Raw genomic sequence first — 144,179 nt, forward strand, 5'->3', positions numbered from 1 at the left:
CATTATTATTAACCATGTCATAGGCACTCTTTATGCATAGGCTCGAGACTGAGTTTAGCCTATTTGCATGTGTGGTTTTATAACCTAAGATCATACTGATGAATTTGACATTGATATCCATTACATCATTTACCCTTAAAGATCTCTTGTCAAATGTTTCACCGGTTAGGTTAATCACTAGGTCATTTGAGACCTTATTTATTTTATCAGGTTTGTTACCGGTGGAGGGTAACCCTGTCACAGCTTTTACTACTTCTTTAGTGATTTTGTGAACTGAGTCCAATTATAAGAATTCACCATGTACCCTTCTTAGTACTATCCTTATAACATCCTTAGGAAAATCTGGAATAATGAGAATTTCAGTGAAACCTAGGGTTTCCACTATCTTGTGTTCAGGTTTGATATTGTCGGTTTCATCACAAATTTTAGTTTTATACATACTCTTGATTTCCTCATCACCTAATTCCTCTATGTGACAATGAATGTACATTTTTGGGTCTTCAACAAAAACTACTCCTTTAGGGATTTGAGAAAAAGCACCAATATTATCATCTTTCTTGGCAATCTCGGGAACTAATTGAAATACAGGTCTAGAGAGTTTGATTACTTTGACAATAGTGGGATTTTCCATGAATTCAGGAATAGATGAAGAAGCCATGATTATAAATACCTTTATTTTCCTTAGGAATGATTTCTTGATGAGTTGCTTCACTTCTTTGCTCGAAATGCCTTTGCTCAGAATTTTCGCACTCTCGAAGGTTTGAATTCTTGGTGAAATGAAAATGGAGCCAAAACACTGTTTTATAATGTTAATTTTTCCAACCACCACATTTAATGCTTGTCGATTAAGTAATGACTTAACTTATCTGCCAGTATAGAAGTAATATCAACTTCTCACCATCAACCGAGGGAATAATAGCATGTTTCACATTTGATTGCCAAACCCTCAAAGGAATTTTCTTCAGTTCGATGAAGAGTCTCCTGCCGGTGGAGTGTTACTCTGTTCTGCCGGTGGAGGAGTATTCCTATCACCATTTAGATCTAACTTTCTGATCCATTGTTTTGAGAATTCCTGCTTTACCTCTTCAACTTTTTCTTTACCTTTCAAACTAGGACCTTTGTTACTTACCGGCAGGACTTACTTCTACAAAATTTGGCAATATGTCCAATCTTGTTATAGGCATAACAAGTCACATTATTTTTCTGAATAGCTTTTCCATATCCTATGCTGGTTTGTGTTTTGCATTGATTAGATAAGTGTCCAAATCTTCCACAAACATAACATCTTACATTCATTCTGCAATTCTCTGAATTATGACCAACTTTGTTGCATTTGGAACATTGATCGGTGGGTGTATTAGTGCTCTGATAATTTCTAGATCTACATTGATTTTCTCTATGACCATGCTTGTTACAGTTAAAACATTTTCCATTGAATTTATAAGCAGTAGGTTGTCTTACCGGTTTGCTATGATCATGTGTGTTTGCAGTACCAGAGCTTTAACCAGCTTCAAAGCCAAGGCCACAAGTGTCACCATTAGGTTTCTGATTCTTCAACAAGTCACCAAGTTCTTCTAAGCTTTTCTTGAATTTTTCTTTGTGTTGATTTGCAGTATCCAGTTCTCTTTCCAAGATACCTTTCTATCTCATGAGTTCATTTGAGTTATTTTGTGCATGCATCAGATCTGTCTTCAACATATCATTTTCATAACTAAGTCTTGTGTTTTCATTTGTAGCATCATTCAGTCTTCTAGTCAAGTCTTCTTCATTCTTCTTTCTATCTTCAATTTCTTTAAAAAATCTCATAGTCATATCCTACATCTCATTCTTTGTTGTCATGTTTTCTTGTTTCAGCTTATTCATCAAATCACTAAGAGTTTCCTTTTCATCATTCTCATTTTGCATCTTTTCACAAAGTTCTCTTCTCTTGTTCCTTGCAATGGTGAGATTTTCTTGAAGTGCTTGAATAATATCCTATGTAGCTTTTAGATCATCTTCAAGTTTGATATTTTTCAACTTTTATGTATCATAGACTGAGAGAGTTGCTTCTAATTGCTTCATCAAGTTTTCCATCTCTACCAATGTCAAGATCTTCCTCAAGTTGTTAGGCTTCTGAAAATAGAGGACCAAACTCTGATACCAATTGTTAGGATTCCCACAGATACTGAGAGGGGGGGTGAATCAGTATCTAACCGGTTAAAAGATTTTCTTAACTCAAAACATGTAAAGCATATCAATATTGTATACTGGTAAACAAGAAATAATGCAATAAATAGAGATAACAACAACCACATGAAAAACACACCATAACACAGTAGTTTAACGAGGAAACCCGGTGTGGGAAAAACCTCGGTGGGATTTGTGACCCACAATATTCACTTACTGGCCAATAAGAGAATATTACTTCTACAAGAGGGGCCTGCACATGTAGGAAGGCCAAGTGCCTAGAGCTCACTGCTCAACTACAAAATGGGAAGTCTCACTGACTTACAAAATGGATTATATAAATCCAATGTCTTGTACTTCTTCAAAATAGCATCTACTATGCCAGATCCAGTACCGGTTTAAGCTCTACTTTATACATAAACCCTTAACCTATAATTCACATAATAGGTATGCCTTATTTCGCCTATCTTCTTCCTTCTATCTATCTATAAAATGTTCTACAATGATCTCTTATATATATGAGTCATTTTACAACTTGCCAAGTCGGCTTACAATGATTTTACAATAATTTACAAAATATATTATAAACAAAATTCATGTCAGCTTATGTGCCGGTATACTTCCTTTCACTACCAGTGGTCTGTGTGCTGGTGTAGAGTCTGACCTTGCTGGTGCCAGTAAATTGTCTTGCCGGTGTCATAGGATTGTAAGGTTGCCATCAATGACAAAACCTTCAATCACCTACAATATCTCATTGGAGTGTGCATTTGCCAACACAAAGTAACTCAAAGATTACTTGCAAAGACCCAAAAACTCTTCAATATCTAGCACCAAAAACTTTACTCAATTTTAATCATTCAAGAAAATATGATACCAATGACATAAGAACATTCATACCATACATAAGTTTGTTCTCAAAATGAAGTTTGAATGCCAATCTTATCTCCTCTTTGATTAAATTGCAAATTTTACAAAATGAACATGAAGTCTCAATTTTATCTTCACTTTGGTAGAGTTTTGTTGCATAAACAATGATGGAAAAAATATCCTTATTACAATAAAAACCCTCATATATATAGAAGAGGGGTGCAACATGAAAATAGGAAATTATAACTAATTCTAAGATTAAGTAAAAAGAAGAGTTTGATTTGACTTGGGACTTGTGCACTCAACACGTGCACCCTAGCATATACAAAATGACACCTGAGGTGACGATTGACATAACAAAATGCACTTCGAAAAACATGAAAATGACTAAGTATCATTTTCTTCAAGTTGACTCTTGCTTCTAGAATTCTTCAAACTTTTGAAAGGCATTCTTCATTTAAACTCCATTGGGTCCCTTGACTATGGTTGGTAATGATCTTGACCCTGGTGATGGAATCCTTCAAGTCAGTGAAACACTTCTTTTGTTTCTTCAGAATGAATCTAGAAAATCCAAGATGAATTTGAGGTCAAAAAATCTATTAATTGAGAACAAAGAAAAGTCCTCTCTATCAACTTCAATAGTCATGAGCAAACTGAAATCCTTAATGATTTTGTCAACATCAAGGACCTTTTCATTCTCATCAAGGAAATCACATGGAATTTCAGAGATTAAGCAACAATCTCTTTCTTCTTATCTGCACATTCTTTTTGGGCTTTCCTCATGCCCTTGACTAGTCATTCCAAGTATATTCATCTAATGCTCCAATACCTCTCATTGCTCAATATACATTCACCATGAAGGGATAACACCATTTTGGATGAGATCATCTAGATCATAATCTTTAAATTTCAACCAAACTTCCTTTCTCTTGTGTTTCAATTTCTTGTGAGAAGGAATCTATGGTTCTATCTGTGTTTGTTCTCATAGTATCAATATTACTAACAATGGTGCAAGCTAAACTTATGAGCCACGTTCCTTGAATCATCATCCTATCCATCCATTCTCCCATGGCTTTACTCCATGATGTCACTTGTTCAACTCTTTCCACAACTTGTTCATCCAGAGATGAAGCCACTGGTTCAATAGCTTCAAAAGACTTAGTTACTTTGATAAGCATTGAGGTGAGATCCTCGATTCACACCTTGAGTTGATCCTTTTCATCTTTATCTTCATCATATCTGGAAACCGGAGCCTCCAAATTTGACTGAGCATCTTGTGCAACGGAATCTGAGTCTACTTCCCTAATTCAATCTTGTGGATCACATAGTCTAAATCCTACATCTTATCAATATCCATGTACAGGGGGAGGAACAACAACCTCAAAATACTTATTCCTTGATTTGTCAACTTTTACTCTTGATAGAGTTTTAGGTTTCTTTGTAGTCTTAGGTTTGATGGGAACAAATTGACTGAAACCAAAATCTTCAGGAGAAACTACCTACTTCTTTCTCTTTGGTGCATTGGAAAATGACCATGATGTTAATGTTGAATCATCATCATCACCTACCACTACATCTTGAGAAGATTTATTGAATCTTGAACAGTGGTAGTTATGATAGATGTCATTGTGACAACATTGGTAGGATTTTTAAGGGATGATTCATTAGACCTAGGAATAGACTTAGTCATAAACTTGTCAAAATCATCCAACATGGTGGCAAACACTTTAGAAAACATGGGAAAAGTAGAGAAAACATTTTCAATGTTGTCATCCTTTGTAGGAGTTGCAGGGTCCAATCTATTCTTGGTTCTAATTTCTAATCTCTTTCCAACTAGACCAACAGTGTCATCATCAGAGTTAGATTAGAAGGGTTTCAATGGAATACCTTAGCTTGAAAGCCACACATTTGTATTGGTAAGAATACTTTGAAACTGATCTCTGATTGAAGTTGATTCTTTTTGTGACCATTGGATGAGAGGAAAAGGGGTAGATGAGACTATCTTATCAAAATAGGTAAGGTCTAATACATTACCATCATCCTTTAGGTTATCTGGGATGTCAATAAGGTTGAACTCCCTAATTTGATCCACTATTAATTGGCAATAATCAAGTTTCCTTACATCATTCTCGGTTTGGCAATCAACCCAAACTTTTTCAATTTGATGCACATGAACACATGCCTTCTTCAGCTTATTTATCATCCCTCTATAATCAAAGTCCCTCCTTTCCTTGAAGAACCTCATTGTAACTCTTCTCTTCTTCTCCTCCATTGCCCTGGCTTTGAAGATTGAGTTGATAGAATATCTACCAATAGTGAGAGAAAACTTCAAACCTATTTTATGTGAACTGGGTTGGGCCTCATGAACTGCCACCATTTGACGAGCTAGCTCCATTAACACAATTTTGTCTAAGGGGTATTTTGAGAGCATGAAAGGCTTGCCATTGAAACATCCAACCCTAGAATAGTGTAAATATGACAGGTAGATAGGATAGAAAATAATTGGAGTAGAAAGGGGGAGCCTTCCCTTACAATTAAGAGAGATCATATCTTGCCTTCTGAGAGATATTATCTCATGTGTTGTCATCAATCTCACATTTTGTAAACCTACATCAGTTTTTAAAAAATTCAGCCAACATGATCTAACCGTGAATGGTCATAGAAGATGCTATGCCACAACTTTGCGGCTTGGAGATAACAATAGGAAGTTAACCCATGAAGTGGTGAGAGATTTTTATGTATCACTCAAATATAACCATCAATAGAAGAAGTGATGTCATCAGGAAAAGATTAGGATGAAGTGACCAACTCCTATATGTTGTGCCAGAGCCCATGGAGCTAGAAGGAATGGAGAAAGCACAACTTCACATAGACTAATGATGTAAGCATAAGTCAGGTCACAATGTTGTGACCCAATGCCATGTGTTCCTGATGGTTAAGGTAAAGTGGAACATGACTCTTTGATGTGACATACAAAAGAAGACTCAGGGAGTTTGAGCAAGCTAAAAAATGATGTGGCATGTGGAACTGCCATGGTGGCAACAATGACCAAATATTTTTGGTCAAATCAAGCGGATCAATGGTCCATATTTAAAGGATCTAGAGGAACTTATTTTGGCAGGATAACAGAGCATTTTGGGAACTTGCACGAGTTGACGTAGACAACTATGGCCAGCCTTAAACCACACACACTAAGCAATATATTAAGCCTAGAGAATGTTAATCAACTCTTCGTATTTAACACTTTTAGCCTATAAATGTATTCTTAGTGTGACCACACACCTTAAGCAACATATTAAACCTAGAAAATGTCAGTGAACTCTGAGTGTTTAACACATTTAAACCTAAAAAATCAAAGCTTGATGTATATGATTTAATATGTTCTAACAACTATCTATTGTTTGCAATTGGATAGACTGTGATAAGTTACAAAATGGGATGAATTCTCTATGTTGTGATGATAAGAACAAAATACAAAATAGACTAAATGAATGATCGTAATACAACATAGGAAAATGTATAGATCATGCTACATGATTACAATGCAAATTGTTGTTTGTATGATCTATGATGTGGTATTGACTGACTTTTTGGAAGTTAATATAGAGTATACAAATAGAATGAAAATTGATGTAGATGGTGTTGTAATGAGAAGAAAGATTAAGGAGTTGTAGAAAGCATAATAGAGTAAGAGCTTATATTGTTTTATCAATCTGAGCAATAGAGGAGAGTTGCAGAGTTGAAAGGGTGTGAACCAAATTTCTAGAGAGAGAGAGAGCAGAACTATAGAGGTTCATTTTGATTCATTTTCTTGGTATTAATTTTATTACATTAAGATTGTAGTCCTGTATGTTGTAAAGATATTGGTGTCCCAAATTATGATTAAGTTATTGTAGGGGTTTGTGCTCCTTTGGAATGGTGTCCATAAAGTCTGGGGAATTGGTGTCTCTAGAAGGTTGGTGCCTTTGAATTAATTGCAATAGTTGATACATTTGTGAGGCTGGATTTGGACAGTAGCTCCAAGCAGCATTTTCTCACCGTGGGTTTTCCACGTATATCTTGGTGTTATGTGTTGTGTTATTTATCTTCACATTCTTCTACATTATATGGTTAATTACTTGTGAGTGTTGAAAAGTGTTTTTTAGAATTGTTAAAGTATACACTGATTCAACCCCCCTTCTCTATGTATTTATGTGTTCAATAATTGGTATTAGATCAAGGTTCCTTGGTACAGCCTTAACCACTCAAAGTAGATCTTGGTCTTGAACACATGGCTGGTAATGAAGGAGCTTCATCTAATAAGACACCACTATTAAATGGAATAGACTGTGCTTTCTAAAATATTAGAATGGAATCCTATATTTATTCTCTTGGATTTGATATTTGGCAGTTTGTTGTGACTGGGTATACTTCTCCTACCAATTCCCCATCTACTCCAGATGAGAAGAAGGAATATGAGAATAATGAAAAAGAAAAGAATGCCATATTGTGTGGACTGTCAAACTCATAATTTGTTAAGGTAATGCCCAATAAAACCGCAAATGAGATTTGGGACAAACTTCACAGTATCTATGAAGGTGAACAAATTAAACATGAAGGATTGAAGAACAAATTGAGGAAGAAGATCAAATTGAGGAATATTTACTTAGAGTGGATGAATTTGTCAATGTTATTAGAGGACTTTGTGAAGAGGTTAAGGATGTTGTGATAATGAAGAAGGTGTTAAGATCTCTACCCACCAGGTATGACTCAAAATTATCTGCTATTGAAGAAGCTAAGGACCTAGATAAATTTTCTAGAGATGAATTATTTGGATCTCTTTCTACATATGAAATGAGAATAGGAAAAGGTGATACGTCAAAGAGAGAAGCTACATTTAAGGTTGTTGAGGTGGAAGATTCTAATATTGACCATGAAGAGGTCAACTTTGTAAGGAGATTAAGAAGAGGATCAAGTAAGTACAAAGGAAAATTACCATTCAAATGTTATGAATGTGGTAAAGTAAGACATTATGCATCCCAATGTAGAAACAAAAAGGACAACAAAAATCAATCAAAAACTCCTTAGTGCAAAAAGGGAAAGAACCAAAAGATTCTATATTCCAAAGAAGATAGTGGTACCTTAGATGCTGAAAGTGATATTGAAGATGTCACAAAACCTAGAAATGGGGATTACTTATTCATGGTAATTGTTGAGATTGAGACTGAAAATAATGATAATGAATCAAATAGATCTGATGAAGAAGAAGAAGCTAAGGTCGATTTGGAAGGAGATCTCATTTTTGCATTGAATGAACTAGATAATGTAAGAGAAAAGAATAAAAAATACAAAAAGAAGATTGAGGAATCTGAAGTACTGATCATCAGTTTCAAAACAAAAATTGAATAAGTGAAGAAGATAGACGATACTTTGACAGAAAAATTGCAGGCCAAAGAGAAAGAATGTGAGCTTCTTGAGTCTAGGATAGTATGTCTAATAAATATGACAAAAGAACTAAAGCCTTGGATAACATGTTGAGTAAACAGTGAAAGTCTAATATCTTGTCTTGGCTAGGCTGTGAGAAGGGACAATGTTCTAACAACACTATGACAGATAAAAAGAAAATCAAAATCAGTGATGTCTTTGTAAAAGTTGAAGATAAAAGGAAAGATGAAGAGAAGATCCAATCAATTGTAGAAAAGGAGGATATGATAGTTGACAAGAAATTTGAAAACAAGGAAACTAAGAGATTCATTAATATTGTTAGTAAGAAGAGAAGATCCACAAGATCACCTCTTTCCAGGAAGCAACAAGCGTTCAATCACTCTTTTCCTGGATATTGTTTCTCTTGTAATGAGTTTGGTCATAAGGCAACAGATTGTAGACTTAATATGAGAAGAAATAATTTCATGAGTCAAAATTCGTTTGCACCTCTTGCTAATTTTACTACAATATGTTATAAGTGTAACAACCTTGGTCATATAGCAAAATTTTGTATAAGTGGTATTAAGTCTCCCAAACAAGATAAGAAAATGAATATTGAAGGAGAAAAGAAGACTAAACCTGAATAGATCAGAAGAAAGAAACTAAAAGGGAAAGGAAGAGAAAAATGTAGAGAAGTCTCTACTTGTTCAGGTTGCATTTCATGCACAAGATGAGAATGGTACTTGGTATGTTGACAACAACTTCTCAAATCATATGATAGGTGACAAGAGTAAATTTCTCTCATTAAAGGAGACTTGCAAAGGAACGGTAAGGTTTGGATCAAATAACACCACTACCATAGCTGGAAAAGGTTAAATTAGTTTTTATAATGGAAGGACAACAATGAAAAATGTCTTCTGTGTTGAAGGGCTCAGACACAATTTACTTAGTGTCAGTAAAATGTGTGATAATAGATATAATGTAGTATTCCACCAGAAAGGATGTGATATCAAGAAAAATGGAAGAGTAATTACTGATGCACATATAATAGATGGAAATTTATACATACTTAACAAGCTCAAGGAAAGGAATGGATGCAAATGTCTCATTAGTCAAAAGGATGAAAGCTGGCTATGGCATAAAAGGTTGGGAGATATGAATTTTGACATTCTTGTCAAAATAATTTCAAAGAAGGTTGTAAGAGGTATGCTATCAAAAAGCCATCAAACATTGTATGTAAGCATTGTCAAATTGGAAAGCAAACGAAAGTGAGATTCAAGACCAAAGAACATTCAACTACTAGACCACTTGATCTTATACACACTGATTTATGTGGACCCATGAGAACAAAAGGTTGGAATGGTGAAAGATATTTCATGTTGTTCATAGATGATTTCACTAGAATGACTTGGGTGTGCTTCTTGAAATAGAAATCAGAAGCATTTGAGAAATTCAAAAAATTTAGGCCTATGGTTGAAAATGAGATGAACCTACGATTGAAATGTTTAAGGTCTAACAGAGGAGGAGAATTCACATCAGATGAATTTGAGGATTACTATGAAAAACATAGTATAAAAAGATAATTTTTTGCAGCTAGAACACCACAACAAAATGGTGTGGTTGAAAGAAAAAATAGGACAGTGCAAGAAATGGCAAGAACCTTGTTGAATGAGTCAAAACTAATTGATATATTTTCAAAGGATGTTGTTCATGTAGTAGTTTACATTCTAAATTGAGCACAACTGAGACCAAATAGCTCCAAAACTCCTTATGAGTTATGGACTAGAAGGACAACTTCAATTAGTCATTTTAGGGTGTTTGGAAGTAAATGTTACATAAAGCATGATGATGACAATCTTGGAAAATTTGATGCTAGATCAGGCGAAGGTTACTTTATTGTATATTGCTTAAGAAGCAAGGCACACAAATGCTATAATATGAGGTTGCATAGAATTGTGGAAAGCATACATGTAAATTTTGATGAGGATTCACTTTGTGCTCGAATAATTGAAGATGACTCAGACGAACTTGAACCAATTCATAATGAGCAAATAGTCCAGGAAATAACAAGGAAAGACACAAAGAGACCCTCAAAATTTGTACAAAGAGACCATTTAGAAGAGAAGATTATTGGTGATAAAATTGTAGGTGTGTAGTTAAGGACAAAGATTGCAATGAGAACACATGAAGATCAATCTGGAAGTGATACTCAACCTGAAAGCCTCACTTTACTTTCCCTGGGTGAACTCAAGAAGTTCATAGAAGCAATTCAAGATGAGAATTGGGTTAATGCTATGCAAGAAGAACTCAATCAGATCGAGAAGAATGAAACATGGGAGCTTGTCCCTAGACCTAAGGACACGAATGTAGTTGTAACCAAATGGGTATTTAGAAACAAATTAAATGAAGAAGGTAGAGTTGGTAGAAACAAATCTAGACTTGTGTGCAAGGGTTATGGACAAGTTGACAGTGTAGACTTTGAAGAAACATTTGCACATGTCACACGTTTGGAAGCAATCAGAATGTTTCTTGCATTCTTAGTCTACAAGAACTTCAAAGTGTATCAAATGGATGTCAAATCTGCATTTCTAAATGATAATATTGAAGAGGAAGTATATATTGAGCAACCAAAAGGTTGGTTGTTAGCAAAAGATTAGGATTTTGTATGCAGACTTAAGAAAGCTTTGTATAGGTTGAAACAAGATCCTAGAGCCTGGTATGCGAGGTTAGATTCATACCTATAATAGAAAGGGTTTATAAAAGGTGTTGCAGACAACAATTTGTATATTATATCTGAAGGAGATCATCAATTGATTGTGGTTGTTTATGTTGATGACATAATCTTTGGGGAAAGTAGTGATGAGATGTGTAAAGTGTTTGTTGAAGCTATGGAAAATGAATTTGAAATGTCTATGTTAGGTGATTTTTCATTCTTTCTTAGTTTGCATCTCACTCAGACTGACAAAGATATTTTTATTAGTCAAACCAAGTATGTGAGGGAAATGTTGAAGAAGTTTCAAATAGAAGATTGAAATCTAGCTAACACGCCCATGGTGATAGGGTGTAAAATAAGCAAAGCATATGAATCTCCATTGGTAGATTAGACAAGCTATAGATCAATGATTTGAAGTTTGTTGTATCTAATTGCTTCTAGGCCTAATATAATTCATGTTGTATGCATGGTTGCAAGGTTTCAGGTTGATCCAAAGGAAACTCATGTGAACGCAATCACAAGGATCTTCAAGTATCTACAAGATACAAAAGACAATGGTTTATAGTACACCCTAAAGGAAAAGACTTTAGCTTACATACTTATACAGATGTTGATTGGGCAGGGTGTGTTGATGATAGAAAGAGTACTACTGATGGTGCATTTTTTCTTGGGAACAAATTGGTTTCTTGACACAACAAGAAACAAGATTGTGTATCTTGTCAATTGCAAAACTAGAATAAATAGTTGTTGCTTCGTGCTTCACTCATCTATTATGGATGAAATAGACCTTGAAGGACATCAAGATAGAGTATGAAGAACTAGTATTGAATCTTTGTGACAATACCAGTGCTATTAATGTATCAAAGAATCCTGTGATGCATTCTAGAACAAAGCATATAGCTATCAAGCACCATTTTTTATGGGAAAAGGTTGTAGATCAAGAAGTTCATCTAGAGTATGTGGCCACAAAGGACTAGGTTGCAAATATTTTTACAAAGCCACTTCCCAAGGAGAAATTTGTGTTTTTGAGATAGAAGTTGGGGGTTTTACCCCTTTCTTCCTTGTGAAATGTTCCTGAAGAGAGAGCTTCTGCTCGAGGGGAGCGAATAGGACTTTAGTTTGTCCCTTGAGTAGATTTTCAGTCTGCCCTTTCTCATTGATAACACAGGGGGAGAATTTGTCAGTGGATCGTGGAGTGCATTATATAGGAATAATGGGCAAAATAGTTAGCTGAGTTTTTGCCATCAATGACAAAGAGGGAGATTGTTAATAATCTTGTCATTGATATCAAAAGGATATTTCTTTGAGATGTAGAGTTCATGTGCACCTTTAGTTTGTCACTAATGTCAAGGGGATATGTCTTTGAGACATAAAGTTGATGTGCACCTTTGGGCAGAATTGATATTTTGTGTGTAGAGAGAAACAAACTACGCAGGTGATGGTCTTAACTATTTATCCCACATTGTTAATGTTGTAAGGCCATCGACTATATATATAGCCCAACACAAAGTTGGTAAGTGAGCAATGGCTCACATGTTTTTTTTGAGTGTGTCCTAAGTAAGTGGGTGTCAAGGTGGCATGAAATGTTTGGGTGCAGGTTCACAACTCGCAAGACAAACTGCAGGTGAAGGTTGTGATGTTAAGATGTACCTTTAGGAATCAATCATGAAGTATTTGGGTGCATGATCACAATGGTTAGGGTTAACCATCACTATGACTTGTGACCTTTCAATCTAGCCATCAACAGTTACAGAATGGTGTAGGGCACCCTTTTGGTTTTGGATTTATTTTTGTTGTTTGTGTGTTGGATAGGTGGTCTTAGACCCTAGGATGGTGTTTTGGATCAGTTTGGATCCTGTGAATGTAATAAAGAACCTATTGTAAGGTCAATTGGCTCTAAGGTCATTTGTAAACCTAGAGACTAAATTAGGCCATTGGGTTCATGTAGTGTAGGAGGCATGTTGATAAGTTTTCTTGAGTTGTTTTAGGCCTAGGATAGGTCTAAAAAGTCCATTAGGGACGTTGGCATGTCAAAAATATCAAAAATATGCAAAATTGTCAAAAGTTGCAAAAGTTGCTAAGCAACATTTTCCATCGATTAGGAAAAGAGGTTCCAACGGCCATAACCAAATGAAAAAAAGTTGTAGCCATTGGGTTAAGGCCTATTTGTGCCTATGAGATCATCCATGTTGGTGTTGGATGAAGCATGTAAAGATTTGGTGGTTTGAATAACAAGAAAACTCAGATTTTACCCAATTTCCATTATTTTCCGTACTGTACGATCTGACCGAGGATTTACTTTCATGGAAGTTTGAATTTTGGGATTGTGGTGTGAGTTCAGGATCAAATGCAAGTGATCTAACTCCAATTGATAGAGTTTGGAGTGATTTGTGGGTAGTTTTCCAAAAACTATCATTCTAAGACCCTTCTCATAGGGTTTCATCAAAGACATGGCCCTAACTTGCAAATCCCATTGAGGAGTTCAACGGCCTTTTGGGAAATGTTGGTTGAGGGTGTGCACACTGATATTTCCAAAGGGTGGAAACTGGGAGTGATGGTTGGAGTGGTTACCACCAAAACCTAGGCTAAACAAGACAATGTGTTTAGTCTAGCCTAGAAGGAGGAATGAACAAACAATCACCTAGGGAGTGTTTGGTGACTGGTATAATGGTGGATTTGATCTATTAGAAGCATAAGGAACATGTCCAAGTGGTTAGTTTAGTTCTGCCAAAAAGGGTATTCAAATCTATAATTTTTTCCTAGAGTGTTTTGGGATAATTTTGAATGATTTGGGAAATACCAGTCTGGCAGGGCTACCAGGATTAGGCCTAAATAGGGGTTTCTAGACCCAGGTGCAAAAAGGAGACTTCCAAACTTGGTTGGAAGGCTAGGGTGAGTGAAATTAGTTGAAAAATAGTATAAACCCTCCTTAGGAAGTGCAGTAGGTGACTGGTTGCATTTGTGCATGTAGAACCCGAGTTGTGAGGTTGTAATAGGCCTTAGACAAGGCATAGAGGGATGATTTTAGGTCATCTTACCTTCTAGTTGCCCACTCTGCATCAGGTGGTATCAGAGCCATAAATTTTCTTGAGGGTGGAAGAAGAATATTGATAATATGTCAGAAGGAGAAGACACTAGTGATGGGAGAAGGATGACCAACATTGAACTGGCCAAGTTGGTAAGAGAGCAAGCAGCAACGAACAAAGAGATGAGGAAAGAATTGGATAAGTTGAAGGGTAAGATGGATAAGAAGAAAGGAGACTCTGATGAAGAAGAAGAAGGGAATGATGATGATGCCCTTTTGCAGGCAAGAGAGAGGATACCTACAGATTAGAGAAGTTTCCTTGAAGCCCTTGAGAGAGTAGGTAGCAGAGATGACAAAGCAAGCCTACCTATGTTCATTGGGAAGATGAACCCAAAGGAGGTCATGGATTGGTTGGAGACCTTACAAAACCACTTTGAGTGTAAAGATGTGCCTGCGAACCAAAATATGAAGACTACTAAGTCTAGGATGAAGGGAACCACCCTTAGTTGGTGGAACTTCTTGCAAAATGAGAGAGTAGAAGAAGGGAAGAACCCCATCTCATCATGGAAGAGGATGGTTGCAGAGGTGAAAAGACAATTCACAAGAAGTTTCATAGCCTAAGACAAAAGGATTTAGATGTGAGTGGATACACAAGGGAGTTTCACAAATTATCCTTCAGAGAAAAGGTGCCAGAGAATGAGAAGCAAAAGTTAGCAAGATACATGAACTAGGTCTCTTTAATCCTAAGACATTTCATAAATGCTATCAAATGGCATTAAGAATTGAAGAAAAGTTCAGAACAAAGGGAGATCAACAAGGTAGAGGAAGACAATGAAACTTTAGAGGAAGAGGTAGATTTGGTGGAAGAGGAACATCTCCTAAACCACAAGGAGAGTCAAGTAATCAAGAATCATAAGGAGAACTAAGTCACAGGGGTAGTTTCAGAAGAAGGATACCAAATGGCTGAGGCAGATTTGGAGGTAGAGGAACCAATGTGTTCATCGAAAGGTGTTTCACATGTAATCAAGCTGGCCATCAGTCATTTAGATGTCTGGAAAAGAAAGGTTCTAACAGTCAAGGTGGAAAAAGAAGAGTTCATTTGGCACAGGAGGAGGAAACCCAAAGTGTGAACTCACCTTCAAGGTATGCAGATCCAAAGCAAGGGGAGTGTTTGATGTTCAAAAGGACCCTCTTGAAGGTACCAACCATCAAGGAGCCACCACAGAGGAAGTCATTGTTTATAACTACTTGCAAGGTGAGTGGAAAGGTATGTAGAGTCATTGTGGACTCAAGGTCAACTGAGATGGTCACCAAGCTTGGATTGAAGAAACTTCCTCACCCCTACCCCTACAAAGTCTCCTGGTTGAGCAAAGAGTAGGAAGCCTTGGTAAGTGAACAAGCTTGGGTTACATTTCAAATAGGTGAATATAGAGACGATTTTGTGTGATGTTGCAGAGATGGATGCTTTCCATTTACTCCTTGGAAGACCATGGAAATATGATGTAGACTCAAGGCATGATGGGAAGAAAAATGTCTACAAGCTGACCAAAGATGGTGTGCAATACACTATGACCCCACTACCAAATGATGGTAAGGATGATCATGTTGTGACTAGTGTCATGTTAGTAGGTAGGAAGGAGTTTATGCAGACAATCAAAGAGAAGGATACCCCATGCTTTGCCATAGTGGTGAAGCCAAGAGGAGAAGTGAGGAAGAAAGAGGAAGACAAGGTGCAAGAAAGGACTGCAGGACCTAGAGAAGTGAAAGAGTTGTTGGAAAGATACAAGGGTATAGTTGCAGGAAGCAAACCAGAGACCCTTCCACCTTTCAGAGATGTAAGTCACTACATTGACCTCATACCAGGCTCTACATTGCTCAACAAAGCAGCATATAAATTGACCCCTAATCAGAATGACTAGCAAGGCAAGTACATGAGCTATTAGAGAAAGGATTCATAAGGAAGAGTATTAGCCCTTGTGTTGTCCCTATAGTATTGGCCCCAAAGAAGGAAGGTACATGGAGATTATGTACAGACTCAAGAGCCATAAATAGGATTACAATCAGGTATAGGTTCCCTATGCCTCGGATAGAAGACTTGATGAATTGTCTAGCGGGAGCCAAGTACTATTATAAGGTGGATTTGAGAAGCGGCTACCATCAAATCAGGATAAGAGAGGGAGATGAGTGGAAGACAACCTTAAAAAAAAATGAAGGACTTTATGAATGGTTGGTTATGCCATTTGGCCTCTCAAATGCTCCTAGTGCATTCATGAGACTCATGAATGAAGTTTTGAAACCTTTTATCAATCATTTTGTTGTTTTATACTTAGATGATATCTTGATTTTTAGCAAGAATAGGGATGAGCATCTAATACATTTGGATTTGGTGTTGAAAAGTTTGAATGAAGAGTAGTTGAAGATCAATTTGGAAAAATGTGTCTTCTTGCAGGAGGAGTTAGTATTTATTAGTTTTGTGATCTCCAAGAGCAGCCTCAAGATGGATCCATCTAAGGTGGAGGCAATCCTCAATTGGCCTACACCTAGAAATCTAAGTGAGGTAAAAAAATTCATGGTCTTGCAAGCTTCGATAGGAAGTTTATTAATAATTTTAGTGGTGTGTGTGCATCTATGATTGACACTATAAAAGGAGGTAGCAAATGTTAGTTTGTATGGACTAATGAAGCAGATAAGTCCTTTGAGTATTTATAAAGAAGGGTAGCAAAGCAACCTATATTGGTTCTACCTGATTTCCATAAGGTTTTCACCATAGAATGTGATGCTAGTAACAAGGCAGTAGGAGGAGTCTTGAGTCAAGAAGGTAGACTAGTAGCCTTATTTAGTGAAAAATTGAATGAAGCCAAACAAAATTACTCAACCTATGACTTAGAGATGTATGCAATGGTTCAATCTTTGAGGAAATGGAAGCATTATTTGTTGCCAAAAGAGTTTTTAGTCTATACTGATAACCATGCTCTGAGTTTCTTGAATAGGCAGGACAAGTTGAATCACTGACATATGAAGTGGATGGAATATCTTCAAGCATTCACTTTCACCATCAAGCACAAGAAAGGAGTAGCAAATAAGGTAGTTGATGCCCTTAGCAAGAGGAACTTGATAGTGAAGGAGATTCAATTGGAGAGAATAGGAATCAATTCCATAAAGACATGTACCAAGGAGATGAGGAATTCAAAGAAGCATACCAAGTATGTAATGAAATTGGTGACAAGTACCATAAGGAGTTCTCATATTTTATTCTCCCAGAAGGTCTAATTTTCAAGGGAAGCCAACTTTGCATCCCTAAAGGCTCCATGAGAGAAAAAATTGTGAAAGAGAAGTATTATGGGGGATTGGCATGTTATTTTGGGATTGACAAGACCCTTGAGTAGGTTAGAAGATTCTACTTCTGGCCTAAGATGCAGATTGAGATCAGAAAGTATGTGGAAGGTTGTATGATTTCTCAAAAGGCCAAGGGTAGCAGTTCAAATGCAGGTTTGTATACTCCTTTTCCCATACCAAAAAAGCCATGGGATTTAGTCAACATGGACTTTGTATTAGGACTCCCAAAGACTAAACAGGGTTATGACAGCATCTATGTAGTTGTTGATAGGTTTTCAAAAATTGCTCACTTTTTACCTTGTAAAACCGCACATGATGCATCTCACATAGCAGGTATATTCTTCAAAGAGGTTGTATTATTACATGGTTTGCCACTATCAATCATCTGAGATAGATATTCTAAGTTTATTGGGCATTTTTGGTGAGCTCTTTTGAGGAGGCTGGGTACCAAATTGTCATTTACCTCAGCTTATCATCCCCAATCTGATGGACAGACTGAGGTCATCAATAGGTCACTTGGAAACCTATTAAGGTGTCTAACCAAGGATCAAGGAGCTACATGGGATTCAATACTTTCTCAAGAAGAATTTTCTTATAATGACTCAGTAAATAGGAGCACTGGTCATAGTCCCTTTGAAATAGTGTATGGGTCACACCCTAGAGGTTTATTGGAGTTGAGAGATGTGAAGGATTTGGACAGAACAAGTGCACAAGCAGAGGACTTTACAAAAGTGATGAGGGATATCCATCAAAAAGTACAAGATAGGTTATAACAAACCTCAGACAATTACAAGCATGTAGCAGATAGGAAAATGAGAGATTTGTAGTTTAAGGTTGGAGATATGGTGATGATTCATCTCAAGAAGGAGAGACTCCCTAAGGATAAATACACCAAATTGATGATGAAGAAGATAGGTCCTTTCAAAATCATTCAAAAATGTGGCAACAATGCCTACAAATTTAAATCTCCCACCGGATATTGGTATCTCTAACACTTTCAATGTCTCAAATATATATACATATAAAGGTCATGTTACTAATGTGTGTGATGCAGGTCAAGATGATTCTAGTAGGGAAGAGATGTTACAAGATCTATATAAGTAGCCCAAGATTGAAGTTGAGCATGTGCTTTACAAGAGGGTGAATAAGAAAAAAATGAGGCATACCTACTATGACTACCTGGTCCAATGGAAGGACAAGCCCTTAGAAGATGCAACCTGGATGACAGAGTAGGCTTTGGAGAAGATTGGGTGCAAGGTTCCAGATTTGCCAACTCAAGAGACTTGAGTTTTTTCTAGCCCCGGGAGTATGGTGCAGGGCACCCTCTTGGTTTTGGATTTATTTTTGTTTTTTGTGTGTTGGATAGGTTGTCTTAGACCCTAGGATGGTGTTTTGGATTAGTTTGGATCCTGTGAATGTAATAAAGAACCTATTGTAAGGTCAATTGGCTCTAAGGTCATTTATAAACCTAGAGACTAAATTAGGCCATGGGGTTCATGTAGTGTAGGAGGAATGTTGATAAGTTTTCTTGAGTTTTTTTAGGCCTAGGATAGGTCTAAAAAGTCCATTAAGGACGTTGGAATGTCAAAAATGTCAAAAAAATGCAAAATTGTTAAAAGTTGCAAAAGTTGCTAAGCAACATTTTCCACCGATTGGGAAAAGATGTTCCAACAGCCATAACCAATTGAAAAATAGTTGTAGATATTAGGGAAAGGCATATTTTTTCCTATGATATCATTCATGTTGGTGTTGGATGAAGCATGTAAATATTTGATGGTTTGAATAACAAGAAAACTCAAATTTTACCTAATTTCCATTGTTTTCCATACTGTACGATCTTACCGAGGATTTACTTGCATGGACGTTTGAATTTGTTTGATTGTGGTGTGAGTGAAAGATTGAATTCAAGTGAACTAACTCCAATTGATATATTTTGGAGTGATTTATGGGCAGTTTACCAAAAACTATCATTCTCAGACCCAGTTCAAAGGGTTTCATCAAATATATGGCCCTAACGTGAAAACCCCATTGAGAATTTCAATGGACTATTGGGAAATGTTATTTGAGGGTGTGTACACTAATATTTCCAAATTTTGGAATCTAGGAGTGAGGGTTGGAGTGGTTACTACCAAAACCTAGGCTAAATAAGACAATGTGTTTAGTCTAGCCTAGAAGGAGGAATGAACAAACAGTCACCTAGGGAGTGTTTGGTGACCGGTCTAATGGTGGATTTGATCTATTAGAAGCCTAAGGAACATGTACAAGTGGTTTTTTTATTATTCAACCCCATCTTCAAGTATTTGCTTTGGAAAATAGGCCTAATTAGCCCTATTAGGTCTACAAACACAGTAGGTGCTTAGGGGTGTTGGAGCTGAGTCAAACCTCAATCTCTTTGGATTGGATATAAAGCCCAAAAGAGAATTCAAATCTATAATTTTTTCTTGGAGTGTTTTGGGATAATTTTGAGTGATTTGGGAAATACCGGTCTGGCAGGGCTACTAGGATTAGGCCTAAATAGGGGTTTCTAGACCCGAGTGCAAAAAGGAGACTTCCAAACTTGGTTGGAAGGCTAGGGTGAGTGAAATTGATTGTCAAACAGTCCAAAACCTCCTTAGGAAGTGCATTAGGTGATTGGTTATATTTGTGCATGTAGAACCCTAGTTGTGAGGTTGTAATAGGCCTTAGACAAGGCATAGAGGGGTGATTTTGGGTCTTCTTACCTTCTAGTTGCCCACTCTGCATCCTAGAAGATGCTACGCCACAGCTTCACAACTTGGAGATAACAATAGGAAGTTATCTGGAAAAGTGGTGAGAGACTGTCACGTGTCACTCAAATCTCACCATCACAAGAAGAAGTGATGTCATCAAGAAAGGCTTGTGAGGAAGCAACTAGCTACCATGTGTTGTGTTAGGGCCCAAAGAGCTTGAAGGAATGGAGAAAGTGTAGCTTCATAGAGTTTGATGATGTGAGAAGAAGTCAGGTCATGATGTTGTGACCCAATGTTGCATGTTCTTGATGGTTAAGGTAAATTGGAACATGACTCTCTGATGTGACATATAGAAGAAGACTCAAGGAGTTTGATCAAGCTATAAGATGATGTGGCACATGGAACCCCCATGATGGCAACAACAACAAAATATTTTTGGTCAAATTAGGTGGATCAATGGTCCATATTTAAAGGGTCTAGAGAAACTTGTTTTGGTGTGATAACAGAGCATTATGGGAACTTGCACAAGTTGACTTAGATAGCTATCTATTGAATGTAATTGGACAGACTTTGATGAGTTACAAAATGGGATGGATTCTCTATGTTGTGATGCTAAGAACATAATGCAAACCTACTGAATAAATGATCCTAATACAACATGGGAAATGTATAGATCATGTTGCATGATTACGATGCAAATTTTTGTTTGTATAATATGTGATGTGGTATTAACTAAATTTTGGAGATTAATATAGAGTATACAAATAGAATGAAAATTGATCTAGATGGTGTTGCAATGAGAAGAAAGATTAAGGATTTGTAGAAAAGAAAAATAGAGTAAGAGTTGATATTTTTCTATCAATCTGAGCAACAAAGAAGGAGAGTAGATGAAAGGGTGTGAACCAAATTTCTAGAGAGCAAGAGCATAACTACAGAGGTTCATTTTGATTCATTTTCTTGGCATTAATTTTATCACATCAATATTGTAGTCTTGTATGTTGTAAAGGGATTGGTTTCCATAAAGTATAGGGAATTGGTGTCTCCTAAAGGTTAATGCCTTTAAATTAATTGTAACAGTTGATACATTTGTAAGGCTAGATTTAGATAGTAGCTCCAAGAAGCATTTTCTCACTGTAGTTTTTCCCATCTTGGGTTTTCCATGTATATCCTGGTGTTGTGTGTTGTGTTATTGATCTTTAGAGTCTTTTTCATTATATGGTTAATTACTTATGAGTGTTGGAAAGTATTTTTAGAAGTGTTAATTGATACACTAATTCAACCCCCCTTCTCAGTGTATTTGTGTGTTCAACAAAGGCTCCCCCTTTGGTTACTACTCTTCTCTATTTAGGACAAAATTCTAACTATGAATCCTAATCTAAACTTGTTTGATACGTCATATTATTCATTTTTATTTTTTTTTAGAATAGATGTTATTCTTTTCTCTTTTCTAGAAAATAAGTTACAATTAAGAGCAACAATAATTTAAACAACTTTCCAAGTTACCATGGAATAACTCAAAGTGCACTAATAAAATATACAAATAACAAGAAGTGAAGTTTCCATGAAAGCACAAAGTCTTATGTTACTTCCTTGGGATGAGAAAATAACTCTTGAGCTCAAAGTCTTAAAAACATTATAATTCTATCAACCTTTAACCAATAACTTTTGTAACCCAAAATGTACTTTCCAGGATAACAACACAAGACACAAAGATTTTGTATCGATACCCACTTACAATTTTATAAACTTCTACTTAAGACAAAAAAATTAAAGATCAAAGTCTTTAAATGGTTATCTTCATACCATTTCTACTTTGCAAATATTGAAATGTAACATAAAGTTTACAAAAAATATTTGTTCTACTCTTTAACAAAACTTCACCACAGTGATTTTACTTGATCAAAATAAGATTCTACAATAAGAATGATGTAAGAACACTCTCACCATAAACCATAATGGAGTTAACACAAAGTCTAAATGCCAAATATGTTCTCTGATTTGATAAAAATTGTAAAATATCAATATAAACTCAAATTTTCACTTTGCTCTTCACTTTGACAGAGTTTTGTTGCATAAAATCTAAACATGATGATTACAATAAGCACCCTCATATATAGGAGAGGGGCAATGAACTAATCTAGAAAAAGTTACAACTGACTATGACTAAGTCAATAATGAGTCCTACTTGACTTAGAACTTGTACATATTCTAGATGCAAAAACATGCATACAAAATGACACTTGAAGTGTTGAATTCTAACTACAAAAATGCACCTACAACTTTAGAAAATGTAAACCTATTAAGTCTCACCAGACACTCCATTATGATCCTATTTCATGAATTCTTCAAAATTTTGCAGAGAAATCTTAATTTGTTATTCATCAAGTCCTTGAGTATGACTCATGACAACTTTGACCTTAGTGATTGAATCTCCAAGGCCAACATAACGTCTCTTGGGCTTATTCAAAAGGGAAGCCAAGTTGTCGAGAGTAACTTGAATATCTATCAATTTATCAATTGAAGATATTGAGAAAACTTCTTTGTCAACTTCTTCTCCAATTAGCAAGCTTAATTCTTAATCTTGAGGAGGAATTTTACCTAGATCATCATGAGATGTATGAGGAATGGATTCTTCTGTCCTTTTGGACTTGAAAGTGCTAGGAATTTTAGGTAACCCCTCCTTATCATACTCCTCTTCTTGTTCTTTCTCTCTTTGTCATTCTTGTTGTTGCAAATCCTTCTTGATTAATTCTTCCTTAGCTTCTTCTTTTATCTGAGTATCAATAACTAACTCTTCCCCTTGACTCCTATCTTTCCCTTTCCCAACAGTAAACCTAAATTTAGGATCCTTTTGAGCAGTTGCATCTTGCTTATTTTTATTCCTTAGCTCAAAAGTTTTTCCAATTGGTCCTGTAGTGGCATCTTTCGATCTAGTCTAGAATGGATTTGATTGAATTTATTTTTGTGTTAACCAGACATTAGCATTGGCAAGAATATTCTAGAACGTGGTCCTTATTGAAGTGATTTCCTTTTGTGACCATTGAATGAGAAGAAGTCGTGAATCTGCAATCTTATTCTTTTCATACATGGGATCTAGAATGTTCCTATCATCTTCAAGATCCTCAAGAATATCAACAATATTTAGGTATTCAATTCATTCAACAGTGAGATGACAATAATCAAGCCTCCTAATATCCTTTTCTGTTCTAGAATCTATCCAGATATCTTTTGCACAATGGACATGAGTATAGATTTTCTTTAACTTATTTTTCATGCCCCTGTAGTCAAAATATTTTCTTGCCTTGAAGAGCTTCATTGTAACCCTTCTTATTTCCACATCCATGGCCCTATCCTTGTAAATGGAATTGATTAAATATCTCCTAATGGTAAGAGAAAACTTGAATCCAAGATTGTGTGATCATGACTGACATTCATATACTACTACCATCTGACGGGTCAACTCCATGAGAACAATTTTGTCTGATGGGTACCTAGGGACCATGAAAGGCTTATCATCATAGCATCCCACTTTGAGATAAGTGAAGGTAGGGAGTTTTCGGAACATGCACTCATACTAATTCACTATATTCTAGGCTTCATCTGACACCCTCTTCTTATGGAGATCCTTGTCAAACATACACATGTAGTGATAGAAGAAAGCATCATTTACTCTCCTAAAATGATATAAACTATTTTTTAGAGTTAATTGAGAATAGTACTGATATACTGGAATCTGGATTCTATCCCTAGTTGTACATAATATTGGAAAGTGCCTCATTGAGGTTGTTGCATACACTAGCTATGAAGTCATATAAAACTTCAAAGTAGTTGGGACCTTGGTAAGTTTCTCACACAAAGCATCACTTAAATTTTTAACCCAAAAGATCTTTTTCTTATTTTGTCGGATGATATGGATTTATTGATACATACATTCATGATATGTATCTGAAATAGGGATCCCTTTCACCCTACTAAGAAGGGTAATTAAATCATTTACCTCCTTAATGAAGTCACTTTGGTGAATGTTTCAAGGCCATCTTGCAATAGTGGTCCTTGGAGACTTTAGCCAATTATCATTGATGTTTCTCTTGCACTTGTCTAAATTATTATCATAATATGTCTGAGTTGATTGCATGTCAATATTGGCATATTGATCAATGTTCAAACATTTAAAAATTGTATCAAATAGATCTTCCTAGAACTTAATGATATTTTTTTTCCTTCTGCATCCTTGACAATCTTGCTCATTGGATCAAATATGTTGGCCAATGCTAACACAAATTGAGGATTTTGTGCTGATATTGGAAAAGGTACAATCAAGTAAATGTTGTTATTGATAGTTGCCTCCATCTTGTAATATTTAGGTGGCTCCTTGACTCTCTTAAGAAGCTCCTCCAAATCCACATGAATGATCTACATGTCTCTGATATTATCAATATTAGATGACATTGAAGAAGTTGGAAAGACAAGATGAGGATCCTGATTCATAAACTTTATGGGTCCCTTACTTGGTGATGACTCAGCCATCTGAATCTAATTGTAACTACAACATTTGAAAAGAGATCATCACCATTATCAGTTTGTTAGATTCATTTCATTAGGGTTTCAAAAACCCTAATTAATTGATAGTACAAGATTGCGTACGGGTGTAAATTGGGTTTGTAACCCCGATTTACAAGTATGTGCACTTGGTGCAAATCGGATTTACAAACCTAATTTACACTTAACATAGAGGTGTAGATCATGAGATGCATTTCAGACTTATAAATTTTATTTTCATTTGGGAAAAAACATCATATAAAATTGGTGTAGGTCGAGTTCATAAACCCCAACTGCACCTGAGAATCTCAAAAGGTGGTGTAGTTCGGGCTTGAAGCCTCAATCTACACCATGGTAGAAAATTATCTAAGGCATATCAGTTTGTGGTGCATGTTAGGGTCATGACCTTGGCCTACACCACCATGGAAAGGTCTAGTGTAGGTTGGGATTATAGCCCTGACCTACACCCTAAAGAAGTGTTTTATATGATATCAGTGTAAGGTAGGGTTACAACCCCGACTTACACCAAAAGGAAGGGTCTGATGCAAGTCAAGTTTGTAGCCCTTCCTGACACCAAAATGGGAATGACAGTTCTTTGGTGTATTTAGGATTCATAGCCCCACCATACACCATGAAGATGGTATTCGGTGTATGTTGGGGTTATGACTAGGACATCCACCAAAGAGGGATGGTTCGTAATAAAAATATTGTTTGGGCTCATGAGCTTGAACAACAGATCTCAAAAAGCATTTCTCAGACTCATGAGTTCAAACGATATGAAATGAAAAGACAAAATGAGAAAGAAAAGTATGATTTATAGTTGGGTATGAGGAAGAACCAACCACAAAAACCCTAAAACAATAAATCCTCAAACAAGAAAGAAAGAGAGAAAAAAGACATACTCGAAAAAAGATGAAACTACAAATCAACTTCGTCTTCAAAATATCCACAACATTCAACCAAATCTTAAATGTAGGGAAACATAGAATGTGAAATGACCCAAAAAGAGATACAAAAAGAAGATATAAAGAAAGAAGAAACCAAATAGGTTTCAATGAATTAGCCATTAAATATGACATCATGCAAAATAAATGTGTATTTCAGGTTTACAACCCCAAAATTTACATTTTGGCTCATGACTTATACATGGGTGTAATACAGACTTATAAGTCTGATTTGCACCTAAAAGAAAAAAGAGGTGTAATTTGGACTTGTAAGTCTGAATCGCACCTAGAAACCAAAAAGAGTTGTAATTAAGACTTGTAAGTCCAAATTTCACCTAGAAACCAAAACTAATGGAGGATCGAACTTTAACTCCGATTTAGCACCAATTTTGAAAAAACTCTAGAAAGAAGAATTTAAGTTAATTTTTGCAAAGTAACAACTTAAAATAGGATCAAGGGGACTACCACAAAAAAAATTTCTAGTGAGACTAAAGAAGCAAAAATTCAACTCAAAAAGCGAACTTAGAGAGGTAGATTACGAATTTAGACAAAAATTCGTAGGGGTTATCTTGTTTTTGTTACATAACCAAAAATGAGGATAACAAATTTTTAATGCAAAAAGGACCAAACTTGTAGTTCCGATTTTAAAACTCAAATTACAACTTAATCACAAGTTAATGTGTAGTTTGAGTTTTAAAACCTAAATTACAAGTCAAGACTAAAATGACTAACTTGTGACTAAAAATTGAAATAAGCCTCTATAACTTGTAATCAATAATCGTGAGGAGTTACTCCAAGAGGCTAAAATTCACCTCAAAAATCACCTTAGAGGATTCAAGCCATGAAAAGACAAAAATTTAAAAGGGGGATCCTCAATTTTGAAGTAATTCAAAACTAAGGATAACATGATGTTTGCTTGTAACCTCATACGAAAAGCATCCATAAGTTGACCAAATGAATGAATGTAATAATTAGGAAGTGAACTATACCATTCTAACGTGGTTCCTTTGAGGGATTGAGAGAATAGCTTAAGTAGCACAAAATCTACATTATGGTAATCACTGCAAACAGTCATAAAAGCATTTTTTTTGCACGTGGATCTCCTTCTTTGCTATATCAATAGAGTTTCAAATATTCAACTCCTTGTGGGGTGATCATATTTAGAATACTCACGTTACGAAAGTTGCGATGATAATAAGTGGGAAAAGATGATTGATTAGGAGCAGATGCTAAGTTAGTAAGTTGTTGTTGTAACTGTCCTATATTTTGCAATATGGTGTTAAGCATAGGATTATGCGGAAAAGGAGGTGGAGACGGAGGTGGAGCAGTACCGCCTCCACCACCACCACTAGAACTACAACAACACTAATAGTGGATCCAAAAGTAGTAGAATTCATTGCTATCCCAATATACCCAAAGGGCATATGTGAGACATTAACTTTAGGTATTGTATATCCATTGAAAAAAAGAATCAGTACTACGTCTAATATTCACCATATGGATCATTGCTTGAGGGATATCAACACCAATCTATGGGCTACTGGTGTCAGATTGTTCATCTTGAACAATGACATCGACAAGTGTTACATGATTTTTAACAATCATGGAGATGGCCCTTAACACTTCTAGGTCATTCTTATCTGAGATTAGCATATCTCTCAAATTATGCATAACAAAACCAATATGAGGGACAAATTTCTCGCTTAAGGAAAACTTCAATGTCCTCCAAGTTTATTTCCAAAGAATGAACCTGGTCGAACAAAACCTCAAGAGTAGATTCATGATCAACAGCAGGTGGAGACTATGAAGGACTATTCATAGGAGTACTAGTATGTGAATTATGTGTAGAAAATCCCCTGGTCATGATGTTCTAAGAGGTTGAGAAGTGAAGAGATTATTTAGGTCCACTAAGTCTATGAACATCAACCCTAGCTGAGTCAAACTATAATGAACCAAAGGGATGCTCTTTTTAATAGTTCTCCTTACAACAAATCCATTAGTTCTCTAGGTCTTGAAGCTCATAGACAAGCCTCACATCAATAGGTAAAAAGGAGTGAGGAAGATGTATGAAATATCATTCATCTCGGGTTCACCAAAATGTAGAGGAGAAAAAGTGAACCACTCCAACAAGCGGTTGAACACATATCAAGGACTCACTAATCAACCTCTCCACTCAAGATGCAGTATAAAGTGTACAACTGTTAGGCATCCCTTAGATGACACTAAACATGTCATAAAGGCCATCTAACATGACTCAATGAAACTCTGTCTGAGGATGCATGTGTGGTAATACAACAACACAACATGCTGGCATCCTTCACGAAAAGAGTCATAGAGAACGGACTATGAAAGAAACATTGCCTAAATAACAGAAATCAAGCAAGATGATAATGCAAGAAGCAAATATGACTATCTATAAGATAATGAAAAGGAAAGAGGGAAAAGATAGAATTTCATAATTGGTCCACACTTGAAGTCTCTAGCTAGCTCCTCAAATCTACTCAACAACCTACACACAAGGTGAACAAGGATGAAAGGGTTGTGGCTATGTTTTTAGAGGTCTTCCATAGTCAGATCCCCGCTTTGGTTTTTCCACCTCCACGGATAATCAAGATAGATAGATGAAATGATAATTTAAATAATAGATAGAAGCTACAACAAATAATATCTTAATGAATATGCTATGGAGAAAAAAAAGAAAGAGGAAGAAGACTACTCCCCTTCCACACACAAAGCAAGAAGCCTACCGAATGAAGAAGAAGAATAAGTTGGTCTTCCTAAAATAATGATAATAGTAGAAATGTGTGAGAGCCAAGTACATAGAGAGAGAGAGAGCTTCAAAATGAGAAAATGAACAAGTGTAAATCCAATAGAAATTCAAAGAGAGAGTTAGGGAAGCGAGTAGAGAGATCAAATGAGAAACTAGAGAGGCAAGATGAGCTCCAAGAGGGAAGATAAGCATGTTGGGATAAAAATGGATGTTGAGGGACACACACAAAGGCAAACAATCATCTTCCAGGCATAGACATAACGCTCAAATGGCCACCTTTAGACTATTAGATTCAAGGGACACTAGCATGGCGCACAAACATATCCACAGCACGCTAGTGTCCACAAGTCAAACAATCAACAAGGTCAGGAAAAGGACAAGGTGGAGGTTGACATGGCAAGTGAAATGGACAGAAGGACAAGGTGGTCAAGAAGGTCTCCAGTCATCTTAAAGCAAATTCACTTATGTAGTGTATAATTACAGGTGGTGTAATTTATGACACTACACCTCTCCTTCTTCACCCAAGAACTTTATTAGGTATTTATAGTGAATAGATTGAGTAGGAATTTCAAAGGTGGAAATAAAAAATATAAAATGGTAGATGATATATTATCAATCCCAAAGAAATGGATTCCTTTACCCATTTGGTATATGACAATAGCTAAAATTTTAAAGAATATTGTAACAAATGAGAAGGAAATAAACAACAACAATCAAAGAAATAACAAAAAACAAGAAGGTCTACATAAAAATATGTAGGTGGCCTTACTTAATCTTATTTTTGGAGAAGAGTGATGAGGAATAAATATTGGCCTCGTAATTTCAGCAAAATAAACTTTCCTTGACCACCTACAAATCCTTCCATGTTGGAATTTATTTGATTATGTGATGAAGTTGCTTGTGTCCTATTTTTTGTTCTATATTAAAAATTATTTTAATGCTAATAATCATGGTGGAAAAATTAACTTTTATGGACTAAGGTAATAAAAGATGATCCAACAAATAGACTCCATTAGGAATGGGAATAAATTATTGCACCTCAAACAACTTCTAAATGGTTGTAACTCTAGAATTTTAATAGTTCTAAAATAATCATAGAAGTTATAAAGGAGGAATCATAGCAAGAGAAAGGATAATTTTCTTGATACACCTATCCTCTATGCCACAAAACATTAGAAAGAATTGTAATTTGGTCTCTCAATCATCTATAGAGATATGAAGATCAATTCTACTTTATCACTACCTACTCAAAATTTTGATCTTCTTGTCATGGATAAATTATTTTATTAAATACAATAGAACTTTTATTTATGATTATATTAAAGACTATCAACAACATGCATGCATGATAACAAAGAGAGGGGAATAAAAAAGTTACGAAGATGCAGCTAGGAGGAGTAGGAAGCGGCAATGGGAGAATTCAAAATTTGAATTCTCTGAAAGGCGGGAACTCTTGTTCTAATGGTGGGAGCGGCCAGAACGAAGGAGCTGGTCCTATGGGAGAGAAGGACAAGCTTCCGGACATTCTAAAGGCTATTGACATTCTACAGACTAGTGGTACTCTGCCAGAGAAGAAAGTGGGTTCTAGGTTTTTTGGGGGAGGGGTCCAGCGGGGGGTCCAACCCACATGAAGAGACCTTGGAGAACAGAAAAGAATCTAGAAAATGGTCATCCCTTTTTGGAACAAAACCATCTGGTAAATCCTCTTTACCTCCTGTCAAGAATATTTATGATCCATCTGATGGAAAGTTCGCTATCTCTATCCCTGATCTGGTTCTGGATCAATATATAAATAGTATGTCGAACTCCCTGGTAGGAAAATTTATGGGTTCATGTCCAAACATCGAAGTTGTAAGGGCTTATGTCAAACAAAAATGGACTCTGAAGGGTAACGTTGAAATCTCATCTTTGCCTAAAGACCTTCTGTCTTTTACTTTATCATGTTAAGAAGATAAATTAAGGATACTTTATGGTGGTCCTTGGATGGTAGGAAAGACAACCTTGGTTCTTCGGAAATGGTATCCGAATCTGAACATGAATGACTCTCTTTTGGTACAAGTTCCAGTTTGGGTAAAATTACCAGGTCTGCCTCTTGAATATTGGGCAGAAAGCATCTTCTTAGGAATAGCAAGCTCCTTTGGTGAACTCCTCTCTATAGACCCAGTCACAGCTTCAAAAAGGAGACTCACTCATGTTAGGTTCTATGTAGGGATAGCCCATGATGCAGACATGCCAAAATAGATAGATATAGTGTCAAAGTTGGGGACATGGAAACAAACAAATAGAATATGAATCTATCCCATTTGTCTGCTTCCATTGCAAGAAAGTAGGTCACTGGGCAAAATCATGTCCTATCAAGCCTAAAGGAGAGCTCAAGCAGACTAAACCCCTGGTTGAAAGTAAAAAGGTTCCGGAAAAAAAGGTATGGCAAGTTAAAAATTCAGAAAATAAGGAAGCTGAATTTATTGACAACAACTGTTTTGAACCCTTGGGGGAAAATAAGGAAGTGGTATCCTCAACTTCTGTCTTCAATCCCCCAACCCAGGAAGTATTGAGAAATGAGTCAACCAAACTTAACAACCTTGTGACAGAGCAGATCTGAATAGAGGAATTGAAAGAACGGACTGAATCTTCAAAAGACACAGCTGAAGTGGTAATCATTGATACTTATGTTGGTAAGGAAACGCAAAAGAAAGAGGAACAACCTGAGGAAGGGGAGATCTCTATCTCCCAAGAAGAAAAGACTAACTCTTCCCGCTCATGATAAGCTCTAAAATGCAAGAAGCCCAAAAATGTGTAATACTGGGTATGAACCTTTCAGATTCAGATCAAAACTCAAAAATAGTAAACAGTGCTTCACATGATTCTAGATTCCCTAATTGGGGCAATGAAGATGAAATATCCAGAATCCTTAGCAATCTAGAAGTAGTTCTCGAGAAAAAAGCTGACTGGAAAATACCAAAATACAGGAACAAGAAAGGATCCACTCCCTCGGCTTCTCAACTAAGGAAATCTAGAAAAATAGCTCAAGTAGATGTTGGGTATATCTCCTCTTCCCTAGGTTGACCTTCTAACCATAAAGTCAGAGACAAGGAGGCCAGTAAGAGCATTGCAGATGGGACTCAGAAGACTCTTAAGGAGTTAGGAATCGGTAAGTAACTATGAATATTATCTCTTGGAATATTAGGGGACTTAATAATTCTCATAAACAAGATATTAGTAGGAATATGATAAGGCATAGTAAACCTGATGTATTTCTAATTCAAGAGACCAAAATGAGTAGAGAAAAAGTTGAATCTTTAAAGTTTTTTAAAAATGGGAGTATCAGTGGTGGTAGCTCAGAAGGTGCTTCAGGAGGCATAGCTACCATTTGGAATCTTTAAAGTGTCAAAGGCCATGTTCTTATTCAAGAAAAAAATTCTCTTGCATTATATTTGAGCATTTAAAAGATGGAACATCTTGGGTCCTCACCAACATTTATGCACCGAACACCTTGAAAGCTAGAAACTCCTTCTAGAAAAAACTTATAAAAATTAGGGACAATTTCAAGAATCTTAGCTGGCTAGTCATGGGAGACTTTAATACTCCTTTGAGAGAGGAGGAAAAATTTGGTGGAAACCCCTCTCATTTGGAAAGTAGGTTGGCCCTTATGGACTTTATAAATACCAAGCTCTCAATGATGTGGAGATACAGGGATGCAATTACACATGGACTAATAGGAGAATTGGTAATGATCTTTTCCAAGTTCGCCTTGACAGTGCTCTTATTTCTGATGACTGGTATAGACATTACTTTTGCTCCCTATTTTCCCACATCTGGGTTGGGTCAGATCATTTTCCCATCACCTTCACTGCTGACCCAATTAATAGATGAAGACATTTTCTTTCAGATTTGAAAAAATATGGACTCATCACCCTGACATCACTAGTAGTATTTAGAAATGGTGGAGCATCCAAGTTGAGGGAATTGCTATGTACAGAGTTGTAAAGAAACTCAAAAGTGTTAACAATAATATAAGACTCTGGAATAAATCCAGCTTTGGGAACATTTTTTAGGCCAAAGGTAAAGTCCAAGATGACCTTAAGAAAATACAGGTTCAAATTCAGAAAGATGGTTTCAGTACTATGTTTATTGCTAAAGAAAATGAGACCCTTAATAAATACCATGAAATCATTGCTAAAGAGGAAACTTTTTGGAAGCAGAGATCAAGATGCATTTGGCTAAAGGAAGGAAATAGGAATGCAAGATTCTTTCATATGTTGACGATCAAACATAAAGCGGCAAATAGGATTACAAAATTGGCAGTGGACAATGGGGAGTTGGTAAAGGAGGAAGAGATAAGGAATGAGGCCAAAAGGTACTTTTCAGAACTTCTGAGGAGGGATCACAGGTTAGACGCTGATGCTCAATCTTCTTTTCTGCAAAATATTTCTTGTCTCATTGATGTGCAGATGAATGCATCCCTTTCTTCAATTCCTTCGATTTTGGAAATCAAAAATGTTGTTTTTTCTTTTGATGGTAACAAAGCCCCCGATCCAGATGGCTTCCCCATGTTCTTTTTCCAAGATTTATGGGACATTGTCGGGAAAGATGTTTCCAACAGGGTCAAGGAATTTTTTGGGGCTAGAAGACTTGAAATAAATTAATGGCACTTTCATTTCACTTATCCCCCAAACCCAAGGTGCTGACTCCATGGTCAAGTTCAGACCAATCAGCTTATGCAATTCTTTTTATAAGATTATCTCTAAGGTTCTTACCACCAGAATCCTGACTATCCTTCCTTCTTTGATTAATCATCAGCAAAATGGTTTTGTCCCAAGAAGATAAATTCTCGACTCCATTATTACTATCCATGAGCATATTCATTCTCTTGTTAGGGATAAGAAACAGGGTCTCATCCTCAAGCTTGATCTCTCCAAGGCCTATGACCGGGTTGACTGGTCTTTTCTTATGAAGGTTCTTATGGCTTATGGTTTTTCCACAAAATGTGTTGACGTCTTCAGTCATCTTATTACCTCAGCCTCTTTTGTTGTTCTTGTCAATGGTTCCCCATCCCCCTTCTTCCAAGCATCTAGAGGACTGAGGCAAAGGGATCCCATTTCCCCTATCCTTTTCATTATTATGGCTGAATGTTTTGGTAGGTCTATGGAAAACATGGTGATGTGAGGATATTTTAAGCGACTTCAACCTTATTCAATTGATTTTATCTGCTCTCACCAATAGTTTGTCGAAGATACCATTGTCATGGGGGAATCAAGTATCTTAGAAGCTAGAACCCTGAAGGACACTCTTTGTAAGTTTGCCTCTGCATCTGGTCAGCTCATTAATTGGGTCAAAAGCGAAGTTTTTTTCATCAACACACCAGAGAGAAGACAACATAGAATCAACAGAATCTTGGAATGTCAGATTGCTAATCTTCCTGCCGCTTATCTTGGCCTCCCCTTGGGCATTGCACCTCTTGATTCTTTTTGGAGCTCTCTAGTGGAAAAATTTCATAAAAAGCTAGCTGGTTGGAAAGGATCCCTTTTAAGTCAGGCTGGAAAGCTTCAAATTCTTAAAGCTTCTCTTCAAAGCATACCTATCTATGCCCTAAGCCTTTTTAGAATTCTAGACAAGTATGTTGATACAATTGAGAAAATTCAAAGAAAATTTTTATGGTCAGGGGTTGAGGATAAGAAAAGAATGTCTCTTGTGGCTTGGGATCAGGTATGCAGACTGAGAAGTAAAGGAGGTCTAGGTACTGAGAAGAATCCGGATCTTAAATGAAGCTCTCCTGTCTAAACAGGTTTGGAGAATGTTCCACTTAGATAGTGAATGGTGTAAAATCTGGCGAAGTAAGTACTCTCTTTTATCCTCCTCTCTATCCTCTTTTATCAATTCTGAAATCAACATTAATGGGTCCCATATCTGGAATCATGCCTCTAAGTGTAGAGATAGCATTTCTAAAGGGGATACTTGGAAAGTAGGCAATGGTAGGAAAGTTAATTTTTGGGAAGACCCCTGGCTTTTTGATAAACCTTTGACTGATTTCCCAGAATGGGCCCCTTATGCCTCCTCCTGTATTAGAACTTTTGGTCCTTTAGTTGAAGGGTATTGGATTGGTAATAAATGAAAGAACATTGAAAGTATTCACCCAAGCCTTATCAAGCTTAAAAACCATCTATCTTCGACCTCGTTGAATAAAGAGGAAGACTCCCTCATTTGTAAATTTGAACCCAAAGGTAATATTACTGTTTCTTCTATGTGTGGTGTTCTCTCCCCCACCCCTTCTAAAAATCCTTTCTGGTCTAAAGCTTGGATAAAGGGTTTGACCCCCAAAATCAACTTTTTCTATTGGACTATACTTCAAAATAAAATATTGACATTAGATAACCTCAAGGGTAGAGGATTTACCTTTCCTAATAGATGTGCTCTGTGTCTTATGGAGGAAGAGTCAGTGGACCATCTGGCTATCCACTGTTCCTATTCTACTTTGATCTGGGAAAGATTTCTTAATGGTTTTTATATTGATTGGGTGTTTCCTATCACTATCAGTGAGTTGTTCTACTCCTGGAATTACCATTGGTCTAACTCCTTTTTGAGATCTCTGTGGATGCTATCACTCCCTCACATTCTGTGGGGATTATGGAAAGAAAGAAACAATCATATTTTTAGGGACACCTCTCTTACTCAGGATATTGTGTTCCAGAAAATACAATGGGTGATTGTGGAGAACATTGGGATCATTGGGGGTCTCTACTTTTTGACCAACCCATTGGAATCTCACATTTTAAGTTCCTGGAATTTGAAGAATGCTGGCAATTCTGACCTTAAGAAAAATAAAAGATTAGAAGCAAGATGGCAAACTCCCCCTCATGGTTGGTCCAAAGTCAATTTTGATGGTGCTGTAAAAGATAATTCGGGCCCTGCGGGATGTGGAGCTATTCTTAGAGATGACAAAGGTATATGACAGGAAATGATTGTTATTCCAATAGGAAGCCAAACAAATCACAAGGCAGAAGTAATGGCAGCACTCCAAGGTATTCTCCTCGCAAAAAGATGGAATTCCCCCTACATATGGATTGAAGGGGACTCAAACAACATCATCAAATGCATCAAGGGCACCTCTAAGCCCTCATGGTCTATCAATAACATTAGAAAGGCCTCTAGAGACCTCATTAACACTTTTGAGAAAAGTTACATATCTCATATCTACCATGAAGCTAATGATTCTGCTGACTGGGTAGCCAATGCGGTGGTCAATCAAGATGAAATGATTACTTGGAAGGGAGAACAAGGCCTCCTAGAGGATGTCAGATTAATCATTTTTAAGGACTGATACAATAGCACCCCATAGATTATTAATGTACAAAACAATAATGAAATGGACTAAAAGAAGTGCTTCGAGCAATTATAATTTTGTCAGCACCATTTATTATAACACTCAATCAATCACTTCCCACGCTTTCAGGGTAAATCTAGTAGCTCTGAGAAACTCTCTATCTAAAGCTCTCTGCAAGTTTTGACATTCAGCTCTGGATAGCAAAAATATGGGAGGAAATAGACGTTGTTATGAACCTAGCAGTTGCAAGGAATAGAAGCAAAAGGAGGTGGTCTGGAACATTCTGTAGAAGGGTGCGTTTTCAAAATTTATGGAGAGGCTCCATGGATGGGATGCCACAGTCACTAATTTCTTTTGTAAAAACTAGAGAAAGGGCACTTTGAAGATGGGAGACCAGTTTGTTGTCATAGATGAAGACCTTATTGCCCAGGTCATGGGTCTCTAAAGGGATGGAAGCAACTACTACAAAGACAGAAAAGTGAGCAAGGAGGCCATTGAAAGATATCTTAAAACTGAAAAGGAGAAAAAATGCCTGGTGAAGCTAAGTAAAACTTACTATCCCCCTAGGGCTTTTGTTAAACCATGGAGGGAGGTCCTTTTTTTTATAATGTGCTATGTTACTTTGGATGGTAGATTCACTAAAGTATACGGCTACCATTTTGTTTTGCTGAATCATTTTAGGCATGACGAGAAGGTTAACATTCTATATTTTCTGTTATGTTCTATGAATGCCACCATTAAGGCCTATAAAGAGAAACCTCCAGGTGACACTGCCATGCATCAAGGCTTAATGGTTCTTATTTATGACCACCTCAAGGCTAACCAAATAGCCCACCCGCAGCCCTCTATTTCTGAGTCTGAGGAGGATGGGTCAGACTCTGTTTTTTCTTTGGATGAGGGTTCTGACAGTGATCCAACGAGCGAGTCTGAGGAGAGTATGGATGACTCAGGATTTGAAGTAGGTAAGAAGAGGAAACATTTTAAAACTAGGCCTTCCTCCTCAAAGGGCAAGAAATCTAAAGGCAAAATTCTCCAAATATGCTTCTCCTGAAGATTCAGAGAAGGAGAAACCCCAGGGTTCTCTGAAAAAGAAAACTAAAGTCCATACTCGGACCAGAAACAAACAAAAGAGAAAGGATGAGAATGTGAAGGAGCTGGAGGAACATAAGCAGAAAAAGATTTCGGAAGCTGACCAGAACTTGGAGGAGGTGACCACTGGAGAAGTTCATAGGGCTGAAGATAAAGCTATTATTGGTGACACCCCAAATAAGGAACAGGACAACTCTCGTAAGATAGATCCCTCCTCAAACCCTCCTCTTGAGGGTATGAAAGGTTTTATGGACACCATGGAATTGTTAATCACCAGTTACAAGAAAGTTGTGGGTGATAATAAGAAGCTCAGCCACAGAATCTAGATTTTGGAAACTATCAACACTAGTGAAGGGAAGACTATGGCAGATTATACGGAGGATTTGACAAATACTATTGCTAAAGCTGAAAATATAAGAGACTCCTTCAACCCCAGATTTGAGCAAATCAAGAAAGACCTACTGGAGAGGAAAGTAAATCCTAATGCTATGGATCAAACTATGTCAGGAATTGTCAGTAAAGTCAGCAAAATTGAGGAATGTCTCAAAATTGTCACAGAGCAAAGCTTAAACATTTTGAAGGTCTCTATTGGCAATACCAAAACTCTCATCAGCAAATTGGATGAGGATAAGGATGCCCATGAAATTGACCCTGATACTGAAGGCACAGGAGATGTTCAAGGACCCAGAACAAGAACCGGTGGTAAAAAGAAGGAGAAGAAGCCTAATAAGGACCTGGAGGAACTCAAAGCTGTTGCGGCCACCTATGACTAGTTGGTAATTAAGGCGGAGGACCGACTGAAGACTCTTTAACTGTGTAGTGTTTTCTCGGTTTTTGTTGTTTTGTTGTTTCTATCTTTTGTTTTCCTTTCTGTTAACTGGCTTTATTACCAATCATTTTGTAAGCTGTCTTTTATGGTCTAGACTCTATGATGATATTTCTTAATCTCCTATGTTAAAGGTTTCGGGTCCTAAAAACCTATTTTTCTTATTAATCAGAACAACATGCATGCATTGTTTCCATGATGTTGAAGTTTATACATTAGTCTATAAATATACATGTCACTTTGATATTCATTAGACAACTATTTTTCTAAATGTAAGTAATATAAGTTTAGGTTTATAACCTTTTGTCCCAAAAAAAAGTTAATGATGTTGATTGTACAATGTATTGGTAAGTTGAAAAAAACTTGAATTAGAAAATAATTAATCTTTAATATTATTTTATATATGTATTATATACATTATCAAATGATTGAAGATCAATGGCATTAATTCTATTTTGGGTCAAAGTTCTAATATAGCCAACATAAAGTCTTTAGAATGGATATAAGTGTCAACAATTTTATTAGCTCTTGTAAAGTAAATTCCTTACTAGGTCCTAACATATGGATGTCAAGTTGTCTCACTATTTCATAGGGGATGACACTTTTTGGCAGAGTGCATAACCACAAATTTGAATGGCTCCTCCTTTTAAAACTTATAATGAACTAATTGTTGCAAATGTGATATTGATGTGATATTGATGATTGTGTTGGTTATCATTGATGTCAACATAATGGTTGTCATTAATGTCAACATATGGTTTTCGTATTGGTGATCCAAAAGTTGCAGTCATGAAATCTTTGGTGCTTCAAAAGATGTGTTTCAGTTAATATTAAACACGGATGGATTGAGTTGATGGTGATCTGGATTTCTCTATTGACCTAATATCATGTTGATCATTTGTATTCATGCGTATCTTCGTTCCACTCTAATTTTTTATATTGGGTAGTGCTATTTTGGGTCCATATTAGGTTTGGAATTCAAGGATGACTAACGACATTTGTGTAAGTGTGAGTCATGATTTGGGTCAAAAATTTGTGATAGATGTAACATGTTTATTTGACCGATGATGTGTGTTGTGGTATAGTCTACTTCTCATTCCTTCCCACCACCGGGATGTTTTGTGTTGACCTATTTTATATCTTTGTCTTGGCCAGCTAATAAGATTATGTTTCTCAGAGACAGTATAAAAATGAGGATGATCTTAATGAGTTAGTGTGGAAATTTATATGGAAGATGTGCAAGACTAAAAAGGAAAGATCCATTTTTTTCTTGATATGCGAAGTGTGTTGTTGTTGAGGCACCAAAAGCAATTCCAGTATTGCAGATTGTGTTATAGTGGTGGATTATCTTTCTTTCTTTCTTCCTTTGGCAATGATCCTTTTTCTCGGTAGTGAGCCAACTTGCAGTGAGTATTATGGCAATGAGCTACCCTTTGTAAAAAATCACCTTAACTAGTGTCACCTTAACCGGTGTTATATATTGAGAACTAACATTCTCCATGGTTTTTCCCTTCTTGGGTTTTCCACATCATATATGGTATTCATTGTGTAATTTACTTTTTGTATGTTCTTTCATGTTATAGCTGCTTTAACTAACTATGTTGGTTATTCCTGATATGTGAATGTATTGAAGAAAAAGTTTAAGTTGTCAACTGATTCACCCCCACTCTCAGTTGCCCGGATATTTAACACTAATGACATTCACTACAATAAGGACCAAACATGTGGTGCTTAGTTGTCTATGAATGCACTCACCATAAAGTATGAAACTTGAAAAAATTTGAGCCCACTCCACGTCAGTGCCACTTTGTTGTCAAAAAAGTCTAATAAAGATATGACATGTGGATGTCAAGTTGACAACAATGGGGACCAACATACAACAATGTCACTACCCCAATTAACAAAATGATTTAAAGATTATTAAATGCATATGGCTTTAATTGTATTGGCTAACTTGATCTTCTTAATTTAATGTGTAAGTGGAATATCTTTAAAAAACAACAGTAATCTTCTCTTTCGATTGGAAGCAAGTGAATTCTTTTGAGAGTTATGATTGAAAAGACTTCTTCATGCAAGCTCAATTAATTTACAAATATGTAAAATCAGAAACAATCATTGTTAAATATTACCATGATTGGGTTCCTTCCTCACTTGTAGTAGATTCCATCGACTAGGGATTCTATTGTTGCCCTTTTTTTAAAAAAATGGGTCATAGATTGCTTTCAAAGGGTAATAAGTGAGAGTAGGCTTAAAAATATTGTTTAAATATGCATCTTTGCTAATTTTTCATGTAATTAGATTGGCATTGGAAAATATTTTATTGAAGCATCTCATAGACATCATGTGAAATTAGATATTAGCTATATATTTTGTAGATATTATGTTGGATCTCGAGGACAAGAAATTTGTTGTCACAATTGTTAAGAATGCATTGATCTATCAAAGTGGTGTGGTGGGATCCATGAATCTTTCAAGAATGAAATCCCTAGATTAGGTTTTTGCACTACAATGGTTTGTGGTCAGTCAAGTCAAACCAATATTATGGGCCATGTGTCCCCTTCAAGGTTGAAGTTGTTGATTTCAATATAGAGGCATGGAGGAAAAATGCATCTAGGGGCATTGAATTTCTGAAAGAGTTGGCTATGGTTTCTAATGACCTTTCTCTTGACTTGTCTTTCTACTACTCTGAGGATGATGCATCTGGGTTTGTTGTTGGTAGATGATATAATAACATTTTCAAATATAATAATGTAAAAATGATTTCATATTTTGTAGGTTATTTTTGGGAGTATCATAGTAGGATTCTATAGAGCCATTTTACTAAGTACAATAAAGATTTTGTTTGGCCACCTCAAGGCCTATGCAAAAGTGTTATTTTGGTCATCAATGATCAAAGGGCCTTTCACAAATTATAAATTGTATACTATTATGTTAAAATAAATTTCAAGTGACTTACAACTATTACTTTAAAATATCTTTTTAGACTAAAACTGTTATTGTGGCCATGAAAGGTTGTTTACTAAATTTTTAATTTGTATATATAATATAAAATTTATTTTTTAATTTATTAAACTTAAATTAACTAAAGTTAAATTGATTATTTAGTTAGATTTAATAAAGTTTAATATTTTAAATTATATAACCGTTTAATATTTTAAATTATATAACCTAAAATTATTTTAAATAAGTTATTATGTTGAATTATTTAACTTTAAAAAGATTTAAATAATTTTTCAAAGTTACTTTATTAAAGTTTTCAAATTAGTTATCCTTTTTTCTTTACAAATGCAAGGAAGGAGTAGGAAATTATCAGAGTCTTTAACTTCAAAAAGGGACACTTAACTTGTTCATTTCTTGGTTTGTCTTTAGATAAAGGTACAAGAACAAATAAATTATGGGATAATCTTTGTGTCTCCAACAAATAAGCCTTGTGGAAAGGACACTAGTTATCATGGGCTAGTAGGATTATGATGTTGAAGTCTATAATTTTTTCTTTGCCCATTTATTTAATTTATTTCCTTTCATTGTCAATAGGGGGTAAACATAAGATAGGTCTTAAATGAGGAAATATTTTTTGCAAGGAAGTGCAAAAAAGTGCAAGGTTGCACTAATTCTATGGGACAAAATATGAAAGCCAAAAGCCTTAGACATGGTCAATATAAAATAACCAAAGCCTCAGAATAAGGCATTATGATCCAAGCTTCAATAGACTATGTTTAAGGAGCGTCGCCTAAAATGGGCATGAATACTTTGTCATAAATACCTGGAAGATGAGGATTATTCCAACATCCTAACCACCTTCAATTCTCCATGGAGCTCTGGGATATATAATTTTGCAAGAGTGCAAATCCCTAGTCTCAAATTATTTAACCTAGGATATCCATGATGAATGATCAACCTTGTTTTGGGAGGAATCATGGGGTAGTTATGCAAGCCTAGACAATACCTTTGAGATAAAGGCCATGAATAAATTCCTCAAACAAAATTAGAGAAAATTTGTGGTTGATTACTTGAATTTGGGAATGCAAGATGCTTTAAGGATTTCATCATGTAAAGAGATGGAATCCTTAGGTTTTCCAAGGAAAGAGGTTGAATAGTTAGAACAGGTTCTCAAAGGTATATTGGTGGCCTTGAGGGATGGACAAGACACTATTCTTTGGAATGGGTCAAGACGAGTCAATATAATGTAAAACATGGTTGTTGTCCTCTAGAAAGGGAGCAAAATCAAGGAGAATTAGTGATCCCACTTGGACTATTCTTGCATAAGATTTATTTTCCCCAAGGATGGAATCTCTACCAAGGCTTCCCTCCAAAAGAAAATCTTGACCACAAAAAAGTTTAGAAAGTTAGGATTCTAGGGTCCTTCCAAATATGAGCTATGCAAGGGAAGTGATGAGACAATTGGTCATTAATTACTTAGATGTGAGCTATGCAGGAATGTTAAGTATGCCTTTGCACAAAAATTGGGATGAAAGAGTGCACTTCCAAGGAATATTTGAGTTTATTTAGATATTGTCCTCTCTTGAAACAAGAGTCATCTTTTTTCTCGCCTATGGATAATCATCCCTTCTATTCTAATCTGGGATATATGGAAATAGAGAAATAGAAGGATCTTTGATGCAGTCGTAACCGGTAAAACCCTCAAAGAGAGTCAACTGGCTTATGCAGCAAGAGCAACACAACAAAGGTAGCAAGAAAACATAACCAAATTACATAAATAGATCATATTATTGTTTTAGAACTTCCAACAATCATCAGGTTATCATCATATAATCATCAAAGAACATCTGACAATTAACCGGTTACATGCAAGCTACTAGCCAGATACAATCTAATCCGGGACTCTAAGAATCAACCAGATCACAAAATGAGAATTTCAATCCTTATTCTCAATTCTTTTTCCTCTTCCCCTACAAATGATTACATAACAACATATTTTTACTCACTGGAACGTATCTGGGTCAGCCTCATAAGATTACATTTAACAATATAGGAAAATGAAACGTGTAAATAGGTCGACCCTAAGAATTAAAGAAACCATTCCAGAAAAAAAAACCATGAAGTGCGGTTCAGTAGGAAGGTTGGCCACATGCCAACAAACATCAGAAAAGACCCAAGATAGATCCACAAGCCAAGAATCATGTCGGTAATGAAGGAAACCCAATCGGTAAGCACAAGAACTATCCCGGAACCCAAAAATAGTCCATCGGAAAAGAGCCCGAATGAACTAGAAATCTGAAATTAAGCACACAAAATAGCCTGGAAATTAAAAATAAGATCTGTGAAAAAAAGAAAGCAACTACCGATGCCAACCGGTAAGAACACAGAAAACTGCATAAAGAACTAAACAAGAACAAAACTGAAAGGAAATATTTTTGGTTGATACAAGATTGCTCATCAACCGAGGATGCTCTTACATTAGACAACCCAGGTAGAAAAAATATGTTCCATGAGAGGAAACTCATGAACATCTAAAAGGATTAAAAATGAAGACCCCATGCTCATTTCTGATCCAAACATATTCTTTATCTACCAACCTCTACTTTAGTTCCTCTAGTGCCTCAATCTACTTCTCTAACCTTTGACCCTCTTTGTTCCTCTTCCTTTGCTTCAGATCTGCACATTGTCTCTGCTTACTATTCTCTTTCTTCTAAAACTCTGGTTTTCTTCTACCACAAGACTTCATCCAGTTTGTTATCATAAGCTCTTTGTCATCCAGTTCCATTTGTCCATCAGGCTCAACTGGAAGTTCCTTCTGCAAACTCAAGTCACCCTCTGGTATAACCTCTGCAACTGATTCTATCAGATCTTTCTTCAAACCTTCTGGTATAACCTCTGTTGTCAAATATTTCTTCAAACCCTTTGGTATAATCTCTACCAGTGGTTTCTCAGTATTGCAACTTTTCTCAAGACTCAGATTCTTCACCTCCTCTTTCTCCTTCAAAGAAATCAATGTGAACTTCTTCCCATCCTTCTCAATAGTGACTAGGTTTCTTCTACAATCATAAATAGCTCCTCTATCATATTGCCAAGGTTTTCCCAACAAGACATGACAAGCACTCATAGATACAACATCACACAAAACTTCATCTCCAAAAGGCCCAATATTAAAATTCACCAAATATTGCTCCTTTATCTCTATATTTTGATCATCTTGCAACCAACTTACCTCATAAGGAAAATGATTCTCAATCATTTTCAATCCAAGCTTCACAACTATCTCCTTAGATACCAAATTGTCAGTTTTTCCACTATCTACAATAACCTTGCAACACTTACCACCTGATTTATATACAGTCCGAAAAAGACTCTTCATCTTAGTAGATCTGGTATCCTTTCTTTTGAACATAAGGGGTTCTCCTTGCTCCGATGCACAATCAGATCTGGTACAATCACCTTCTGGTTCCTCATTTTCCAAACAACTTCTTGTCATTGCCTGCTTACATTCATAAAATCTATGTCCAGTTTCTCCATGCTTGAAACATTTGCCAGGAAATTCTCCACCTGTACTGCTAGTGCCTTTCCTCTAAGACTTTTGTTCTGGTTCTTTACTCCACTTAGGTTTTGATTCATCTTCCTCAACTGGTTTCTTTACACTGTCACTCATCCAACCTTTTAATTTCTCCTTCCCTCTATTTCGTTGTCTTCTTCTCATCTTCTCCTCAGGCTTCAAAGCATACTGGTAAGCTTCCTCAACTATGGAAACCCTCAACATACTCATCTCATCCTGAATGTTAAATGCAAGTTCATTTATATACCTCACCACCTTTTCTTTGTCCATCTCTCTATGTCCAGAACTAATCACCACCTTTTAGAATTCCTCAGTATATTCCTTCACAGTCATGTTTCTCTGTTCCAAGTTTTGCAACTTCATGAACAACTCCAATTCATAGTCTCTGGGTATGAACTTGACCTTCAATCTTGCAATCATCTGTCTCCACCAGGTGATCTTCAATTCACCGTTCTTCACTCTATCTTTCTGCAATTCTTTCCACCACAAGGCAACATGCCCTTTTAACTTGTTTTGTGCCAACCAAATTTTTTGCAGATCCTTGACATCCTCAGACTCAAATTAATCCTCCAACTATCTGATCCAATCGATCAGATCCTCTGAGTTTAACATTCTGGAATATTTGGAAACCTCAACTATATGAACCTTACTCACTTGCGCCACTGCTCTTAGGAATATTTCCTCTCTTTCATCTTCCGGTCCTTTAGCTTCCTCAAGCTCTTCACCAACTTCCTCATACTCATCCTTAGAATCAATGTTTCTCCGCAAACTAGCCAAAGCATTTTTTATTTTGTTCCTCACTTCATTCTTGAAGTCGTCCATTATCTTCTCTACCCTCCGGGGGTTTGTCCTTCTAGGTGGAATATCCTCTTCCACTCCGGTGAACTGCCTCAACTCGGTGATTTGACTGTTGGTTTCAATTGCCTCCCCTCAGTGATCTATTGAACACATGCACAGCCTACCTCCAATCGGCAGTCTGTCCACCCAAAGGAATGCCTCAATGATCACAAACAATTCTTCCACCAATCAATCCATAACTAGCTCTGATACCACTTGATGCAGCCATAACCAGTAAAACCCTCAAAGAGAGTCAATAGGCTTATGCAGCAAGAGAAACACAATGAAAGAAACAAGAAAACATAACTAGATCATATTATTGCTTTAGAAATTTTGAGAATCATTCGGCTATCATCATATAATCATCAAAAAACATCCAGCAATTAATCAGTTACATGCAGGCTACCAGCCAGATACAATCCAATCCGAGAATCTAAGAATCAACAAGATCACAAAATGCGAATCTCAATCCTTAATCTCAATTCTACTTCCTCTGCCCCTACAAATGATTACATAGCAACATATTTATACCCATGGGAACATATCTGGGTCGACCTCATAAGATTACATTTACCAATGCAGGAAAATGAAACATGTGAATAGGTCGGCCCTAAGAATTAAAGAAATTTTTTTGAAAACGTTCTAAAGAGACCAACCCTTTAGGAATCTTATTTCCTTTTAACTGCATAACCCCATCAGTTAGCTCTTTGGACCGCTCTGGTGAAAACTATTTGCATTCTGCATCTGACCCTTCAAAGAATGTACTAGCAAGCTACACACTGCATGAAATTGTTAATTTGTTTATCATTTTTGAAGACCTAGAAAAACTCAGAATTATTAGGTACACTAGGCCGATATATCAGCTCAACTCGATAAGTATCATTAGTAAACTCAGTGTGAGGGACCAATAAAGAAGTTGATACTGCTAAAGAATCCGCTTCGGAGTTTTGTTCTCTGGGAATGGCCTCAATAGAAAATGCATCAAAATCTTCAATTTCATCCCAGACTCTGTTTTGGTAATGCTTCAATCTCTCATTTTTTACATTGAACAATCCTCTAACCTATTTCACAATCAACTCCGCATCTCCCTTGACTTGGAGAAGCTTTACTCCTAATTTCTTCACTTCGGCTAATCCCAACAATAAAGATTCATACTCGGTTGTATTATTTGTGTTGTTGAATTCTAGTTTGAAAGAAAATGGAATATGAATACCAGAGGGAGGAATAAGAACTACCCCTGCACCAGAACCTGGTGCCACACAACTCCCATCAAACTCCATCAGCCATAAATTTTCTTCTTCCTCTGGTTGTGACAAATTTTTCCCAGCCTCATTATCAGATAAAATCATGTAATTTCCGAATTGGCACTCATGATACAGAATTTGAGCCTTTGGGTCATCAGAGGTAAAAATGGTGAACTTAGATTTAAGTTCAGGCTACAAAATGATTTGTTGTTTTCCTATAGGAATGGAGACTTGAGACCAATCCATCTTTATTTCACCTCTTAAGTCTCCATAGAAAGTATGACTTAGCAACATGCCATAGTTGGCAGGGATATTAGCTATTAAAATAGTTATCTTGATTCTTTTATTCGGGTGAGCAGCAAGGACTACTTGAGCATCTTTGATTTGTCCTAATAGGGGTATTTGTTTGGAGTCCATTGAATAACATCTGCCAAAGGTTCTTGTCAAGGATAACCACAATGCTTTGGCTACTCCAGATGGCATGATATTATTTGATGCATTTGAGTCTATAATATAGTTGTTTAATCTATGACCATTTATAAACAATGATATATAAAAAGGCTCAAGTTTTGACTCAAGGACAGACAAAGTATAATCTATTTGGAGAGCAGTTATTTCAGGGGTCATTTCATGAGCAACAGGATGAGCTAACACATCACTTTGGGATGACAATGTTGCATTTACTGACTGTTGTGTTCCATTGGCTTGTAATACATTACTTCCTTTTACAAACTGAACAAGGCTATCCAATTCTTTGGGATTTAATTTAAGATACTCAGCTGGTGTAATTTGGATCAGGGAAGATTTACAAAAGTCTACAATATCAAATGAACCTTCTATTTCTACAGATTTTACCAACTGAGGTTCTTGAGGTTTATGATCATTATTATGAAATCTGGAAACAAATTCCTTACATTTAGAATTCACAGCAGAGGATGAAGAAATGCCCTGAGGTTTTACATTCTGTTGATTCCTTGTGAGCACAGCACATGAAGGATCCTCTAAAGTAACCAAAATGTCACCTCCTCTTTCTGAATCTGACTCATACTCTAGGAAGTGGATTTCAGAGTTGCTAGGTTTCTTAGAAGATTCTTCTTCACTCAATTAATTTAAAATCTCTTGAGAACTAATTAGCTGCGCATAATGCACCATTCCAGGACAAGAATTGCCATCGTGCTCATCTATAAAATGAAAAACACACATAATCCCCTTTGCTGGTGGGGCTTCAATCGCTAATCTTTGTTGGGTAGGGGGTAATTGTAAAGATATGTTTCCAATCCCCAAAGACTGATTTGTATTCTTCCTAGGTATATCTTGATAAGGTGATGAATAAGATGTACTAGCTTTAGGTAGCTATCTTTTAAGATTTGTTACATCATTCATTAGTCTCTGGATTACAGGATCTGAAGAAGTGGAGGGTTGAGCATTGGGTATCTGTACTTCTCTCTTCTATTTTCCCACAGTGATCAAATCATCCTCCAACTCAACCGCAAGTATTTTGACAACACTTAGGGTTGCAATTCTTTGTCTGCGGATCAGGAAACCTATCTCTAAAGGCATGGAATTTATTAAAAAAACATTTCAGATTGTCGTCTAAGGGTTTCTGATTGACAGGAATTTTATGTACAATCTTATCAAATTTTGCTACAAAATCCCTCATGGATTCTGGAATCTCTTTTTTTAACTAGGCCAATTGAGCCAAAAGAGAGTGTTTGTCCTCTGCTACTTTGGACCTTGCCTCAAACCTTGTTTTCAAATCCTGCCAATTTGTTATTACACTGTTTGGCAGGTGATAAAACTAATTTGCAGCAGCTCCAGTCAGCCTCACTGCAGCATCTTCATGTTGAACATGTTGGCATTGCACACTCCAATGAGAATTGTAGGTGATTGAAGGTATTGTCATTGATGGAAACCTTGCAATCTTATGGCACCGACACCGGCAGATAGTTCACCAGCAGCGACAATAATGTTTACCGGCATCCTGGCCGACAGGACTTTGATTATTGTATATTATATTTAATTGTAATATCTTTTTGTAAGCCGGCATGGCATATTGTAATAAGACTCATATATAAGTATGAGATCTTGTAGATCATTTTGACAACATAGAGGATAGATATGATGGATATGTAGAGTGAATATAAAGGCAGATTCTATAGAAGGGTTTATGGTTATTGTATGAGCTTAAACTGGTACTGAACTTGGCATAGAAGATGCTTTTTGTAGCAGTACATTATATTGGATTTTCGTAATCCATTTTGTAAGTCAGTGAGACTTCCGTTTGTAATTAAGCAGTGAGCTCTAGGAAGTTGGCCTTCCTGCATGTGCAGGCACCTCTTGTAATTAATATCCATTCATTGGCCAGTGAGTGAATATTGTGGGTCACAAATCCCACTGAGGTTTTTCCCACACCGGGTTTCCTCGTTAAACATCTTATGTTTTGGTGTGCTTTCTATGTTGTCTGTACTATTCATACTTACTGCATTAATTCTTGTTTACCGATACATTGTTTTCGAATGCAAAATATTTAATAAGGTCAGAAAATATGTTAACTGGTTAGATACTGATTTCCCCCCCCCCCCACTCTCAGTATCTTTGGGAATCCTAACTGAACAACTATTATACCACAGGAAATATTGAACGCATTCAAGTATTCATCAACCGTTATCTTCCCATCACCACTAAATTTTTGCAAGTGATATCTCACTCCTTTGGCTAGTGCATTCAGATTTAAAGCCAAGTTCAGTGGACGTATTGTAGCCCCCCAAGGATTATTTGTTGCCATTGGAGGGATGATATCGAGAGGGGTCGGGTTGATTATACTGGGTAAGGCAATACCATGCAAGGTTAGAGCCTGACAAACCGAGGATACAGGAAGTGAAGGAGATGGAGAAGGAGGTCTACTTCTTGCTCGTCTCTAAGGTGAATAGGTGGGCTGAAAATATAGGTTCTGCAATTCTTGAAAAATAGAGTCAACTATCCCTTCTCGCCTTTGAGACCTAGTATATCTTCTCGACTCTAGTCTGTCTATAATGTAAAACTTTGATGGAACCCAAAAAGATTCTTAAAAATTGACAATCCAATTCTTGATACCCTATAACCAGGCATCTAGTCTTGTGATTCAACTCCCCAGCAGAGTCACCAAAAATTTGTTGGTTAACGGATTTGTCCTTTCTTTAATTTATATATGTATATTACAAATTGACTCGTGTACACCCTTTATGAAAGGAAAACAAATGAACCAACAACTGGGTGAACCGAATTAAGGTTCATCCTCTACATTAGAGGGCACATCCTCATGAGATTTGCAATGAATTTTTATGCAGCTAATTAATAAATGAATACACTTTTCACTAGAAAGCGCAAAAGGAATACGCATTCATTCATCAACACAAAAGAATGCTACAAATATCTATTTTCAAGTGTAGAGCTCACATACTTCTACTTCCGCATATGTTCATTCAAAAAACTCAAAATAAAGTAAACCCAATGAAGTGTAAATATTAATTGATTCTCACTCATGCCTCATAGGACAAGGGGGATCAGTGTCATTCAAACAACAATGAAGATTAGTTGTAAACGATGAAAATCAATCAATTAACAAACATAGAAAGAAGTGGTAACGAAATGATATATTTCACACATCAGCATATATCTCAATAGAGATCACTAATCCTTCAAACACGTAGATTTTAAAGATTGCATCAAAAAACCATTTCATTCAAATACTAGAAATATTAGTTCTGAGAAATTCAAGGAAAATCAAATCTGTTCCTCCAAATCAAAGTTTTTCGGACCTTTACAAAGCTTCATTTTTTAACATATATAGCCTCCAAGCCAATAGTTTGTTACAAAATAACGCTAAATCTTTTAACTCTGGCCTAGAGTCAAAGAAACCATCTTCTTTGAACTTTATAAAACTAAATAAACAAAAGCCACAGATAGGATGACAGCTCATCCGTTAGCCAATCAGGACTCCATCATGGAAGAGGCAATCACTGATTTGCCCTGCTTTTCAACACCACCACGCACATTACACCACTCCATATGTGCTGCTGAAAAGTTCAAGATAACTTGAGAGTATGGAAGTCGGCTATGTTGGATGTGTTGCTTCCAAACCTCCTTATCCATATTCACCTGCAATACTTTACTTTATGTGCCTCCAACTGATCAGAGCAGACTGTGAGTATCGACTCTATTCTAGCCAATTTTGGAAAATCATCTGTGGTTAAGGATTTTGTTTCCCTGATGAGTTGCACCCTCTCTTTGAAGATCTTCATCATGTTTGCAGCTGCTTCAATTGTCTGGGCATCTTTTTTCATGAGTTGGATATCAATGCACTTTAGATCTTTCTGCATTGTGTCAATTAGATCTTTCAACCCTTTAAGTAACCTTGCAAATTCCTCATGGCCTTGTTTGATGATAGAATTTCTTCACTCGACATTTTTCCTTGACATATTAAGTACATTATCATCCAAATTTTTAATAGGTTTCTCGGTTAAGAACTTCATCATGTCAAACTTCTGCACGTCATTCATTTGTGCTAACACCGCCACCCACTTGGTTCTTTCCTTCTTTGAGGCAACAACTTCTAGCTCTAACTCTTTACTCATGGTTTTAGCATCTCCATACACTTTAACCAGGCTGGCAATATAATTTGAACCCTATTGTACAACAAAATTGATCCATTCATCGAATATCTCTGCTACCAGACGACTCCTTTGAACCTGATCTAACAGCTTCTGGCTCACCAGTGATTTGGGTTGAAATGATAGTGTCATCTGGGACAGGGGCTAAGGGCTTGGATGGTGTATGGTGTTGATGTATTCTGTCATTTGAGTGATGACCTATTTCAACTCCTTTTTATCTTTCTCATCCTTCCAAGACTTGGATATCATCCTCTTTGTGGAGGATTCTAGGTGTTTAGCATCTACCGCCCTAAAAGAAACTCCCAAAACAATTTTCTCCACTATAAAATCATCTTCAGTGGCCTTCTCTAAATCTCATCTTGAGATGGGTTTTGCTACTTCAGCCACCCAATGACCTATTTCCTCATCCACTTCCACCATTAACTTTTTTTTGAGCTTCTTTGGTTTAGATACCTTCCCGGGGCACTTGCTCATAATATCCTCCATGGGAATTGTGATAGGGACAACATTACGTTTCTTCCCAATTGACGCTCCTAGCCATCAAGGAGTGTTGGGAGTTTCTTGAGAAGGTGGAGGTGTCTGAGCATCCAGGGAGTCAATTATAGTTAGAGTACTCATTGGATTTGGCTCTCCTTCTCGTTCTTTGCATGTATTTGCATCTTGCATTAGAGGGTTATTCAATACATGTTGATCCATTATCACTTTAGTTTCTTCACCCAGATCCAAGTCTACAACAATTTGGTTCACCATCAGTTCCCTACTCTTCTTTTTGCTCCTCAAGCGACTAACTCGGACTGCTGAAGATTTCAACAGGGACCTCTTTGACCTTCTGGGTTGAACATCTTTAATAATTGGCCTTCGGTCACCTGCAATATCAACAACCTTGTTAGAGGTAGAAATAGGAAGCTGAGTGGTAGCATGTGAACCAACTATTAGTTCATGGGAAGGCATGATTGATCCTTTTCTAAATTTCTGATCCCTTAGCCATTTTTTTGTTCTCCTTATGGCATTAAAGGTCCTGGCTTGAATATTTTCTTCTTCTCTCATGTCCCAATCAATCTCAGGAATTGGTTGTCCTTAAATCTTCTCACTGAATTTGGGATCTAAGATATCCTCCCCTATTTCTTCTTGCACACCAGTCACATTAATGGGAAATTTCAAGGTAATCACTTGCTATAAAGTGAACCTCAACCATAATCTCTTCCTTACTTCCAACTCATCACTACAATTTTCTGAGTAGTCTTCCAGTTGGGGTTCATGAAAGAAATGATCATCCATATTTAGGTTTTCCACAACATACCCCTTGTTGTCAAACTTTTGCTTGGCAACATAAGGCTACAAATTCATTTTCTTAAATTCTAACTCTAAATTCAAAGCATCGAACACTAATTTACAACTGCAATAACCAAGTTCAATTGTAAAAACAACTTCAGAGTTACCCTTTGTTCCTATTTTTTTGTCAATATGAGCCAATTGTTTGTTGACTTCAATGAGTATGTAGCTGTCAAAGGCATATCTAGGTAATTTAAATGATTCACCCTCAAAACCGCCCACTCAAAGATAGGTAAATCTAGGAAACTAAATGAAAAAGCTTCCATATATGCTAATCAATTCCATGGCTTCAACCAACATTATTTTATTAACATCACCTTGCAATTCAAAGGCTAGTCTCCTTGCGAAGATATCATTCCATCTAGTGAAATGTTCTACATATTTTTGTTGTTGTAGTAAAGGGTAATAGTCATAGACTTTAATGCCATCCACCCAAGGCTGGTTATGCAGTCCTTGCCAATCTCTGGTACAGGCCAGTATGTACAACAAATATGAAGACATGTAGAAGCTAGACATACCCACAAAATTGCTCAAACCCTCATGGAGTCTTTCTACAATCACTTGTGCCTAGTCTAGGTAATTTTCACCTACCAATAACACCTAGATATAGAAATACATCCAATCCTCCCAATAAAAGGAGTGTGAGTTCTCCTTGAGTTTGTTTAGCAATATATCATACTTTTGTGATGAAGTATTCTCTAGGAAGGGGCTTTGGTAACCGATACCCACCCTTTTGCACCTTCAGAAGCCAATTTCTTGCAATAACACTTCTATATGTGCTTTTCTTCTCAGAGAAAAATGCATATGAAGTCCCAATTGACCAATCCTCTTATGGCTCCTTATGTGGGATCCCCATTGTAGCCATAATTGTTTCTTTGCTAATCTCCACCAACAACTCACCACTACTGGTTCTAATGCATCTGTTATCAGTGTCATTATCTGTTCATGCATGCTATTACCAAATCTGGATAGGGAGCAGTAGTTGGAAAGGTAGCAGCTTCAATCAAACCACTTCTTACTATCTTCTCCATCATTGAACCAGCTTCAGGGTTTCTGGCCCTTTCTAAGAAATCTCCCTAGTTGGCCTGGGCGAAAGAGGTGTTGTCCAACTCTGGAAGTATGCTCACCAAACATGATGTTTGACCGAGTTTTGGAAGTATGGGCCTCATTGAGGCCACTTTTACATTAAACAACAATTCCTAAACAGGACAGAATTCTATTCCAAAACAAAAGATCTCTCCTACATTGACCGACCTTTTGAGCTAAAAACACAATAAAAGGAGATTATCAAAACACACTTGTAACCACCCTAAAATATATGAAACCCTCAGTTGAATGGAGCTGAAATTACCTTTGGCGTCTCTAGCTCCTTCAATAATAGCAGCTACAACTTCTACAATTTTGAGAATTCACATGTCTTTTTAAAACAAACGGGAAAACAGCTAAGAAAGATCTACACACGCCTCATAATGATTCATTCAAACGTGTGAGGTAATAGTGATATGATAGGAACCTAACACTTTCTTAATTACCTATCAACTCCGCACAAACGGTTTGTACTTTTCATGATTTCTTTCTAAATTTAGAATTTTAAATTATGAGATGCTGGGAATATTCCTTTTTACCGCACCACCTTCAATGTTATTAAAGTCTTTATAGCCAACTTGGAATGAACCTTTTGAACCTTGAACCAAATCACAAAGAGTTCAATGGTTCAAGTTCAATTCGATGAGACAAAATAAATAATTCTCAACCTATGGCTCAAAACAACACCAAGAATGAGCAAAGACCTTTATCAAACAGAAAGGGAAATGTTGAACCTTGAACCTTGAACCAATTTTTAAACTGTTCAAAGTTCTAGTTTGAAATTGACTTAACACGTTCACACTTGCTCATTGAATAACATTACATATACATGACTCACACAAAAGGGCCGGTTGAATCTTGAACCAAGAAAAAGTTTCAAGGGTTCAAAGTTCAATACAAATTACAACAATACGCTTGCCTTACCATAATACAAAGCCGTAAAAAGAATTACTAAAAGCACGCTTTGAACCTTGAGCCTTTGAACTATGAAAAGGTTCAATGACAGCTTCAAAGAAAGCAAACATAAGGCCAAAAGAGGAAAGAAACACCAAAGGCCATCTCTGAATTTGAAATTTAATGAAAAATAGAGGGGATGCTAACATTGGCTCTGACTGGGGACTGGGATGGCAAGGTACCTAGACATGAACCCTAGGATCTCTGGTTTTGCAAACAAGCCTTATTTAAAGGACCAAAACAAACACAAAATGAAATAGAAATAACAAACTAAACAAACCAAAACTTATGTACAAGACTCACGAGGGACTCTCGCTTACAACTGATATAGCTTCAAATCTTGCCCATTATAGGTCAGGGGAAGAAAAGAACCATCTTGATATGCTAATTTGAAAGAGTTAGGGCCTTTTACCTCCTGAATCACAAATGGTCCTTTCCATAAAGATTCAAATTTTGCATGCGCTCCTTTTGGTTCCCTTCTTCTTTCCCAAAGAAAAACCTAATCACCCAACATGAATTTTTGTGGCCTGGTTCGCTTGTCAAATATTTTCTTAACACTCATTTGATGTTATATGATCCAATCAACTAGCTTGTCTCTTTCTTCATCAATCCTCATCAGATGCATAATCCTTTTCTCCAGGGAATCCTAGAAATATACATCTTCAATGACAGTCTATAACTTAGAAGCCATAAGTTCTAAGGGAATTGCCACCTGAGTGCCCACGTCGTATACCAATTCAAAAGGTGACATTCCTATGGCTCTTTTTGGAGATATACGATCTGCCCAAAGAGATTCATACAATCTTTTATTCCAGTCTTTAAATCTTTCCCTCACCAATTTCTTCATAATATTAATGAGATTTTTATTACTCAGCTCTGCCTAACCATTACCCTAAGGATAATAATCTAAGTGAGCGAGAGATATCCCATGATCATAACAAAACAATGAAATCTCAGTAGAAGAGAAGTTAGTTGCATTATAAACCACAATTTTCTAAGGAACTCCAAATCGAACCAGAATATTTTCTTTAAGAAAATTACAAACAATCTCAGAAGTTGTCTTTCGTACTAGAATAGCTTCAACCCATTTGGTAAAATAATCAATGGTTGTCAGTATGTGTGTATGCCCTGCACTTCAAGTAGGCATCAAGGGACCTATCAAATCCAAAGCCCACTATTTGAATGGTTCATCCACAACTACTGGCCGAAGAGGTAGGCTGCGAGTTGCAATTTACCTATAAATAATTCACACTTTTCACACCTGGCTACCCATGCATATGCATCTTTGAACATACCTAGCCAGTAATAACAATTTCTCAAGATCTTATAAGTTGTTACTGTTGATGAGAAATGACCACCACAGGCTTCATCATGAAAGGTCTTCAATAATGACTCTTGAAGTGACTTATCCACATAGCGCAAGAAAGTTCCATCCAACCCCATTTTGTACAACACATCATCAAAAATGACATATTTGACAACCTTTAGTCTTAGGTTCCATTTTTCTCTTGGAGAAAGATGTGCAAGACAGTCCCCATAAGCTAAGTAATATGTAACATCCGCAAACCAGGAATCTTGAAGCCCAACAAATAAGACTAAGGGCAGCTCCTCAGTCGTTTCATTCTTACTTCCAGCAATCAACTTACACAGGCCTTGTCCCCTTACAAATTTTGTTGGTTTAATGTCCAAGTTAAACTCCTAAATCTTAGATACTCATGAGGCTCTATTATTCATTCCTATATCTTGTTGTGTCAAAATTCTCTTTACTGCAGAATGCAGCACAAAAACAATTGCATGAGAATGAAGAATATAATACCTAAACTATTTTTCAGCTTTCATGACTACGTATGCTTGCTTTTCCATCAAGGAATATTACAATTCATGTTTCTTTAGGGGAGCACTCATGAAGGATATTGGAACTTCTTCATTATCTTCATTCTTTTGTAGCAAAATCCCTAACATAGTATGCTCTGAGGCATAACAATAAATAATAAAATCCTTCTTAAAATCTAGATTAACCAGAACAGGTGCATGGGAAATGGCCTCCTTTATTGATTCAAATGATTTCTTCCCCTCTTCATTCCATTTAAATTCTTTCTTTTCACTCATCAGGTTTACAATGTACCAAGTGGTTTCTACAAAATCCGAAACAAATCTCGTCAAAAAATTTACCTGTCCAAAGAAAGATCTGACTACATTTCTATTTGATGGTAGACTTAACTGCTGAATTTCCTTTACCCTCACAGGGTCTACTCTCACTCCTTCTTTAGAGACAATGTGACCAAGCAATTTACCTTATGTCACCCCAAATACTAACTTTTTTGGATTCAATGAGACTTTGTGTTCATGGCATCTTTGCAACACTTGCCTCAAATCTTTCAGATGATGTTTTCTTCTCTTTGAGAAGACAGTTAAATCATCAAGATATACAACAATTATCTTATCTTTAAAATCACCAAAAGATAAGTCCATAGCCCTCTGAAAGGTCGCCCCTACATTGATCAGACCAAATGGCATCCTTTTATAAACGAAAGTGCCCTAGGGAGGAATGAAGGAAGTTTTATGTTGGTCACATTCTTGAACATTGATTTGATTATAACTAGAAAATCCATCAAGCATGGACATCATTTTTGATCCTGAAACTATTTGCAAAATATGATCCATAGAAAGTAACGGGTAATTATCTTTGAGACTGGCCTAATTCAAGTTCCTAAAGTCCACACAAAGTCTTATTTCATCATTTTTCTTCCAGACTGGGACAATGTTGGCTATCCATGTAGAATGGTGAATAGGGTATATAATCCTAGCCTTCAACATTTTATCTACTTCCTTAAATATTGCTTCAGCTACTTTAGGATTAAAATTTCTAAGCTTTTGTCAGAAAGGACTCACACCAGGTTTCAAAGGAATGTGATGTTGAAATTTTCCCTCCTTGAAGTTTTTCAGGTCATCGTAACACCAAGTAAAGACATCTTTGTATTTCAACAAGAGAGCAATGAACCTCTTTTTCTCTATAGTTGTGCAACATTTTCCTAGATTTATATACTTGGGATGTTCCTTAGTGCCAATGTCATTCCTTTCATAACCTCCAACATCTTGAATTACAGGAATCTGTTCATCTTTTCTTTTGTTATAAGCATCATGGTGATCAAATAGACGTTCTAAAGAGACCAACCCTTTAGGAATCTTATTTCCTTTTAACTTCATAACCCCATCAGTTAGCTCTTTGGCCTGCTATGGTGAAAACTATTTGCATTTTGCATCAGACCCTTCAAAGAATGTACTAGCAAATGTTGCTACACACTGCATGAAATTGTTAATTTGTTTATCATTTTTGAAAACCTACCAAAACTCAGAATTATTAGGTACACTAGGCTGATATATCAACTCAACTCGATAAGTATCATTGGACTCAGGGTGAGGGATCAATAAAGAAGTTGATACTGCTAAAGAATCCGCTTTGGAGTTTTGTTCTCTGGGAATGGCCTCAATAGAAAATGCATCAAAATATTCAATTTCATCCCAGACTCTATTTTGGTAATGCTTCAATCTCTCATTTTTTACATTGAACAATCCTCTGACCTGTTTCACAATCAACTCTACATCTCCCTTGACTTGGAGAAGCTTTACTCCCAATTTCTTTGTTTTAGCTAATCCCAACAATAAAGATTTATACTTGGCTGTATTATTTGTGTTGTTGAGTTCTAGTTTGAAAGAAAACAGAATGTGAATACCAGAGGGAGGAATAAGAACTACCCTTGCACCAGAACCTGACGCTGCACAACTCCCATCAAACTCCATCAGTCATAAATTTTCTTCTTCCTCTGGTTGTGACAAATTTTCCGCAACCTCATTATCAGATAAAATCATGTAATTTCCAAATTGGCACTCATGATACAGAATTTGAGCCTTTGGGTCATCAGAGGGAAAAACGGTGAACTTAGATTTAGGTTTAGGCTACAAAATGATTCGTTGTTTTCCTATATGAATAGAGACTTGAGAACAATCCATCTTTATTTCACCTCCTAAGTCTCTACAGAAAGTATGACTTAGCAACATGCCATAGTTGGCAGGGATATTAGCTATTAAAATAGTTAGCTTGATTCTTTTATTATGGTGAGTAGCAAGGACTACTTGATCATCTTTAATTTGTCCTAATAGGGGTATTTGTTTGGAGTCCATTGAATAACATCTGCCAAAGGTTCTTGTACGGGATAACCCCAGTGCTTTGGCTACTACAGATGACATGATATTATCTAATGCATCTGAGTCTATAATATAGTTGTTTAATCTATGAGCATTTATAAACAATGATATATAAAAAGGCTCAGGTTTTGACTTGAGGACAGCCAAAGTATAATCTATTTGGAGAGCAGTTATTTCAGGGGTCATTTCATGAGCAACAGGATTAGCTGACACATCACTTTGGGAAGACAATGTTGCATTTACTGACTATTGTGTTCCATTGGCTTGTAATACATTACTTCCTTTTACAAATTAAACAAGTCTATCCAATTCTTTGGGATTTAATTTAAGATACTCAGCTAGTGTAATTTGGATCTGGGAAGATTTACAAAAGTCTACAATATCAAATGAACCTTCTATTTCTATAGATTTTACCAACTAAAGTTCTTGAGGTTTATGATCATTATTATGAAATATGGAAACAAATTCCTTACCTTTAGAATTCACAGCAGAGGATGAAGAAATGCCCTGGGGTTTTACATTCTGTTGATTCCTTGTGAGCATAGCACATGAAGGATCCTCTAAAGTAACCAAAATGTCACCTCCTCTTTCTAAATCTGACTCATACTCTAGGAAGTGGATTTTAGAGTTGCAAAGTTGCTCTGAAGATTCTTATTGACTCAATTCATTTAAAATCTCTTGAGAACTAATTAGTTGTGCATAACGCACCATTTCAGGATAAGAATTTCCATCATGCTCATCTGTAAGATGAAAAACACACATACTCCCCTTTGGTGGTGGGGCTTCAATCGCCAATCTTTGTTGGGTAGGGAGTAATTGTAAAGATTTTTTTCCAATCCCCAAAGACTGATTTGTATTCTTCCTAGGTATATCTTGATAAGATGATGAATAAGATGTATAAGCTTTAGGTAGCTATCTTTTAAGAGTTATTACATCATTCATTAGTTTCTGGATTACAGGATCTGAAGAAGTGCACGTTTGAGCATTGGGTATTTGTACTTCTCTATTCCATTTTCCTGCAGTGATCAAATCATCCTCCAACTCAACCGCAAGTGTTTTGACATCACTTAGGGTTGCATCTCTTTGTCTGTGGATCAGGAAACCTATCTCTGAAGGCATGGAATTTATAAAAAAACATTTCAGATTTTTGTCCGAGGGTTTTTGATTGACAGGAATATTATGTACAATCTTATCAAAATTTGCTACAAAATCCCTCATGGATTCCAAAATATCTTTTTTTAACAGGGCCAATTGTTCCAAAAGAGAGTGTTCATCCTCTGCTACTTTGGACCTTGCCTCAAACCTTGTTTTCAAATCTTGCCAATTTGTCATTACATTGTTTGGCAGATGATGGAACCAATCTACAGCAGCTCCAGTCAGTGTTTTAACAAATAGCCTCACTGCAACATCTTCATGTTCAATAGCTATTATACCACAGGCAACATTAAATGCATTCAAGTGTTCATCAACCGTGGCCTTCCCATCACCACTAAATTTTGGCAAGTGATCTCTCACTCCTTTGGCTAGGGCATTCAAATTTTAACCCAAGTTCAGTGGACCTACTGTAGCCCCCAAGGATTATTTGCTGCCATTGGAAGGATGATATTGAGAGGGGTCGGGTTGATTATACTGGGTAAAGAAATACCATGCAACGTTAGAGCCTGACAAACCAAGGATACAGGAAGTGAAGGAGATGGAGAAGGAGGTCTACTTCTTTCTCATCTCTGAGGTGAATAGGTGCGCTGAAAATTTAGGTTCTACAATTCTTGAAAAACAGAGTCAACTATCCCTTCTCGCCTTTGAGACCTAGTATATCTTCTCGACTCCAGTCTGTCTATAATGTAAAACTTTGATGGCACCCAAAAAGATTCTTAAAAATTGACAATCCAATTCTTGATACCCTATAACTAGGCAACCAGTCTTGTGATTCGACTCCCCAGCAGAGTCACCAAAAATCTGTTGGTTAACAGATTTGTCCTTTCTTTAATTTATATATGTATATTACAAATTGACTCATGTACACCCTTTATGCAAGGAAAACAAATGAACCAACAGCTAGGTAAACCGAATTAAGGTTCATCCTCTACATTAGAGGGTAGCTCCTCATGAGATTTACAATGAATTTTTATGCAGCTAATTAAGAAATGACTACACTTTTCACCAGAAAGTGCAAAAGGCATATGCATTCATTTATCAACACAAAATAATGCTACAAATATCTATTTTCAAGTGTAGAGCTCACATACTTCTACTTCCACATATGTTCATTCAGTATACTCAAAATAAAGTAAACCCAATGCATTGTAAATACTGATTGATTCACACTCATGCCTCACAGGACAAGGGGGATCAGTTCCATTCAAACAACAATGAAGATTACTTGTAAACGATGAAAATCAATGAATTCACAAACACAGAAAGATCTGGTAATGAAATGATATATTTCACACATCAGCATATATCTCAACAAAGATCGCTAATCCTTCAAACACATAAATTTTAAAGATTGCATCAAAATAGCATTTCATTCAAATACCAGAAATATCAGTTTTGAGAAATTCAAGGAAAATCAAATTTGTTCCTCCAAATCAAAGTTTTTCAGACCTTTACAAAGCTTCATTTTTTAACATATATAGCCTCCAGGCCAATAATTTGTTATGAAATAACCCTAAATATTTTAACTCTAACCTAGAGTCAAATAAACCATCTACTTTGAAATTTATAAAACTAAATAAACAAAATCCACAGATAGGATGACAACTCATCTGTTAGCCGAACAGGATTCTGTCATGGAAGAAACAACCGCCAATTTGTCCTTCTTTTCGGCAGCACCATGCACATTACGCAACTCCAGATGCGATGTTGAAAAGTTTAGGATAACCTAAAAGTATGGAAGTTCGATATGTTGGATGCATTATTTCCAAACCTCCTTATCCATAATCACCTGCAATGCTTTAGCTTTATGTGCCTCCAAGTGATCAGAGCAAACTGTGAGCATTGACTCTATTCTAGCCACTTTTGAAAAATCATCTGTAGTTAAAGATTTTATTTCCCTGATGAGTTGTACCCTCTCTTTGAAGATCTTCGTCATGTCTACGGATGCTTAAATTGTTTGGGCATATTTATTCATGAGTTGGATATCAATGCACTTTAGATCTTTCTGCATTGTGTCAATTAGATCTTTCAACCCTTTAAGTAACCTTGCAGATTCCTCATGGCCTTGTTTGATGATAGAATTTCTCCACTCTATATTTTTCCTTGACACATAAAGAACATTATCATCCAAATTTTCAACAGGTTTCTCAGTTAAAATTTTCATCACGCCAAACTTTTGCACGTCATTCATTTGTGCTAACACTGCCACCCACTTGGTTCTTTCCTTCTCCCAGGCAACAACTTCTAGCTCTAACTCTTTACTCATGGTTTCAGCATCTCCATACACTTTAACCAGGCTAGCAATATAATCTGAACCCTGTTGTACTATAAAATCAAGCCATTCATCGAATATCTCTGCTACCATGCGGCTCCTTTGAACCCTGTCTAACATATTTTGGTTAACCGATGATTTGGGATCAAAGGATAGTGTCATTCGGGACAAGGGCTCAGGGTGTGGATGGTATATGGCATTGATGTATTCTGCCATTTGAGTGATGACTTGTTTCAAATCCTTTTTATCTTTCTCATCCTTCCAAGACCTAGATATCATCCTCTTTGTGGAGGATTCTAGGTGTTTAGCATCTACCGCCCTCGAAGAAACTCCCAAATCAATTTTCTCCACTGTAAAATCATCTTCAGTGGCCTTCTCTGAATCTATGCCTAAGATGGGTTTTGCTACTTCAGTCACCCAATGACCTGTTGCCTCATCCACTTCCACCATTGCCTATGTTTTGAGCTTCTTTAGTTTAGATACCATCCTGAGGAACTTGCTCACCATATCCTCCATGGGAATTGTGATAGGGATAACATCACGTTTCTTTCCAATTGACGCTCCTAGCCATTGGGGAGTGTTGGGAGTTTCTTTAGAAGGTGGAGGTGTCTGAGCATCCAGGGGGTCAATTATAGTCAGAGTACTCAATGGGTTTGGCTCTTGTTCTGGTTCTTTTCATGTATTTGCATATTGCACTAGAGGGTTATTCAACACCTGCTAATCCATCATCACTTTAGTTTCTTCACCCAAATCCAAGTCTACAACAATTTGGTTCACCACTAGTTCCCTGCTCTTCTTTTTGCTCCTCGAGTGACTAACTCAGACTACTGAAGATTTCAACAGGGACCTCTTTGACCTTTTGGGTTGAACCTCTTCTAAAATTGGTCTTGTGTCACCTGCAATATCAACAACCTTGTTAGAGGTACAAATAGGAATCTGAGTGGTAGCATGCGGACCAACTGTTAGTTCATGGGAAGGCATGATTAGTCCTTTTCTAAATTTTCAATCCCTTAGCCATTTTTTTGTTCTCCGTATGACATTAAAGGTCCTGGACTGATTATTTTCTTCTTCTCTCCTGTCCTAGTCAATCTCAGGAATCGGTTGTCCTTGAATCTTCTCACTAAATTCGGTATCTAAGATATCCTCCCATGTCTCTTCCTGCACACCAATAACATTAATGGGCAATTTCATGGTAATCTCTTGTTGTAAAGTGAACCTTGACCATAATCTCTTTCTTACTTCCAACTCGTCACTACAATTTTCTGAGTAGTCTTCCAGTTGGGGTTCATGAAAGAAATGATCATCCATATTTAGGTTTTCCATAGCATACCCCCTTCTGTCAAACTTCAACCTGGTAACATAATGCTACAAATTCATTTTCTTAAATTCTAACTCTAAATTAAAAGCATCAGACATTGATTTACAACTGTAATAACCAAGTTCAAATGAAAAAACAACTCTAGAGTTACCCTTTGTTCCTAGCTTTTTGTCAATATGAGGCAATTCTCTGCTCACTTCAATGAGTATGTAGTTGTCAAAGGAATATCTAGGTAATTTAAACGGCTCACCCTCAAAACCGCCCACTCAGAGATAGGTAAATCTAGGAAACTAAATGAAAAAGCTTCCATATATGCTAATCAATTCCATGGCATCAGCCGACATTCTTTTATTAACATCACCTTGCAATTCAAAGGTCAGCCTCCCTACAAAGATATCATTCCATCTACTGAAATGTTCTACATTTTTTTGTTGTTGCAATAAAGGGTAATAGTCATAGACTTTAATGTCATCCACCCAAGGCTGATTATGCAGTCCTTGCCAATCTCTGGTACAAGCTAGTATGTAGAACAAATATGAAGACATGTAGAAGCTAGACATACCCACAAAATTGCTCAAACCCTCATGGAGTCTTTCTACAATCACTTGTGCCCAGTCTAGGTATTTTTCACCTACCAATAACACTTGGATATGGAAATACATCCAATCCTCCCAATAAAAGGATTGCAAGTTCCCCTTGAGCTTGTTCAGCAATATAACAATATATCATACTTCTGTGATGAAGTATTCTCTGGTAAGGGGCTTTGGTAGCCGAGACCCACCCTTTTGCACCTTCAGAAGCCAATTTCTTGCAATAACACTTCTATATGTTCTTTTCTTCTCAGAGAAAAATGCATATGAAGTCCCAATTGACCAATCCTCATATGGCTCCTTATGTAGGATCCCCATTGTAGCCATAATTGTTTCTCTACTAATCTCCACCAACAACTCACCACTACCGGTTCTAATGCATTTGTTATCAATATCATATCTCTTCATTCATGCTATTACCAAATCTAGACAAGGAGCAGTGGTTTGAAAGGCAACAACTTCAATCAAACCACTTCTTACTATCTTCTCCATCATTGAACCAGCTTCAGGTGGCCCTTTCTTAGAAATCTCCCAAGTTGGCCTGGGCCAAAGAGGTGTCATCCAACTCTGGAAGTACTTTCACCAAGAATGATGTTCGATCAAGTTTTGGAAGTATGGGCCTCATTAAGGCCACTTTTACATTAAACAATAATTCCTAAACAGGACAGAATTCTATTCCAAAACAAAAGATCTCTCCTAACCCTGACCGACCTTCTGAGCTAAAAACAAAGTAGAGGGAATCTATCAAAACTCACCTATAAACACCCTGAAATATGTGAAACCCTTGATAGAATGGATCTGAAATTACCTTCAGCATCTCCGGCTCCTTCAATAATAGCAGCTACAACTTCTACAATTTTGATAATTCACATGTCTTTTTAAAATAAATGGGAAAACAGTTGAGAAAGATCTACACACGCCTCATAATGATTCATTCGAACGTGTGAGGTAACAGTGATATGATAGGAACCTGATACTTTCTTGATTACCTATCAACTTCGCACAAATAGTTTGTACTTTTCATGATTTCTTTCTAAATTTAGAATTTTAATCTATGAGATGTGGGGAATATTCCTTTTTTCCACGCCACCTTCAATGTTATTAAAGTCTTTATGGCCAACTTGGAATGAACCTTTTAAACCTTGAACCAAATTGTGAAGATTTCAATGGTTCAAGTTCAATTTGATGAGACAAAACAAAGAATTCTCAACCTACGACTCAAAACAACACCAGGAATGAGCAAAGACCTTTATCAAACAGAAAGGGAAATGTTGAACCTTGAACCTTGAACCAATTTTTAAACAGTTCAAATTTATAGTTCGAAATCGACTTAACACGTTCACACTTGGTCGTTGAATAACATTACATAGTTGTGACTCATGCAAAAGAGTCGGTTGAACCTTGAACCAAGAAAAATGATCAAGGGTTCATAGTTCAATACAAATTACAACAATAAACTTGCCTTACCATAATACAAAGCCGCGAAAAGCATTACTAAAAGTGCACTTTGAACCTTGAACCTTTGAACTTTGAAAAGGTTCAATGACTTAGGTTCAAAGGAAGGAAACATAAGGCTGAAAGAGGAAAGAAACACCAAAGGCGATCTCCAAATTTGAAATTTAATGAAAAATTGAGGGGATGCTAACAGGAAGTCAAGTATATGTTGTCTAATAAGAGACTAGGAAGGATCGATTATCAGTAGACTTGTTCCCCCTCTTTCCAAGGGTATAAATAATGAAGTCAATATTAAATACTTCATCATAGGGTTCTACAAGTGTAGAGAGCTTAACTATAGCAAGGTTGAGGTTGAAGGAGATTCTTTCACTGTGATCAATGCAGTAAGAAAAGGTTCGATGCAAAAATTCTTGGAGGAAGATCTCAAGATTGTTGGGACTTTTGAATCATTCATATCCAACCACATTTATAGGGAGGCTAATATTGAAGAAGAAAAATTGGCTAATTGAGCGATATATGGGACTAATCTCAGTTAAAATTTTATTGGGATATGGAATATTTGGTGTTTGTGATTGTGTAGCCATAATTAATTATAGGTAGTGGTTAGAATGTTATGTCAGTATGTGTCTTTTGTCCCTTGGTGGATGTAGGTCTGGAGTAATTTGTATGTGGTAGGAGTGGCCTCTTTAATCCATTGGCATTGTTAGTATATTTGGAAATTGCAAGAGAGGTAAATTTATTGGGGGTGGTGTTGCTTTGTTAAATTGAGTAGTTGATTGGTTCCCTTGTGTTAAAGAAGGACAAACATTTAATAACTCCTAGATTGAGAAAAACCAAACTAGCATCAATCCAAGATGCTAGTGTTATGGATTAATCATGCATGGGGAATTTATGTCATGATCTCCTCTAAGAAAGGTTAAATATGAAGGGCACACAATATACTGAGACGACGGTGGGGTGAGTCGGTATATCCAATTTTTACTCTATGTTAAAAATTCATTGCCATAAACAATGCCTCCAATCAATAAACATGAATCTACAAATTTTCTTAACCTAAGTTCCTCAATAATGTAGCAATTTAAAGTATGTAAATCAAAACACGTACATACAATGAACACTAGATATACATGTAAACCTAGGATGGGAAAAACCATGGTGAGAATAGCTACTTAGATCTATTGCCCAAATCTAACCTCACTAGATAATGGATCCTTTACAAATATTAACTAGGTACCAACCTTCTGGAGACACTAATCTCCTTAATGTGTTATGTGCACCAACCCACTAGAGACACCAATCTCATATGTCTAGGTTTGAGCAAGAACTCAGTAGCTAGGACATCAATCTTGACAATATGAATGATATGATTTTAGGACTTTCAACATAGAACTTGCCTCTAATTTAATTAACCTTCATACATGTTAGACATTGTTGCTGCTAGGATATGTTGTTGTCATTGATGTCAACATATTCATGCTCTGGTGATTGTAGATTGGTTTACTGGGATCATGGTTTGGTGTATGGAGTATTTAGAGTATCATTATATTCTTTTGTATTGGTTTTAGTGATCCAAAAAGCTTAATTGATCATATGAGATGATCCGGGTTTGCAGTTTGTTTATCTGATCAATACTTTGAAGAGTTCAGTATTTCATCTGGTGTATTCTAGTGTGATCAGATCTTGAGCTAATATTTTGATAGATTGTTTGGGATGGTCTTTTGTATCTTCATTTCAAATGGTTTGTGATTTGGTGCTCCGGAAGTTATCTTTTCTTCGTGATAATTGTTGTTGTTTGAGTGTTCTTGAGTTCAGATGTTGATCGATGAAGATTTGATAAGTGGTGTTGGTGCAGCTATTACTGATGATTCTAATGTGCTTTTTGGTGTTTCCTAATTGTGTCCTATTTTTTTTCATGATCTACATTGATCGTTGTGTGAGTTCTTGGTGATTTTATTGAACCGGTGATGTTCTTTGTGTTATGTGATTTTTCTTGGTGGTGTAGCATGTTGCAGTTGATCTTGGTGTGATTTCCAGTGGAGATGAGTGTTTGGGAATTTTATTTAGGTCCATGTACATCATTATATTGGTCTAGTGGTCGATCTTTGTGTCGTGTGATGTAATTTTGTAATTATGAGTTGAGGGTTTAGCTGACCTTGCTGTCAAGGTTAATGATTTGTATAAATAGGTGATATAGTCATGTATTTTAGGTATCAAGGTTGTGTCTACATTATGAGAGAGTGATGTATGTGCAAACAAAGGATTCATCTTCCAGTGTGGTTTATTGAGCAGATATTGGTGTTGCAAAGCAAACATATGAGCTTAACCAAAATTGTCACTAGGAATTAGCAGATGTTGTTATTACAGTTCATTTGATTCTAGATTATAGTCTAATTGTTTTGTAAGCTAATGAGACTTGAACCTTCCCTGAGGGTTGTAGCCTTTCGGGTTATTATATCTTGAGTTGTAAGCTCTAGGCAGTGTGTCTGAATGTTGGTGCATTCCCCATTGTAATATTTTTTACATACTACTGCAGAGTAGCATTTTATTATGGATAGGTTCCCACTGTGGTTTTTCCCTTAACCAGGTTTTCCACGTCAAAATCTTGATGTTGTGTATTGTGCTATTTACTTGCTTATCTTTGTTGATGTTGTACTTTATCAGATTTGTACTTGTGGTTGAGTTTGCTAATCTGGTGAAAATTGATTCACCCCCTCCCCCCCCCCTCTCAGTTTTCTCTCATTGTTGTTGCCAACAATACACTCTCCTCTGCAACTTATAATATTCTAATAATGATACACATGAATTAGGAAACTACACTATGTCGCATTCTCTAATTTGCATGATATGAAGTTGTAGGATCCTCTGGAAGTACATACCCGTGCCAATAACACACATGAAATAAATCTAGGACACTCATATATGTTCATTACAATTAAAATTACAATTCCAAGTCGACCAGACAAATTTTCTTCATCAAACATGTAGTAGGCTAGGTCCTAGGACCTAAATAGCCCATACACAAATGAAATAAATCTAGGACACTCGTATATGTTTCTTACAATTACAATTACAATTCCAAGTCGACCAAACAACTTTTCTTTATCAAAGGTGTAGTAAGTTACGTCCTAAATAGCCCATACACACAAAAAATACAAGGGAACACACCGCATTCTTCACAAGGTACCTTAAGTAGGTCCTAAAGGTTTTCTACATACAATCTTTGGAAAACACATGCCACACTTTATCCACAAGTTGACCATATAAAACATGTAATAAGGTTGGCCCAAAAAGCCTAAACATTGTTCTACATAGGGAAACATGTCATGTAGATCATATAGAGAATTAATCTAATCTCAAGGAACATTCACCCTTAATTTTTGGCAGTATACACGCAAAACATCTTTAATGTCATTCCTGAAAACAAAGAAGGTTTGTTAAAAACACAATAGCCAACTAGTGAAATAAACATTGTGTTCAACCAGACCAAAATTCCAAAAACACTAAATATTGATAAAACATGTGTAGGCATACTCTCCATTCAAACTTCAAGTCACAACTCCTAAGCATTGGAAAATGTGGACCTCTACAAGTTACCAAAGTAGGCATACTGGTTGGGTAACTGCAACCAACTTTTCATAACAAACTTCCATCACCTTGTATAGTTGTAACATGATACTATAAACATGTCTCCACCAATTTTATAGTCATATCAATCAATGGGACTATCACAACTCAAAATGCTCTCACATGACATGACAATTTATATAAATGCTCCATCCTTCCAAATGAAGCAAGAGTAACCAACATGACTAATACTCCACTGAAGACATCTATCCAACTATTTTAATAGAGACAGTTCCCTTTAACATCAATTACAAATTCTATCCAACAATTTCCCCCTGTTGGCATTATGTGAACCGGTATAAGGACATAATGATATTGTATGCTGTCATTGATGTCAATATGTGATATGAAGTGAACCGGCATATGTGATATGTGAGAAGAGAGAACTGGCATATGTGTGAACTGGTATATATGCCAAAGTGAAGCGGTATATTTGTTCAAGATGAACCGGCACATGGAAGCACTGTGTGACTACTGGTTGGTAGGTAGTTTTCACTTTAGGATTTCCGGTTGGAGTACCTCAAGCCTATGTGACTCAAGTGCTGATCTTTGTGTGATGAGTTAGTAGTATAATGGAGAACAGGTTGAGTTACCACGTAAGCTTTGTGCGTGTGAAGGATCTTGCATGAAGAAAACTATTCCTATCTACCTCGGGAATGTGCGAGGTTTGTCAAACGACGATAACACATGATGGGTCATCAGCCGCCATGAAATCGGCGGATAATGGATGATGGAGAATGTATTGAGATTGATTCAAGATTATTTCATTTAATGCAGTATGATTCAACGGTCAGGATTGAATCGCCTGAATTGCTTAACCTAACAGGTTTAGGGTTTAGGGTTTTTGCTACCGGCCTGTATGTTTCCTATAAGGTCAATGTTGTGTTTCTTTCTAAGGTTGTTGGCAAAAGTTATGAGTGTGTATCCAAGGAAACTGATACATGATTCTTACCAGACCAAAGGAGAGAAGAGATACCTGCAAAGTGAATGTGCAGAAGGTGAAGAGGAGCCAAAATGGATCTGCATTAGCATTGAGTGTTGTTACCAGATCATTGTAATTCCTGTTGATCTCTAACCACTTCAACAGTTGTGAAATCCCTTAATAGGGTAGCCTTAACTGACTTGATACAAATCCCCTAATAGGGTAGCTTTAACCGGCTTGATTCAAATCCCTTAACCGGGTAACTCGAATTTAATGAGTTTTGGGTAGCTATAGAGCTCTGGAGATCCTTTAGCTATTGAGTTCTTGAAATCCTCTAACAAGGTAACCCCAACCGGGTTTAACCCTTAACTGGGTATTGTAGCCATCCCTTAACTGGGTGATCCCTAACAGGATCGGTTCCTAGTAGAACTTATTGTAATGTCTTTAACCGCACAAGGCTCCTAACATAGCAGACTTCTAAAGAGTTCAAAAGCAGATTGTGGGTATTCATCCCCACCGTGGTTTTTCCCAGTTGGGTTTCCATGTGAAAATATGTGTGTCATGTGTGATGCTTTTGTCTTGTGATGCTTTGTTATTACTTGTTGAACATATGATGGTTTTGTGTTTTATGCCTGTCTATAAAACATACTGAACTAACTGTTGTGAAGATCGGATGATAGTTTACCTGTTCATTCATGAGGGTGTAATGGTACTATAGTATTAAGCTAAGAGGAAAGATCAGTGAGTGACCAGTTTATGATTGTTTTAGTTATTATGGGTCTTACCGGTTGCACTCTGTTCCAGCCAGTATCATTGCTTGCTAGTCATTTGGAGTATTTGCTGTCAAACCGGTTTTGGACTGTATTTTTGTTTGTATTGATTCACCCCCCCCTTCTCACTACCGGTTTGGTACTATTGGTTCATCATTGAGTTATCAATTGGTATCAGAGCACTCTAGGTCCTCTGTGTTGTAAGCTTAACCGCTTGAGGTAAAGATACCAGTCAAATGATGAAGAGGGAAGGTCCAAAGTTTAACAGGGAAAATTTTAGTATATCGAAAGATAGGATGAAGATATTCATCAAAAGCATGGGTGCTCAACACTGGAGTTATGTTGAGAATGTCTATGTTGTCCCTACCAGTACTCTCACCAATGACCAAAAGAGAGAGATACAAGAAAATGGGCAAGTCATGGAAGCCCTCATCAGTAGTCTATCCGACATTGAGTTTATTGATGTTTAGGACAAGGTAAATCCCAAAAAGGTATGGGATGCTCATGAAAATATCTATGGTGGTGATGAACATGTAAAATAGGCTAAAGAAGAAAGCTTGAGAGGGAAGATTGAAGATATGCGGATGGTTGAAGGTGAGACCATTCAGCAGTATGGAATAAGAATCAAAACAGTTGTTGGACAAATAAAGAGTGCAGGTGGTAACATAGAAGATTCCACTATGGTAAGCAAAGTCCTGAGATCCCTGTTGCCGATCTATGCAATAAGGTTTGCTGCTATCCAAGAGCTGAGATCAATAGATAAGTCTAAGGTATCCTTGGACTCCATCATAGCCAAGTTAACAGCCTATGAGCTAAATAGTTTTGATGGCACTGTTCAAAAGACTAAATCAGCATTCAAAGCCTCTGCTATACAATCCAGAAAAGGAAAAGAAGCTAGGAACCTAGTCAGAGCAGAGAAATGAATGATGAGGGGATTCTGATGGCATTTGAAGCTCTCCTTGCCAGGAAGCTTCCTAAAGGAACCGGTAAATACAAAGGTAAGCTACCTTTGAAATGCTTTTCTTGCAACCGGATAGGACATATTGCTATAAACTATCCTAATGGCGATAACAAGGACAAACTAGAAAGGTTCAGGAAATTCGAAGGAGGAAACCGGAGAAACTATTTTGTGGTAGTTGATGAAGGTGTCATAGATGAGGAATCATAAGATGAAGAGAATGAAGACATTGTGTTTGTTGCTGTAAAGGAAGATGTGGCAGACAAGAAGGCTCTTGTCTCCCAGTTTGATAATTCCAATGAGTGGATCATTGACAGTGGTTGTTCTCACCATATGACAGGTGACCGGAGCAAGTTTCTATCTTTGGAGGAGTATGATGGTGGTGTGGTTTGCTTTGGCAATGATGCACCATGCATGGTCAAAGGCAGAGGGTCCATCTCTCTAAATGGAAAGAGCAGTGCTAACAATGTGTATTGGGTTGATGGTCTCAAACACAACCTTCTAAGTGTTTCCCAGCTAAATGACAGTGGCCTCACTCTGGAATTCAAGAATGGAGTTTGCAGAATCAAAGGAAAAGATGGTGAATTGGTGGCCACCGGCATGCAGACCAAAGGTAACCTATTTCATCTGAATGCAAATATAAGTACATGTCTTATGGCTAAGCTTGATGATAGCTGGATATGGCATAGGAGACTCTGCCATGTAAACTTTGATAACATTGTGAAGGCTAGTAAGATCAAGGCAGTTAGAGGGTTGTCGGTGCTAAGCAAACTAGATAATACCTTATGCAAAGAGTGTCAATTGGGGAAAATGTCTTCCTCAACCTTTAAAGGTAAATCTTTCACTGCTGACAACGTGCTTGATCTTGTACATACTGATTTATGTGGTCCTATGAAAACTAGAAGTGTGCAGGGTGATAGGTACTTCATGATTCTCACTAATGACTCCTCAAGAATGATGTGGGTCACATTCTTGAAAGACAAGTCTGAAGCCTTTGTGAAATTCAAAGCTTTCAAAGCATTAGTGGAGAAGGAAAGCGGCAAAAGGATCAAGTGTCTCAGAACTGATCAAGGAGGGGAATTCACTTCCGGTGAATTCAACAAGTATTGTGAAGAATTTGGCATCAAGAGGCAACTATCTGCCCCCCAGACTCCATAGCAGAATGGCCTAGCAGAGAGGAATAACCAGACTATGGTTGAAGTAGCTAGAACCATGTTGATTCAAGGAAAGGTAGCTCACACCTTTTGGAGAGAAGCGGTGAGCACTGCAGTCTACACAATGAACCGAGTACTCATCAAGAAAGGTAAGGATAAAACTCCTTATGAGTACTAGACTGGTAAGACACCTGTGGTTAGCTACTTTAGAGTGTTTGGTAGCAAATGCTACATCAAGAGGAGTGAACACCAGAGCAAATTTCATGCAAAATGTGATGAGGGAATATTCTTAGGATATTCCACCAAGAGTAAAGCTTTCAAGTGTTACAACAATAGGACTCAGAGAATTATGGAAAGTATCAATGTAAGAGTTGATGAATCCTCTGAGAAAACTGAGGAAACCGGTAGTGAGCAAGTTGTAAATGAACCAGTTGCAACCTTATGGGAACTGGTTGTCAGTCAACCGGGTACTAGTAGCAGTGTTCCTGAACCGGTGAATGTTGATACTGATGAAGATGAGGATGAAGAGGAAAAGAAAGAAGAACCTGTCAAGACCATTCCTCGGTATGTCAAGCTGAATCATGATCCTAAATAGATCATAGGAGATAAGGATGCAGGAATCCTTATAAGAAGAAAGATCAGAGAAAACTCATGTATGATCTCAGAATTTGAGCCTAAATCATTCAAAGAGGCTCATAAAGATGAAGACTAGATCAAGGCAATGCAAGAGGAACTTGACCAGATAGAGAAAAATGGTACATGGTCCTTGGTACCCAGACCAAAGCATAAAAATGTCATTGGCACCAAATGGGTGTTCACAAACAAGATAAATGAGGATGGCACAGTGATTAGGAATAAAGCCAGATTGGTGTGCAAAGGATATGCTCAAGAAGAAGGAGAAGACTATGGAGAAACCTTTTCTCTTGTAGCCAGATTGGAAGGAGTTCGTATGCTTCTTGCATATGCAGCTTTTAAAAGGTTCAAAGTATATCAAATGCATGTAAAATTTTCATTCCTAAATGGTGTACTTGAAGAGGAGGTGTATATTGAGCAACCAGATGGGTTTTCCCTATCTGAAGACAGTGACATGGTATGTAGGCTACATAAAGCATTATATGGTCTAAAGCAAGCACCTAGGGCATGGTATGAGTGTCGACATTCCCATCTTGTGAAGATTGGATTTGAGAGAACAAGTGAAGATAGAAATATCTACTTAAAGTCTGAAGGAGATCAGATCCTGATCTGTGAGGTTTTTGTTGATGATATTATCTTTGGCGGAGATGACAAGATGAGTCATGAGTTTGCTAATGAGATGAAGAAAGAGTTTGAGATGTCACTCATAGGGGAGATTAAGTTCTTCATTGGACTGCAGATCCAGCAGATGAAAGATGGAATCTTCATCACTCAATCCAAATATGTCAAAGAGGTGTTGAAGACTTTTGGCATGGAAGATAGCAAACTGGTTGGTACACCGATGGTGACCGGTTGCAAATTGACAAAAAAGGATGATTCTGCACTGGTTGATGAGAAGGAATACCGATCAATGATTGGTAAGTTGCATTATGTAGTGCACAGTAGACCAGATATTGCACATGCAGTTGGCATTTCTACAAGGTTCTAGAAAAGTCCAAGAGAATCCCACTTGATTGCAGTCAAGTGGATTCTTAGGTATCTGAAGTGAACAGTTGACTATGGATTGTGGTACCCATACAGCAATAATTTCAATCTGAAAGTGTTCACAGATGTTGATTGGGCAGGCAATGTGGATGACTGGAAAAGAACAACCAGTGGTGCTTTCTTTCTCGGTGGTAGACTGGTCTCATGGATGAGTAAAAAGCAGAGTTGTATCTCTCAGTCTACAGTGGAAGTGGAGTATGTTGCAGCTTTCATGAACTGCACTTAGACAATTTGGATGAAGCGTGTTTTAAATGGCTTCAAAATCCCTGTATCTGAACCGGTAAGGATATTGTGTGACAACACAAGTGCTATCAACATTTCAAAGAATCCGGTTTTACATTCTAGAACCAAGCATTTTGAGCTTAAGTATCATTTCTTGAAGGAAAGGGTTTAGAATAAAGAGATTGCACTAGAACATGTTTCTAGTAAGGAGCAGTTAGCAAACATATTCACCAAGCCTCTTCCAAAGACTACATTTGTGCATTTAAGAGGTGAATTAGGGGTACTGCCCCTTCAGGAGGTGAACTAAAAGTATTTGTTCCACATCAGTTAGGTATTGTAAAGTCAAATTTTTGTTGATTGATGTGTTGAAGGATGCTACTCCTCAAGGGGAGCAGCATAATGGAACAGGGATGCTTGTGCCTCCACTTTGGCATTGTTTTCAAAGGGGGAGAAGGAGTGAAGCGGAAAAGATATCTGCAGCAAATGGGGGAGAAGATGTGATGTAGAGAGATATCTTTGTATATTGCCATCAATGCCAAAGGGGGAGATTGTTGGCATTATGTGAACAGGTATAAGGACATAATGATATTGTATGTTGTCATTGATGTCAATATGTGATATGAAGTGAACCGGCATATGTGATATGTGAGAAGAGAGAACCGGCATATGTGTGAACCGGTATATATGCCAAAGTGAAGCGGTATATTTGTTCAAGATGAACTGGCACATGGAAGCATTGTGTGACTACCGGTTGGTAGGTAGTTTCCACTTCAAGATTTCCGGTTGGAGTACCTCAAGCCTATGTGACTCAATCGGTGATCTTTGTGTGATGAGTTAGCAGTATAATGGAGAATAGGTCAAGTTGCCACGTAAGCTCTGTGCGCATGAATGATCTTGCATGAAGAAGACTATTCCTATCTACCTTGGGAATGTGTGAAGTTTTTCAAATGGTGATAATGTGTGATGGGTTATCAGCCACCATGAAATGTGCGGATAATGGATGATGGAGAATGTATTGAGATCGATTCAAGATTGTCTCATTTAATGCAGTATGATTCAACGGTCAGGATTGAACCGCCTGAATTGCTTAACCTAACAGGTTTAGGGTTTAGGGTTTTTGCTACCGACCTGTATGTTTCCTATAAGGTCGATGTTGTGTTTCTTTCTAAGGTTGTTGGCAAAAGTTGTGAGTGTGTATCCAAGGAAAGTGATATGTGATTCTTGCCAAACCAAAGGAGAGAAGAGATACCTGCAAAGTGAATGTGTGGAAGGTGAAGAGGAGCCAAAACAGATCTGCATTAGCATTGAGTGTTGTTACCAGATCATTGTAATTCCTGTTGATCTCTAACCACTTCAACAGTTGTGAAATCCCTTAACAGGGTAGCCTTAACTGGCTTGATACAAATCCCCTAACAGGGTAGCTTTAACCGGCTTGATTCAAATCCCTTAACCGGGTAACTCGAATTTAATGAGTTTTGGGTAGCTATAGAGCTCTGGAGATCCTTTAGCTATTGAGTTCTTGAAATCCTCTAACAAGGTAACCCCAACCGGGTTTAACCCTTAACCGGGTATTGTAGCCATCCTTTAACCGGGTGATCCCTAACAGGATTGGTTCCTAGCAGAACCTATTGTAATGTCTTTAACCAGACAAGGCTCCTAACAGAGAGGACTTCTAAAGAGTTCAAAAGCAGATTGTGGGTATTCATCCCCACCATGGTTTTTCCTAGTTGGGTTTCCACGTGAAAAATATGTGTGTCATGTGTGATGCTTTTGTCTTGTGATGCTTTGTTATTACCTGTTGAACATATGATGGTTTCATGTTTTATGTCTGTCTATAAAACATACTGAACTAACTATTGTGAAGATCATATGATAGTTTACCTATTCCTGCATGAGGGTGTAATGGTACTATAGTATTGAGCTAAGAGGAAAGCTCAGTGAGTGACCGGTTTATGATTGTTTTAGTTATTCTAGGTCTTACCGGTTGCACTTTGTTCCAGCCAGTATCACCACTTGCCAATCATTTGGAGTATTTGCTATCAAACCGATTTTGGACTGTATTTTTGTTTGTACTGATTCACCCCCCCCCTCTCAGTATCGGTTTGGTACTATTGGTTCATCATTGAGTTATCACCCCCTATATCATTGATTACAAACAATAAAATGTTGTCAGCACATCAACATGAATTAGAAAAATTCAATATGTGAGGACTGAGGAGCTCCATTCTTCTTAGCATTTTGAGTCCATTTGACAACCTTTTTATCCATGGCTCAGCTTCTGAAAAGACTACCCTTGAGTCCATTCACCAACAATCCTTCTAACGTACATTTATGAACCATTCTGCAAGACCACCAAGTCTTCTCATGGCAAGGAGTCCACTCCCCCTCAACCTAAACTTCCTCTTTATTCAAGAGGAGGGAGAAACAACTCCCAACTTCTTCCAAAGATACTTAAAAAGTATCCTTGGGAAGGGGTTTTGTGAAGATATCTACAATTTGTTCCTTAGTCTCAATATACTCCAACTTCACCTCCTTGTTTTCAACTTTCTCTTTTAGGAAATGATACTTAATTGCAATGTGCTTTGTGTAGACAAATAAAATTAATTAAATTAATATTTAATTAATTATTATATCCCATAATTAATTTTATTAATCATGCTAGCCCTTTATTATTCCCAAAATAATTAAATCACATTTAATTAATTCCCCCTTCCATCCATATAATTAATTAATTAATTATATATGTTTCATTTCCTCTAAAGTTTGATTTATTTCAATAAAATAAACTCAACCTTTAGGCAAATATTTCAATCACCCTCCTAATCCTAATTAATTAAATTAATTCATAATTAATAAAACTAATTTGGTGATTCCTTAAAACCCACCATTTAATCCCCTTCATCAAAGCTTAATCCCTATCAAAATTTATTCTATTTTTAAATGTTACACAACTACCCAAGTCCACATGTGACTCCCCTCATAAATGACTTGCATGCACAAGTCACTTCACCTCCACCTCACCTTTGACCCATATGTGAGAATAATATTCCCCATGGAGCCACCCTACACCTTTCCCTTTTAGTCCACATGGCATATCCCCTCTTCTTATAGCCCTTACACTTTGCTAACAATGTTTCCATTGGTCAACCTCATGGTCTTTCCAAGATTTTCTCACAGGTGTGTGAGCACATCTTACCCTCTTCCCCATGACAAGTGTTCTTCCCAATAGGTGCTCACACATTTGTGAGCACACTTTTCTCCCTTCCCAAATCCTACCCCTTGTGACACTTGTCACAAGGCTATGAGTCCAATCCAACTCATCTCCTTATCCTTCAATCTCAACCCTTCATCATCCTTTCAATCTTGACCGTCCATTCCAAATCCCCAAATCCTATAAATTGGGGGGCCCTCCCTTCACAAATCATCCACTTCCATTACATTCTTATGCTTCCCATTTGGTTGCATATCCACTTCCATTAAAATTCTTATGTTTCCCTTTTGGTTGCATATCCACTTCCATTTCATTCTTACATTGCCAATTTAATTGCATAAACGCTTCATTTTCCAATCCACATCCCCCTTACCATGTCAAAACCTTCATCCATACATCCATCTTTAGTTATGCAAATGTGATAGCAATCCACATTCACTATCCACAACCATCTCTAAATATTCATTTGTCAATCTTGTAGCATCAGGATCATGAAGTGAAGGAAGACAAGGAAGAATAAATGGCATTGGGAGCATCATGAGGGAAGTAATGTTTTATGTTTGTTCATGTTTCTCATTTATGCTTTATTGCTAATCTTCCTTGATATGATTTAAAATGGGTTGAGTTCATCTGATTAAAACAAAACTCTATTTTAGTAGCATCATTTTGGCATGCCTGATTATATCTTGAATCCAAGGTTATCTAAAGCATAGTATGTTTCATTCAAAAAAATTTATGTAATTTGTCTAGGAGTGTCTGTGTAAAGAGTGTGGAAATTAGGGTTGGGGCATTGCAAGAATTACATAGCATGCAAGAGAAATCGATCTTCGGATAATGATATGAATGTGTTGTGTTTTAACTTTAATAGTTTACTTAAAGTGTGAGTAATAACACAGTGGTTATTTTAATGCATGAAAACAATCTAGTGATTATGCTTTAAGTGTAGTAATCATGGATTATCTGTCATCGTGGCTCTTGAATTCATGTGAACATATCTCTTCATTATTGTTGCATCAAAAAAGAGTCATATTGGCATTATGCATTTCCCCCATATCATAACATATCCAAAGAATCCATTCTTCACCTATCCTAAAATCACTCATTCCATGAGATAACATCTCTTTGTGGGAAATAAGTAGTGTGGGAGGAGTCAGAGACCTTCAAGAAGAAACCCTGACTAGGAAATAACATCATTGGCATGTAGCAACACCGATCTGATGGCTAACTTTATTTCTATTAGTGCCACATTGATTTCACTTAGTTTTTTACTATCCTCAGTCCATGCATGTTCCAGTCCACTTGAAACAATATCTCTACAATTTATATTATATTTCTATAATGTATATCTCAGTCCATGCATGCTACAGTCTTTGAAAAATGAAAAGAAATATTGCTCAATACACACACTCTCTGTTTACTCTTGAAATTAACTTTTTGGTTTGTCAGCTTCAATTTCTTTGACTCAAAGTTTTGGTTGGATCCATGACTCTCTACATTTCAAGGACCACTTCACATTTATTAAAGAAATACTTTAAAGGTAGCAGCTATATTGTTTTGCAGATCCAATTTGTGGGAGAATTATGTGTAGAGAGGACAAATGCAATTACTTGCAGTGCATTATACCTTGACCAATGCTTTGGCCTATCGATCCGTTGAACAGATTTTATTTTGCATTCAAATGGCTAAAGAATTCACTAGATGTTAGTGTTATGAAAATTACAAGTGCTACATCTAGATGAGAATCCATGATGGCTAACCACATCTAGAAGAGATTCATGATGATTTCACGTTCCAACGCATGAACTTTTGTAAGTTTTGACTAGTCATTAACTTAAGTAATTTTTTTAATCTCCTTTGATTTTTGCTAACCATCATCTAACAAGGCTGCAGCTGCAACATATCAAGGAGGATTTCTAACAAATCATTTATAGGTTTCTCAAGGCTTTAACTTGGAAATAATTTCTCTAAAATCTCTTAATGGTGCAAACTAATTGAAGCAGTCACTAGTGAGGAAGGACCTCAAGGAGATCAGTCTAGACCGATCAGCAAGAATAAACATAGCAAAAACACATAGATACGATGGAGGCAATGCAGAATAGATAGTTTTATTGCATGAAATTTGATTTCATCCAACCGATAACAACCGGGTTACAACATACCGGCACACAGGCCTAGTAGAATAGGTCACAACCAGGACCTTGAATCGAAAGATCTATCTTCTAGGCACAGTCTATCTATCTGATATTCTGATAGATTCTAATTGATTCATTCTAAAGCATGATTACAAATATATATATCGATCCAAAGGATCCAATCGGTCCAAAAGGGATGAAAACCCGAAGAATAAGACCTAACATGCAAAATGAATAAGGTCGGCCTTCGCCAAGAGATTCCTCCAGTTGATCCAAAGGATGAAATGTAGAAGGTTGGCCATATGCCAAGAAACATTGAGATCAATGCTCAAGGCTCTACAAGCTTTGAAATGGATTCTGGTAGATCACCAGAATAGGTCTTAGGCAACCGGTAACAAGAAACTATCATGGAAACCGGTAGCGATATCTTGCAAGAAAGTGATCCAAATGAGATGCGGTCAGAAAGCAAGAAAGATGATCAAGTCTTCAAGTGTAATCCAACTCCATAGGATCCGATGAGCCAAAACCGGGAAACATTGAAAGAAAACTGAAACTGCAAACAAAACAGAAAGGAAAATTTTTGTGGTTGATGCAAGATTGGTTTGAACCAGGGATGCTTCTGCATCAGACATCTGGGATTAATGAAAAGTGAGCCTCTCACTTTTCTAGGGTCAGAGGGAAACCAAGGCGGTCTACCTCTACCTGAGAAATTCAAGATGAACCTTCAACTGGTCTGCTCTTCCACTTCACAAGATATTCTTTGTACTGATTGTTCCGGGTACTACACCCAATCCTACTGTCCAAAATCTCTTCAATCTGATATGGTTCCTTTCGAGGAAATTATTTCTCAAGGTCTGTAACAATTTCCTCACTGAATTCTAGTTCATGGTACTCATGAAGATTTGCAACGTTGAATGTAGGTGAAATACTTAGACTATCTAGTAGCTCCACTTCATATGCATTTCCAGGACTGAACTTTCTCAAAATCTTACAAGGTCCAAACTTCTTCATCTGCAACTTATTATAAGTTCCAGCCGAGAATCTCTCTTTCCTAAAATATACCATCACTTCAACACCAACTTCAAATTCCTTATGTCTCCTCTTCTCATTTGTCTTCTCTTTATATTTGTTGTTCATGTCTTCCAAATGTTGTTTAACCTGAATATGCAATGTTGTCATGTGATCTACAAAATCTTTTGCTTCTGAACTCTTTCAGTCTTCACTACTAATGTTTCTCAATTCTAATATTCCTCTAGGATGCACTCTAGTAACAATATCAAAATGTGTTTTTCAATACTTTTATTCACTAAATTGTTGTCAGAAAATTCTGCTCGTGCAATGATTAAATCCCATCTTCCAGTTTTATCTCCCACTAAACATTTTAACAAGTTTCCCAAACTCTGGTTAACTACTTATGTCTATCCATCAGTTTGTGGATGAAAAGTAGAATTGAACTTCAAATTTGTCTTCATCTTATTCCAAAGTGTTCTCCAAAAATAGCCAACAAACTTAGTGTCCTTGTCTGAAACTATGCTCTTAGGTAATCCATGCAATCTCACAACTTCCTTGAAAAATAGGTCTGCTACATGTAATGAATCTGATGTCTTCTTACAAGGTATGAAATGAGCCATCTTCAAAAATCTATCCACTACCACAAATATAGAATCATTCCCTCTCGATGTCTTAGGCAATCCAAGTACAAAATCCATGCTTATATCCTCCCAAAGTCTTACCAGTATTGTCAAAGGTTTATACAATCCCACATTCTGACTGCTATCTTTTGCAACTTGACAAACTCTACAACTTTGCACATATCTCTTAACATCCTTATGAATCTGGGTCCAAAAGTACTGCTCACTCACTAATGCAACTATTTTGTCAATTCCAAAATGTCCAGGTAAACCTCCACTATGTTTCTCTTTATTAGGTTCTCTCTCATGGAACTCTTAGGTATGCACAACTGAACTCCCCTAAATAACATCTCATCCTGAATGAAATAATCCAACCATTTGCTCCAATGCACCATAACCGGTTCTCTACATGCTTTCCAAGGTTCTATGAAATCCAGGTCTTCATCATACAAGGTCTTCAAATCTTCAAAACCTAATACTGTCACTCTCATTTCTGTCGGCAAATTCCTTATCCTACTCAATGCATTAGCAACTTTGTTAGATTTCCCACTTCTATGCTTCAACACAAAGGTGTAACTCTGCAAGAATTCTACCTATCTCATATGTCTTTGATTAAACTTACTCTGACTATTCAAATAGTGCAAAGCTTGATGATCTATATACAACACAAACTCCTTAGCCAACAAGTAGTGTCTCCATTTATTCAAGGCTTGAACTATGGCATAAAATTCCTAAACATACACTAAATATATCTTCTGGGCATCATTCAATTTCTCAATGAAATAGGCTATTGCTCTCCCTTCTTGACTCAAAACTGCTCCTATTGTTGTTCCACTTGCATCTGAATCCACTTGAAATACCTTATTGAACTCTGGTAAAGCTAACACAAGTTGCTTAGTCACTTTCTGCTTTAACAATTCAAAACTTTTGTTTGCTCCGGTGGTCCACTTGAATTCCTTCTAATCTCCTCTCATGGTCTCAGTCATAGGGTTACAAACTAAACTAAAATTTCTGATAAACTTCCGGTAAAAACTAGCCAATCCATGAAATGATCTTACCTCTCCAATGCCTTCCAGTGTAGGCCACTCAACAATGGCTTTCACTTTCCCAAGCTCCATCTTCAAACCATCCTTAGATATCACAAATCCTAAATAGACTAACTCATCCTTCATGAAAGTACACTTCTTGATATTGATCAGCAATTTTTCTTCTCTCAACCTCTGTTAAACTTTTCTTAACTACAAAAAATGCTCCTCTTTTGTTCTACTGAAAATCATAATGTCATCCAAAGACACAATAACAAACTTACCCAATAATTTCTTCAATACCTCATTCAACAGCCCCATGAAAGTGCTTGGTGCATTAGTCAATTCAAAAGGCATAACCAACCATTCATATAGTCCTTCATTTGTCTTAAATGTTGTCTTCCACTCATCACCTTCTCTAATCATGATCTGATGATATCCACTCTTCAAATCTATCTTTGTAAAGTATTTTGCTCCACTCAAACAGTCCATTATTTCATCCATTCTAGGCAAAGGAAACTGGTATTTCATTGTGATCTTGTTTATTTCTCTTGAATCAATACACATCCTCCATTCTCCAATCTTCTTAGTTGCTAATAGTGTTATTACTACACAAGGGCTCAAACTCTCCCTGATCAAACCTTTCTTCAACAACTCATGCACTTGTCTATTCAGTTCTTCATTCTCTGCCCAAGTCAACTGGTGTGTAGCTTTTTTAGGCAAACTAGCTCTGGGAACCAAGTCCATGCAATGACTAATACTTCTAACAAGTGGCAATCCATCAGGTACATTATCTAAAATTATGTCCTCATATTCTATCAGCAAATCTCTTATCTCTTCCAGGTGTTCTCCTTCCAGTTACGGTCTCTCAGTCTTCTTAAGAATTAAGGCAAAACACACATTCTCATGTCTCAGTCCATCCATGAATTTCCTTCCATCTACTAAACAGAATTTAATGTTTGTACAGACTTCACCCTTCAAAGGTTCCTCCAAAGGTAACAAGGTTTGCTTCATCCCATTAGCCACAGTAGTGTATGTATTCTTCCTCCCATCATGTATTGCATGTCTATCAAACTGCCAAGGTCTTCCCAATAGAAGTTGACAAATATCCATAGGCATAATGTCACACAAAACTTCATCATGATAATTCCCAATTTTCAATTTTACCAAACATTGTTCACTTACTAGCAACTTATGTTCATCCTGAATCCATGCTATCTAATAAGGCTTAGGGTTCTTCAATCTTTCCAATTTCAACTTATTCACCTTCTCTTCTTAGACAAGATTATCTAAACTACCACTATCAATAACAACTTTACAACACTTATCGGATACCTTACATCTGGTCTTGAACAAATTCTTCCTCTGCAAGGGTTCTTCATCTCCTTCGGTATGACACAAAGCTCTCCTCATCATCAACGATTCTCCGTCTTACGGTTTATTGTTTGATCCGGTGGGGTTTTCTTCCACCACTATTTCTCTTCTAGTAGCCTCTGTCTTCTTACATTTAAATACATGGTGTCCTTCTCCTCCACACTTAAAGCAACTTCCTCTAAATTTTCTCCTGTCTTGCCTTCCAAAGTTCTCATTTCGATAACCATCTGGTTCTCTCCTCCGATAGAAATTTCTATCATCCTTCCAGTATGAATTACCTTCTTTACTAACTTCCTTTTCCTTGTTTTGATTTGTAATGGTTCCTCTTCCTCTAGTATATCCTCTTCCTCCTTGAAATATCCCTCTGGTAAACCTTGAACCTCTACCTCTCTGTCTCTGCTCATGTCTTTTGTTCAATTTCTCTTCAACCTTTAGTGAATACTGGTAAGCCTCTTCAACACTCTCTAATTTGATCATACTGAGTTCATCTTGTATAGATATTTGTATTCCATTTAAATATCTTGCAATTTGTTCAACTTCATCATCAACATGTCTGGATCTGATGTTCAATTTGTAAAATGCTTCGGTGTACTCCTTCACACTAGATTCCTTATGTCTCAGGTTCTATAATTTCTAGAACAAATCCACTTGATAATTTGTCGGGACAAACTTTAGTTTCAACTTAGCAATCATCCAATCCCATGCCTTAATATTTTTCTTACCTCTTCTTTGTCTATCAACTTGCAAATGCTCCCACCAAAGAGATGCATGACCTTTCAAACGGGTACAGGCATATTTCACCTTCCTCTCTTCTACAGTATTTTCAAAATCAAAATACTTCTCCATCTCCAAGATCCAATCCATCAATTCATCTAAATCTAACTTCCCATCATATTTCGATGGGGTAAAATGAGGTTTAGTGTTCGCCCTACTCAAAACCCTACAAAACCTTTCTTCATGCAAATCAAGTGCCGATAGGTTTACTTGTTCTATCGGGGATTCTTCTCCTTCATCTTCACTTACATCTTCAATATGTAGGCCTCTTCTCTAGGCTATCTCCATGACTTCTAATTGGCTTGCTATTCCTCACAACATCTCCATCATAGTAGGGTCTACATTCCCATGCGCTCCACCATTCCTAGTTCCTCTTCGTGCCATTGATTCATGCTAATCCTCTGCAATTGTAGGTCGAATCCGCAATCCACCACCCTACAACAAAATTTCAGGACACAGAACCTCTGGAATGAAACTCCTCTCTAATACCACTTGAAACAATCACCGGTGAGGAGGGACCTCAAGCAGATTAGTTTGGACCGATCAGCAAGAGTAAACACGGTGAAAACACATAGATACGATGGAGGCAATGCAGAACAAATAGTTTAATTGCATGAAATTTGATTACATCCAACCGGTAACAACTGGGTTACAATATATTGGCACATAGGCCTGGTATAATAGGTCACAATCGGGACCTTGAATTGAAAGCTCTATCTTCTAGGCACAGTCTATCTATCTGATATTTTGATAGATTCTAATTGATTCATTCTAAATCATGATTACAAATATATATATCGATCAAAGGATCACATCAGCCGAAAAGGGATCAAAACCCGAAGAACAAGACCTAATGTGCAAAATGAACAAGGTCGGCCTCCACCAAGAGATTCCTCCAGAAAATCCAAAGGATGAAATGTAGAAGGTCGGCCATATGCCAAGAAACATCGAGATCAATGCTCAAGGCTTCGCAAGCTTCGGAATGGGTTATGGTAGATCACCAGAATAGGTCTTAGGCAACCGATAACAAAGGAACAACCAGTAATAAGAAATTGTCATGGAAACCGATAGCGATATCTTGTCGGAAAGTGATTCAAATGAGATGCGGTCAGAAAGCAAGAAAAATGATCAAGTCTTCAAGTAGAATCCAACTCCACAAGATCTGGTGAGCCAAAACAGGGACACACGGAAAGAAAACTGAAACTGCAAACAAAATAGAAAGGAAAAAGTTTTTGGTTGATGTGAGATTGTTGTAAACCGAGGATGCTCCTACATCACTGATCAATCCTAGGATAGCAACTTTATTTTGCGCAACAAATAGTCTTAAAATGAACAATCACTTTGCCATTGTTAGGTTTAAAAAAAACACTCACATTGTCATTTTTGCTACTAATTGGTTTTAAAAAGAACTCACATTCTATGATGAGGCATTAAAAAGAACAAGTGTTTGTTGTGATTGGCACATTTGTGCATTTTTGTGTAAAATCCTAAAGTATCACAGAGTTATTATCTCCTCTTTCTTGGGTGCAAGAGAAACCATGATATTTCCTTAGTGAGCCTGCCTCCTAGTGTGTTACACCTGTGAGAGGGAACGACTCAAGCGATACTCTTTTGGTCCACTTTATAAATAATCATGGGGGTGACGAAAGTCTCAACACCTCGTGTCATTGTTCTATACCAATGAATGTCTCCTCCAATATCCTTTTGATGTTCTAAACCCTTGTTCTAATGGTTGGAAAGCCTCTTAATTGAGAGAATCACCACATGTATAGACACCAATATTACCCCAAAATATTACTAAACTCTTTGTTCTAGAAGGCTAAAAATCCTTTTTTTTTGTTGGTGCAGAAGGTGAGACCTCTAAAGCCGCCCCACACATACTATTCATTGTTGAGACAAATGTCCCTTGGTTCATAATATCTTTGGATCTTCTAGGTTTGAGATTTTGGTGTGCCAGAGAAGTGTGTGTCATGTAAGGGGGAGCCAGTGTCACCAAAAACTCTCTCTATCCACTTTGTCTAAAGTATATGGAGTAATCCAAGTGGGTACTCAACAAGTAGTATTCTCTATCCAACCTAAGTTGTATGTTTTCAAGTGTTTGAAATTGTAGAAACTTGTTATGTTCAAATATGGACTAATCTAGGCCTCCCTTTATCTCACATGTGCTCAAAGCATTAAACTTGGACAATATGTTTAATTGTTTGATATCTCTTGCCAAGAGAAAACTTCCAAGATTGACCGAAACACAATCCTCAATGCGTCATATCTGCAAGTCCCCCAAGTATATCAAGAAGTCCATTTACTAAAAATTCAAGAAGAAGAAGCCTAGTCCTAAGGTCATCCAAGAGAAAATAAGTTTCCTATACAAAAAACTATGACATCCAATTAAAACATGAAACTTTTCTACATCAGTTCCATGACTTCCTCCATGGCTTTATAAATGAGTTTGAACTAAAACCCATAAGAGCACAAGCCCGTGAGAAAAGGTTTGCCTTGGAATTCTCTAAAAAGAAACCACTGCATCCCACCTTCACATATCCTGTATCCCAAAATATCCTATTAGGGTCTTTGCCATCCTAGTGATCTCAATACTTCATCGTCAATCTAGTTGATATCCATTCCTCCATAGTCAATCCAACCTTTCATGCTACATGTGGACTTAGTGTAATCTTCCAAAATTGACCTTATAATACAAATCTATCAAATTTCATCCAATCATCATCATCCCTAAACCAAGATTGAAACTTTGCAAAAATGAATCTAGATCTATTCATCCTTTGAAAATCCCAAATTAGCATAGTGCTTAAGAAACTATCTATCTCAATTATTGTTCAATATTGGCTTTAATCACTTGGGGTTGATCTAAACCCTTATCCATATTCGACCTTTCTTAGGAACTCAGTCTGTCCTGAGTTAGCAAAGACCTAAACCAAATCCAATCTTAATCAAAGGATCTAGATTCAACCTAGCTAAGTTTTTATCTTGCTTCATAACCAAAATTATTGGTCCCTGTACCCCATCTAATTTTGCTTGGAAACTTTGTCTATTCCAAGTAAGAAAAGATTTTAATCCAATCTAATCCAACCTAATCTTGATCAAAGGACCAAGGTGTCATCTAAATCAAATCCAACCTAATCCTAATTAAAGGATCAAGGTTTATCCAATTCAAATAAAATTTCACCCAATCTTACTCTAAAGGTTGAATTTTCCAATCAAATCACTAAGTCCAAAGTCAAGATAACATATCCCTTCATCCTTTCTTTTCATTTCCACATCCATATCATCCCACCATTCATCCATTCTTGTTGCCTTGAGGTTACCCATATATAGTCTTTGATGAAAGCCCAAAAGAAAAAGAAGGGTGCCCAAAGAGCTGAACTTATTGATCTCAATACTCAACAAAGACCTTATCTAACCCAAATCCAAAAACCACAACCAAACATCAAGAGTTGGTTTGAACAAATGGTTGTGGAATTTCAAGGATCACCCTATCAATCATGTCCATCCAACTCATGCCCCAAGTTTTCAAACTTTCACCTATTCATGTCTCTCGCCCCAACCTGCTTCCCAGGTTAATCCCATAACCCCCAATCCATCTATCATATTGGCATCCATTTCACCTCAACACATTATATCCAATCCCATTCCATCTCACATTCCTTATCCTTCATCTACCTTTTGACAATGGAAATCCATCTTATCCCTCATCCATGTCCTCCTCTTATCCCTCACAAACACACCCCTCTCAATCGGTACATATACTTCCATATTCTCCCCAATCCACATCCCAAGCCCCTGACCTAGCCAAGGAGCTCGAAGACCTGAAAAACATGATCAACGACCTAAAGCAGGGGCCTCACAAGAAGAATTATATATCACAATCCCCATCTTTCTACAACACCTCCACTCATAATCCAAGTCCCTTATACTAAAATCCACCACAATCCTAATATTCCATCAAATCCTAATCCTCCACCTAATCCCCCACTACATAATCTCAATATTCCATCTAATCATAAACCTCCCCATAGTCCTAATCCCCATAAATCCCAAATCACTCCATCAAAATCCATATCATCCCCATCCTTCACAGCCATGTTTCAAAAAAAATCCCAAGAATTCAGAGCAAAGAAGACAAAACGTCCACCTTGAAACAAAGTTATCCAATCTCCCCATGTCATACATCCACCTCCATCCCCTCCAAATAAATACAACCCTCAATCCACTAAGCTCCATGATGCTACCATCCCTCCATCTACCCAAGTTGAAAAATCCATATCCTCCTCCATCACACCATCCCCACAACCCCAAACATGTCAAAAGCTTGTTCCAAAGCATGCTTGCATAGATTCCTCTCCACTTCAGGGTCAGAGAATCCCTCCATCTCATGATACTGTTATCATTGTTTTAAACCGTGGGTGATTTTGTTCCATAATCGGCTAAAATTTGAAAAATTGTTCTTAGCACTTCATATTGCCTCTGAGTTTTTTGGTCAAAAAAGGTTTAGGGTTTTTGAATTTTACCCTTGCTATGTCTTGGAGTCCCTGCGTTCTTTTTCGACGTTACTTTTTCCACTTAAGTGGAAGGGTTGGTCCATCGTGAAGGGGTTCCCCCTTTATGTTTTGCCTTAGGTGGGTCTCTGTTAATCTTTTATTTTTTGTGCCCTTTTCCTAAGTTTTGAGTTCCTTGTCGGGCCCCATAAAGAATACGCAAGTTCGAAGTTGATCTAATGGTGCACGTGGATTCGCAGCTGAAAGTAGCCCAAATTTTACCTTTCGCGAAGCAGCGAAAAGGTGGTGGACCTGGGTAAGGTGGTCATAAAAGGGCTAACAGATGATCATCTCTTAGAGGATCTAACAGTTCACATTGATTCGCGAAGAAAAGCTGTCGGAGTTTTATGCTTCGTGAAATGGCGAAAAGTTGGCGGGCCCCAGAAGTAAGTAGATCCTGTGGCTAAAGACTGATCAACTCAAAGTTGATCGGGCAGTCTGTGTTGGTTCACAAAGGAAAGATGTGTGAAGTTTACCTTTCACAAAGTGGCGAAAAGGTAATGGGCTCATCTTAAGGGTGGAAAGAAAAGTAAAAAAGGTGCATCTCAAAACAAATCTGACGGTCCGCGTTGTTTTGCTGAGCGAAGTATCATGAATTTTACTCTTCACAAAGCAGCAAAATGAGTTGGGGGTTACATGGCTGGTGATGTGGTAATACAATTCGACGTTCAGCTAGGGCAAAAGGTGACTTGTCAGTAGAACACGGCGCTCCTAAGGATAGTGTAGGGCCCTCTTTGGTTAAGCGGTGATGGTGTTGAAATTTATGGTAAAGTGGAACACATGGCAGTCCAGATGTGGAGCCCAATGGAGTTATTGAACAAATAAATGACTGACATGTAAGAATTATCTACCGACACTCAATAAGGCAGGTGGATGTCATGCGGAGGGCCCACTTCAAAGGATTAAGAGTGTTAAAGGTTGCACATCTCAAGAGGGATCCAACGATGGGTGTTGTTTCGCAGCCCAAAGATGCAAGGTCTTTAAACTTCACGAAGCAGCAAAGGCCATTAGCGGTAAGGACTCCATACGGTTAGTGAAAAGAAAAGCGGTCACCATGTGGAGTAAAGCTCAAGCGGATGGTAAAAGATCTGACGGATGGCACTATTTCGCATGAAAGAAATGCGCGAGGTTTAGCCTTCGCGAAACAGCGAAAAGAAAGTGGGGCCCGGTTTTAAGAAGCTTGACCCAGGTAAGGTAAAAGGCGTGCAGGTTTCTTAGGATCCAAAGGACCTCGTTGTTTTGCAATGAAAAGGTGCAAGGATTTTAACCTCTGCAAAACAGCGAAAGGTGAAACACTTAGAAAATTTTATGATCCATTGGAGCCATTTTTTGAATTCAATTCTGAGTTGATTGCCGAAGCATGCGGTTTTAATGTTCCAATTCAATGCTCAGTTGTTGTATTAAGCTTCACATCAACTGAACATCAACATCATTTTGAAGAGTTTTGCAGAAGAGCTGGTGCATAGAGCGAATTTCTTCAGGCAAGTAGTGAGTCTTTGTGTATTACTTGTTAGTTACAGACTAAATTAGTATCATTGCATGCTTGTTTTCTTAGAAGTTTGTACAAATTTTAAATGATATAACTATAGTTCCAGGATGGCACCAAGAAGGGATTTCATAGGGAAAGTGAATTACCAGGACAGAGCAATATGTGATGATTTTTTGGAGCAATTAACAATGTTGCAGCCAAAATTAAAGAATTAGTGCCCAAGGCCCCCGTTTGAGAATTGGAGATGGTTTGTTTGATAAAGGGAATTGGTTGAGGGATCCACAGATAGGGATATCTGGGTTGGGACTTTTCAAGGTGGGTTTTGGTCAAATACATGCCTCTGCTTCGATGAACAGTAAATGGGAATTAGACGTGGGAAAGCTCATAGTCCCTGGGGTTTTTATGGATGTAGATCTATTGACCCAAATTGCAAGTAATTATGACCCTATTGCTAAATGTGTGAGAAATGTGAATGGGGGAGCCTTAATTGAGATCAATGATGATGAGTTTAGGAAAGTTTTTAAGCTCAGTGATGTGTCTAGTTATTTAGAGCCCATAAATTTTGATACACTGGCCCAAGTTTACAATGTGCAGAGAGATCACCTTAGGAGTGGCCCTTTGAAGGAATTTTTTGTCAAAATAGGAGGGCTAATTGTTGTGGGCCCTAGTACCATGGAACCCTTCTCTCTGAATTTGTTTAATCTGAGGGCTAAAGGGATGTATTGGTCACTTTGTCAAATTTTTTGGGAAGATGTTGAAACCACCATGCCAACTCACTACATGCTAATGATAGCACAAATTTTGAACCCCTCTCTGGTAGTAACATTTGATTATGCACCTTATCTCACTAATGCAATCCATGCAGGACTAATAGGGATTAAAAATGGTAAGGTAGACAGACCTTTTGGGTGGTATTCTCTTCTCATGCATATGTTTTTGTTTAAAGGTGCTGATTATTTTGCCAACAAAATGGATTTAGTTAAGGAAAAGGATGGTGAAGAGATGCATGTACAATTGTGGAGCACCATTTTGTCCTGGGATAGAGAGGATGCTAGCTACTTGAAGTTTGACAAATGCTTTTCATCTAGACTTAGGATTCTCTTATGCCAACAAAACCCTAGGATCCTGAAGGCTCTCTTAGAATTCCTTAGGCCTAACGAATTTGTTGAAGGTATCAAGATTGTGCAAAAACTGGGGTGACATATACTTATACCATGTCTCTACAGTTTTCAGAGTTTATGGTTTTAGAGGCACTCCATATTTATTGCCCTATCAAGTCCCATTGAAGATAGGAATTGCAGAGATCCTGAGGCAAATTGGAGGTGTTCAAGAGGCAGAGTTATCAAATAGGGGAAAGGGGACAAATTTCCCAACTGTCACCATGGCTCATCAATTTCTAATCACCAAGGGTGGTTGGAAATACTTTGATGATTTCTTTCAACCATAAAGGTAGGCCACTCCAAATTCATTTCTCTAAGGATCTGATTAGAAATGAATTCAATTTGGATGAGCAGGAATTGAGGAAAGAAAAGTGGGTGGTATACAAGAAGGCCCTTGATTTTATTCATCAATTTGATAGTGGTTATGGCTTTTTGTCTAGTTTTAATCCTTTTGAGGAAAAGGTTAAATTCTTAATTCTTTACATTGAAGACTTGATGCAAACCCTGAAGGAAAAAAGGGAAATTATAATAAGGAATAATCCTGAAAAGGCTAAATTAGTTTTAGCCAAGCCTGCCTTTGCTAGAGCCATCCCTCCGGTTGATTATGTGATGCATAAGAAGGCAAGATACAATGTGTTGGTGATAGTAACAGGTGAGCCCTCTACTTCAAAAGGGAAGAGAGTAATAGATGATGTCATTGACATCCAAGACTCCCCTAAGAGGAAAAGGGTGGGGAAAGAAGTGCAAATAGGTGAACCTTTGTATTCTCCATCCCAATCCCCTATCCATGTGGGAGATGAGAAAGCAGCGGCAGAGCAATTGTTGCAGTTAGGAAGTCTCGGGGAGATTTCCTACACATATGAGGAAACACAAGAGGGAATGTCTGAAGAGCCACCTAGTGCCGAGATGAACTTAACTATAGATGAGTTCAAAGGTAAAGAGCTAGAACCTGTTGTCAAGCAAGCCAGTGAGGAGTTCCTGGCTGATAGTATCTTTGTCACAATAGGGGCCTTCATGCAATTTATCTAGAAGCAAAACATTGAGCAATTCAAGGAAAGGTGTGAAAAGAGAAAGAGTGAGCAACCCCACAAAGATGCAACTATAGTAGAAGAGGAGGTGAAACAAGAAATTATGGTAGAATTCAAAGCCATTACTCCTGAAAAGGGGAGAGAAATGGTGTCAAAGGCTAGTGTTCTAATCCTCCCTGAATGGGATATAGTAGATGCCTTAGTACTTGAAGCAGTCAGAAAAGAGACCAAGCCTATGGAAGGAGTGACATTCAGCAAGGATAATGTTGCTTTGGTCATGTGGTCCTTAAAGAGGGATGAGACTAGAAGAAGGAAGGATGCCTCAGAATCTAGTTACCTTGGAGGGATGATTGTTAAAAGAGTGCAGGACACAAGGGTGGTGGAAGCTGCTAGTACAATTCTAAAAATTGCAAAATTTAGTGTGGCAATGGATGAGAAAGAAGATAAGGAGAGAGTTGAACTCCAAATAAAATTAGAAATAATTCTAAAGGCTTATAATGAATCCAAAGGGGAGGTAGCCAACAGGGATAGCATCATTTCTATATTACAGAGTCAACTAGCAGGACAATACTAGAAAGGTGAGTCCTCTACTCTAATGATTGCATCTTCTCCAACAAAACCTCCACCCACCAGCCCCATCATTGAATTTCCCCCTTCTCCTATGTCTTATGGTTTTCAACTAGTTGAGACCATTCAACATGAATTGGAAAAGTTAAAGCAGGCTCAAGCCCTATTTGCAAATAAATATGAAGAAAAGGTAAAGGCCACAGTTTTGAGTTTTGCTAATACAGTTGGAGCTCCCATTGTGCACACTAACATGAAAATAATTTTGGATATTTTGAGTGAGTTGAATGAAGACAAGGATACTCTGGAGCCAATTTTAAATAAGTGGATGCCTACAGAAGTGGATCTAGAACTTATGTGTGCATCCTATGATGAGGCAGGATCTGATGCCATTATTAAATCCACATGTGAGTTAGCAAAAGGCATGACTAGGCTAGCAGAAGGAAGGGTTGGTGTAGAGAGAAAAGCCAACTTGTACAGGAAGGAATATACTGAGCATAAGTTTGAATTATTTCCTGGGGGTTTTGTTAGTAGAAATTAGTTGAAGGACAAACAAGTATGGCTTGATGAGCTGGGAGCTAACTTGTCTCTAAGGGTGAATGAAATTATTAATATAGATAACACATCCTTGTTTGTTAATACAATTGAAGAAATAGAGAAGATAAAGTCACACTACAGTTTTTTGGAATTAGAGGTTAAGAAAGTGAGAAACTCTTGGAAAAGGTTAGTTAAGTTGAAAGAAAAAATTGTTAGTTTCTCATGGCCTGCTGATGATGTGTCCCAAGAGTGGACCAAAAAGTATGTGGTGCAAGAAGAGGAAGTCCCAAAATAGGTAGAAGATGTTGTAGTAAAGCAACAAGCTGAAAAGGCCATTGGGATTGAAAGTGACATGTAGCTTCTTTTTGAAAGAAATTGTGGTTGTAACAAACTATTCTTAGGAATGTCCAAAGCTCGTATGCATCCATATTGTTATAAATGGATACCAGGACTTAAAAAAAGGGGATCACAAGAATTTGTAAAGGAACTCTGTTGAAATATATCTAGGTTTTTTCTAGTTCTCTTAGAGATTACTTTTAATTATGTAACATTTTCAAGAATGAATATGAATATACAAATTGAAGTTTCAGGCCTAAATCTTCTTTGTCTTTTGGTGTGCATTCATTAGTTTGTTGGTTTCATTTGGATAATTTAGGGTTGTTCAAATGAGCATGGATTGTAAGGCAATCTTATAGACATATTTATGGCTTTTCTCTTCAGGAGAGGGATTAAATGTGCATGAAATATTTCTATTGGTAGATAAATTGTATGCTGCTTTGAATCTGATGAACTGTTTTAGTTGAAAGGGAAGAACCTATGTATATGCTAGGCATGTATGGGGTTCATGAAAGCCAAAATGATGAAATGTATGAGAAATGTTCAGTTTTTTGAAAACTCTTGCTTGATTTAGGTGACTCTATAGCCTGGATAAGGCACTGATATCAGTTATGGAATTCTTTCTATCTTTATTGAGGATCAATACTAAAAATGAACATAAGTATTTCTTTTAATGTTTCAGTTCCATTGAGGTGATGAAATCCATAGGTTTTTAGCACTGGTTTACTGTGGATCTCAATTTAAAAGTGTGAAAGTATTCACAAAAGGTATACCCACCTGAGCTTTGGATAAGTTCAAAGTGTAGAAGGTTTTGTTGAAACCTTGTTATATGTTATTCTGAAATTCTATTTTCTTGGTGCCCTCTTCATATGCAAACAGAGTTATCAAATCTTCTTACAGGGAGGAAAGGGGAGAGAATCATAATTTGAGAACAACAGATACCTCTCTATCTTAAAATCTAAGTCTACCCCTTGCTCCATCCCATGATCCCCTTCCGTCTCAAGATCCAATTATCCCTCCTAATCCCCTTCATGATCTCATTCCTCGTCAAGATAAAAACATCCCTTTTATCCAATACAATGATTCCCATCCATGTCAAGATTAAATCACTCCATCTCCTAATCCCATTACATTTCAAAAGTAAAGTATCCCCTCCATCCCATTGCATGATCCCCTTCCATCTCCAGATTCAATAATCCCTCCCACTCCCCCACATGTTCCCATCCCAAGTCAAGATCAAAGAATTCTTCCATTTCCATTTTATGATCCCAATCCATCTCAAGATCCTAATATTAATCCCAATCCCCCATGAATCCCCTACATTATCCCAATCCTACACATGATACAATCATCCCTATCCAAGGTATTCATGAATCCCATATCTATCAACTTGGCTCTTCCACCTTTATCAACTCTAGTTTCCTCCAAGATCTGACAATCCCTTCGACATCCCATCCCCCTCAAAATGGACTCACATCTTGTTTCCAAAATAATAAGTATCCTATTGGAAAAAGAATTTGTGAAAAAATGAATTATCAAGGAAAAGGGTTAGGCCTCAATTAACAAGGCATATTCAAACCCTTTCAAGACAAATAAAATGAAAGTTCATATGGCCTTTGCTACAAAGCTCATGCTCAAGATGTTGGTATATCTTTCATCCCTCTTAAATCCAAAATACATTCATATAAATTAAAATCACACCATCCCCCATATTTCCTGTCCATTTTGGGCCCTTACATCCAAAAGTATGTTCCTTCCTCATCCACATCCATTTTGGGTCCTTATTTTCCAAAATTAATCCCTTCATCCTTTCCATCCATCTTGGGCCCTTACATCCCTCCATCCACCACTCTATCACCTCAAATGATCCTTAAGAAAGATCAACAAAGATACACGTCCTTGAATCCCTTCCCACGCTCTTATTCCACCATACCATCCATAAAATATCTAAGTCATCCATCCTCATGCACCCATACCAATGTTATTGGAAGCAATTTGGATGCCAAATCTAAAATTCATAAAGCTAAAAATCCACAAAATCCCAAGGATCAACATGTCCCATCAAAAACACATGCTCAAGAATAAAATTTTGATCCAAAAGGCCATAAAGGCCCAAAAAGGAAAAATAAAAAACTACATGGATACTAAAACTACTCATAGAAGAAATTCACCTCAAATAAAATTCCAAATTCAAATCCAAAATTGTTAATCCAAAGGCTTCCTCAACTCATAAGTAATGCAATCCTCCATCTAACAATCCTCCATCTTCAAAATCCATTTTGGGTCCTTATGTCCCAAAATCCACTATCTAAATTTCATCATCCCCTTCATCTATTTTGGGTCCTCATGTCCCAAAATCCACAATTCATCCTCCATCTAATTCAAAATCCTCTCTTCCATAGATCCATCACGCTTCAAGGTGTGTGTCAATGTTGATCTTGCCAACATCCTCATCCATTTATCCACAAGTATTCCGACACCCCATCTATTCTCCAACATTCATTTCCCATAATCCCATTGCTTCAATTCAATCTTTTGCATAAAATCCTTATCCACATCCATCTTCCATCCATTCTATCTCCCTGTCCATTTCTACCAACATTTGTGAACATGCCTCCAATTGTATTGGTCTATTATAATACATATTTATGGGATATTATCCATGGAACTAGATTCTTGAGTCCTCACTTCATCTCCCTTACATGCATCCACTATCTTCTACATCCACCTATCCTCATCCTTATCCATCCAAACTATTCCAAAAAAAAAAAAACAAGAAAAAAAATAGTAAAGAGAAAAAATCCATCCAATGGTGAAAACTATTGCTTGTGGCGCCTTGGGTGAGTACCATGATGAAAACTTGGTAAACAAGAAGCATGTATAATCCCCTCATCCTCTTGCAATTTACACTTGGGGGCAAGCTTCATCCATGTCATCCTTCCATCCACATCTTCCATATCCCTTATCCGCTATCCACATCCTATCTAAGTCCATCCTCTTTTCCTATCTTTGATCTTGACTATCCTATCCATCTCTTATCCCTTTTCCTATCCAAATACATCCTTCTTTACTACCTATGATCATGATTAAGCTAGAGGCAAAATGATATCTATGCATTCTTTGGAAAATTCAAGCCTTAATTCCTCCACCATAGATATCCATCACACATTATCCTTCCATCTCATACATATTTATCCACCATCCTCCCATCCTTAATTGCACCACCTCTAGTGTGGGGCATTTTAATCCTTTGCAACATTGTTCTTGGATCTCCATTCTCTTATCCTTCATCCATTATTCCTCCATATCCTATCACTATCCATCTCCTTAATCCCTCCATCTCCTATCCAAACAATCTCTCCATTTATTCCATCCTTTTACCAAGCCTTTGTTCTCCCTTGTCATTGGTCCCAATCCATTTATCCTATATCCACAATCCAATCCCACAATATCTAATCATATTCCCCACCCATACAATCATATTCAATCATTAATACCCCTCCCATCTTATCCAATCCTTTTATGATCCCCATCAAACTGAGTTTCCCATCCACATGAGCTTAAATTGACTTGCACCTAATCCAAACACCAATCCACAATATGTTAACCAAAGCCAAGAAAAGATCCTCTTGACTAGCATCTCTCCCAGTAAGCTTATTTGTTGCCTCCCATTAATGTACCCAATCAATATCCACCGGGATGCATCCTTCCCATGCCTAGAAACCTATCCACATATATGTCCTACTCTTGGCAAGAGACTAGAATCTCTCCCAATAAGCTTATTTTTTGACTCCCATTAATGTACCCAATCAATGTCCATCGGGATGCATCCTTCCCATGTTTGGAAACCTATCCAAATCCATGTCCTACTCTTGGCAAGAGATGTTTATTGGCCAACTAAGTTGTTTTCTTGAATGATCTTTTTGCTTTGATTTTATTTTTTGTCCTAGGACTATACCTACTAATGGTTGCCTTGATCATCCTATATCTTGGTATGTTTGGGTTGGTGTACATTGGGGCATAGTTTTTTGTGATATGGTGTGTTTGTGGTTTCTCATATCTAATACACCAAGTTTTGGATTAACTTTGAGTATGTTTGTATAGTTGTGATGACCACCCTTTGCATGTTCCAATCAAGTCCCCATAAAAGACCTGAGTGCATGAGGATGTCATCCAACTCATATACCTCATTTATCCGATCACAGTGAAATGTAAACTTGTATACATTGAGATAACCTATTACTTGAGAGTCTAGTCCATGCATCGGATATTCATTATATTATGTTTCCTATAATCAGTGATGTCAATAATCCTTTGCAATATAAAACCTAGGATTTCTCTCCACATAACGCATAACAACAATCTCATCCTCTTCTTCCATAAGCATTCCATTCAACCCATAATATCCTTCTTCATTTCATTTCCCCTTTTCCCCCTGAGGCTCCAGTTTATTCACCTCCTATGGGCCCCTCGTGACCTATATATACCCTCTCATCCACACCTTCCCTATCTATCCCCTTTTCCCTTTCATCATATAGTCCTATCTATTTTGAGAGCACACATATGTTCTTGGAACCTGCATGTCCTCTTGAGGGGGCATACCATTACTTCGTTGTCATCCTTCCTCAACCCACCAATGATTGGGGCATCATGCACTGCTTGTCCTTATCTTTTTGTATCCACTCTGTTTTATTCTTTTTTGATATATCATCACTTCATGATGCTATATCAAAGAGGGGAAAAATGTAGACACATAAAATTAATTAAATTAATTACCCCATCGTAGAATTAATTTCATTAATAATGTTAGCCCTTTATTATCCCCAAATTAATCAAATCACATTTAACTAATTCCCCCTTCCATCCATATAATTAATTTAATATGTCTCATTTCCTCTAAAGTTTGATTTGTGATAATGGAACGGATAAGATAGGAGGGAGGGGATCTAGGCTCGGCACTTTGCAATTAATTGTGTAGAGAACTGCATTCGGTTGACCACTCATGTGAAGCTTGCCTCGCGCAAGTCGAGAGGTGGCCGGCCTTTGGGGATTGTGCGTATTCAATCTTGTCTCCCTTCCTCGACATGGACCTACATTCGCCCGGCATTTCGAATCCACATGTGGAGGATTCCAAGGAAGACAAGCCCAAGACCTTCAAGCAGGTGGTTGCTAATGCAGTGGTGCTTCCCGAAGGCGTGATATTCTTGCCTAAGGAGGATTCTGCAATAGATGGAGCCGACGAGGGAGGAGGTAAGATTCTAGCTACCAATTCCCTTGTTGTTTTTCCTAATTTTTAGATGGCAAGTGTTATTTCTGCAGAAAAGGCTAGACTTAGGAATTCAGTTGTGTTTCTAGCGGCCCTGGATATGAGTAGGTTATTGTCTAGGAACTATTTGAAAAATTAGGTTTGAAATGTTTGGTAAAAGAAGCTGGGATTTTCTTTCTCCTTCTGAAGGACGGTTCAGAAGGATTTGTTTTTAATCTTTTTTAACAGCCCTAACAGTCAAAAAGAGGTTGTAAAAAAACAATTTTGGAATATTGGGTCAAGTTGCTTTCAAGTAGTCTCATGGGACCTGACCAACCATGCAGAGTAAATTTTGGCATGGTCATGCCCTAGATGGATTAGTATTAAAAATGTGCCTCCATATCTATGGGGTATTTTACCCCATTTTGGTCAAACCCTTAGGAAATGTGTTACAAATGGATGCTACAGCATTGCTCCTCCCCCATATGAATGCAAGGATGTTGATTGCTTTCGAACCTGGCAAAGAATTGTTGAATGAAATCAAAGTGGAACTCCCCGATGTGACCATTAGATGCCCCATTGAATACATGGGTGGTATGAACACTTGCTTTATTTGCAGAAGGGAAGGGAACATTAGAAGTAATTGCCCTATTATCAAAAGAAAATCTCCTATTAATGTTGTCTGGTGATAACTCAAACCCTAACCCATCAAAATCCCTAGATAGTGCCCCTGTTTTGATGTCTTCCTCTCCCATTGTTGACTCTATCTCTGAACCTTCTAAGGATTCCACTGATTCTACTCCTGCTACCCCCATAATGGATATTCTTGAAGCCCTTTGTGCAAAAATCAAAAAAGTTAGCAGATCCTCTATTATCCCCCCGCCTGTCGACTTTGTCCATAACCAAAAAGACTCTGCTCCCTCCTGCCCTCCCCCTTCCAACCCAAGGAAACTAAATGCCCAGCAGATTATTCTTAAAAAAAAATTAAGAAATTGAATGAAACTAGAGACAAGCTGCAAAACATCTTGGACCCTGGGAGAAAATCAAAAGGCAATATAACTGTAATGTGGAAAAAGGTGAAAGATGGATCAAGAGAAAAACTACCCTTTCCCTCCAAGGAGAGATGAGAGTTTGATTATTGATTACCCTTCAAACACTTTTCACCATTTTACATTTGAAAGAGGAGAGGAGAATTCAATTGATTCAACCTTCAAAGATGAAGATTGAATTCTGAATGAAATGGGAATAATAAGTTGATCCCCTCTTCTTTATTTGAAATGAAAAGGAATTGATTGAATTACGTAGTGAAAAAGTGACAAAGAACTGATTATAACTTAAGATCAGAACATGGGATGAAGTTGTACACCTGGATCTGGTAGTAATATATTGAGATGAAGTTGCCCTGCGAATTTGAGGAAAAGTTGCCTGGACTATGGCAGGAACCTACACGGTCCTCCAAAAAATCTGCAAAATGAAAAGGGTTTTTCCGCCTCTACAAATGGAGCTCGAATCCAAAAGTACAACTATGCACTTGAAACCTACACATAGAAAAGAGAGGAAAATGGGTTGGGATTGGGGGTTTGCCTTTAGGTTGAACCCCAGTTTTGGAATTAACCAAGTAATGAAAGAAAGTACTTGCAAGTAGTTGTAAATGAAAGACTGAATTGTAATTCACCTCAAGGGAGGTTGTGATAGCAATGTTGATAGAAATTCTTGTGTGGAAATGAATTTTGGAATCAATCTCCTCTTCAATGGTTGAATCCTTGACTTTGAATGCAACACCTAGCCTTGAAGGGAGACTTGAGAATACTCAATGCTGGAAAAGAATGCTTGAATGCTTGAATGCTCTTGAATGCTTGATCTTATGTAAACTTCCCACTCATCCAAATTCAACTTATACAAATGAGAGGATTAATGCCCCTTAAATACATGTTAGTGGATTGGGTTTTCATCATAGGTCAACATCGGGGGAGTTTCCCGCCCAATGCACAACCAATAATGCAACCCTCGGAAGGGTCCTACCCCAAAATAGGGCAAGTACAGGGGCACCACACCCCTTTCTTGGGAGGAAAAGGGTGCCATTCCCCTGTCTAAGGGGGGACAGTGGAGCCACGCCCCTATCCTACCCCTTTCTCTAGGGAAGAGTGTGGACGAGATGATGCAGATGCTAAGAAAGAAGTTGTTTCTAAGGGTTGAGCAATCTTCAGTCTCTGATCAGGCTAGAGGATTTGATCTCGCATGTGTGAGGACCCTAATGCAGTCAAAAATTGCTAGGGTTGCAATTTTATGACACTACATTTAGCCCCCACTTTAGCGGGAGTATAAGCGTACGCTAATACTGTCGGTAAAGTACAAGGAAACAAGATTGAAAGACTTTTACCACATCAAGGAGGCAAGATGCGTCGAGCTCCCAGTGGACTTAGGATCTTACGACTTTGATTGAAAAAGTAAAAGCGAATATTGATAAGGGGAGAATCATGATTACAAGTAGCAAATTTCCCTTCACTATGAGTCATGAAGGCAAGGATACCAAAGATTACAAAGTAAAACAAAGTTCACTAAGAAATTTTTAGTATCAAGAAGGAAAATATGAGCAGAGTGTATGCCCCCACATTAAAACGATAGTACATACCTTATCAGGAGTGATTGCTTTAAGGTAGGATACGCCCAAGAGAAAGAGAAGGGAGGGAGCACATTATCGCAAGGATTTAGCCCCCAATTGAGGAATAAACCCAAGGATAATGAACACAAAACACAAGGTAGTGTCGCTTTCCTCGAGGTCAGTAAGTTGTATGATAACTCATGTATATCATGTATGTATATGCATATAATAATTGTCATTCCCCAAAGAAGGACACTACCTTAGAAGAAAGGGAAGAGATGATTTCTTTTGAGTCAACATGAAAGAGACCAAGAAAATATCTCAATGATTTGCATCGTCCCCAAGTAGACATTAAGGGAACAATAGAAGAACAGGGATACACATAGAAGAATGGTCACAAAAGAGAAAGAAATGAGAGAGAGAAAGATCTGTAGTGCTAATATTGCTAATCTAGCACGACATCCACCTCTCAATCTTGTTGATCACTATTTTGGGAAGGTGAGCAACACGCCAGAGGAGCGACATCAATCATAGAAAATGGAGCTATCACAAGATCCAAACAAGGACTATGCTCATGTTGTAAGTCACTTTGTTCGATTCTAGGAGCTAGTATTAGGGTTTGTGAAAAATCATCGGATAAATGCTTATCCACATCAACATACTCATACTCACTATCAGAAGCATTAGGAGTTGTATTGCTATTATGAATAACATTTTCACCCATTTCTTCATCAAAGTTTAGAGAAAGAGGAGCAAGAACACGAATAGGAGTAAAACCATCACATGTTTTGTGCAACTTAGAATTTAGAGATGTAGGTTGAACATCTTGCTTAGGACAAAATAGAATCATGTCAATTTTCGGAGTCTGAGGAGATTGAGTATTTTGAGGGATATCTTCACGAGCTCGAACACAGCATCTTCATCGACATTCTCTTGCACAACAATTCCATCGAGTCTTAGTGGAAGGATGAGAAGGAGGATGAACAATTAAAAAAGTAGGAATGTTTCTCTCCTTGATAGTGGAAGGTTTAGGTTGAGGTATTTCAAACCTTCAACCAATAAACATCATTGCATCTTGTATTGTCAAGAAGTGTTATAGATCCTTTACCTCTTACTGGACATGGTGCATCACTACCAAATCTTACATAGCCTCCATCATAATATTCTAACATAACAAACTTGTGTTTATCACCTATCATATGATGTGAGCATCCACTATCTATGGTCCAAGAATCATTAGTATTTATGTGAGATATTAGGGCTTTTTCTTCATACCTTTCTTCATCTGATCCATCTTTGATAGCCACATAAACTACTTCCTTTGTATCAGTTTCATCTAATTTATCATCGTTGGATTCCTAATCGGCTATTAAGCATGTCTTTCTATCTCTTCTTCTGAAGTCTCGGTGTCCTCTGTAATGATTATCTTTCTGTCTGTCATCTCGCTAATCTCTCTTTTTAGTAGAATCTTTGTCAGGACAGTTAGAAGCCATATGTCCTATTTTATCACAATTGAAACATTTCAAAGGTAGTTTTCCTTTATACTTACCTTTGCCTCTCGGTAACCTTCTGGCTAATAGTGCTTCAAACTCTTCCTGCTTTCTGATTTGCTCATACAATTTGTGTACTTCTTCCATGTTCTTACGAAATCTTTCACTTGCTCCATTGTGATCTCCTTCAGAGTACTTGTACTTTCTTTCATTGTAATCATTAGATTCATCAAGATGAAAAGAACTAAATGCAGATTCAACTTTATTTACCGAAGATCCACTGTTATCAAAGTTACTTAACTCAAATGCATGTAGCTTACCAATAGTAGCATCTAAAGAAACTGGCATATTAGGTACAGACCTTAGTTCATTGATTGCAGAGACTCAGATTGCATAAGCCAATAGAAGGGTTCTTAACAACTTACTTGTTATATCCTTTTCTTCAATAGTTCCACCTGCTCCTTTGATTTGATTGACAATCTCCTTTAGTCTTGTACTGTACTGGGTTATGTTCTCACCTTCATTCATCCTCATAGATTCAAGTTGTCCTCTTAGACTGTCTACTTTTTCTCTTTGAACATGTTCATCACCGCCATATACAAATATGAGCTTGTCCCACATTGCCTTTGCATCATTGCAACCTTCTAGATCATTATGAGTCGGTCAATGCAGATGTTATTTAAATCATTGCTTGGATATGTTCTTGCTTTGCCTTTATTTGTTCCATAATCAATGGATAGGTGCTCAGTGTGATGAAATCATTCTCAAGATAATATACAGCATATTCTCCAATTCCTGATAGTTGTAGCTTCATCCTTTTCTGCCATGTAGAGAAACTTGACTTGTTCAGCTTTAGTGCATCCCTCTTATACATCTTTGAATCTTTGCCTCAAGTACCTTTAAACTTTTCTTCCGGAGTCCAAAGCTCTGATACCAATTGATAGTTCTGATACTTAATGTAAGTACAGATCCAATAGCCAACAAGATGAGAGGGGGGGGTGAATCATACAAACTTAATCTTCCATAAAAACATCAGATTCAACCTCGGTAACATATACTTCAGTAATATAACCAAAACTGGTAAACATGCAAACTCAAAAGCATATAGACATCATATCACTCATAACACCAGATTTAACGTGGAAACCCAAATAGGGAAAAACCACTATGGGATTTCGGACCCACTAAGAAATATACTCTTCTAGAGTATGCTCGGTTAAAAGCAAATCCTGTTAAAGATTACAAACACATTGCTAGATGTGACCCGGTTAAGGGATTTCCCTCAGATCTGTTAGGATCTTCACCTTGTTAGAGGCGACCTTGTTAAAGGATTTCAAACACTCAATCAGAATGTCACCTTGCTAGAGGGTTTTACAAATAAGACTGTTAAGTCCACTCGGTTAAGAGATTTTCTGTCACTTTCACAAAATAACAGTAATAAAAATCTATCTACAACTTCACATCTAAAATGCTAAAGCAGATTCTTATTTGCTCAATACAATCTAGACATAGAACTAATCTTGTCCATCTATTGGGCTTCTATACTTTGTTATTCAAATGGGTCTTCAAGCTTCTGTGCTCGGTAATCACTATGTAGCATCCTTGTGCATACATTTTCCCGCATGCATTATTTATCAAGAGCTCCCTATTTATAAACAATTAGCTAACCGCTTAATCTCTTTGATCACACTTCCCATGATCAATCATAGCCATCAGATCTTCAAACTTGTCCAGGTTCAATGTATCCTTCAATCTAAAAAACATTTTACCCCACCTAGGAACTTGCATACATTTCTTGGAACTTGTGCTAGGGTAATGCGGTTCAATCTGCGCTATAGATCTTCATGCTGATTTTCCTTTGCCATAGATTCATTAACAAACTTCATGCACGGCATACCAATCATTGAATCAGTTCCAGCTCATCAACTTCCTTCATTAAATAACGCATGTAACCATTTAATGTATTCTGTTACAGCTCAGTTACAACTCAGTAACAACTCGGTGAATACTAAACTTCACTCGGTAGACATTCCGCCTTCATTAACCGATAGCGATAACCTTAGGGTTTACCGACTAGGTTCCTTAGGGTTTACCGACTAGGTTCTTTGCTCGGTAACATAGTATAGTATTAACCTTACAATTTACAACATATGTATGATGTTAAAACAATCTAAACATCATGATCTCATCATTGTCTGACTCGGTAATAGTTGCCCATTGAATACCTTATTCATCCCCTTATTCATCATATTCTTTCTGTGTCTTTTACCAACATCTTTATACTCATCAAATCATACTTCTCAAGATATGGCAACATCATACTGAATTAGAAAATCAATTTCTTGACATCAATGACAAAATAATAATATTAAGACAGTAAATCATCCTTAATCAGTTATATCCATAATTATCAACAACCTTCTCAATATCCTTATTGAAATGCCAACAATCTCCCATTGTCTGTTATAATGCCAAATGCCAACACCATATTAACCAAGTTTGGAGCCATAGAAGTGAATTCTTAAGAAGAGAAATAATTAGGCACAATATCAATAACGTTAGAGGTATGAGAAGGTGAGGGATCAGCGAAAATCTTAATATTTTGATTAGGAGGAGCTACTGATTTATTCCCTTTATCATTTACACCTGCCACATATATACTATTATTATCAATCAAGTGTTGAATCTTATTCTTCAATGTGAAACATTTCTCAGCATCATGACCAGGCTGACGATGAAATTGACAAAAGGAATTGTTATCAAAATAAGGGGATGCAAGTTTAGAAGGATCAATTTGTTTTATAGGAGGAAGTTTGATAACATTTATGTGCAACAACTGAGACATAATACTATGTAAAGATTCATTCAAGGAAGTAAACTGTCTTTCTCTTTGGAAAAAATTAGAAGTAGAAGGCACACTGTTGTAGCATTCATATTGTGATTGTTGATTGTATCATTGAACTTGATGAAGCTTTTTGTTGGTTTGAACTTCACAAACTGTTGTTGAACACTCTCACCCTTATCACTCAGAGCCATAGGAGTGGATTTCTCCATTTGACACACAGCCAGTTGATAATTGTGAAGTGTTGCGCCTAACTGTAGAAAGGAAGTAAACTTGAACAAAAGAAGCTTTTCCCTAATATCTTTTTGTAAATTAGAAATAAAAATTCTTTGAATATCATTATCAGGTACATTTATAGAAATTTGAGCACACAAATGCTTATATCTACCAATGAAATTAGTCACTTTTTCTTTAACACCTTGTTTATAATGCATTAAATCAGTCAAAGTGATTTTAGGACCAATGTTTTTTTGAAACTGTTGGATGAAAGAATTTGCTAGTTGTTGAAAAGAATTGATAGAATAAGAAGGAAAAGAGAAATACAATTGTAAAGCCTTATCTCTTAGTGTTCTTGTAAACAATTTTGCAAGCAATCTTTGATCATAAGAAAAATCAGTACACAATGTTTAAAATGTTTTGACATGCATAAGAGGATCACCTTTTCTATTATAGTTCTAATTGAGGGATCTCAACATGTTTAGGTGGCATGGCTCTAACAATATCAAGAGAAAGTGGGCTCGCAACATCAAAGGTGGGCACACTAGACTTGGATTGACTCATAGAAGCAATTTGTTGTTGTAAGGAAGACACGGTTTGAGCAAAATTGTGAATTATCGCTTCGGTAGAAGAATTGATGTTAGACATAGGTGATTGAGAAGGTGGTGTGATGTTATTTAAAGAAGGCATGGACTCAGAATAAGGTGGTGGTACATTATGATAAGTAGGCATAGGTGATGATTGGGTGGGAAAAGGGACACTTAAAGGAGGAATAAAGTTGTTGAACGAATTGCCCCCTTGTGTCACACTGATTGGTTGAGGAATAATAGGAACACTCATGGAAGACATAGGTAAAGATGGAGGATTAAATGAAGAAGAGGGATTGCCCCCATGACCAATGGTTGTAGGAATGACATTTTGAGTTGAAGTAGCCATGATGTTGGAGGTAAAAGTAGGAATACTAGTCATAAGACTAGTCAAAGGAATTGAAGGATTGACTTGTGTTGAAGGTAGTGAATTACCTAGGGCTTCAGCACAACTCTTGATAGGCATGACATTAGAATCAACAATATGTGCAATGCCACACAATATATCAATTTTATTCTTATCACTTTGAATCATGCACTTAAGGCCTTCAATTAATGGAAGAGCTTCACTATTAGGGTATTCTTAGGACATCCATTGTTGAAAGTTATCAAATTGATTGTCCAATGTGGAAAGTTGATCTATAGAAACCCTAGTTAAAGCTTCTTCTTCATCATGGGATTCAGCAATGGGGTGAACAGGCACATGATTAGGATGGGAAGAATTGGCATGATCCTCATTAAAGAAGACAGCCAAATTAGGCTCCTTCTCCTCGGTAATTAAACCTTGGGAAGTCTTAATTCTAATGCTTCGTCTAACGGGGATAGGATAGGTAGGACTAATGGTGGTAAAACTCATGCACTAGAGGGAATGTTTGAATTTTGAATTTTGGAATAAAGCTTACAAAATTAATTAATGCAAAATTTAAGAAAATAATGATTACACAATTTGGACTCTGTTGGGGGAAGAGGATGACATAATTTCCAAAAATGAAAGGAAATTGAAATTTTAAAATTAGGGCCAAGGGAATACCACTTAATTTTAAAATTTGAATTTTTAAAATCAAGGCAGACTATAATTAAACTCTTAACTTTAAATATTTTCTTGAAATTTGAAATGTTGAATTTTGAAGGTATTTCCGATTCTAGAGGATCAAAAATCGACAAAATTGGCCAATCTTCTGGATTTAGGCTATTAAATACAGTCATAACAGTCTCCCAAAATTTTGAGAAAAAAGTTGAGGACCGTGGCAAGAACACACATGGTTCGACCAACTTTTTTTGAAATTTTCAGGGATGGATATTACAATAATTTTAAAGCTAACCCCCAAAAATTGATAAATTTTACGACCTCTAGATGGGCAAAATGAAGTCCCAAATGTAAAAAAAGGACCCTATTAGGGTTTTGAAGAAAAAGAGGAATTGAATTGCAAATTTAAAAAAGGTCAAACCTAATGGATAGGGACACCTTGGAAAATGTATAGAAATCTGAATTGAAATGAAATTGATTTGAAATTTGCACAAAATCTAATTAATTTTGAAAATTAGGGTTTTATGACCTAACCACTTAATTTTAAAATTTGAATTTTGGGAAAAAGGGGGGAAATTAAAAAATTGAATTGTAGGAATGAAGACAAATCTAAGAATAATCAGAAATCTGAAAATTAAATGGAAATCCATTTTTTGCACAAGTTCAAAATGTCTTTTGAAAATTAGGGCTTTAACAAGTAACATCTTAATTTTGTAAATTTTAATTGCAAATTGAACAAGACAATGAGGAAATTGAATTTGACAATCAAAACAATTTTCAGATCTAAGATAACCACAAGCAATTTTTACAAATTACAAGTTCAATTTTAAATTTAAAAACTAGGTTTTTTAATTTTTTAACCACTAAGTTTGCAGAAATTTGAAACTTGTAAATGAAAAATATGTAATTTTGTTCAAAGGAAAGCATGTAAGACGTTGGGTTCACCAAAATGTAATGTGGAAAAAGGTGAATGATGGATCAAGAGGAAAACTACCCTTTCCCTCCAAGGAGAGATGAGAGTTTCACTATTGATTACCCTTCAAACACTTTTCACCATGTTACATTCGGAAGAGGAGAGGAGAATTCACTCGATTCAACCTTCAAAGATGAAGATTGAATTTTGAATGAAATGGGAATGATAAGTTGATCCCCTCTTCCTTATTTGAAATGGAAAGGAATTGATTGAATTATGTAGTGCAAAAGTGACAAAGAACTGATTATAACTTAAGATCAGAACATGGGATGAAGCTATGCACCTGGATCTAGCAGTAATATGCCGAGATGAAGTTGCCCTCTGAATTTGAGGAAAAGTTTCCCAAACCATGGCGGGAATGTACATGGTCCTCCGAAAAATCCACAAAATGAAAAGCATTTTTTTTCCTCTGCAAATGGAGCCCGAATCTGAAAGTACAATTGCACACCTACAACCTACACATAGAAAAGAGAGGAAAATGGGTTGGGATTGGGGGTTTGCCTTTAGGTTGAACCCCAATTTTGGAATTAACTAAGTAATGAAAGAAAGTACTTGCAAGTAGCTATAAATGAAAGACTGAATTGTGAATCACGTCAAGGGAGGTTGTGATAGCAATGTTGATATAAATTCTTGTATGGAATTGAATGTTGGAATCAATCTCCTCTTCAATGGTTGAATCCTTGACTTTGAATGTAACACCTAGCCTTAAAGGGAGACTTGAGAATGCTCAATGCTGGGAACGAATGCTTGAATGCTCTTGAATTCTTGATCTCATGTAAACTTCCTACTCATCCAACTTCAACTTATGCAAATGAGAGGATGAATTCCCCTTAAATACATGTTAGTGGATTTGATTTTCATAACAGGACGACATCGGGGGAGTTTTCTGCACAATGCACAACCAACAATGCAACCCTAGGAAGGGTCCTCCCCCAAACTAGGGCAGGGATAGGGGAATTGATAGCTTCCAAGCTCAAATAGAAATGTAGAGATGAAGTTTTGAATGGAAGTACATATAGCCTCTTGGAATGTCAGAGGGTTGGAGACCCCAAATAGGAAATATGTAGCCAATAGATTCCCGAGACTATACAGAAACATTGACATACTTTTGTTACAAGAAATCAAAGCAGTAGACTTCTGGCTTTACATCAATTTGAAATGCATTTGTAAATATGCTACTTATTTCACTACCAAACACATGAAAGGTAAGGGAGGTGTTTCTATCTTACTCAGTAGGAAATGGGCTAGTTATGTTGTTAATTGGGGATGTTCACAATGCAACAGGGTGGTGTGGGTTGTGTTGAAGATGGAAGAAATAGTGTTTGGTATTTATTCAGGACAGATCTTTGGAAGTGGATGTTTGAGATGGAGAACATCCCTTGGATAGTGGGAGGAGACTTCAACATGATTGAAAGCTCTGTAGATAAGATAGGGGGTTCTAGATTTGAATGGAAAGGTGAAGAACAGTTTTTCTGGAACAGAATCGTTAGTAAGCTAAGACTTATGGACCCCTTGGTAGGTTGTAGGAAATACCACAAATGCATCTAGTTTACCTGGTGCAACTATCAAAAAGGTAATAAAAGGATTTATTCCAGATTAGATAGATTTTATTTTAATAAATATTTCTTTAGTATAGGAAAGAATGAAGAAGGGATCCAATGTAAGGTCTCCCCTTATACACTCTATGATCACCACCTTATTCAAGTTGTCATTTCTCAGAGGGAATTGAATTATGTTAAGAGGATCAACAGGAATGGATTTTCTCTCAACATCAGCTTGTTGGATAGAGAAGAAGTACTTCAGGCAGTGCTTATCATCAGATAGTTTAATAACACAATGTTAAGAGAGGTCGGGGTGATCAAGGCATGGAACCAGAAAATTCAAAGTTGTAGGGCCTTATTCCAAATAGTTGGTAAGAAGATTGATAAGGATGTAGGAGGGAAGAATATCAAGCCCACCTTATGCTTGAAAAAGCTAAAGAAGCCTTACAAATGGACCCTTTCAATTCTGAAGCTATAGAGACTATGAGCTAAGCCAAAAACTCCTTGAGGAAAATACATAATGGTAAGATTCCAGGAGCCAGGACTAGGGCTTGTATGCAATGGATTGATCATGGGGACAGAGGCTCCAAGTTCCTTTTTCAAGTATTGAAGTCCAAAGAGGCAAGAATCAATATTAATCTATTTGTGATGAATGAAATGTCATCTCAAATCAGGCAGATATCCTCAAGTCTTTTGCTAGGTTCTATTAGAAATTATTCACTGCTGAAGATAATAGATCACAAAAACAAAGTACTAGGATGCAACTAAGATCCATCATTCCTAAAAAAATCTCTGAAGAAGATGCTGGAAAAATAAATCAAGGTGTTACTATTGAAGAGATTAAAGAAGCAATCTCATCTCTCAGTAATGGAAAGGTGCCAGGAATAGATGGTCTCCTGGTAGAATTTTACAAGAGTTTCCATAATTTTATTGCTAAGGGTCTATTGCAAGTCTACTAGGAGGTTGAGACTAATGGTTATTTAGGAGAAGATATTAATACAGGGGTTGTCAAACGTATTCCTAAAGGGTCACAAAACCTTGATAAAAAATTGGAGGCCTATTACCTTGTTGAATGTCTCTTATAAAATCCTTGCCAAGATTGTTGCACATAGAATGGAGAGAATTATTCCTAAGACTATATCCCCTACCCAAATAGGATTTGTGAAAGGTAGGTACGTACCGAAAAACCTCCTCACATGTTGGGAGGCTATGAGATGGGCAAAAGATTTAGGGCAAGAAGCTGCTATGTTGATTTTGGATTTTGAAAAAGTGCATGATAGGAAAGAGTGGAAATTTATTAACATGATGTTAGTGTTGGTATTTTGGTATGGTTTTGTCATTGATGTTAATACCTACTAACACTTATCAACTCTGGCACTTTGGAGAATCAGCAACATTCACCGGCAAGCAAATGACTTATGTACAGTCAACGGTATCTGGTATACCGGCAAGATATAATGATCACCGACACTTGGAATGGTATGGAAAACACTTGGTTATGTCGAAGACATCATTTGGACACCTTGTCTTGGAGATTTGATTATTGGTATATTCATATTTGCATATTTGTTGTTATCGGCAAATAGGTCCAGGTTATACACCGACGGGTTTATCTTTACCAGATCAGCATGGCACACTATGGAGATTGTTTATTATTGTTGTAAATGCATTAAGACGACATGTTGAATCGGTTATTGCATCGAGCATTAATTTATTTGTAAATTGATTTTATTGTAATATCTTTTAGAGCCGACCTACTAAAATTGGTCCTAGGTTATGATATAAATGTAAGATCTTATTTGTAAGATCGGATGTGGAATGCAAAAAAGAATTGTGTGAAGGTATATGCGAGATTAAGCAGAGCTATACATGTAGAAATCATTTGAAGTTGAAGCAAAGTTTTTGTGAAAGCATATCAGAACTACACCGGTACTGAATCCAGCATATGAAGATGCTATTTTGAGCAGTACATCCTTATTGGATTTAACCTTCCAATTGTAGTTAGTGTGACTCCTATTTTGTGATTGAGCAGTAAGCTCTAGGCGCTTGGCCTTTCTGCATGTGCAGACCCCATTTGTATACACTTACTATTTGCAGTAGTATCATCTGATTGTGCGTAAGGTTTCCCACCGTGGTTTTTCCCCTTATAGGGTTTCCACATACAAATATTGGTGTTAAGTGTTGTGGATGACTTTGACTTTTTGTTTCATGCATTAATCTTTACCGGTATTACAATTATTTGATAAAACTGTCCACTGGTATAAAAGACTAGTTCACCGGTATTAAGCAGTAAGTTGGTTAAGTTGTTTTTGTTTTGAATTTATTTGACAGCTGATTCAACCCCCCCCCCTCTCAGTTGTCTCCGGGACCTAATAGTCAGAGTGCCTATGCTTTCCAAAACACTTATGTAGACTTGTCAACATGCTGATGAAATATGCTAAGGCTTGTGTAGAAATCAATGGTGTGAAATCTAATAGGTTTGACCTATCTAGATCAATAAGAAAAGGTTGTCCCCTTGCCCTTAGATTATATTTCATTGTTGTTGATGCTTTATTCTATATTTTAAGGGATTTCTCTACTTCCCCAAGAGTGGATGGGATAAAGTTGCCTAATGGGAATACTCTTTCTAACATTCAGTTTGCAGATAACATTGCAATCTTGACTAAGCTAAAGTAAGAGAATATAACTTCATTAATGAAAAAAGTAAATTTGTTTTCTAAAGTATATGGCAGTATAATATCATTGGCCAAATTTACTCTTTTGGGGTGGGATGAACAACCCCCAATCTAGCTCAGTAAATTTTCCTTCAATTGGGGAGGATCTAACTACTTGGTTAGATAACTTGGTATACCTTTTATTTTAGAACCCAACTTAAAAACCATGTGGCATTGGGTAAGATGTAAAATTGATAAAAATTTAAGGAAATGGAATAAACACTATCTTACAATAGCTAGAAGAGCTCAAGTCAGCCAAAAAATAATTTCATCCTATTGTAGACGTATAAAAATGACCGTATCCCTAAATGAATATTTAATATTCATTTTATTCCCACATTCTTCTATTTAAATAAATAAATTATTCAATTTATTTAGTTAAATTCACTGAATCCCTTTGCATCATTTAATTAAATAAATCATTAAATCCCTTCTTCTTACTTTTAATTAAATAAATCATTAAATCCCTTCTTCTTACTTTTAATTAAATTTACATTTAATTAATAGTTTATCCCAAATTGAATAAATCTAATTTATTCAATTTCCCAAATTGCAACCAATTGAAATAAATTAAATTTATTTTAATTAAATTCTATTTTCCCCACCCACTTGCATTTTCCTACATCTCCCACTTGCATCCTAAACCCTATTCCTAATTTCTTCTAGAATCCATCTAATCCTAATCAATTAACCCAAACCCATTCATTATCCCCTTTCCCTAAATTTGAGGAGGTCACTTCTCAAATTTGAAGTAAAGTCTTCAAAAGGCATTAAAGCCTTTATCCATTCAACAAGCTAACTTGTTGAATACCCCCAAATTTGGAAGGACTCTTACAAATTTGTCCCCAAAGTCTTCAAACCATTAATGGTTAACTAACCCTTAGTGGCATGGTTAGAGACTTTTTGACTAACTTAACCTCCATCTAACCCAAGGGTCTCATCAAGCATTCATTGCTTTGACCATGGTTATCTTTTTAACCTTTGCACAAGAGTTTATCCCTTGGATAAAAAGCTTTATCCATTGGATAACCCTAACCTAACCTTAACCCTTACCTCCTAAGGTAACCATATGGTCTTCTCAAGCATTTAATGCTTCTTTCATCTCCTCTCAACTAGTCTTATGTTGACAATTGTCACCATTTCATTGCTGAAAATTGTAAACATGGATTGATAACTTTCAATCCTGACCCTTGATTAACTCCTTCAATCTTGACCATCCATTGCCCTATTTTCACTATAAATAGAGCTCTCATTCCTCCATTTTAAGGATCCATGCAAGCTTTTAGTATCTCATTTATGCTCAAATTTATCAGTACATCTAGCTTCTCTTTATAATAGGAATTAATCTAATAAGCACTTTAGACTATTTCCTTTATCATTAGCTTAAATCATTAACTAGTATATCATGTTAGGATAGTATTTATACTAACCTTGCCATCTCATAATCTAGTTTAATTCATTTGTAGAATAATGCATAAATAGGATGCATTCATGTTAAAATCAATCAAAAGAATCCCTCGTTCTTGCATTACTCATCCCTAAGTCACTTTTCTCAGTGATCTAAGAGCAAAGGCATTGGCTTGAGGGACCTTGTGAGATAGACAACCATGGAACCAACCTTGGGAAGTTGAGTCATTCCTCATGACTCCATAACCTGCACCAAGAAGTCTCGTGGGTGTGTGAACAAGCCTCTTTGAGACCGCATTTTTGCATTTTAAGTTTCATCGACCCGCTTTTCCTGCACACATTTCTGGCACCCACCATGGGACACTACCCCATTAATCAAATTGTTTTTTAAAAATAAACGCATTTGCAGGTACGCAGGAAACAAGAATCACCACGTAGGGGACATCTCTTAGCGCATCTGGTTGATCTTTCAACGCATCTGGATCATTGTTTGGCGCATGGGACTCATTCCCCAGCACGTGAAGACCATACCTTAGTGCATCATCCTCACTAACATTTTTCTATAGGTCTCGGCATGGGAGAATAACAGAGTAGCACATTTGGAAAACAGTTCAGTGCATCAAGTCTGTCTGATAGCGCATCCTTACTATCTCGTAGCGCGTGCAGTCTGTTCTATAGCGCATCACAGACAAAGGCAAAATTAAAAACTATAACTGAATGTGAAATTAGACTTGTTGAAGTCCACCAAACCTACAGATTTTCTAACAATTTTACTTGGTATCTTGCAGGGTTTTTAACAAATTTCTCGTAGATGGGAGCTTAATTGTAATTTTAGGATCATAAATAGTTTAAGTTTTTACTAACTTAGTTAAGTTAGTTAAAATATAAAGCTTTTTTATTCTTGTTGGGTAAAATTGAACTCACTTTGTTTGGGGCTTTAAAAAGAACAACAAAACAAAATGATTTTTCCTTGCTTTTCTAGGAGAGAATTTTTTAAATTGGATCTTAAAAAGAACAAATCAATTTTTCAAGTTTTGCAAACAAATGGCTTAAAAGAACTTCACCATCCTTTGGTGCATAAAAGGATCCATTTTAAATTCTTGCAAGGTAAAGAATCACACAAAGTCCAAAGGTCATTTACAACTAAAGAGGGAAGATCTTCCCCTTTCAAATAAATTTCTTTTGTTGACGAAGCATCGTGTTTATTTTGTTGAACAAGTTCCTTTTTTAATAGATCAGAGAATCACTGCTATGAAAAGTTAAAAGGAACACCATGTTTTCATGGAGCAACATATCCATATAGAGTTAGCAAATCATTGCTTTGAAAGGCTTAAAAAAAAACTTGTGTTCTTTGCCTCGAAAGTGGAAGGTATATGCTCTCCCCTTAATTGGGTGATCAAAAAGCCAAACTACTCTTTAAAGCTTTCTTTACTTCAAGCAATAAATCCTTTAGCAAGCCTTCCTTCCTGAGGGGTTGAAAAACTCTTAAAGCCATTTTTGGCCGGTGTGAAGGGAACGACCTAAGTGGGAAATTACTTTGAAGCCAAGTGTTCCAACCCACTATAATCAAAAGTGGAAAGTGACGAAAGTCCTTTTCAACGGTTGCATGCAGCGATTAGCCTTCCCCCAGTATCCTTGAGATATGTAAAGCCTTTGTTCTAAAGTTTGGGAAGCCTCCTGAGGGAGTTTATCACTGACGGCCAAATGGGAAGCCTGATTATGAACCTTAGCATAGAAATTTTGAGCTGAGTCAGTATCCAGATATTTGCAATATCATAGTACAACGGTGGGGAAGAATCTGCCCCCAAGATCGCTCACCATATATCTCCCAAGATAACTACTCAATTGTGAAGCAATTCACTTTGAGTTAATTCCTAGCAAAAGGCAAAAAAATGGGTGCCCCCTAGGGGGTGACACGGATATTTGAGCTGACAGAGTATTGAGACTAGTGGGCTATGATATTGTTTATGACCCTTGAATAAAGAGTCTGAATGAAGTGCATGTTGTATCTAAACCTGTCAAAACATTGGGGATTTGAACACATCCTTGCAGAATATACACATTGTTTAGATTAAGAAAAATGGTTGCATCTTTGGTGTCGTGCTTTCATTTGATACTTCAGAAAATCATCTATCAGCACTAAAAACTCAAAGCAAAATTCCAAGAATCACAGAAAATAACCAAGTCAAAATATCAGGGCAGTTTAGCGCGTAAGAGAAACTTCTTAGCATGTGGAAACCATCTTTTAGTGCAATAAACCTTCATTAGCGCGTAGGGTTTAAAAGTTAGCGCATAGGCGGCCCATATTGGCACATAACCTTTCGAACCAAGGCAAAATCAAAATAATTCAATTAGCGCGTAGCAAGGGGCAGCGTAGCATGTGGAGTCTTTTTGCTAGCACATTACAAAAATTTTATAGTGCATTGCATCTCTGTTTTAGCGCATTGCATCTCTGTTTTAGCGCATAGCAAAAACTAGAAAACAAGGGGCAAAACAGAGGTCAATTTTGAAAATTTTGAAAACAATTTTGAAAGCTTTCCTTCATCAGCCTGAACTTCATCAAGTAGAAAACCAAAAACAGAGTATCAAAAGCTATTTCTAAAGCAAAATTTCCATCCAACAAAGTTGTCCAAAATCTGAAGCTAGTCGCAAGATAAACATATCTCTCCTATCAAAATCAAGAAACATCATCACAAGTATCAAACAGGTCCTTCGATCACATGGATTTCTATCCCAAAACACACTTATTTTAAAACTCCAAGTTGTCAAATCGAGTTTCCATATTGGGAAAGCTCGTATTCCATATCATTTGACACACTTTGTCGTAAGGGGGCATCTAAACCTTCATTTTGATAAAGTAAAACTTGAGTTTCCAAAACAAGCTAAATTAAATCCAAAACAAATCAAAGGAAACCATTGAATGCTTATGCATGACTAATCCTCATATTCTGAGATGAAAGAATATTTATCATAACACTAAGTTGAAGAAACAGCAACCGAGTTCTTCAAAACTTGCCAAACGAAATAAATTTTTATACATCAATTGTCAACTCTTCAAATCTCATCGCACATTCCTTCGTCATATACGATTATATCTTCAAAACAAAACAAATGAATTTGACAAGGAACCCTTGAGGAGTAGGGCCTTCTGTCAAAAATCAACATTCAGTCAACGCATAAATCAAGGAGGGAAGATCAATCTGGCCTTCTTTCCCAAAGAGTGCATCACTTATAACATACCCCAATTTGAACCACCAACCCCTCAGCAAAACATTGAAGAAGAGTTCGTTCCTTTTGTCATAGAAAGCTTCTACTAGATGCCCATTATTACTCACTCTCAACGAAACAAACAAAGTGACATGCAACCGGAATCTAGCATGAATCAGAGATTATCAAATCCTTTCGAGGGTCCGCATCTAGAGGACACTAAAATTACTCCTCCATCTAAAGGAACAGTAATGTTGCCAAAATAATGCACAGATAAGTTTTAAGGTATAGATAAGTTTTAAGGTATAGATATTGAGTCCAACTCCTCCATCTATTAATTATCTTTTGAGAGATTAATCCACGCAAAAATATCACTATCAAAGCATATGATGACAAAGAGAGATTATCTAAAGGAACAGTAATGTTGCCAATACAAGTGGGACCAATACAAAAGGACACTATGTGCCAAGTCTTGGACATAGACCTCACATACAATATCTTATTGGGTCGACCTTGAATACATGAAATGCAAGCAGTACCTTCTACTTATCATCGGTGTGTTAGGTTTCCCCACAATGGACAAGAGATTTCCATATTAGCAGATTGTAATCCTTTTCAACATTGTAATGCTATGGGGGCAGCCCAAGACAGCTTGGTTCCACATAATAGAGAAAAACAAAGTTACTCAACACCAGATCCTTAGCAAGAAAAGTCTACATCACTGTCTATAGATTTCAAGCAGAAAATGAAAATCAAAGAGCAAGGCATGGGAGAGTACTCTTTGGAACCCATGTGTTTGACCAACTTACCAACATCACCTAAATCTCATGGATTACCTACAGCACCAACACATCAAGCAACCCAACCCATCACCAAGTTTGATGGCACATTTATCCAACTAGGCACTCTAGCACATGAATCAGAGGAAAAAGACATCCTTAGTTGGCTATACAAGGATGAAGAAGAAGATAGAGTGGCTACTATGGAGGTAGCTATACCGACACACCTATATGGAAAAGGCTACTTAATCATGCAAAAAATAGGATACAATGGCAAAGGACCTATTGGTAAGTGTCAGGAAGGTGTCACAGAACCACTAGATCCTCCTTCACAATTTAGTAAAGACAAAAAGGGATTGGGCTTTGAACTCACTCTACTACCAAGGAAGGCACCACACAAATATCAAAAACCTCAGTAGAAAGCAAAGAAGAAATACAAAGAAGACTCCTGGCAGGAGGCACTATTTGAGTCAGCTGAGACAATACGTAAGGAACGTGAAAATCAAGAACAAAAGCAATATCAAAGGCAGCCTATCAGTCAAAAGAAAGAAGCATCTACTGCAGAAGCACATCATATTCAAGAACCAATATCCAACAAAGAAGAATCACCTCCTGATTACATCATTCCTCCCCGAGGAGAGATAGTATATGAACAAATGCAAAAGGTGGAAGCAGGATCTGACACAGAATCAGAGAAAACTATCAAACTTGTATCAATTATCAAAGACCTGTTCTCGCCCTATAACATACCAATTCACAGCACTGCTAGAATCTGGGATAATACCTCTGAGACTGATTCCAATGAATATGAATGGGTCAGCTCTTCTAATGTTACTAAAGATGTTTGTGAAAATGACAGTAATACACCCATCTCTCAAGAAGAACACGGCACAGATTCTAGACCACTTGAATTTGGTCCACAAAATATCTATGAGGCCAAAGAAAATGAGAAGGGATATTATGAGCAAGTCTATACGGAAGATGATACCATCAAAGACCTCAACAAAATTCTTAACTTCTTTAAAACCCAGGCCAATCATGATGATACCTCTGTCCTGACACTTACAGCAGCAGAACTTGATCCACCAAATGTCTCCTTAACACTTGTCTTTCCTGACCTCATAGACTGGGACGAACCTGAAACTCATGATATACCAATTTTCCCAAATGATGAATCCATTATCAATTACTTATGTACCATTAACCCAGAGACAAACTCTACCAGTGAACAAAGTAATGACATCTACAATCAGGGAAGTACCAAGTCTCTCAGTCGCAAAAATGAATGAAATAAATGATCTATTGCTGAAAACCAATCAATGGCAGCAATAGATCCCAAAAAAGTAAAAATAAAGGATGCAACTGAGGGTGAAAACCTTTTTAAGGCACCTAAGGATGGGAGACTTGACACTCTTCTTGAGCATTATCACCAGTGATCACCCATATTGATTGAGCCCACTCAATCAATCAACATTGGTACTACAGAAGCAGCCAAAAATATACACCTTGCAGAATCTTTGACAAAGGAAGAAACATCAGAGTTTATCAAAAAATTTAAAGAAAAACAAATTAACTTTGCTTGGTCATATGCAGATATGCCTGGGATTGATCCATAATTAATCATACATCACCTATCCATTACTCCAGGAGCTAAGCCAGTCAAGCAAAAACTGTGAAAGATGAATCCACATGTGGCACTCATGGTTAAAGTTGAACAGAAAAAACTATTAGATGTCAGGTTCATTCAACCTATCAACTATGTTGAATGGATTTCCAAAATTGTACTAGTATCAAAACTAGATGGCAGTATCAGAATATGCACTGATTTTAGAGATGTCAACAAAGCATGTCCCAAGGATGACTTTCCTTTACCCAGTATCAAAATAATTGTAGACCTCACTGCAGGCCATGCAATGTTGTCACTAATGGATGGTTTTTTAGGCTATAATAAAATCAAGATAACCCCAGAGGATCAAGATAGAATAGCATTTACCTGTCCTTGGCGAACATACTATTGGAATATCATGCCTTTTGGCTTAAAGAATGCAAGAGCAACTTATCAACGAGCTATGATGACAATATTTCATAACATGATGCATACCTTCATGGAAGACTATGTGGATGATTTACTAGCTAAATCATTCACCAGAGTGGATCATTTAAACATCTTAGAAAAGATTTTTGATAGATTGGAGAAATTCCAAGTCAGGCTCAACCCTAAGAAGTGTGTCTTCGGGGTTACATCAGGAAAGTTACTAGGCTACATAGTTTCAGCTAAGGGTATTGAATTGGATCCAGCAAAGGTACAAGCCATTATGGAGATGCCACCACCAAAGAACATCAGTCAGCTCAGATCTCTACAAGGATGGCTCCAATCAATCAGGCGATTCATCGCTCAATTAGCAAATAAAAGTCTCTCATTCAATCATTTGCTACATAAAAATGTACCATTCAGATGGGAAGCCAAATGTGCCAAATCATTTCATCAAATCAAGCAGTATTTAATGAACCCACCAGTTATAGTACCACCAATAGCAGGGAAGCCACTCATTCTCTACATTTCAACAATAGATATATCATTGGGGGCATTGTTAGCACAAGAAGATCAACAGGGAAAGGAACGAGCTATATACTACATCAGCAGGACATTGAATGGATATGAACTCAACTATACATTCATTGAGAAGGCTTGTCTAACAGTGGTATTTGCCTCTCAACAGTTCCAGCACTACATGCTAGCTCACACAATTAAGCTAGTTGCAAAAATTGATCCTCTCAAATATTTACTCAGCAAGGCAGCTCTTACAGGCAGATTGGCTAAATGGGTCATGATTCTCAATGAGTTTGATATCCACTACACAGAATGACGAGCTATCAAAGGACAAGCAATTGCAGATCAACGAGCTGAAGCACCCCTACCTAGAAAATAGCCTATGGAGATCAAATTTCTAGACAGAGACGTTCTTGCTATCTCTACCAAACAATGGACCCTATACTTTGATGGATCCTAAACTCAACATGACTTAGGTGTTGGCATTATGTTCATCACTCCTCAAGGGCACACCATACCAAAATCATATAGGCTTATATTTCCATGCACAAATAATGTTGTTGAATATGAGGCACTATTTATAGGCATCAAAATGGTCATAGAATGGAGAATCACAGAATTAAAATTTTACAGAGATTCACAACTAGTCATCAATCAAATCAAAAATGACTATCACACAAAGGACGACAAGCTGCTACCATACAAGCGAATGGTGGATGATTTTAAACAAAATTTTGCACACATCATCTTTGAGCAAATACCAAGGTTGGATAACAGAGCAGCTGATGCACTGGCTACTATCGCTTCACTACTCCAAATTCTAGAGCAACAGAATCGTTACGAGTTTTTGGTAGAGCAACTGTTCTCCCCAGCCTATGACCATTATGATTCCCATGTTATCTATGCTTTGACCGGTTCAGACTCTCCATTATATGAGCACCGATATACAATTATCTTAAGAGAAATATCCTACCCATTGACCTATCCTGAAACCAAAAATGCAACTTTATCCGACAAGCTGCCCGTTATACTCTTACTACTGATACTTTGTACCGTCGAGGTCTAGATGGTACTCTTCTTCGTTGCCTTGATCATAATGAATCTGACTCCACTTTACAAGAGCTTCATGAAGGTATTTGTGGCACACATTCAAGTGGTCCTACTCTTGCTAAAAAGCTTCTAAGAATGGGATATTACTGGCCGACAATGGAAAAGGACTCTTATCACTTTGCAAAGAAGTGTTCTAAATGCCAAATCCATGGCAATCTTATACATGCACCAGCACAGGAATTGCAGCCATTCACAACATCCTGGCCCTTTTGTCAATGGGGACTGGACTTGGTCGGCAAAATTCATCCTTCATCTTCAAATGGACACAAATTCATTATAACTATAACTGAATACTTTACCAAGTGGATTGAAGCGGTCCCCCTGACCACAGTAACTGGGAAACAAATAGCCTCTTTTATCCTTAATTATCTGATCTATAGATATGGCATTCCAATCTCCATCATCATAGATAATGGACGACCCTTCAAGAACCAAGATGTACGAGAACTATGTGAAAAATTCAAAATCCAACATTATTTTTCTACACCTTACTACCCGCAGGGGAATGGTCAAGCAGAAGCATCCAACAAGACAATATTAAAAATCCTAAAGAAAATAGTGAATGATGCAGGCAAAGATTGGCATGTACAACTCAATCCAGCACTTTGGGCATACAGAACTAGCATTCGCACACCAACGGGCACTACACCATATTCATTGGTATATGGATCCGAAGCAATTTTACCCCTAGAGGTAGAAATTTCATCTCTCTGAGTCTCTTTAAAAGGCCTAATTCCAGATGAAGAGTATCGAGTTAACCGATTGCAAGAGCTCAAAATTCTAGATGAAAGACGTCAATGTGCCTACACTCATCTCAAAGCATATCAACAATGCATGTGCAGGAGCTACAACCACAAGGTCATTCCTAGAATTTTTTAAATTGGTGACCTAGTACTCAAGGAAAATCCTAGGAATCAGCAAGATCGGGAAAAGAAAGGGAAATTTGAACCTAATTGGTTAGGTCCTTATGTCATCATATCAGCCTATGGATCAAGCGCCTATCAGCTAACAACTTCAAAGGGAGATGTTCTCGACGAGCCAACTAACAGCATCCATTTGAAGAAATACTACACTTGAGTAATCTAATGCACAGAAAAGTCAAAAAATCAAAAACATATCAAAAAATCAAGAAAAAGCAAATAAAAAGGTACAATAAAAGCAACTGGTGAAAACTTGGCAAATAGGCGCTATTGTGAAAGGAAAGCTCCTCTATCTATATCCATACCATTATATCCACAGTAAAGCACTATCGAACGTCGCCCGACATTTTTATCACAATATCCATCCAGGACATACTTAGCGTAGTCACTATCCTAGTTTATCACCATATCCTTTCACCGCATCTCACCATGGCTTGGTAATCCCTGTACATATCTGCATTGAGAGGAACACTCAGCTAGGAGCAGTATTAATCAGAACTTGCAGCACACTTAAGATGTTAAAAACTTGTCGCAAACTCAGAACATCATATCCAGCAAACAAAACTCAACAATCACAAACACCACACATTGATCACTTAACGGGATTCACAAAATATGATGGATGATTTTCTGAAGTATCAAATGTTGCATCTTGCATTAAGTTTTGACTATTCTTGCACTTGAACCTTTTGAACTATTGGATCCTCTACATTCTCTCAACGATGCATCAAGCTAGATAAAGTCGTGGGGACTCCAATATTTTTTTAGTTTTCTGTCTGTGAAGCGATCATTTGTACTATGTAAATACTTGTCTCAAGATGTGATTCACAGCATATCACTGAAAACATGATTCCACTTTACGCATACAAATGGTTTAATCTTCTCTTTTCATATGCAATCCGCACTCAGGTCATCCTGGTTCAATTATACCTTGACGCTTGTGCTATCTTGCAAAACCAAAAATCATGTAAATTTTTCTCAGGTCATTATGGTTCAATTATACCATTATGCTTGTATAAATTTTCAACATATCCCAAACAAATCAATGCTCAATGATGATACCTACAAAGAAAGCAAAACAACATGTGGCTATACAGAGATGACGAATGCAGAATGAGGATGCTCAAATCAATTAGTTGCATGTCATTTTACAATTAGTTGCATATCATTTTACAATTAGTCACATATCATTTTAAAACCTTACATCTCACAGCATATCATTATCATACATCTCATTTTCAAGATACATCTCACAGCATATCATTATCATACATCTCATTTTCAAGATACATCTCACAGCATATCATTATCATACATCTCATTTTCAAGATACATCTCACAACATATCATTATCATACATCTCATTTTCAATATACATCTCACAGCATATCAGTATCATACATCTCATTTTCAAGATACATCTCACAACATCATGCATTATCACATCATATTCATCCCATCTCACATCACATACATCTATCTAAGCATTGCAACATCATCAAATAATCACAAGCATATAGAAAGCATCATCCATAACACATCACATGAGGATCAAAGAAAATGGTGTCACAATATATATATATATATATTGTAGCATCGGAATTAGGAATCATCAAAGCAATATATAAAAGGACATATTATTCATTATTAGCTCAATCCCAAACACACATTGCAATGATCTAATCCTAAGCACACTCAATAGAGACATAAAAACAAAGCATTCAAAAGCAAATATTCATGCAAACCAGATGACGATTTGGATGCTTCTTCCATGCGGCTCCATTGTTCTTCTTTCTTCTCCAAATAGGTTTGTTGTGGATCTCACCTTCAAGTGCATACACCTAATTATGAAAGCAAGATTGACATTCAAGAATACTCGAAGCGTAAGTTCAATAATTTGATCAGGGATTAGCTTTGATTGATGAAGATCATCCAATTTATAGAGAAATTGGAGAAATGAACAAATTAGCATGATAGTGATTCGAATGGAAATTCAAATCAAGAATAGCAAAATTATGACATATCTATGACAAATTGCTATGCAAGGCTTATGACAATTCTATGACAAATTTCTATGTCAAGAATTTATGACAATTTATGACAAATTTCTATGTCATTTCCATAAATTTAGGAGAGAAATAGGAGGAAATTGAATTTAAGAATTAAGAAATTAAAAAAAATAGGGAAAAGAGGAATTAAGAAATTAGAAATTAGGTAAATTAATTAATAATCTTTCATTTATTAATTAATTCACAAAAGAGGAATAATTAGCCAATTAAATGAATATTTAATTGTGATGAGAATACTTAGGATAAATAAGTAATTTATTAATCCTAAAGGAAGAAAATGATAAGCAAGGTTAAATGACTAAATCATGAAACCCTAGAAGGCGAATTAGCAATGCGAGGATGACAATTAGGTCTTGATTGAAGATAATTAATGTCGATCATGATTTTGATTTTGGATTGATAAATGACCAATGTGATAAATGATTTAATTGATGCGCCAATTGACGAGGAACAATGACAAATTGATCCAAATTGACATAATTGAGACAGACAATGATCGATAGCGAAATCATCGCAAAATGACAAAATTGACAAGAGGACAAGGATTGATGATAAATAGATTGCAAGATGACAAGATTAAAAATGACCACGATCGATGACAAATTGATCGCAAAATGACAAGATCGAACATGACAACGATCGATGACAAATAGATCGTTAAAATGACAAGATTGAAGGATTGATGATAAATCGACAAGATTGATAAGAGGACAACGATTGATGACAAATTGATCGCAAGGTTGACAGGAGGACAAAACCCTAATTAGGATTGACGATGTCCAAAATGATCACAAATTAGCACGCACATTGATGCAACAGGATAAAATCGATCAAAATCATGACTAGATAGTGTTGTCGACAAGACCAAATTTGAGGACGAGATGACTGAAGAATGTAGAAGAATGACTCGATGCTCGCAAATGATAAAGATCAAGTGCAAATCATAGGAGAAATGTTAATGCGACGCAAAAACCTAAAATGAGGCAATGCGCAAATGTTAAAGTATGACCTCGCAAGCGTTTGACCATTTTTAGGTGTCTACATATATATATATATATATATATATATATATATATATATATATATATATATATATATATATATATATATAGATATATATATATCTCAAAGAATGATCAATGTACAAAATATGTCATGTCTGTGCCAATATAACAAAATGTTCAAAAATACAAAAGAGACAACGTCTCTCAAGCATGATTATATTCTGAGGGAGACAGTCTCACTGCAGATGTCCCAGCACCTGGATCTCCAGGTGGATCATGTCTAGGAGGCCCTGTCATGCCTCTGCTCTCTGTCCTTGACCCAGTCTCTTGAGATCGACTAGATCTCGACATTGTAAAACTTTGCACTTGACGCTCCCTAAGCATCGCATCCTCATAATGATGCTGGTAGTACTCCACCTCCTCGGCTCTCAAAGCCATCTCTCTCAAGGTGTCTCTCATTGGACCACCTGTTGTCACTCTCTGCAAACTAGTTGCGAGCTCCTCTGCTCGACCCCGCTACTCTATCTCAGTATCACGCTCTGTGGTCAGCTCAATGATCTAACGTTGATGCGCCAACAACTATGTCTGCAACTTCCGCACTGACAACTACAGAGATCTAATCTATGCATCCTCCAGATGCATCAAAATCAGCATCTGCAGGGGTACCTCTGAAGGGGTACCCAATGTCCCTCTACCTGCCCTCAAGGCTAGTGGAGGTAGAACATCTGACCTCCTCCTCTAGGTCAGTTGTCTAAAGTCATCATACCCTCCCACTGCCACTATCACCTCCCCAACCCTCTCCTCACCCCCAGCTCTGATAGCCAAACCTCCTCTCCCTCTATCCATCACCGCTCGCCGCACTGCTCTTTCCACCTGTATCCCTCTATCGCCACCATCTCCACCCCTATCTCCTCTCCTCCCCTGATCCAATCTCCCCCTATCCCCTCCCTGACCTCGACCTCCTCCTCCACCATCTCCACCATCATCTCCTCCTCTATCACCACCTCCCTCGTCTACATCCTCACCCACCTCTCCCTGTCTCCCTAGTCTCTCAGGCTGATCATCCTCATCATCATCAAAAGTGGGAATCATCTCCACTGGATCCGATATCCTAGCCACTGCACGCGCTGCAAAAAGTCTTGTAAACTCATCAGTCATCCTTGCATCCACTATCTCAGGGGCATAATCCCAAATCTGGTCGGCTAAATGAAACAACTCCTCCACGGCCACCGCGCTATCAATCATAGGTCCCCAATCCGGAATGTCCTATCTTCGTCAAGCATATCAGCATGCTCCTTGTGGAATGCCCTGCTGACGACCATACTGCCGCAGCATCCGACTATGCAGAAACCTCTCAATAACAAAGGGTGTATGCCCTATCAGATACCTGGACATGTAAACATAAGGCATCTCCATCCCATCCTCTGCCCATACCTCACAACCTGTATATGGTCGCCAAACGACCGTATCAATATCATCCAAAACTCTCCTCTAGTTCTCTAGCTTGCCTAGCTTACATTGGACAACTATCCCTCGGTATCTGTATGCATATGCACACCCAACAAGCCTGTCTATGTCCACCAGTGGCCTAGCTGCGGGAATATGCTCCCATGCCCATACTTGTAGCAGTGTAACTCCAGCTGATAAACTGATATAACCCAAGTATACTACCTGATGCAAATCCCTGTATAAGTGGACCAGCATAGCTGACCCCCATGCAAAGCGGCGACCCTGCATCACCATGCCCTCCAGAACTAACCCCCACCCCACTGCTAGTCCCTTCGACCTACGGTCGGGACATAAGAAACCACCTATGAAACCTGTCAGCACTAATGGTAGGGGAGCATAATCCAAATCTAAGAACTCCTGCCAAGGGATCTCGTATCCGCAAACTGTGTCATCCTATAGAATCCGGTGAAGTGCCTCTGTACCACCCTCCTCAGTCTGCTCATAGGGTAATAATGCCCCTACCACAGGAATCCACAGAATCCGGTAGCAATCGTCAGGCGTGACTGTGATCTCGTCTGTCGCCAAATGAAAGGTGTTCGTATCACTGTGCCACCTCTCAGCTAATGCTGTCAACAAACCCCAGTTCACAATAAACTGAGGCATCTCTAACAATGAGGATAGGCCACACCTCTCAATAATATCTCTATCAGTCTATGTCAATCATGGTATCAATGACCACGGTCTTGGAAATTGTTCTCGCGACTGAACCACTCCAGTGTGCTCCTGTCACACAGCAAAACAAGTCCAATATTAGTTTCCTCATCAAAACATAGATATAAAAATCAAATGCATATCAAAACTTGAAACTTTTAAAATCTAATCAAGTTCCACATCACATCAATCTATTTTCATATTAAATCATATCAGCTTGTAACACAACTCAATTTTCACATTCATATCAACTTGTAACACAAATCAAGTTTCACATTCATTGCAGCTTGTAAAACAACTCAAGATTCACATCCATATCAGCTTGTAAAACAACTCAAGTTCCACAATCATTGCAGCTTGTAGAACAACTCAAGTTCAACATATATATCAACTTGAAACAATTCCTATCAAATCAAGTTCATATACACCATCCATATCAAAATCCACATCATATCAAATCAATATCAACTTAAAACATTGCAAATCAAATCAAGTTATATCAGAACTCCTATTGGACAAACTTATCGAAACAACGACAGCAGGCACGCACACTGACAATTTACACCTATCTCGGCAGAACTGGCATCAACCTACAAATTTTCTTCATCCACAAATCACCCTTTACCAAAAATTTTCCCCATACGCTAAACAAACTTGTCTATGCGCTAAACTGCTTACCATGCGCTACCCTGTCCTCGCTACCCAATCCACCCTCCGCGCTAGCCAGCATCTACGCGCTAACCTATCCTATTTCTACACCACCTAAACTACCCTATGCGCTATCCTACTTAGCTCCTGAGCTATAACCCTTCCCCGTTGCGCTAGGGTATACCTACACGCTACCTAAGCCTACCAATGCAACCTCCTAGAAACCCTATACGCTAGGTATCTCCTATGCGCTACCCATTTTTCCCTCTGCGCTACCCTGTGATCCCGGTGCACTAACCTAATCCTAAGCGCTATCCTAATTTACTGTTGTGCTACCCTAAAATTTTCAGACACTACCTATTTTATTAAAACCTACGCGCTACGAAACCTATCGTATGCGCTACACTCTGACCCTAACGCGCTAAACCGACAAATCCGCATGACAAAATTGAAAACATGATCAAAAATGACAAAATAAAAAATCCAAAAGGGGTCAAAAAGGTTGACTTACTGGTGGTCCATACGTGACAGGCCTCTGATACCTCCGAACACGCTCGAATCAATGAGAAGCATAAGGAACCGGCATGTTGACTTCTCTCCAAAAATCACTTTCACCAAGGTCAACAAGCACAAATGAGACAAAAAGAGATCACTTTTCCCCTTTTATAGGGTAAATCAAAATTAGGGTTACATGGAGGGATGCGTAAATTGCTCGTGGTGTCTCCTACAACCCTACCAAATATCAATATCGGGAGATGAATCAAATTACCACATTCAACATAGACAAAATTTTACAATGCAATGAAATTTATCAAATTTATCTAAGTCAAATCAAATTTTCAAAATTTTTGATTCATCTCCCAAGGGGGCATTACCAACATCGTTTATCAAATCTGGGGCATCATTTATCAAATCTAAGGCACGACATAAAAATTGATCATAACTAAATCAGGACGACACGTCATTTTCTTTGAATCAACATGTGCACACACGTCACTTCAAAGAGGGGCAAAATGTAGACGTATAAAAATGACCGTATCCCTAAATGAATATTTAATGTTCATTTTATTCCCACATTCTTCTATTTAAATAAATAAATTATTCAATCATTTAATTAAAAAAATCATTAAATCCCTTCTTCTTGCTTTTAATTAAATTTACATTTAATTAATAGTTTATCCCAAATTGAATAAATCTAATTTATTCAATTTCCCAAATTGCAACCAATTGAAATAAATTAAATTTATTTTAATTAAATTCTATTTTCCCCACCCACTTGCATTTTCCTGCATCTCCCACTTTCATCCTAAACCCTATTCCTAATTTCTTCTAGAATCCATCTAATCCTAATCAATTAACCCAAACCCATTCATTATCCCCTTTCCCTAAATTTGAGGAGGTCACTACTCAAATTTGAAGTAAAGTCTTGAAAAGGCATTAAAGCCTTTATCCATTCAACAAGCTAACTTGTTGAATACCCCCAAATTTGGAAGGACTCTTACAAATTTGTCCCCAAATTCTTCAAACCATTAATGGTTAACTAACCCTTAGTGGCATGGTTAGAGACTTTTTGACTAACTTAACATCCATCTAACCCAGGGGTCTCATCAAGCATTCATTGCTTTGACCATGGTTATCTCTTTAACCTTTGCACAAGAATTTACCCCTTGGATAAAAGCTTTATCCATTGGATAACCCTAACCTAACCTTAACCCTTACCTCCTAAGGTAACCATAAGGTCTTCTCAAGCATTTAATGCTTCTTTCATCTCCTCTCAACCAATCTTATGTTGAAAATTGTCACCATTTCATTGCTGAAAATTGTAAACATGGATTGATAACTTTCAATCCTGACCCTTGATTAACTCCTTCAATCTTGACCATCCATTGCCCTATTTTCACTATAAATAGAGCTCTCATTCCTCCATTTTAAGGATCCATGCAAGCTTTTAGTATCTCATTTCTGCTCAAATTTATCAATACATCTAGCTTCTCTTTGTAATAGGAATTATTCTAATAAGCACTTTAGACTATTTCCTCTATCATTAGCTTAAATCATTAACTAGTATATCATGTTAGGATAGTATTTATACTAACCTTTTCATCTTATAATCTAGTTTAACTCATTTGTAGAATCATGCATAAATAGGATGCATTCATTTTAAAATCAATCAAAAGCATCCCTCATTCTTGCATTAGTCATCCCTAAGTCACTTTGCTCAGTGATCTAAGAGCAAAGGCATTGGCTTGAGGGACCTTGTGAGATAGAGAACCATGGAACCAACCTTTGGAAGTTTAGTCATTCCTCATCTCTCCATAACTTGCACCAAGAAGTCTCGTGGGTGTGTGAACAAGCCTCTTTGAGACTGCATTTTCGCATTTTAAGTTTCATCGACCCGCTTTTCCTACACACACCTATAATATTTATTATACATCTTCATGGATCTTCAGTAATTATCAATTTTGCTACATTAAAAAGATAATTAGAGAGTTTCTCTTTTTAGATGGGAAAGGGGGCAGGAAGAGACATGCAAGAAAAAGGAATTGGTGCACCATGAATAAGAGAAGAGGAGGACTTGGGATGAAGGATTTGAGATGGCAGGGTGTTGCACTTGCTTCTAAATGGATTGTTAAAGCCCTTATGGGAGAGGAGCCATGGAAGCTCTTGATAAGGCACAACATCAGTAGGGATGTACCCAAATAGATTCCTAAATGGAGGGGTTTGAGCATATGTGACATCATTGCTGGAGACTTCCAAGTTAGACTTGTTGGTTCACTAGTGTTCAAGTTAATCCAGAAAGCATGGGAGGTGGTCAGGGGTTTCATCTCATGAAAAGGTCTTGTTTGGAAGGATGGGAGTGTCTGTGGTGAGAATTCTATTTGGTGGAATTTAAAATATAATGACAGGCCATTGGCCCTGGTGCAGGGTTGTTCGGCTAAATCTTGGGCAAGCAAAGGAATTCTTTGGTTATCTAATATTTTGGAAAATGGGCATCTCCTTGGTTGGAATGAGCTTGCTTCTAAATTTTATATTCCCCCCTCTCACAAGAAGACCTATACCATGCTTAGATCTACCTGTGGTCCTCTCTGTCTTCCTAGACCTTGCTCTTTTAACCCTGACAAATGTTGCTCCTTCAAATGGCCTAATGGTTCTACACTTGTTGACTCCAAAGCCAAAACTATGTATGCCTTCCTTGTTGATAATTTGGATATTTTCTCTCATGCTAACTCATGTTGGAGTGTCAATCTTGATGTTACACAGTGGCATAAAATCTTTGAGGTTGTCTAGTTTAGACCTGTGGTGCCCAAAAATAGATACTTATGTTGGCTTCTACTGTTGCATAAGCTCCCTATCCACACCCCTAATGGTGATTACAATGTTTGCTCCTATTGCAAAGCCCCTGAGTCTGTGACACATCTTTTTTGACTGTTTATTTGCAAATAAGGTCTGAAGGTTTTTTGGGGTGAATATTGGATGTAATATTAATATTTTTGAGATTGCTATTGCTCATATCCAGGGTCTCAAGAAGGAGGCTAATCTCTTTTGGTCTATTTTATCTGTTGAAATAATTTGGCTTATTTGGAAATATAGGAATGATGACATGTTTAATGGCAGTGGTAGGAATCTTATTGGGTCTCTCGGGAGACTCATTCTTCATGATCTTAATGTGCAGGTGACGGTTTCTATTAGGATTAGGAGCAAGAAATTTGAAAGATGGTTTTAGGAAGGAGAAGCTATGATGCTCACGTCTAAAATTTCACATGGATTTACCTAGTCCATATTCTCCCTTGAGATAACCCCTTTTGAGATAGGACTAGTGGAGTTCATGAGAGAACTAAACAGGAATAGAGGACAGCAACCCCAGATCCAAGACATTCTCATGGCGGAAGCTATCATGCATCCATATGCTGATACAATGATGTGGGGCAACGTGTTGAGATGGTGCGAGGGGGTGTTAGGCGGGATACGCTGGGTGGACGACAATGGAGATTCTAGCCAACCTGAAGGAGATATTATCTATAGCTAACTCTTTATCTAGCATAATAGACATATAGTATCTTATACTTCCTGAATGTTCTTATCAATATGATCATTTTGTAAGTTGTCTTGTGACTATGAACAGCTTGATCAGTTTTGTAACTTGTTATATATGATGGATTCCAACTGTCAGCTTGCAGAATGATGCTGGTTCATGTAAGACTGCTTGATATTTAATAGAAAAAAAAGTTTTATTTATTTCAATAAATCAAACTCAACCTTTAGGCAAATATTTCAATCTCCCTCCTAATCCTAGTTAATTAGATTAATTCACAATCAATTAAACTAATTTGGTGATTCCTACAAACCCACCTTTTAATTCCCTTCATCAAATATTAATCCTTATTAACATTTATTCTATTTTTAAATGTTACACACCTACCCAAGTCCACATGTGACTCCTCTCATAAATAACTTGCATGCACAAGTCACTTCATCTCCACCTCATCTTTGACCCATGTGTGCTCACACATGTATGAGTATACTCTTCCCCGTGGAGCCACCCTACACCTTTCCCTTTTAGTCCAAATGTCACATTCCCTCTTCCTATAGCCCTTACACTTTGCTAAAAGTGTTTCCACTTGTCAGCCTCATGGTATTTCTAAGATTTTCTCACACATGTGCGAGCACATCTTACCCTCTTCCCCATGACAAGTGCTCTTCCCAAGAGGTGCTCACACATGTGTGAGCACACTTTTCCCTCTTCCCAAATCCTACCCCTTGTGACACTTGTCACAAGGATATGAGTCTAATCCAACTCATCTCCTCGCCTTCAATCTCAACCCTGCATCATCCTTTCAATCTTGACCGTCCATTCTGAATCCTCAAATCCTATAAATTGGGGCCCACTCCCTTCACAAATCATCCACTTCCATTATATTATTATGTTTCCCTTTTAGTTGCATATCCACTTCCATTACATTCTTATGTTGCCCTTTTGGTTTCATATCCACTTCCATTGCATTCTTATGTTGTCAATATGATTGCATAAACACTTTATTTTCTAATCCACATCCCCCTTACCATGTCAAAATCTTCATCCATACACCCATCTTTAGTTGTGAAAATGTGAGAGCAATCTACATTCACTATCCATAACCATCTCTGAATCTTCATTTGTCAATCTTGTAGCATCAAGATCGTGAAGAGGAGGAGGACAAGGAAGAACAAATGGCATTGGGAGCATCATGAGGGAAGTAATGTTTTTATGTTTGTTCATGTTTCTCATTTATGCTTTTTTTTATCTTCCTTGATATTATTTGAAATGGGTTGAGTTCATTTGATTAAAACAAATCTCCATTTTAGTAGCATCACTTTGTCCTTGAGTGCATTATTGGGTTATTTGAGATACCGATGGTGCTTGTATCTGACAAAGAATTGAAATAGGTTCATGAAACTTCACCTTCATCTCCTTTAGATTTTGTTTCATCCATAAAACCTGAGTGCAATAGGAAACTATTATAATATATTATGCTTGTGTCGTAGATAGGGATACTAAATCCTACTTCTTCCTCAGCTAGGAAACTAGGCTATCACCAGGAAAGAATTCTCCTCCATTTGTACTATTCCTATCATCAACACGTTTGGCTCAATTTACATCAATGTATGTAGTCAAATTTAAATTCTCTCTCTTAGGATACCATAATCCAAAATCCATTATATGTTTCAAGTGTCAAATTATCCTCTTCACTACTTTGACATGAGTCTCCTTGCGTGTTGACTAAAACCTAGCAACAATTCCAACTTCCTGAATGATAGTTGGTCTAGATGCAGTCACATACAACAAACTCCCAATCACTTGGTTTGTGTAATATCTGATTCATTAGAGTTGAATCATTATCCTTACTTAACTTACATCTGATAACAATAGGTGTACTTACCATTTTGCATTCTTCCATCTTGAAATTTCTTAGCATCTCCCTTATATACTTAGTCTGAGAAATGAATATACCTTTTTCTAATTGAGAGATTTGTAAACCAAGAAAGAAAGATAACTCACTAAGCATAAACATCTCAAATTCCTTTTGCATTGCATTCTAGAATTATTTACACATAACATCACTACTTCCTCCAAAAGTAATATCATCAACATAAACCACTAAAAAAATAGTTGACCATCATTTGATTTTATATACAGGTTGTTGTTTGCAAACCTCTCATGAAACCTTTCTATTGCAAATACCTAGCCAGCCTACAATACCAAGGCCTTGGAGCTTGTTTGTGTCCATGTAAAGCCTTCTTCAATCTACACACAAAATCTAATTTTCCTGAGTGTTGAAACCCTTTCGGTTGTTCAATATAGACTTATTCTTCTAGCTCTTCATTAAAAAATGTAGACGTCACATTCATTTGACAAACTTTAAAGTTATTGAACATAGATAATGCTAGAAATATCCCAATAGCTTCCACTTTAGCTACCAGAGCAAATGTCTCTTCAAAATCTACACCTTCAACTTGAGAATATCCCTCACAAACTAGTCTAGATTTGTTTTGGATCACTTTGCCTTCTTCATTTAGTTTGTTTCTAAAGACCCATTTAGTGCCTATTACATTCTTATATTTAGGCCTTGGAACTAATTCCCATGTCCCATTCTTCTTTATCTATATTAAGTCTTCTTCCATAGCATCTTGCTAACCTTTCTCCTTGCTTGCTCATGCAAACTAGTTGGAATATTCTTTAACAGTAAGGAAAAATATACTCATTCACTTGTTCTTTAAGATCTTCTCCTAGTTTGAACACCACTATCTTTGTCTCCTATAATGTAATGTTCATAATGATTTGTTTGCACATACCTTGCCAAAGCCAATTGCCTTGAACCAATCCTCTATGAACTTTAAGAAGAAAGTATTTAAGGAAAACAAACTAGACTTCAAGAAGGACATGAATGGATACAACAATCATAGGAAGGAGGGAGACTTTACCAACAAAGGGGCATAAAAAGTGAGGACCACCTGGATGGTGTTTCACTTGCAGAGGAGATCATTATGCAAACTAGTATGCAGCAAAAAGTCAAAGCGGTCAGCAATAGTGAAATCCCTTACTCCCTCAACATATGGCACTCTAGCAGAGTATTCGTGCAACAATTGACAATAAACAAGCGAAATACCAAGTCACACCTATAGAAACAACATGTATGCTTTATGGTAATTCCATAACAATGTTGATAAACACTGGTGTCACTGAATATTTTATACCTCCTAGAATATTGAGTAGATTTCCCAAGAGAACTATTTATATGGTTGATTCATGGGTTGTAGAATATGCCAACCAAATGAGAGCTCGGGTAAACAAATGTCTATTTGAATCTAGGGTTGAACTCCCAAGATTCGCTACAGAAGTAAAGCTATATGTGGCACCTTTGGGTTCCTACTATGTAATCTTTGAGATGAATTGGTTAAGAAGGCATAGGGCCAAAATCATTTTTTATCTAAGAGGGTGGAGAGTTTAGATGACTTTGGTAATAAACTATGCATTCAAGGAATTCAATATGAAATTAAAGTACGACAGATCTCTGCCACATAAATAAAATGTTGTAAAAGAAAAGGTTGTCTGATGTATGTTATTAAGTTGGAAGAGATTAATGAACTAAAGGAGGGTGTATACCATGATGATATGATGATGTATGATGCGACCATGCATAATGGTGAAGAGGTGTCGAAGAAAAATAGAAAGGAGGAAACCTTTGTGAAAAAATATATTTACTTGTAGGATTATCAAGATGTATTTCTTAAGGAATTGTCAGGATTATCTCCTAAGAGAGTGTTTGACTTTTCTAATGACTTAGTGTGAGGGGCCGAACCTATTTCAAAAGTTCCTTACCGCATGACAACCATGGATTTGATGGAATTGAAGGCACAATTGAAAGAACTTAACAGTAAGGAGTTGATTCGACCTATCATGTTACCATGGGGAGCTCCTATGATATTTGTAAAGAATAAAGATGGGAATCTACCCCTATGTATATATTATTGAATGTTGAACAAGCTTACTATCAAAAATAAGTATCCCTTACCCATAATCAATGACTTATTTGATCAAATAAGAGGGGTCACAGTTTTCTTTAAAATTGATTTGTGGTCTAGCTATCATCAATTAAGGCTAAAGGAGGAAGATATTCATAAGACAACTTTCAAAAGAAGGTATGGTCACTATGAATTCACTGTATTACCTTTTGGGATCACCAATGCACCAACAAAATTCATGAATTTAATGAACAATGTGTTTAAGAATTGTTTGGATAAATTTGTGTTAGAGTTTTTAAATGATGTTTTAATTTATTCAAAGAATGAGGAAGAACATCTTCAACATTTGTGAATAGTTCTTCAACAATTACGAGAACACAATTTGTATGGAAATCTATCTAAGTGCACCTTCTTATAGAAGGAAGTGTTGTATCTAGGGCACATTATTTCCATAGAGGGAATAGCAGTAGACTCGAAAAAAATAAATGCTATAATGGAATGGCTTGTTTCGAAAAAATGTACAAGAAGTGAGAAGCTTCATGGGATTGGTTGGGTACTACAAAAAACATATAAATATTTTTTCCTAAATAACATATCCTATCACCACTCTTCAAAGGAAAGGGAAAATATTTGAGTGGACCAAGAAATGTTAGAAAGAATCTGGGTATTTAAAAGAGAAATTGACTATCGCGCCTATTTTAAAAGTACCAAACTCAGAGGGTCAGTTTGTGGTAGTTATAGATGCGTCAAGGGAAGGATTAGGAGGGTTCCTCGTGCAAGATGAACAATTAATTGCCTATGAGTCAAGAAATTTGAAGAAATATGAGCAAAATCATTCATCGTATGATCTTAAACTAGTAGCCATTGTGCACACCCTACAAATGTTGTAACATTATTTAATGGGAAAAGCATTTGAGCTTCAATCTGATCATCAAGGTTTGAAGTACATATTTACTCAGTCTAATTTAAATTCTCATTGAAGAAGATGGTTGGAGCTAATTTTTTATTATGATTTTGAAATCAGCTATATCAAGGGGAAGGAGAATAGAGTACTAGATGCCCTGATTTTTCAAAGACATTTGTCAACTATAATAACCGTGAATACAAATTTTAGAACTTGAGTTCAGCAAAACCTCAAAGGTGATGATTATTACAACTGGATTTGAGATGCCATATGACACAACTCCAAAGACTCCAGATATGAAGGATTCGACATTGAGTTAGATGGACCATTGAGGTACTGAGGAAGAATGTATATATCAAACTCCCTGGAGTTAAGGAAATTAGCATGGAAGGAAGTGAATTTGACACCATACTTGGGTCATCCTGGTGTGACAAAAATTTTAATTCCCTATATTTTTGGAAAGGAATGAAGAAGGATGATGCAAGATTCATGGTAGGTTGTTTTGAATGTCAAAAGGTGAAAACAAAACACCAACATCGAGTAGGTTTGTTGCAACCACACACCATTCTATATTGGAAGTGGCAAATCATAAGTATGGACTTTGTACAAGGTCTACCCATGATGATGAATAGAAATAATGCCATCTTAGTAGTGGTGGATAGGCTTACCAAGGTAGCACATTTCATACTGAGAAATTTAATTGCTCAGAAATTTGTACAAGAGATTTTTCGATTGCATGGGGTACCTAAGAAAATTATTTCTAATAGGGATGCTAAAATGATATCTAGATTTTGGCAAAATCTATTTGCAGCCTTAGAAACTCAATTAAACATCAGTTTAGCTTACCATCCTAAGATAGATGGTCAAACAGAAAGAGTAAATAAAAAAATAGAGGATCTCCTAAGAATGCATTAGATGGACCAGCAATATAAGTGGGAAGAATACCTTCATTTAGTATAATTCACTTATAATAATTCATATCAACCAACCATTAAGATGAAAACCTTTGAAGTGTTATACAAAAGGAAGTGCAAAACTCCTATCAATAGGGTTAAGCTTGAGGACGGGATTACCCTCAACCCTAAAATGCTTATGGAGATGGAAAAACAAGTTAAGTTGATCAAGCAAAGGTTAGCAGAAGCCAACTATCGACAAAAAATATATGTTGATGCTAAGAACAATCCTAGATAATTTGTAGTGGGAGAGAAAGTTCTTCTACAAGTTAAACCTCGTAAAAATTTCATCAAGTTTGGAAAAGCCTCCAAAATAGCCCCGAGATATGTGGGACCCTTTGAAGTCTTGGAGGTTATCAACCCAGTAGCCTATAGAATTGCTTTGCCACCAACTCTCGTCTAGTTACATAATGTTTTCCATGTTACATATCTTAAGAATTATGTTACAGATTTTGATCACACGATTGCCTGGATTTCCCTATAGGTGGAGGATCCAAGGGTGGTAATGATAGAATCACTCAGAGTGCTCGAGGTACATAAGTTATACTTACATAACCACAAGGTTATGTAAGTTATACTTCCATCCATCTTGGGTCCTTACTTCCCTCCATCCACAAATCCATCACCTCAAATGATCCATAAGAAAGATCAATGAGGAGCACATCTTTGAAATTCTTTCAATCCTCTATCTAAACATCTTTCCAAAACTTCTTCTATCATTTCCTCTATCTATTTTGGGTCCTTCTATCCCAAAATTCAATTTTCCTCCATCTCTTCATCACTTCTCAAGTACCAACACTCATCCTGAAAACATTTCTATCTATCCTTGCACAAATCTTCAAACATTCTATCTATTATCCAACACCTCTTTTCTATCCTTCCATCCCTTTCATTCAATCCTTCACATAAAATCTTTCATCTGTAAAATAGGCATTTGTGTCGTTTTGTCACATACTTGCCCATGCTCGAATCTCATGTTCAGTCCTTTTCCTAGATATCTATTCATGAAATGCTTCAGAATCTGAGGTTGTTCCTCTTTAACATTTTCTTTTGGTTGGGATACACACTCAATCCAGAAAAGAACCACTTATCGTATCTTGGTACCGACATCTTTTGATTACTATATCTCATACACTTAATCGATTGCTCTAAAAATCATTGTGATCTCTTAAATTGAAGACATGGCTAGTGAAAAATCTAAAATCTTGCTTCAGCGCCACTGTAATTATCAGACCCATGTAAGTTTCATCACTTACAAGCCAATGCAAGAAAAATAAAGAGAAAAAAAAATAAAAAAATATCAAAAGCATGAGCAAGAAAATGAATATCAAGAAAAGGAAAATGCAATGAAATCTAATATCATAATGATTGGCTATGGTAACATGCAAGTAACTCCATCGGGGCTATGGACGCCTGGCTGGCAATGGAGCAATATTTGTGAGATTACAGTGATAACCTCGTCGGGGCTATGGACGCTCGCTGGCAGCAAGGCTCTATCCAGGATGCTTTTGAAGTTAAGGTAACTCATGTAGCTAGCCATGTTGGATTCTGAAGATTACAATGATCATATGAGCCAGAATGAACCCACTTGCACACACATGGGTAATCAAAGAACTAAGTACCTTGATCTAGTTTGGGATTCTTCTTCCCTTTTGAGTCTGCTTCCCAGTTGCTAGAAATGTTCAGTTGAATTTTCCAGAGGTTCTAAGTGTGGGTTGGGTCTCTATCTTTGAAAATTTCGAGAACACTTATTCAGATGGTGCTAAATACTATGACAATCTTACATATCACCTTTTTGCAAATGGAAACCTCTATGCTTGGGGGCAAAGTTCATCCACTCTATTCTTCCTACCATATCTCCCATGTCCTCTAATCCATATCCCTTATCCTATCTATTCATTTCTTCTATCCTCCAATTCTTTCTACAATCTTGCTTCACTCTAATCCATATCTATCTATCCTATCTATTCATTGCTTCCATCATCCAGTGCTATCTATATCCTATCTCTATCCATATCCCCTTTTTCATCCTTGATCTTGATCAAAACTATGGACAACAAATCTATTTCCACCTCAATGGTTTAGTCTTTCATTCATCCATTCCTTGTCTTGATATACATTGGGGCAACCAAATACATCTTTCTTCTAATCCAAAAAACCAAAAAAATCAAAATATCCAACAAAAAAAAAAAAAAAAAAAAAAAAAATCAAAATATCCAAAAAAATCAAAAAAAATCAAAATATCCAAAAACTCAAAAAAATCAAAAAATCCAAAAACTCAAAAAAATCAAAATATCCAAAAACTAAAAATCAACAAAATCAACAAAAAATCAAAGCATGAACACATGGACCATCCATCAAATCAGATCAACAACAGGAAAACTCTCAAAGTCTGCAATGAAACTTATCACATGTCTTGTTAATCAATTCATTACTTGAAATCAACATCAACATCAAACATGTCTTATACAAGGATATGTACACTCGAAACTAGACAGATCGGTCTTATACGGGGTACTCACTCTTTGAATCCAGACATTCCTATCAATCATCAAGTCTTGATAATCAATCCATCCATCAACATCATTTTTCATCAAAGCAGAGTGACAAACAAACCATTAAAACTATTTCTCGAGCTAAATTTGTGCTAAAACAAAAGTTGTCAGAATCCTAAACGAATCGCACGATAAAGGACGTCTCTCCTATCATAATCCGGAAAAATCTCATCATTAGTATCAACAGAATCCTTTACCATCTTATGGATTTTTATCTCAAAAACACTTGTTTAAAACTTTCAAATTGTCAAATCCAGTTTCCAGATCGGGAAGCTTTTATCCATATCATTTGACACGCTTTGTCGTGAAGGGACAGCTAAACCTTCACTCTGATAAAGTAAGATTTGAAATTTTCAAAAACAAGAATCAACTGAATCCAAACCAATCAAAGGAATCCATTGATCACTCATGCATGACTAATCACCTTATTCTGAGAAGAAAGAACTTTTATCGTAACATCACGTTGAAGAAACAACAACCTAGTTTTTCCAAATTCATCAAGAGAAATAAATTTTTATACATCAATCATCAACCAAATCATAACGATGACATCAATCAGTATGACTGCTGGATTTTATTATAGTTAGCCTTATCTTTATCAATTGATGGAAATACATGTTTCACAAATCATATTGTACATATCATATCCACCCATCTGAGACGTCACCAGAAATTCACAAATGCTTATCAATCTTGGACATACTTAGTGTAGTCACTGTCCTTGGTTTATCTGAAACAATTATCCAAATAATATCCCACCATGACTAGGTGATCAGTATACATATCCATATCAAAGTAGTATCAACGACAAGGGGCAAAATCCTGACCTCGCTTGGGGCATTTCGCCTTCAATATTTTCAACATCAAACCAAAAACGTAGCAAGACAACAAGGATCAAAACAACCAACAAATGACAAATGACAATGCAAGAAGGCTAAACATCACGAACTTGAACTGATTTCAACTGAACAAAGATCTATTTTGCAAGATGTTTTAATTGACAAGAATACATTTCCAATAGCATGCATGATTATTATGGTTGTTAATTTTTGCTTATCATATCTCCTGAGCACCTCCAGGATGTCTTACGACTAGAGAAGCAAGGAAGGAATGTGATGTTTTATTTGTCTTCTATCTGTGAGTGAAGTCTTCTACCATGCAAATTTGTCCTATGAAGAAATCAGGTGGCATATCACTGAGGACATTTCGAATTTGTATGGGACAAAAGTTAACTCTTGTATGTTTACGCAATACGCACTCAGGTCGTCCTGGTTCAATTATACCTTGACGCTTGTGCTATCTTGCAAAATCAAACATCATGTAAATTTTTCTCAGGTCATTATGGTTCAATTATACCATTATGCTTGTATAAATTTTCAACATATCCAAAAATCAATAAATGCTCAATGATGATATTTACAAAGAAAGCAAAAATATGGTTCTATCGGATGGAAAATATAGAATGAGGGATGCTCCAAAAACAATTAGTTGCATATCATTTTACAATTAGTTGCACATCATTTTACAATTAAGTTGCATATCATTTTACAATTAGTTGCATATCATATCATACATCTCATTTTCAAAATATCATTCATCATTCATCATTGCATCCCTCGCATGCATATCTATCACATCATCATGGAATCTTTCTTCACTTTCATATCTTCTATCATTCTTCCAACCTATCTTCTATCATTCTTCTAAACTATCTTCATCATTCTTCAAAACTATCTTCTATCATTCTTCCAACCTATCTTCTATCATTCTTCTAAACTATCTTCATCATTCTTCAAAACTATCTTCATCATTCTTCAAAACTATCTTCTATCATTCTTCCAGCCTATCTTCTATCATTCTTCTAAACTATCTTCATCATTCTTCCAAACTATCTTCTATCAGCTCTTATACAGGATATATCGTTCCTGAAACCAGACACTCGATCATCCATGTCTTATACATGCGGTATCCTTCTTGAAACCAGATGCTTGATCATCCATATCTTATATAGGTGGTATCATTCTTGAAACCAGACGCTCAATCATCCATGTCTTATACAGGAGGTGTCATACCTGAAACAAGACTTGCTCTCATTCCAATCAATCTAATCAATCTTATCAAACCCATGCATGCCATCACTATCTACTCTTCCATCTTTCAAACAACATTCTTCTTCTTTCAAGAGATCATTCATGCTTTGTGTGCACGAACGATCTCCCA

The sequence above is a fragment of the Cryptomeria japonica genome, chromosome 10, assembly GCF_030272615.1.
Source record: "Cryptomeria japonica chromosome 10, Sugi_1.0, whole genome shotgun sequence".
NCBI classification, from domain to species: Eukaryota; Viridiplantae; Streptophyta; class Pinopsida; order Cupressales; family Cupressaceae; genus Cryptomeria; species Cryptomeria japonica.